The sequence below is a fragment of the Nicotiana tomentosiformis genome, chromosome 8, assembly GCF_000390325.3.
Source record: "Nicotiana tomentosiformis chromosome 8, ASM39032v3, whole genome shotgun sequence".
Classification (NCBI taxonomy): domain Eukaryota; kingdom Viridiplantae; phylum Streptophyta; class Magnoliopsida; order Solanales; family Solanaceae; genus Nicotiana; species Nicotiana tomentosiformis.
Window position 1 is genome coordinate 93375056 of NC_090819.1, and position 144179 is coordinate 93519234.

The 144179-nt window shown below is 36.9% G+C and overlaps 8 protein-coding genes across 9 annotated transcripts; 3 read left to right on the forward strand and 5 right to left on the reverse strand.

Annotated features, from left to right (window-relative positions):
• Positions 1-6220: 6220 nt before the first annotated feature.
• On the reverse strand, positions 6221-12202 carry LOC104097875 (uncharacterized). The gene is made up of 5 exons (XM_009604492.4): positions 11853-12202; positions 10595-10733; positions 10385-10507; positions 10200-10290; positions 6221-7948 (listed from the first exon to the last, which is right to left on the reverse strand). Exons 1-5 carry the CDS (start codon positions 11936-11938, stop codon positions 7779-7781), a joined length of 609 nt encoding a protein of 202 aa, XP_009602787.1. The 5' UTR covers positions 11939-12202; the 3' UTR covers positions 6221-7778.
• Positions 6469-6891, reverse strand: LOC104097883 (oleosin Ara h 15.0101). The gene has a single exon (XM_009604502.1). It carries the CDS (start codon positions 6889-6891, stop codon positions 6469-6471), a length of 423 nt encoding a protein of 140 aa, XP_009602797.1.
• Positions 12203-19122: 6920 nt separating the features above from the next.
• Positions 19123-27187, forward strand: LOC104097876 (long chain base biosynthesis protein 1-like). The gene is made up of 13 exons (XM_009604493.4): positions 19123-19347; positions 20638-20755; positions 20846-20940; positions 21409-21500; positions 22309-22402; positions 22491-22563; positions 22671-22803; positions 23650-23824; positions 25794-25934; positions 26011-26106; positions 26230-26371; positions 26486-26613; positions 26721-27187. Exons 2-13 carry the CDS (start codon positions 20641-20643, stop codon positions 26895-26897), a joined length of 1461 nt encoding a protein of 486 aa, XP_009602788.1. The 5' UTR covers positions 19123-19347; positions 20638-20640; the 3' UTR covers positions 26898-27187.
• Positions 27188-29191: 2004 nt separating this feature from the next.
• Positions 29192-45006, forward strand: LOC104097877 (calcineurin-binding protein 1). The gene is made up of 19 exons (XM_009604495.4): positions 29192-29402; positions 29519-29593; positions 30078-30197; positions 30332-30372; positions 30877-31088; positions 31247-33054; positions 34733-34942; positions 35068-35775; positions 35935-36170; positions 36271-36481; positions 36614-36769; positions 37151-37308; positions 37380-37572; positions 38185-38573; positions 40967-41147; positions 41806-42035; positions 42979-43642; positions 44359-44434; positions 44527-45006. The coding sequence occupies exons 1-19, from the start codon at positions 29400-29402 to the stop codon at positions 44913-44915; spliced, it is 6060 nt and encodes a 2019-aa protein (XP_009602790.1). The 5' UTR covers positions 29192-29399; the 3' UTR covers positions 44916-45006.
• Positions 45007-46545: 1539 nt separating this feature from the next.
• Positions 46546-54764, reverse strand: LOC104097879 (protein NAR1). Its single transcript, XM_009604496.4, has 11 exons — positions 54461-54764; positions 54027-54115; positions 51519-51672; positions 51101-51287; positions 50885-51011; positions 50327-50483; positions 50096-50145; positions 49843-50014; positions 47782-47908; positions 47589-47680; positions 46546-47161 (listed from the first exon to the last, which is right to left on the reverse strand). The coding sequence occupies exons 1-11, from the start codon at positions 54572-54574 to the stop codon at positions 47009-47011; spliced, it is 1422 nt and encodes a 473-aa protein (XP_009602791.1). The 5' UTR covers positions 54575-54764; the 3' UTR covers positions 46546-47008.
• Positions 54765-58877: 4113 nt separating this feature from the next.
• LOC104097880 (glutamyl-tRNA(Gln) amidotransferase subunit C, chloroplastic/mitochondrial) lies at positions 58878-61471 on the forward strand. The gene is made up of 5 exons (XM_009604497.4): positions 58878-59116; positions 59196-59236; positions 60225-60280; positions 61056-61107; positions 61198-61471. Exons 1-5 carry the CDS (start codon positions 58916-58918, stop codon positions 61271-61273), a joined length of 426 nt encoding a protein of 141 aa, XP_009602792.1. The 5' UTR covers positions 58878-58915; the 3' UTR covers positions 61274-61471.
• An 889-nt stretch (positions 61472-62360) lies between these two features.
• LOC104097881 (uncharacterized) lies at positions 62361-83648 on the reverse strand. Of its 2 annotated transcripts, XM_009604498.4 has the most exons (22): positions 82443-83647; positions 76787-76902; positions 76139-76344; positions 74973-75092; positions 73483-73611; positions 73267-73392; positions 72755-72810; positions 72561-72660; positions 72343-72460; positions 71819-72028; positions 69407-69740; positions 68093-68186; positions 67743-67851; positions 67099-67370; positions 66851-66978; positions 66322-66556; positions 65363-65551; positions 64971-65260; positions 64173-64374; positions 63856-64098; positions 62926-63005; positions 62361-62844 (listed from the first exon to the last, which is right to left on the reverse strand). In XM_009604498.4, exons 1-22 carry the CDS (start codon positions 83225-83227, stop codon positions 62697-62699), a joined length of 4290 nt encoding a protein of 1429 aa, XP_009602793.1. In that variant the 5' UTR covers positions 83228-83647; the 3' UTR covers positions 62361-62696. The 2 variants fall into 2 exon arrangements, with proteins under 2 accessions (XP_009602793.1, XP_009602794.1); XM_009604499.4 differs by lacking the exons at positions 62361-62844; positions 62926-63005; positions 63856-64098; positions 64173-64374 and adding an exon at positions 64475-64763 and having other exon boundaries at positions 82443-83648.
• A 19557-nt stretch (positions 83649-103205) lies between these two features.
• LOC104114533 (RNA polymerase sigma factor sigC) lies at positions 103206-109301 on the reverse strand. Its single transcript, XM_009625001.4, has 7 exons — positions 109099-109301; positions 106917-107074; positions 106233-106802; positions 105914-106144; positions 104551-104691; positions 104246-104446; positions 103206-103669 (listed from the first exon to the last, which is right to left on the reverse strand). Exons 1-7 carry the CDS (start codon positions 109235-109237, stop codon positions 103391-103393), a joined length of 1719 nt encoding a protein of 572 aa, XP_009623296.1. The 5' UTR covers positions 109238-109301; the 3' UTR covers positions 103206-103390.
• Positions 109302-144179: the final 34878 nt, after the last annotated feature.

Genomic DNA, 144179 nt, shown 5'->3' on the forward strand with positions numbered 1-144179 from the left:
ATATGCAGAGGCATACGCATGATTTTTTGTAAAAGGTATCAATATTTATAAAAGATGGAGAATAAATAACATTAATAATGATATTTTTATACAAGAAATAGCCCTAGACTACTAGTTTTGTTGAGTCTTGAAAGGTAGAGTTCAATTAAACTTACTACAATTTTTAATAATAGAGATTCTCTCAAATATTTACCAAAAATATGTTGTTGATGAGGCTCGAACTTCCGACTTCCTAGAGCAAGACAAAGCATTTAATTAGCGTACCGAGCTAGAAACCATGTTAAGCGGTATCATTTTTTTTTCTTAATCTTTTCTTATCGTATTAATACATATATTTCGAAAAAAATTTGATGAAGCGATTACGCGTGACACCGTTTCGGTCCACGTGCGTTCACCCCTCGTTATATGAGGTTTTTTGTATTTACTCCATGATATTTAAGTTATATTTTGTTCCATATAATGAATAAGCTTGTTTTTTTAAGACAAATTAGGACTTCTTCAAAATTAAGAACTTTTACTTATTACTGAATGGACATACAAGTCTTTCGGCAGAATTAAAGAATTAAAGACTTCTAATAAAAACTATACCTGATGTAAGTGTAACAGCAAACTAAGTCTAAGTTTCAATTGGTTGAAACTATAGTTCTTTTTTCTTATCAAATTAATTTTTTTAAATTTAACCAAAGTTAACCATGTACACTTGCTCATTGGAAATAACCAAAAAAGTAACTCCTAAGACAGCCTATACTAGCTTTCAATACTAAACTTATCACCTTCTAGGAAGGGTATAAGTTAAGTAATATCACAGTAGTAGTACATGATGTCTTCTGACAAGGAAAACTATTCAAACTATCTAAAGTATACTTTCATTTGTTATGAAATAAAAGCATTATAACAAGAATTATGTAATTAAAATTAATAATAGAGGAGAATGATAATATTAGAAAAGAATGTTTTTTTGCAAGTGGATTTATAACACTCTCTCTTGGATGTCCATTAAAAGATAATAGTGCCTCGTTAAAACCTTACCAAGAAAAATTCAGTGAAAAAAAGTCTAGTGAAAGAAAAAGAGTACACATATCTTGTATTATCTTGTAATGCGCATTAAAAGATGTCTCATTAAAAATCTTACCAGGAAAATTCAACTGGGACAAAACTTTGGTTAAGGAAAAAAAAGTGCAGCGCGTATTTCTCCCCCTGATGAAAATTCTATTTGATATCTCGGAGACGACGCATTCCAATCCTATATCTCAACTTCTCAAATGTTGATGCCGGTAATGCCTTAGTGAACAAATCTGCCAAATTATCACTTGAGCGAACTTGTTGAACATCTAATTTATCATTCTTTTGAAGATCATGCGTGAAAAAGAATTTTGGTAAAATGTGTTTTGTTATGTCCCCTTTAATATATTCTTCTTTTAATTGAGCTATGCAAGCAGCATCGTCTTCAATATTTTTGGAATCTTCTAGTCAAAGAGTAGTCACACATCTCCTTTATATGCACATAAATTATTTAAAGAACAAACTTCTGATAATGTGTCGTGCATTTGTATAACCAACAAAATCTTGACAATATTTGTTAGAATAAACAAATCTATATCAAGAATTTCTTTTATAATATAATACAAGTCGTATTCCAATATTTCCATAAAGGAGTAAATTTAAATCTTGCTAGCATAATGTTATACTCATGGTTCTAACAAAAAAATATAAGGGCACCAATTGCACTAAGACACAAAAATAAATCATATATGTCATATAAGGATAGCTGAAGCTTTATTTAATAAATTTTGCAGTAACCTTTATGTACCTCAGAACAATTTAAATTATTCAAGAATTTTCATTATACGCATATCAAATTTTTTATGTATTGCCATACTAAAATCTAAAAGAGTTTGCATCCACCACAAGAGAAGATGTTTCCATATAATCAAGACATTTATGAAAAATCTTGTGCCACCCCATTGGTTTTATACTTTCAGGTATTGGGACTATCAGTCCAAAACTTTACATTTTTCAGGTCAAGTCAATCTTGATTGTGTATTTTTCATTTGGCCAATTATTTGTGTGTCCACGTTCTATGATAGATTCTTTATATAATATAGAGTGCTATATTATATCAACAATATCGGCGACGAACATTTTTACATCGGTTCCATCATCACTCAATAAAGACATAACTTATTGAGATCTCATTATTTTCAGGTACTTGAGTCTCTCCCATGAGGTCTTATAAAGTGTTATGTCGTGGTGCTTTTATAGAGTATTTGCCTCCTTATTAGATCATTTACTCTTATCCTTCTTCGAGGAATTTTATATTTGGAACCGATTAGTCTATCACACTTTAGGCGTATCATAGACTCTATCCTTCAAGGACCTTTAATTGGAGTATTTGTAGCTGGAATATATAATATTTAGTTTTGGGTCAGCAAATGCGCTTGGCAATATTTTACAAATATATTATCTCTTGAACTTTAAGTTCATATTTTTTTGTACAAGGATTCAGATAATTTATTTTATATTCTCCCCATAATGTTGGGATCACCAACACATATCCCCAACGTTCTTTAGGGACCCATCTTTGTGTGTTATGGTGGAGCAATTATATATCGCACACTCAAATTTCTAGGTGAAAATTATTTAATTTCTGACCCTGGACCAATTGTGATAGGGAGAATTTATTATAACTTGTTGGCTTGATGCGTACAGGTGTTGCTGCATATTAAATAACATATCTCACACCAAATTTCTTTTTTAGGAGGTTTGTTCTCATAATCAGTGGTTTAGCTATAATTAGAGGCATACAATATATGCTAAACCAAATTGGATTTAAACCAACACTATCAAGATAAATCATCATAATTTTACACTTTGGAATTGTGCTCTAATAATTTGAGTAAACAACCTTGCAAAAGTCAAATTGCAAATTGATTATAAATGCACGTGTGACCACGTTATTGATGCATCTATTAAAATCACATAATAGTAAATGGTCCATATGACAAGTGCCTGAGCCCATATATATATATATATATATATATATATATATATATATCATCTTTTATGCGTTCCAAATATACAGGGAATTTAATCCCAACTTTAGTTGGTATAATGATCAATTTATCATGAGAACAAGCAGCACAAGAGAATTCTTAAAGAATGTCCTAATTCTTCAATATATGCCAATATAAATTCTCAATCATTTTTCGCATCATAATTGAACTGGGATGGCCAACCGGTCATGTCAACTGATATTTGTTTCAGTAAACCTCAAGTTTACTATGGCATGTGATTCCATCATTATGCTTACACTTATGTAGTATAAATAGGAGAAAAATCGGGTAACCTTTCATATTTACCCGGTATGATTATAGTAATATAAACATATTCAATCTTTCTTTCATTTACGGTCTCAATATGCCAACCACTTTGGCTAATATCTTTGAAACTCAAAAAAAAATCTTTTTGAGACTAACTACAACACCAATGCCATTAATAATTTTATTCATTTGGATATTATCAAATTCGCTCTTCCGGAGCTCTCAAATAATTTTGTACTATAAGATCTTTTATCACACCATCCAAATGGTGAATATCTCCTCCATAGAGAAAATTATATTATTATTGTCACTGTCAAAATCATTATAGGCAATACTCGTTTCTTGTTTTAACTTTGCCTTTAATAACTTATCATAAAGCCTAACAAAATATTCATGTTGTCGTACCATAAGTATGTGACCGATGATATATTCATGCAACCATATAATTATTCTCTTTATTTTTCTCAAACCTCCTTTAGAGGTGAGTTGTGGTATTTATCCAACCATGCATGAACACGTCCTTATTCATAATTTTTATTACATATTGTCACATTCACTTCTAGGAATGAGTCCTGATCACAATGCTTATCACAAGTTATATTCTCTCCAAGGAGTGAAGCATAATCATTTGGTCGTGTCTCATAACTTACTATTTCAATAGCAAATATTACCTTCATCTTTTGAGGGATTATTTTGAGAACCTTTATTGTTCTCTTATTTATATTGATTACCACCATGACGATTATTATTTCGTCTCTTTTCCACGTCCACATAAATTATACAGCTATAATAGTTATTTAGTCTTCTTTCAGACTTTTGATCTTTCGCTATCATATTTAATTCACGGAATGAAACAGATCTAGTGGGACGAGCGTCATATTTTTTATTAAAAGGGCATTATTTTGCTTCAGTCATTATTATACCATCAATATGATGCATCAGAACTCAAACTCAACATCTTATCCTCACGAAGGTGTGTTGAAGCTATAATGTATTGGTACTTAAACTCAATATCTTATTCATACATTAGGACTCTGAACTCTGTCTTAAAACCTTTTTTAAAATATTGCTACTTCCCGAGCAAATCTGAGATATGTAACATAGAGAATATTTCTCTCTAGCATGTCTTCACGAGCTTTTTGAAGTAATACAACTTCTTCTGTCATATTTAGCTTAGTGAACTTTGGCGAGATCAAGACTGTCTACTACTGTAAATATTTAATTTAATATTTCATAATTGACCGACAGAAAATTACCAAGCATAGCTGATAATCATTTTATAAATATGAAGCTATACTAGTGTCGTACTATTTGTCAATTATATTCCACACCCTAGATATATGTTAACCTATTTGCAGTATCATTCCATTACTTTTGCGAAAAACGTAAATGCGGATAAACACAAGTGTTAACTTAAAATTAGAAGCAAAGTTATTATCAACTATACTTGAAAAAATTGAAAATTTAAAATATATCCTGAATAATTTTCAAAGAGAAGGGCTAATAAGTTTAGCACCCCCCATATAATCAATGCAATCTGTGTATGCCAAAGTTATATGTGAAGGATATTGATATAAGAAAACCAACTTTTACAGTTGAACTACTAATTTGTCTTGTTGAGTTTCTGTAACTTACTATTCCTTAATGTTCAAGTTAGTATAAATGTAAAATTCCTTTAATAGTGGAAATAAAGAAGTCACTAATGTATTTTACGTTTTGCCCATAATCAAAATAAGCAAACATAAAGAATCAGGTAGTAAAGCACCCCAAAGATATGTAGCTTTTGTAACTATGCCAGTATAGATAGCTTTAAAGAAAGCATACTAACCTCTGCTATACTCTCAGCAGTGCCAATTGAATCCATTTAGATTCATAGACTTTCTTTCATCAGCTTTTCTTAAGTAGGATACAGGACGTATTTGTGGACGGATGAAACTCAGTTGATTAGAGTTCGTGTTGATAACGTGTTATGAAATAAAAAGCAATATAGCTAGAACTATGTAATTAAGATTAATAATAGAGGAGAATGATAATATTAGAAAGGAATGTTTCTTTCTTCGCTTCAAAGTGTCTTCTTTAGGTTCATGAATGAACCTATTTATAGATACTATTGCACTGTTACATAACTTCCTAAATCTAGTTATGAGTCTCAAAATCAACATAAATCTAGACGTGAAAACAAATCTAGATATGGCAAGATTTCCAAATCTCAAGTTGGACATCCACCTTCTGTGCAAGTGGATTTATACAGCATTTACACTGTCTCCGACTTATAATATAATATGTAATATATGGATCATTGACTTCCTTTGTGTTACATTTTTACTAAATACACATTGATTATGAGGACTCTAGATCTTGGGCTGAAGAAAGAAAAAAAAAATGGCTTGCATAAGTATGATAATTTCGGGTTGCTATTCGATTTCATCCTCATTTAAGTAAGTTTTGCAAAAGTAAATTGGTGGGACATAACTTGCTTGCCCAAAATTATGCCGGGCGAGCATAACTTTGAACAAGTTATGCCTCGTTTTGACATAACTTCCTTTGATCTTATATCTACAAACCTTTTTAAAATGTGAGGAAACTGAAAAATAATTAACTTATATACTAGTAATTAAAAGGGCTACCTGGTGCAAAATCTTGCTTTCTTTTCACATTCCTTTGTACGGTTAACTTTAGTTTTAAGAAATAAAATAATATTTACTTATATACGGGTCTAAATATTGACCAGATGAAGAAATGGCCAAAGAATTAGACACACAAATGGATCCGTTTCAGCTTATTACAAGGTTGAAAGTATGATTCTTTTCCCCACCTTAGCTTCGTAGATGAAAGAGTTTGAATGGACGAGCAACTTTGTTTAGTTTTTAACATACCGACCACATCATTTACTCAGCAGATTTAGAGAATAAAAGGCCATTATTTTGATTCATATGTCAGATAGGAACAATACAAACTTATTTGTGACATCAACGCTTGACCCTAATTGAGACAAAGCTATGCCAAGATCAGTAGGAATAAGACAGACAACTCTCCCATCCCTCCCCTCTTTTCTTTTTTATTTTCCCCCCTTTATTAGGATAATCAGAAAGTCTAAGATAAGGTAACACAAATTGCACTTGATAACTGATATTCTCACTCCATATTATTAGGCTTGAGTAGTCTCTTGAGCCTTGTTCTGCACAGATTGTCCACCCTCTTTAGCTCTTTCCTTCATACCCCAAGCTTTGCTCGCAATCTTCATCCTAGCAAAGTCAAGTTGGTCTGCCCCAAACAGGTTTTTCCCACCGACGTTTCTATACGTCCAGAACATCGCAGCTAATGCCCCTATGCCTGACCCGCCAGAGAACAAGAAACCGGCGCTGATCAGGACATGAATTATCACAGCCGGGACAAGAATTGGGCTGGCCATGATAAGTAATGGGGTGACAAGGATCAGAAATATAACTGTCCCTGCAAAGGTCAGACTGGACAAACCTAACAAAGCAGCACCAAGTGTTCCTGCTGCCATGAACCTCAAGGATTCATAACTTGGAGTTGATCTATGCAGTTCTTTCTGCTGATCAGACATGACTAAAATTTCTAAAAGGAGTTGCTATAATATCTTTAAAGAGAATTGAGAATGAATGCAAAGGATTAGGAGAGATTTGCATTATATAGTATTTTTGTGATAAAGTGGGACCCATAAGACACATGGAAGTACAGTTGGCATCATCTTCTTGGGTGGTGTGAGACATGAGACATGAGGGGGTGTAGATAAAGTGTGCAGGGGATGGTGGTATGTGTGAGGGGGGAAGGGGACAGATTGGCATGAGCCTTTGGTTTTATGAGCATTCAAGATCAAACATTTGGCAAGGAGGAGAAGGAAAAGATGGAGAAAGTGAAAGTAACGCATAATGCTTCTCTTAATAAAATACAAGTTAAAACAAAACCAAAACACAATTATTACAAAACCAAAAAAGAAAGGGAAGAAATGCCAAGTAGGAAGCAAAACAGGGAAATAAAGAAAAATTAACTCCAATGCAGAAATAAGGAATACATACTATTGCTGTTCGAAATAAAATAAAATAAAAAACATTCCAGGTTCTACTTAAAGAAAGATATCAATGAGAAAGGAGTGAGGCGCATCACATGTATCTTGATGCCTCCCCTCATTCTGAAACAAGGTTAACTCTTTTCAGCTAATAACAAGGGGCACATGAAATCTTTGCAAGTTGAGACTTTGTTTAAGCAAGTAAATGATAGAACAAAACAAAATCCACGTTTACAGTCAAGAGAAGGAAAAATAGAACACAGTGAGAAAGGGAGGGGGTGAAGGATTCCATTGAGTAACCATGCATATCTTAATCATTTGCAATTAAGAAAACTAGCTTACAAAGGTTAGAAAAATTTTCTAATACTTTGAGCTTCAAGACCCACTCTACCCATTGCCAACTGGTGCCAAATACCAGAACATGGTTAAGAGTCCTTCGACATACCACGACCAGCTGCACTTAACCCTTGATTCCTTGGTAGAAGATATGGCGGAAGGAAAGAGGGGATTACAAGTGCTAGTGCCAAGCAGAGCACCACCAACACTACCACATACCATGCTTGGTGAGGGATACCAAAGAGTAGCTCATCACATACTGCCAAGGAAATGCACATGATATTAGTAAGACATTGCTTAAGTTAGGTTGCCACCTTTAAGCATGCTTTTATAGAGTTTTTTTGTCTGGTTCCCGGGCCAACAATTAGGCACCATATAAGTTAATAAGAACCTTAGGTTGAACTCGAAAGAGGAAATTTAGAATTGCTTTCGATTTAATAGTGTATGTTCATGACCCAAGCATTACAGAATTGATTTGTCAGCAGGATAGAAATATACCTGCTCGCCTTATATAGTGAAGACTTAGAATAGGCAATTAGGCAATGGAAAGATTCCTATGAGTAAACAATGTACCCGAGGTAAATAACTCTGTGCATAACAATTATTTGGATTAAGCTACTACCATAATGAAAGTGTCAAGAGAACTAGAGGCCTATAATGCTTTAGCATAGACTCTGTTGAATCACCCGTTGCTTTCTTTAGTTCTATTTCAAGCTTTACTTCAGATTTTAATTAGGAACCCAGAAACCTTATTTCTGCTTATAAGAGCTAACAGTCAATCTCTAAAATGCCAATCTGGTCTCCTTAAACTGCCAGAAGTGTAAGGAAAGTGGCTTCCTTTTTTCCCTTGCTAATCTTCGACAAATAGGTCACAAGCAGAAGATTGGTGTGAAATCTGCCAAGAAGACTAAAGCTCTAAACTTTAACCAACTTGGCTGTGCAATACTATGTGGTTAAGAAACATCAACCTGTATTTAGCTTTTCCTATTGTTACTCCTTCAGATTAGATATATCTACATTTCTATGACTCCATTATTAGAAAACTGCTTTTAAGGCATCTTAACGTGAAATATGTTTGAGGTGTAATTTGTTACAATAGGATTTTAACTGATCAACTTTATAAAGATCCATAATGATATTTTTTTTAAATGAGGTAAGGGAAATTTCATCGAAGGCATTTAAAAAAAAAAAGCAGCCCGGTGCACTAAGGCATCCCGCGTTCACGCAGGTCCGGGGAAGGGCCGCACCCCAAGGGGTATGATGTAGACAGCCTAACCTAATGCATACATTAGTGGATGCTTCCACAAAAGAGTAAAACTACACAATAATAAAATCAGCTCCACTACAGAAGAAAGCTAAGCCAAGGCTAGGGAGCTGACAAAATCCAAAAGATTAATCGGGCAATTTACAGGGGCTAAGTTGAGCCAACTATATACGTCTATACTAAATTGTATCTTGCCATCCTCCCTTCTGAAGAGAGCATAATTAAATTCCTGCTAAAATTTAACCTCCCAAGACCAACACATCTATCGAAAGGAGTTTGCTGCTCAACAATGGGTGCAATAGCCACTGGCTAGAGCAGTTCTCAGAGTTTTGTAGATCATGGCTCATATATTCTCGTCATAATAAACTCTCATCCCATATCATAGAAACTCCACTAAACTAGATAATTTTAGCATCTCCAGCCGAGGAATTAAACATGCACACGATATTCCTTTGTCTTTTCCCATATTATATATTCATTGCACAAAATTACATTTCTTTCTCTTCTTCAAGTGACAAGTAACGACGAAAATCTTTATAACACCTATCAAAATTCTAGCTTCTTCTAATAGGAGATATAATAAATAAATCACCAGATCATTGCAAGAGAACTTGCATACTCTATGTTCTTCCCTTTGACAATCTTTTGCAACAGCTTTTAGGGATTCCTTTAATCTAATGGGTCCACTTGACACTTGGTACAGATAATATAAATTTTATATCACAACTTGGTATATTGACTCAGGCTTAAATGGAACGATATGGGCAGTGAGGATCAATAAAGCCGACGACTTGCTTGGGATTGAGGTGTAGTTGTTGTTTTTGTCCCCTTATATTGATATAGCTGACTCATAGCCTAAATAAATTTCAATTGCATGCTTTAACCTTTCTTCTATTTCACATAAATGTGCTTCCTAGATCAAAGAGCACTATGTCAATACGCCTTTAATTTTGTGATTTTCAATTTTTCAATAGGTAGCCTTCCGTTATTGCATTTCCCTTTCCCTTTCCTTTTTCTTTTTCTATGGCACTCAAAAACACAAGTCATAGGTGAATGTTCTTCATTCTTTTCCACCTTTTTTTTTGGGAGAAAAAGGAGGTTAAGGTGCGTTTCAAAATATAGCATTGCCAATTCGATATATAAGTGATGACAGTTTCATGCACAATTACCATATTGGAATGTGAGAAGATGATTAAATAATGTTGAATGGAACTTTGAACTATCTAAATTAAGGGGAAAATTTTACCTATATTATATATCACGTACTTCCTCTCCTTTACCCCAGGTATTGCAACAATTCCCTCAGGCTCAACATTTACCAGGACAGATGTTCCGCCCTGTGCCAAATTCCATTATCAGTGCCTTTACAGACGTAAAAATGAGTAGAAGAATAGACAACAAATCACTACATATCATGCTGACATAACCAACCTTGTCGCCAAGAAATTGAATACTGTCAGCTTGAAAAATAATCTTTTCAGTATTCAGTAACTTCCTACCACCATTTAGCCCCGAACTTCCTTTACTTAGTTGTAAAGTAAAAGTCGCTGGTATCTGTTATACGTTCAATAGCAAAAGGTTTAAGCTTTAAATATCAATAGGGTATACAAAACTGGTAGGCAAGAATGCAAATGTACATACAGAAGCAGGATATGAGATCTTCACTTCATACCACTTATTCGAATTCAACCCTTGCAGTTCATATAGTCTAGATCCGGACTGTAATGGAAGAGTTTCCTTCATTAGCTCCTGTCCGACTTGCAGAACTTTTATATCCATCCTATAACATTAAGAAGTTTAACTTTTACACAATGTCGGTGTATGCATATTTTTTAGGTGAAGCAATTGACTTCATTGATGGCATCAAGAAGATGCAAAATTTACCAGTAGAAGCAAAGTCTATATAGTTGATAGTAGCATCAAAAAGCAAAGGCTACATAGTAGTATCAAAAAGAAAAAGACAACCAGTTAGCTAATTACAGATATGCTATCTTAGATTCAATGAGCTAATGATACTCAAAAAGTTCTCTGGGGAATCTACAGGGGAAACATTTGCCCAGCTAAATAAATAAATACATATTTACTCAATCGGGTTAGTCATAAGCTAATTATAGCCTAAGTTTAAGTTCTATGCAATGGATGGCATAGGACAAGAGTGGGTTGCTCTAGTGGTAAGCACCCTCCACTTCCAACCAAGGGGTTGTGAGTTCGAGTCACCCAAGAGCAAGGTGGGGAATTCTTGGAGGGAGGGAGCCGAGTATCTATCGGAAACAGCCTCTCTACCCCAGGGTAGGGGTAAGGTCTGCGTACACACTACCCTCCCCAGACCCCACTAGTGGGATTATACTGGGTTGTTGTTGTTGTTCTGTACAATCAACATTGAGTGGTAACCTGGAAAAAGTATACAAATTTTTACCCTGCAACTTAAATCTTTGTAACCAAGGGCGGAGATAGAAGCCCGAATACGAATCGGCCGAACCCAATACTTTTTGCTCAAATAGTGTATTTTTGTTTTTTTAAAATCATTAAACATGTACAAATATTGACTTTAGGACCCAGTTATTAGTACTTAAGTCGTGCTTCTAAAATTGATAACCCATAAAGTTAAAATACTAGCTCGGCCTCTACTTATAGACTATACGTAACTACTCATAGTGAGCATGGATTTGTAACCTGGCATATGTCTCCAACCAATTAACTTACACCGATTGTGTTAAATTTATACAGACTGTCACTCTACATAAGTTAAATCAAACAATATATTGCAAAACTCATTATTATAAATAAAAAACTGATCTAATTCCAAAATAAGCTCAAATCAGCAACACTGTAACGTAAATTGCACCAAGATTTTGATATATTGGGTATTAATGATGACATAAGCAATGGAGTCACTTACGTGTTCCCATGAGTGAATGTTAGAAGAAGTGTGAGAATGGAGAGAAGGGAGCCAGAAGAACTAAACAGTGAAGGTGAAATGCTCATAGTCGTGTTTGATCTTGACCTCCTCCAATGATGGACGGACCTCAGATTTTCCAAAAATGGCGATTTTAAAAAAATTCTGATTAAATTTTCCAAAATAGCGTGATATGCTATTCCTATAGTGCAGAAAGCATTAACATTTTTCAAGTATAATGGCGGATTAAGAGGATTGGAACAGCTAAAGCTTGAAGTTTCCTAGCAGGTGGAAGAGGAGAGGGTTTTCATTCGTCGCAGGTGAACTCTTTATTTTTTACTTTTTTCAACGTTACCAAAATATAGCCGGTTTTACCGGTTCAATCAACTTCTAAAAACAAATGTGTAACTAAATTAATCAACTTAGAAATATTATATTTGCTTTGATTTGATAATTAAGCAAGTATCAAATCAAACGAAGCACCGATAGCATATTGTGAATAATCTTAGTATAAAATTTTGCATAAAATAACGCATTATTTGGTTTAGGGATAAGAAGAAATAATTTTCACATAACTTATTCGGGAGCTTATGTATTATTTTATGGGGAAAATAAATATGTATTAGCAATTTGATTCACCTTATATTTTTATTTATTTTAATTATCTTCGAGATTTTCACTCACTTCATTAATGGGTAGCTAGATCATATAAACACAACAATAATATACCTCGTGTGATCTCACATATGGGGTGTGGAGAAGGTGAGGTGTACTTATTACCTTGTGTGAGGTACAGGGGTTTGTTTTCGATAGACCCTTGGCTCAAGAAAAACTTCTTCAAAACAAGTGTGAAAAATGCCACCGTAAAAAAAGTAAGATGAAAATACCAAAAGAAAAATATTTACAGCAAAAATAATAAAGATAACTAAAGTAGAGGAAACAACAATAGTAATAAAATTGAAATAAGGAGAAGAAGGAGCAGAAAATATTCTCTTAACTAGAATCATGCTCTCCTAACGAAAAGATATAAATCGCTTGACCACCTACTAATCTTCTACCATAATCCTCAACATATGTACCATTATATCGAGGGTCATGTCTTCGGTGAGCTCAAGATGTGACATGTCCTATCTTATCTACTCTCCTTAATTCTTTCACGGTTTACATCTATCTCTCCTTAAACTTATCAACGTCAACTTCCTGCACCTCTTCACTAAGGCATATGTGCCCCTTCTCTTCGCATGCCCAAAATATCTCAGCCTCGCTTCCCGCATCTTATCCACCGCGGAGATAACTCACCTTATCTTGAATATCCTCATTCTTAATCTCATCTTTCCTAGTATACCCATACATCTACCTAAGCATCCTCATTTACGCTACTTTTATCTTCTGAACATGTGAATTCTTGACTGGCCAACACTCTACCTCATAGAACGTAGTTGATCTAGCAATTACTCTATAAAATTTACCTTTAAGTCTTGATGGCACATTCTTATCACATAAGACATTAGATATGATCCTCCATTTCATCCACTCCCCCCTCCCCCACCCCCCGCTTCAATACGATACGTAACATCATCATTGATCTCCACATTTTCTTGGCTTATTGACCCAAAATTCTTGAAGTTTCCTCTTTTGGGATGAATTGCGTACCACCCTAACTTTGGCATCCACCTCAAGTGATGTGTCATAGAACTTACACTCCATTTATTCTATTTTAGTCAAGCTCAACCTGAAACCTTTACACTTTAGCGTCTGTCTCCAGACCTTTAATCTATCATTTAACTCCGCGGCGTATCTCGTCGATCAATACTATATCATATGCAAATAACATACATCATTGGTGCCTCCCCTAGAATATGTTGTATCAATTTATCTATCACCAAGACAAATAAAAAATGACTAAGAATTGATCTGTGATACAATCCCATATTGATTGAGAAATACTTAGAGTATCTTCTCAATATTCTTGCTCGGGTCTTGACTCCATCATACATGTCCTTAATCGCTCTAATATATGTCACATGTACACGTCTAGACTCCCAGCATCTCCATAAAAAAACCTTGAACTTTGTCGTATGCCTTTTTAAGGCTAATGAACACCATATATAAGTCTTTTTTCCTATCCCTATATTGCCCCAACAATCTCCTTAAAAGATAAATAACTTTCTTAGTTGATCGCCCCTACATGAATCTGAATTGATTCTTGAATCCCTCTTCGTCCTTATCTCTACCACTCTCTCCCAAACTTACATAGTATGGCTTAGTAATTTGATACCCCTATAGTTGTTGCAATTTTATATATCACCCTTGTTCTTATACCGGGAACATTGTACTCCACCTTCATTCATTAGGAATTTTAGACGTCCTAGAAATGACATTGAACAACCCAATTAGCCACCATACCTAATTTGCCCGCGTTCTTCCAAAATTCAACAGAAATCTCGTTTGGCCTGGTCACTCTTGTTCCTCTTATTTTACGAATTTTCCCCTTAACCTTCTCAAACTTTATACTCGTATAATACCCAAATTTCTAATAGCTCTCATAGTGCTCCAAATCACCCAGCACACTATTTATGTCTTCATCTACATTTAAAAGTTTATGAAAGTATGTCTGTCATCTTTGTTTAATGTATGCATCTTACACCAATACTTTGCCATCACCATATTTAATGTACCTCATTTGGTCCAGGTCGCGAGCCCGCCTCTCTCCGTCTCTCGTCTTTGTGAGCCTATACAACTTCTTTTCCCCACTTTGTCCTCTAATTCTTTATATAAGTGTTCAAATGTTGTTGTTTTGGCCGCTGCTATCGGTGCTTCTTTCCTCACAGTTTTATATCCTCTAGGATTTGAAGTTTATGAATTCTTACCGTATTCTCAAATTAATATACAATAATAACTGGGTTCACAGTTAGATATTTTTAAATATTTAGTGAATTTCTTAATATAAATACAGGGGCTACGCAAGAATTACTGGGTTCCTGGGTACCCAAATATTCAATGCTCCAGGTCCGCCCCTGTCTATATCCCTTAAAGTTGCCCTTTGAGACCCCTACTATCTAATCACATAAACACTTACTCCCTTCGTTTAAAAAAGATTGTCATAGTTTGACTTGACACAAACTTTAATAAATAAAGAATGACTTTCGTGTTATAAAACAAAAAAAAAAAAAGAAGAGCATTATAGAAAAAAGTAGAGAGAGATAATTCTTATTGATTTGGGATGAATTACGATGGAATAGAACCCTCTATTTATAGGGAAAAAGTGACTTAGCCACCAAGTAAAAAAAAATTAAAATCTATCTAAAATATAGACATTCACCATAAATAAAATACTATTTATAACACTCCCCTTTGAATGTCTATTCAATAGATAATGTGCCTCGTTAAAACCTTAACTAAAATAAAACCCAGTGAGAAAAAAAATTCTAGAAAAGGAAAAAGAGTTCACATGTTTAGAAATACGTCTTTTCGTTGCCTCGTTAAAAACCTTGCAAGAAAAAATCAGTGGGATAAAATCTTGTAAGGAAAAAAGAGTACAACGCGTATTAACTCCCCTTGATGAGAGTATCAATTCATATCCTTGAGCCTTCGCATTCCAATCTTGTGCACCATCTTCAAAAGATCGTTGGTAGAGATTTGATAAACAAATCAGTCATATTAACTTGAATGAATATGTTGCACCTTAAAATCATCATTCTTGAGAGATATGTAATGTCTTCATAAAATACCGTGGAATGGCCTTTTTCAATATCTTCATAGAGATTCTCGCTATCATAGTATCATGCTTATAATTATAGTAAGATGCATATGGGCACAAATTGTACTTAGGATGTGGCACTTCATGACCAAGAATTGTATATGCTTTAAGAGATTTAAATCCTTCAGGGATGGTCATATAAGTATAGTCATATAAGCCATATGAATGGACTTTAGATGCATATCAAATTTTTATGTCATGCTAGACATATAAGATAGATAAAGTGATTGCACACACCATTGACTTTATACTTTCGAGTGTTTTAACTATATATCCAAAACTACATGTCTTTCATATGAAACCAAATTCTACTTGAATTGAATCTCCAAACTTAAGATCCTCATATATATTTAGTGCTATTATAGATGTCGTCGACAAATATTTTATATCGGTTCCAACCTCCTTATTTTTCATAAAGACATAACATAAAGATCTCTTCATTCATATATTCAGGTACCTGAATCTCTCATGAGATTTTATGAAGTTTTATGTCATGTGATCTTCTAGATTACTTGCCTCCTTTATGATCATTTTGATCATTTGCGCATTTTCTTTATCAAGAAGTTTAATTAAAACTGATTTGTCTGTGTGCTTTAAGCGTACCATAGACTTTATCCTTTTAGGACTTAATAAGAGCATTTTCAGTGAGAATATAGTTACTTTCGTTGGGTCAGCAAATGAGCCTTGCATGCTTTGCAATATATTGCAGATGAATTATCTTTTTATGAACTTCAAGTTCATATTATCTTATTCGAGGATCTGGATATAGAAATGATAATTCATTCCACGTAACTTTTTCTTAGCTATTTATCATGTCTCCCCCTCATGTTAGAAAAATTAACTTGCTTCCTCAACTTTGGGAACTCATCTTTGTGCATTATGGTGTTAATCAAAATATACACCGCATATCAATAACAATAAGATGAAATTATTTGGTTCCTGATCCTGAACCACTTGTGAGGGGAGAATGTAATATACTTTCGTATATAACGTATATCAAACTAATATAGATAACTTTGTTCTCATAAACAATAGTTTAACTATTAAGTGGAGGCACTCAATAAATTATTTTGCTAAACCAGCTGTGATGTAAACCAACTTATCAAGATAAACTGTCTTAAATAGAAAATTTGGAAATTATGCTCTAAATTAAATTATTGAACAAGTTACCTCACAAACACCAGGTTGCGGGTTAATAATAATCGCACATGTAACTATCTCATAGATGCATCTTTATAAGGTTTACATGGCAGGTGAATGAATCCATATTCACCTTTGATAAATTTTATAATTCAATGGATTCAATCCCAATTTTAGTTAGTATAATAATCGCGAGAACAAGCAACATAAGAGAATTCATAAAGAATCTTCTTCAACACTTACCCATGTTAATTCTCATCTATTTTGCACATCTAAATCAAGATTGCTCAATAGGCCATGCTTGATAAAATTGGCTGTATTAGTAAACTTCAGGTTTACATCATGACATGCACAATTATGAATAAATTTTAAGTTTATTATGATATGGGTTTTTATATCAATAAACTTCTACTTTATTGTGGCATTCTTTTATTTGTGTAGTACAAACTGAAGAATAAAGCGGGTAGCTTTTCACATACATATCACCAGCTACAAGTTGTAGTAATATAAGATATTAAAAATTTTCTTTATTTATAGTCTCAATATAACCAATCGCTTTTGCGAATTCTTTAAAAACTCAATAAGTTTCTTTGAGACTTACTACAACATAATACCTTATTGGTAATCAATTTTGTTCCTCCAAAATAGTAATAATTGGCTATTCGAGAGCTCTCAATTAATTTTGTACTATCACATATTCATCAACATCCATATGGTGAATATCTCTTTTAAAGAGAAAGTTATACCATTATGGTTATGGTCAAAATTATATGCAAGATCTGTTTCTTGCATTACTATTGTCTTTTAATAATCACATTGCCAAATATATTTTGGCGTACAATTAGTACGTAACCAATGACCATTTATGCCATAATAATGATATTATTTTCTTATTTACTCTCAAACCTCCTTCTAGAGGTGAGTGCGGTATATACCACTAGCACGCTCATATTATTCCCAAAATAAATATGTATTCATAAATCACATGTTGTCACGTTCACATCATGAATGGACCATAATCATCTATATGTGCTTTACAAAATCTCATGTCAAATTGCTGGCAAATGTTACTTTCACATAGTGAAGGATTATTTTGAGAATACTTATTGTTCTCATTGACAAGGTGGGTTGCTCTGATGGTAAGCACCATCCACTTTCAACCAAGAGGTTGTGAGTTCGAGTCACCCCAAGAGCAAGGTGGGGAGTTCTTGGAGGGAAGGATGCCGAGGGTCATTTGGAAACAGCCTCTCTACCTCAGGGTAGGGGTAAGGTCTGCGTACACACTACCCTCTTCAAACCCCAATGATGATGATTATAATTCCGTCTATTGCCACGTCTACATCCATTGATACATTCATGGTAATAATTTTGTATTCTTTCAAACATATCACATATCGCTATCACATTCTCTTAATCACATATCGCTATCACATTCTCTTAAGGGATTGAGAATGAAGCAAATTCAATGGGACGTGTTTCCACCTCTTGTGCTCACAATCATACATGAATTTGATCATGGCAAGACATAGAAATTTTACCACTTTTGGTGGTTATAATTTCTCACAAACTCTATTAGAGTTATAATCAAAATTTATTGTCTTTGCTTGTATTTAAAATCAAATTATAGAATTTCAAGAATTCAAAAGAGAAAAATAAAGTAAAATACTTACTTTAAATCCAGAATTTAATCATGAAGGAAGTTCATGGAACAACTGACAATCATTATCTCAGTCCCAAAGCTTATACTCAATTGGTTGCTGATAACGTGTTATAAAACAATAAAAGAAGAAAAGAGCATTATAGAGAAAAGTAGAGAGAGAGAATTCTAATTGATTTGGGACGAATTACAATGGAATAGTACCCTCTATTTATAGGTAAAAGTGACTTAGCCACAAAGTAAAAAACCCTAAAATCTCTCTAAAATATAGACATTCACCATAAATAAAATACTATTTATAACATTTCGAGATATATAGTCTTAAATAAGTCATATCATTTGTGTGACTATAGAACTTTTGAAACTTGTGGTGTTATAACTGTCATAACATTTATGTGTTTATAAATACTTCCTATTAAGAAAATATTGAAAAGTGTCAATCTTTTTTATATATATTAATAAGAAAACAATGTATCTTTTCTAAATGAAGGGAATACTTTATTATTATTCACTCGATAAAATAAAATAAAAGTCTCTTTATTACTTTAGTTAACGCATAAATTATGTTTACATTATAAATCTCTTATTTTATCAACATGGAAAAATGTTTTGGCACCCAAAAATGAATGGTGGTGAAGTAGAATTAAGATTTAAGCCAAAGAAAATTCCATGGCACCACACTGAACATAAATTGCCACCTTTGACGTGTCAAAAACGTTTGACCAGCGTTTCCTTGTTCAAGCTTTCTCGTTTCTCCCATAGGATTTCTGTCCCTCACATTTCCCGGTTCTTTCCTTCTTCAACTAATAAAGCCGCCTGCTTGTTTCCTTATTTCTGGGTTTTAATGTTTCATTGATTGCAGAATTTTTTCAATTCAATTTTATAAGGATCTGCTTTGAGAGATTTTCAATATTGCAGGATCTCATCTGTCAGCTTCTTAGGTGAGGATTTTTACAAAACTGAAATTCTTCAAAGCTTTGATCTTTCTTTTTCTTTTTAAGTTCTATTGGTGTAAGTATAGGAAGAGAGTGAGGAATTGGACACCCAGGTTAGAATATGAGTTCAATTTATAAATGAGAGTGAGTTCTTGAAATAATAGGTACTAAGATTTAATTTTGATCTTCTGAGGAATTCCTTCATGTGTTTGTTTTCTATGTCTTTTTTCTCAACTTAAGTAGAAAAAAGAAGCTTTGTTTCCCTTTAATTCTATCTTAGATCTCAGGTTTATCCATCTTTTTTAAGTGATCAAATGTACATTGAAGGATCTGCATAGTGCATAATCATTAATGAGTTACATAGATGAATTCGCGAGTCTACTGACTGTGAAGAGGATCAATCAATCTGCATTACTTGCAAATTTGTTTAAGATTTTTGGTTCTTAGCTTACTTTAGGTGATTTACTTTTATGTAATGCATTATTATCAAATTTGTAGATTCCCAACTTCCTTTTGTTTTGGTGCTTTCTTTTTCTCCATAAGTAGAATTTGAAAATGACTGGAGGATTATTGCCTATCAATCTTCATGCTGCTTGTGTGGAATGAATTTGCTTCTTTGTTATGTGAGCACGTAGATTATCAGCTTATTTAGTGAATGGGCAGTGGCCCAACCTGGCTGATTTGGTTATGCTTTATTGTTTCCTTGTTTTGCGCATGGAATAATACCAAAACTTGCATAATTACCTAGGGAATTAAATGCACTTGATGTATGAAAAAAATGTAAACCATTGGAATAAGAGATGTCCTATTCTCTACGTATAACAAGTTGAAAGAATACAAATTAAGATATTGTGAATACCTCAATATTTGAATGATAAAGTGTAGTTATCTTGTGAAATTACCATTTGCATGGTCATCTTCGATATGACATGCTCGCTGGGTTCTAAATTCATGAAATACTCAAGTGGACATCAGTATAAACTCTCTAAGAGCAAAATTGCTGGTGGACAGGGAGAAATTATCTCAACTGTATATCATAAAAGCAGTTAACACTGTATAAATGAAAATTGTTGTTATAATTCGTGCTATATATTCATGGTGCTATACTACTTAAATTCCTCTTCCTAAGAGTATCTCTTTCTTTAAATCATCCGCATCATTAACTTGTTCTTTTGGTTCTGACTCACATCTCTTGAGCATTACAGAGTGGAGGGAATGTAGTAATAAACCATCCTAAAACAAATTCTTTTTTATGTGGGTACGTTTGTCACCATGGTCTGTATTTTCCAAGTTTAGATAATGGATTCAGCAGTTTCTGTACTGACAAATATGGTGAGAGTTACATCTGATTGGGTGACATCAGCCTTTGAGGTTCCATTCGCAAGAGCTGTGATATTTGAGGTTAACATTGGAGGTAGTCTCTTCATTCTTTGGATGGTAATCACCTATTTGTTTTTAGACTTTGTATTGAGCATTGGATAATGTTTTACTGTTTTTCCTGTAGGACATCTATTTGTGGAAGGTCTTCTCCTGGTGGTCATTGTCTTTCTAATGTCTCAGAAGAGTTACAAACCACCTAAAAGACCATTGACAAAGAAGGTTTGTCAGAGATCTGCGTTTTCAAATGTCAATGGCTATGTGAATATTATGTCTACGTCGTTGTTAAAAAATAACTACCTTATGTCTAGCTGTCTATAGTAGCTTCAATGCGTGTTGCTGGTAAACTTTTTGCAGTTAAATATCACGTAGCATTTAGGCTCAAGACAGGAATACACATGCTTCAGAAGTCTATGTTCAAGATATGCATATGGAGTCCTTTTAATTTACCCATCAAAATAAGGAGTCCTTCCAATTTTGTTTCACCACCCTTTTCCAGTTTTGTGTGCTTCACATGAAAAGCTCTTTAAAAATGTATTCCATATTCATCAAAATGACCGTCAAGAGAATCATGCAGTGCCCCCGGTCCCTGGCTCGCACCTCTTGTCCCTAATGAAAGCAAAATAAAATTGCCAGAACAGAATTCCTGCAAACTTCAATCAAGGTGATGAATGCCTTTACTATTTTCAGGAAATTGATGAGTTATGTGAAGAATGGGCCCCAGAACCACTTATCCCTTCCATCACTGATGAGATGAAACATGAACCTCCGGTTTTGGAAAGGTGGAAAAGCTGTTTCTCTTTTCCTTCTTTTAGACAGTCTGATACTTGTGTTTTGTTCGGCTTTATAAGAAAAATTGCATTTTATTCAGATGATTTCAGTCAGGTTACTCTTTCTTTTATTCAACTGTATGCATTCAGAGAATTAGAAATTTCTACCAGATGTATATGACAGAAAATGCAACTTTATAAATGTTTTGCATTCTCTGTAATGATATTTTTGCTGTTGCACCGCTCTCCCCAGCTTTACATCTTTTTTAAAGTAGATTACATTTGGAGAACCAGTTTAGTATTTGCTTGGGTTTTATTCTTGTATTAAATGATTATTAGATGTCTATCTAAGGATACAAGCCATTAAAACTGTTATGCTGCGCTCTTGCTTTCTAGATTCAACTATTTTTTTTATACGTAAAGGTTATTTTATTCATGAAACAGCATTGAGATGGTGCTGAATATGCTTTGCAAAAGCTTAGCTGCCTCTTCAAATATAGGGAACCAAGGAACTCCAACATGGTATCAATATCATATACATTTAGCATGTCAGACTAAAATGCCAAAAATAATAGTGCTAGTTTTTGGAGGTTTTATGTACAGACTTAGTACGACGGCTCAGATATGCTACAAGTTGTAAACAGCGTCTTTACGTTTTGAGCTGATATGCATGTTACTAAGCTGCATTGAAGCCACATTTATTGTTAGAAGAGCTTTCGTTCTGCCTATTGTTCAAGTTCATGATTCAGATGCTAAAGTTATCAAACTTTTAGGAATGAATAGCTTGATGTATTGCTTCTCATACCTTGTGTTTGTTCAGTGCTGCAGGGCCTCATACTATAGTTAATGGGAAAGACGTAGTGAACTTCACTTCGGCGAATTACCTTGGATTATTAGGAAGCAAAGAATTACTAGTAAGGTTTTCTTCATTACTTATTTAACAGGGATTTTGTTTTAGTTCTTTAGTAGAACAGAAAATTCACACCTAACGTTGAATGACAGGAGACTTGTACTTCAGCTCTAGAGAAGTATGGTGTAGGTTCTTGTGGTCCCCGGGGATTCTATGGCACAATTGGTATAATTTGATCATTTGTATCTACTTACTATTCTACGGTTTTATTGCACTCTTCTCCTTCTTCATTCTCATTAAATATCAATCTGAATATTCTACAATTCATTCAGATGTCCACCTTGATTGTGAGGCTAGAATAGCGAAGTTTCTGGGAACTCCAGATTCCATACTCTACTCGTATGGACTTTCTACAATGTTCAGTGCAATTCCAGCTTTTTGCAAAAAGGGAGATGTTGTTATCGCGTGAGTATTTACATTCTTTTGTTATTGAATGCTTCATATGTAGTCCAATGTTTTAGTGTGAAAAGATGTTGAAATTACATTGATTTTGCTGAAGTATTGCAAGAACCAATGGCATAAGTGTGGGCTATGCATACAAGATCAGGGTTATATTACATAAGTGTGGAATTTTGCAAGCTTCTCTTGTAACCACTTTGATTCTTTGATATTACATGATGCGTCACTGCGATATGAATAAAGAGAGCCAAAGTATCTTTTTGCTTATATGCCGACACAAAAGCTTCTATGTTGATTAATGTTGCATTTTGTCCGTAGCTCAACTTATTCGAAATGTATCAGCTCATCTTGCTTCTCTTTGAGAACTGTTTAATTTGCAAAAAGTGCTTTCTCATGAATTTGCATAATCAATTAATTAGAAACATAATTGATTCGTTGAGTCTATTCACTGTTCAGCTACAGCATTGGTTTTAGCTTGTAAAGCTCTTTACTAATGCACTTACCATGTTATGCATATGTAGATTAGCTCGTGGACTCCTTAAAAATTGCTTAGCAAGTTATTTTTCTGTTCCCTTTTTCTTTTAGGAGAGGGAGTGGGGAAAGGAGGTTGTGGTAATACACTTTCCCTCCTCTCAGTTATTTACTTTTTAGGTTGTGACACCTAATACCCCTCAGTTCAAAAATGTATGCAATACCCCCTTGAACTTAATTTTAGCTGTGTCAAAAAATTATTGGTTTCCCCTTTGCTAGTATCAGTTCTAATTATCATAATAAATAACCCTAAGACTGCCAACTGTCATCAAATCTCACTATTATTGACATTGTTCCTGCGATCTTTCTTTGCTCCTGTAGGGATGAAGGTGTCCACTGGGGAATCCAGAATGGCCTTCAGCTCTCTAGAAGTACCATCATATACTTTAAGCATAACAATATGGAGTCGTTGCGAAGTACTTTGGAGAAAGTAACCCAAGAAAACAAACAAGCTAAGAAGCTTAGGCGCTATATCGTTGTTGAAGCTGTGTATCAGGTATCAACTGTTTATGTTAATGGAATAATGATACGAAAGAGCAACTCTGATTTTCTTTTGTTTGGGTGGCATAGCGGTAGTTGAAGGGGAAGTAATTAGTAAAGAAATGGGGGAGGTTAGCTCTAGGCATATTCAGACAATGACCCTCATTTAAACTGGTCCGAAGAGGATGCAGAGTTACCTAGTCATTATAATGTTCGGAATTTTCTTCAAATTAATTGGAGAACTTGTGGCTCGCAGCTGAACTTTCCACGATATAGATCTTGTGTGATAAGAATGTGCCACCAAGTCTTAAAGGCAAGTTCTATAGAGTGGTCGTTAAGCCGACTATGTTGTATGGTCAAGAGCTCTCATGTTCAGAGGTTGAAAGTAGCAGAAATGAGGATGCTGAGATAGATGTATGGGCATACTAGGAGAGATAAGATTAGGAATAAGATATTCGAGACAAGGTAGGAGTGGCCCCAATGGTGGACAAGCTGCGAAAAGCGAGGCTGAGATGGTTCGGGCATGTAAAGAGAAGATTTCCAAATGCCCCATTGAGAAGGTGTGAGAGGTTAACCATGGTAGAGGTAGAGGTAGAGGTAGGCCAAAGAAGAATTGGGGAGAGGTGATAAGGCAGGACATGACACATCTGCAGCTTACCAAGGACATGACCCTTGATAGGAAGATGTATAAGTCGAGAACTAGGGTAGAAGTCTAGTAGGTGGTCGAGCGTTTTTCTTGTTCTTACCTATCCTCGTACTCTTATATACCTTGATTTCTATTACTACCGGTTATGTCTTTTGCATCGGTCATCCTATTATTTTGTTGTTGTTGTTACTGTTGTTACTACTTCTTGTTACTGCTTTCTTTCCATGTCACTGCTTCTTGTTAATGCTTCTTGTGTTTGGATTCGGTCATCTTATTATTTTAAAGTATTTCTTTTTAACAATGATGTGATTATACTTTTCCTGAACCGAGGGTCTATCGGGAACAATCTCTTTACTTTCACAAGGTAGGGGTACGCATTATTTTCCCCGAACCTCACTTGTGGGATTACACTTGAATTTTTTTTTTTTTTTTTTGTTGTTGTAATTGGAGAAGTTCTGAGGGTTACGGGTTCTAAATTATTTTCAAGGTTGTGAGAGGTTAACCATGGTAGAGGTAGAGGTAGAGGTAGGCCAAAGAAGAATTGGGGAGAGGTGATAAGGCAGGACATGACACATCTGCAGCTTACCAAGGACATGACCCTTGATAGGAAGATGTATAAGTCGAGAACTAGGGTAGAAGTCTAGTAGGTGGTCGAGCGTTTTTCTTGTTCTTACCTATCTTCGTACTCTTATATACCTTGATTTCTATTACTACCGGTTATGTCTTTTGCACCGGTCATCCTATTATTTTGTTGTTGTTGTTACTGTTGTTACTACTTCTTGTTACTGCTTTCTTTCCATGTCACTGCTTCTTGTTAATGCTTCTTGTGTTTGGATTCGGTCATCTTATTATTTTAAAGTATTTCTTTTTAACAATGATGTGATTATACTTTTTCTGAACCGAGGGTCTATCGGGAACAATCTCTTTACTTTCACAAGGTAGGGGTACGCATTATTTTCCCCGGACCTCACTTGTGGGATTACACTGGGATTTTTTTTTTTTTTTTTTTTTTTGGTTGTTGTAATTGGAGAAGTTGTGAGGGTTACGGGTTCTAAATTATTTTCAAGGTTTTGCAGGGAAGTAATTCATCAAGTACAATGGTTTTGGGGTTGCACATTGTAATCCTGATGTCCTCCTAATCATCAACAAAACATTTTCTCTACGGGGATAACCAACTTGTTGCTTCATAATTTAGTGGCTGCCTATTAATACTCAGCGCACTTATCTTCCCCCCCCCCCCCCCCACCCCACACACACACACACACACACTCAGTGCACTTTCTACCAAGGGAAATTTTGCTTTGTAATTCCAGATTTCATTTATGACCGTAATTTGCAGAATTCTGGCAAAGTAGCTCCATTAGATGAAATCATCAAGCTGAAGGAAAAATATCGATTCCGTGTATTGTTGGATGAGAGCAATTCCATTGGTGTGCTTGGCAGTTCTGGTAGAGGTCTAACTGAACATTGTAAAGTTCCGGTATGTTCATCATATTTTTTGGTTAATTAACCTTGTATCTCTGTGTACATCCTCTTACGGAATCATCCAATTGCAGGCTGACAAGATAGATATAATAACTGCGGCAATGGGACATGCATTGGCCACAGAAGGCGGCTTTTGCACTGGGAATGCTAGAGTCATTGATCACCAGGTACTAAGGTGTACTCTATCCAATGATAATTCCATTTTCATGATTTTCATTGTCTGCACTTGTATCTCTTTATGTATTTTCCAGCTATCTTTTGTTGATGGTTTATTTTGCTTATGTTGGCAGCGCCTCAGTAGTTCTGGTTATGTCTTCTCTGCTTCACTGCCTCCTTACTTAGCAAGTGCTGCGATTAAGGCTATTGATATCGTGGAAGAAAAACCTGAACTTCTTGTCAAACTGAGGCAAAATATTGCTACGTTGACTAAAGGTCTTTGTCCCGTACTGAACTACTGATTACCTTTTCCTTCTCCCTTATCCCCATTATGTGAGTCTAAAGAAACCTTTTTTTTTTTCTTTTTTTTTTTATTTTATATAACTGCAGGTCTATCGGATATAAAAGGCTTAGATATAGTAAGTGATCCGCTCTCCCCGATTATATTCCTTACATTAAAGAAGTCCACTGGTTCTTCAAAGGGTGATCTACAAATGCTTGAAGATATAGCTGATCATGTGAGTTATTTTGCTCAATGCACGTTACGTTGCCATCTATAATTTTGAACTCATCATCTAGAGTTACCTCACGAGTTTGTTTTCGTGCAACATCTTATACACTGTAGGTCTTGAAGGAAGATTCTGTCTTTATTGTTACTTCAAAGAGGTCAACTCTTGATAAATGTAAGCTGCCAGTTGGAATTAGATTATTTGTGTCGGCAGCTCATTCAGAAGCCGATCTGGTGAAAGCCAGTGAATCATTGAAAAGAGCAGCAGAATCGCTATTGCCAGTTCGCGATTGATACTGAAGGATCTAAACGTTCTTGAGATTGCGTGGTCACAATTGTTGATTCACTACTTGTAGAAATTCTTTTGTCCAAAATTTTGCTTTCATTTCCTGTTTCATATTTTGCTTATTAGTGGAAAGATCAAGAGAAGACTGAAAGATGATAGTACTATAGTAGTAGTTGAATAGTTGAATGTATAGATAGATATTTATTTCTATTTTGTTGGAGTATGAAGTTAATTTTTGTTGATTTGACGAGATGTTTCTATTTTGTTGGAGTATGAAGTTAATTTTTGTTGATTTGAAGAGATGGAAAAGTGTGTGTGTGATTCTATGTACAACTTCTTGTCATTCAATGGGGATGTCAGGTCACCTAGTATGTTTTTGCATTTTCTGGATTAAGTCCTGAAAATCACAAGATCCTATCAAACTGCCAATAATAATTATTCTGAAACGAGTAAATAAAAAAATTATTCTATTCGCACAAAAAAAAAAAAAAAAAAATTTATTCTAAAGCAAATTATAGTCTATTGTCCCTTTCAATAAGATAACTCACTTTTTTTCTCCAAGAGTGCCTATGGTAGACTATTACAACCCGCATTTTGGGGTTGTAATTTCGGCCAAGAACCGGGGAGAAAAGGCCTTCTGATGGTCTGACGTAGAGCAGTCTACTCGAGTAACTTGGGCTTTTTAATTTTAAGCATATATAAGGGGGTATAGGTGATGAAAGCTCCGACCTGCCTCCCCCATACGTGCTGCCACCGAGCCGTATAGAACGAGCTGCCTTGGGGGCGAACCCCAAGGGCCTGCCTAGATGACTCAAAGGAGTGTCAAAGGTATCCACACGAGTTTGGGAACTCGTATGGGCGGCGCAACGCCTTCGGGCCTGCGTTGGGCATCAAAGTGGCGCTGGAGGCTCGAAGTGTGGGACGGCCAGCCCCGCGGGCTGCCGAATGTTGGAACGAGACCTCCATGCCGATTGGATACTTGATGCACCTGTCATAGGGGCATCATGTGTCGACTTGTGAGCATAGCTTTGGTTCAACCATGCAAGCAAGGGTCCGTTGGCCTAAAGGTGCAGGTGTGGGCGACACTGCACTACTTCGGAATGGAAACGTGCTGCAAGAGGGCTATGTATGGGCATGGCACGAAAGAGGCGCATGACAATGGCCAAGGGCTAAAGGTTGCCTTACTCGGGCGAGGCACGAACTAGTCGCAGATGCACTAGGCGAGTGTCAAGCTTGAGGATTGGGCTGTGCACGCGGGAGCGATGCTCAGTCTTGGGCTAAGGACAAGGCATGTCCTAAGCCAATCCCCCAGGGCGCGCATGGATTGTGATCCTAAGATGGAGCGTCACGACATGTCTAGGGCCAAGGGCCTAGGCATCTTACGGGCGGCACAAGTTGGGGCGAGCCTACGGGCGAGTCCCTCCGACAGGCACAGGATCAAACGTGAGAAATCCTGGGACAGGAAGAAGGCTGGCCTGCAGCGAGGGAAACTGCGGGCGCCGCACGGGCGAGCAGGTGTCGCTACCCAATATAAGGATTTGGGCCCGTGACACTATGCTGTACTTAATTCTGCTGTGAAATTAACCCTAGAAGAGTTTGGGTGTGTTAGATACAACAACACACCCAATGTAATCCTACAAGAGTGTGGAGAGGATGGTGTGTATGTATATCTTACTTCTACCTTATGAAGATCGAGATACTGTTTTCAGTAGACCCTTGACTCACTTTAGGTGTGTTAGGTATCAAATGAATAAAGAAACACAAGTGCGTTTGTTTTGAGTTCCTGCAAAAATGATTTTGCAAACTCAGGTTTTACGTTTTTGGTGTCTTTGGGACCTCGAATATTTTGTCATTGGTGAGAAAGGGAATTCCATGAATTATTAAGATTATTCGGGTTTAATATTCTATTTAAAAAACATCATAAAAGATTAAAAGTTTTTGACTCTTTAAATAATAATCATATCGCAATAGAATAAAGTAAAAATGATATAGTAGTAGTCACTCATAGGATGGCTAATTGAAATATATCCGACTTTTGCAAAGTAATTAAAAATAATCACAACATAAAAATACAATAAAATAGTTGAAAATAACCACACGAAATTCAAAAAAGATTCTGTAGTTTGAACTGCTGCAAATAGTGTCCTGAAATCCGAAATCTATACAAGTGAAATTTCAGTAAACTTATTTATTATAAATACATGTAAGCTTCTACCACAAAAAATGCTGTTTTTTCCATCAAAAGTTGGGAAATGTAAGGGGCTTTACTTAAGGGTAATTCAATTTAAATTTCCAAATCTTTCCAGGACGATTGTCGTATTTTACCCAAACTTTGGGGGCAAAGCAACGATTTAGCAAACCTTCAAGAACAGAAAACAATTCGACACACAAAGAACGAAGGATTTAACACTGAAAACTGCTAAAATTATTAACAGAAAAGTTCGCCCGCCCAATTTCTTGAATGGAGAAAATCCGTTAGAGTTCAACTCGGCTCATAGTTGTTTGCTACAATGGTAAGCTAGAGCGTAATAAAATTCAAATATTTTTAACTTCTCGCAGTATATTTATGATCATCTTCAACTGTGTCTCTCTGATTCTTTTTTTGCTTTTTCAAAATTTGGGGTTTCAGTTTTCAATTGCAGCTATCAATGATACAGACTCAAAAAGCCAATGGGAACCTTTAGCCCCAACCAAAGAAGCCCAGGTAAACTTCAGCTCAAGTTTTTTTTTTTGTCTCTATGTGTGTGTGTGTGTGTGTAATTTACACATGTTGTTGTTGGTGCAATTGGTGTCTGAGATTATAAGGGGTTTCTCTGTAGAAAACAAAGATTAGTCCTTATAATGCAGCAAAAAATAGTCTGCTTAGTTGTTGAGATTCAAGAATTAATAGTAAAGAGCACCTTGTGTTAAAGTACCCTAATTTTGCCAGCTTAAGATATCAAAGGAAAAAGTTTTTTCTACTGAATGTTTAGTTGATTATAACGCATCTCTCTTTTTTCTTTTTCCATTTTCCTTAAAAAGTTGGCGATTCTATCTACTATGCATGCAATATTGTGATCACTTGTTTCTTATATGGATGATTTTTTTTGTTACGAACTTTTATTATGTTACTGTGATGAAGAGTAAGCATGGCGTTATTTCGATTTTTGTCTTTTTACAATGGATTTATGATAACTTGGTTTTTCCAGGAATTTCATTTATCACAAGCTTACCATGAAGGACTTTTGAAACTGGAAGCTAAAGACTATAAAAAAGCTCGTGAGCTTTTGGAGGCTGTGTTAAAGGATCCTTTGGTCGCAAACTCTCAGGTAAAATGCTGATGGTTACCTTAAAATCACCATCTTTTCTGCTACATCCGTACTGATGATTTTTTTTTTTATAAGGTAATATAACTTTGCTGATGATTATTTTATTCTTTTTTTTTTCCTTGTTGACATTCTAGGTGGATAGTAATTCTAGTGATGGTCATCTTTTGCAGCTCAGGTGTGTTTTCAGGCCTAACTTCTCACTTGAACTATTGGTTCCAATTGTATTGTAATTCTTGTCTTGCTTGTTCTTGGCTACTACTTCTCTAATAGTCTAGAATAGCAAGTGGACTACCATATCTTCTATCTGTCTATAGAACATTTTCCCATTTAATTTTCCCATGCATTTAAAACTAAAGCGCATTTATTGCTCTTACCCTCTATGTTCGCTTTAAGATTCAATTATGGCCTTCAATCCTCCAAATAAAATCATTTTCATGGTTGATTGTGGATGTTAATAAACTAAGATAGTTGCCCTATAAAAGCCTCAAATAATTGACTACTAATTCACAATTTCTTTTTTGTTTTGATAACCGAGAAATCCCCAAGGAATAGTGGTGCACGGTTCGTAACTCGGTGGATAATGGGCCCACCCCCAACCCTTCTCCACTTCTAATTGTCAATATTTGTATAAACATATATTTCTGATGCTGGGTAACTGTACTCATTCACATTTCTGCAGATTTTTGGCACTGAAGAATCTTGCCAATGTTTTTCTACAACAAGGTGCTCCTTACTACAAAGATGCTTTGCAATGCTATCTTCAATCTGTAGAGATTGATAATAAGGATGCTGTTGTCTGGAATAAGCTGGGAACTTTAGCATGCTCAATGGGATCGTTGAGCATTTCCCGCTGGGCATTTGAACAAGGGTTATATTGCAGTCCCAATAACTGTGAGCATTTTATATCATGTTTAAGTTCTTATAAGCTTCCTTAAATAAGCTTTTCCTGTTACATGATTTTGAATGTTAAAAGAGCCAACATATTCAACTTATGGCAGAGGTAATCTTATTATTCCTTCATCCGCTGCTTCTTCTTGAATAATATGCAGGGAATTGCATGGAAAAACTTTTAGAAGTGCTTATTGCTATAGGTGATGAGGTTGCCTGCCTTTCAGTCGCTGATCTAATTCTAAGACATTGGCCTTCCCATTCTCGAGCTTTGCTTGTTAAAAGAACTATTGAAGAGTCTGAACCAATTCCATTTGCCCCACGAGGGATAGACAATCTAGAACCTAAACACACGCGGCTGAAATTCCCAGAGAAGAGAAAAGCTGCAGGTGATGACCTTGATGAGAAACTTGTTTCCAAAAAGTTGAAGCAAAGTTTGGAGTTCTGCCTTCCAGATGTTTCCTGGACAGCTCTTGCCAGTGAATTCTTGAAAATTTTACATCCATCAATTGAATCTAGTTCTGAACTTGGACTAGGGAAAAACATATCTGGTGATGTTACAGTAAGCATTAAATTGTCTAACATACCAGGAAAATCTAGGGATCCTTCAGAAAGGAAAACTACTTATGTCTCCGCAGCTGCTGAAAGCATTTGCGTTGTGGATTACAAGTCTGAGAAAGGTAGTGCTGGTAGAGAAAAACAATCAAGTATTTGTGGAGAACAACCTCAAGAAAGACGAAGCAGCCGCCTGGAAAGGCTCAGGAGTCGTAAACCAGACAAAGAAGAATTAGATTTTGAGACCAACAGGGACCTTGCTAAAGTTGTAATGCAATTTCTAGGACCCTATCTTGTGAATCAAACAGGATTTGCAGACAAAGCTGAGGATCTTCCTAATTCACCGGATACAGAGTGTGATGATGTTGTTGAATTTGTCCTGAAATCGACAAGAAATCACGGTGCTTACCACTTGGGTCACATGCTCCTGGAAGAAGTTGCCAACCGAGGCATTTTGTATCAGGATGGCATGTCTAAATTTTTAGATCTGGAGAAGATGATAAGGTTTTGGGGCCAGGAGAGAACTCCTGAGTGCAATTTGTTTCTTGCTGAGTTATATTATGATTTTGGTGTATGTTCTTCTGACACTTCAAAGAAGTCTAGCTTGATGTCAGAGGCTTCATATCATCTATGCAAAATAATTGAATGCGTCGCTTTGGACTATCCATTCCACATTATTGGCAGGAAAGAAAGCTCTTCAACGAGGGAGCATTGTCAGAATAATGGTCATAGTGGATATCCTCAAATTAGTAAAAATCATGGGTTTTGGGTTCGCTTTTTTTGGTTAAGTGGGCAATTGTCTATATCAGATGGTGACAAAGCGAGAGCTCGAGAAGAGTTCTCTATTTCAATTGAGCTTTTGACAAATAAGGAAAGCAAAAATGACTTCGTTTCATTGTCCCACTTAAAATCGTATAAGAGGCTGACTGTCGATAGAATCCTCCATGAGATTCATCTACTGGACGTTGATTTTCTAATGAAGGATGGTATCCATCAGTTAGTTGATAAAAATCTGCACTCTGAGTGTGTAAAGACACTTGCTCCTCTTCTCTTTTCCTCAAAAGAGGTCCGTGCTGAATCATTACGTGTCACCAATCATACAGAGAGAGGGCTAACTTCAATTGAACTGTCTGCCTTAGATATTTTAATAAAAGGATGTGAGGAGACGGAGCCATTGGACATTGAGGTCTATTTAAATTGCCATAAAAGGAAGTTGCAGGTGCTCATTACTGCTGCTAGTGAGGAAGAATATCAGCTTTCTAACCAGATGAAAGATTCAAAAATGTTATCTGTCTCTGACTCAGAGTCAAAAGAAATCCCAAGTGACCTCTGTAACTTGGTTGCTCAAGAAGTGAAGGCAATATCTCAGTGTGCGTCAAGGATAAAGAGCATCAGTAACCCTTCTGAAAGCTCTGTATGTCAGTTTTATCTTAAGAGTTTTTGGGGTGTCTTTTATTCATTGTTGCAGATGCGTTGATCTTTAATTTTTTTTTATTTTTATAAAAGATGCTATATCACTATCAATATTGAGAAGAATGATAATTTTTTTTTGATGTGATGGGGAAAAACCCTGCATTCAAGTAAAGAATCTTAGACCAAACATACAGAGAATGAACCCTTTTTTTAATTATACATAGGGGGAGGGGAAGAGGAAATGGGGGAGGGGATTACAAGATGGGGAATCGAACCCTCACCAGCGAAGTGAAAGTTTAGGTAGCCAACGATTGGACTACTAAGATTCCCCATAGAGTGAACTTTTTATGGGAAGTATTGAAATGAATGTGCCCATTGGCTTTTCCTGATTTCAACCTGGAACCCCCCCCCCCCCCCCCACACACACACACACAAAAGAGAGAGAGAGAGAGAGAAGATAGAGAATTCAAAAGTCTAGCTTGCGACAAGTTCCTCACTGTCAATGAGCTAGGGGTGTTACCTCACATATTGGGGGCACTAGAAAAACATGTAATACTGATTTTGAAATGTTGTCTGCACCACTCCACATGTAGTTGAACATTTACTTGCTGCCTTTAGCTTACTTTTAAAGCTTGAACTGGTGTAACTGCCTAGAGAACAATACTTTTGGTGAAGGTTTAGGGATTTCTAGAATTCAATCTCGTAATATGCAAGGTTTGGTTTGTTTAATGCTGTTATGGTCTTCAGGTTTGTGAATTATGCTGAGAGTGTTTAGTATAACATTGATCTTTGCAACTTTATCCACTACTTGTTGGTTATTTAGTTGTCAAGTAATTCTACTAGAAGATTGGAGCATTACGCATTGTGCTTATAATTATTATTGTAGTGACGACCTTTTCCAGTGATGCTTATGTTTAATAATGCTAACACCTAGATTTCTAAGAGCTATCTGGACCTGGAACTTCAGAACAAAGTAAACAAAGAGAAATTGATAGTTTGAAGATGCAGATAATGCATTCTGTTAACTTCAACATTTGATCCCAAATATTACTACAAAAGCTCAAAGCATTCTTTTGACCAACTTTACTCATATATTGCTTGTTTGTTCAACTTTATCCTCTTTTTCATAGTTTGGCTTTCCATACTAGATAGTCAGCCGTAGTTGTATGGTTATGATGCTTATTGTAAGATTGGGAAGGTAGAGTATGCCAATATGAAAATCTGTCATGGATTTCATTTGGTCAAAATCCTTTGTCCAACTAGGAAAAGAAAGTGAGAAGTTTAAATAAGAATGACTTGTTCTGTTATGCAATTTCTTCCAACTCTAGTTCTAAGGACTTGCCACCTTTTGTCCTTTTTTTTAGTTTTTGGTGATTTCCTTGCTCTCTCCATTTAAAATCGCGTTCCTTTAGAGATGGATGCTTCTCATCTGACCTGACTTTTTGCACTTTCTCATCCTGAACTTCAGCCATATAGACAATTAAGGTCCATGTTCTTGTTGACAAATATTAGATGAAATGTAACTGATGCTTCACATTTTGGTTTTCCAAGAAATGATTAACTTTTATTTAGTTAATGAGCAATGATCACCAGACATCTATTTAGTTTTTGCTGTGTATTCTTTTGATAAATAAGTTTTGTGCTAAGGTTGCAGAATTTGATACATCTTTCCCTTGCAGAGTGGTGTTCCAATGACTGTCATTAGTGATATTCAATCGTCGCTGCTGATGTTTATGTGTAACATTGCCAACACATATTCTTGTAAGAAATTTTCTGGCCCAGGAATTTCAGATCATAGAGAACAGAGAGAAAGCTCGTACTTTGTAGATGCAGCTATTGCATTCTGTAAACTCCAACACTTGATCCCAAATGTTCCTATAAAAGCTCAAGTGAGACATCTTTCTTTCTTTAGAGGGTTTAGACCGTTGACTTTCAGCTGTAACATCAGTGTTTGCTAACTCTATCTTAATCTTTCATTAGAAACAAGCTGATTTCTTTAACCTTATCATGCCAGACAGAGTTGATCGTGGCAATCCATGACATGCTTGCTGAGTTTGGTGTCTGCTGTGCAAATGCAACTGGTGAAGAGGAAGAAGGAACATTTCTAAAACTTGCAATAAAGCACCTCTTGAACTTGGATATGAAACTGAAATCTAACTTTCACTCTGTCTGCAAGGAATTTGAAATGTCTCAGCGTGACGAACAGTCTTCTCATGATAATAATGTAGGGAAATCTGAGCAACTTTCTCATGGAAGCAACATCAAAGTGTTATCAAATGTATCGAATTTGGACAACCTAAATGTGACAGGTCAGATAGATAGAGATGAAGCTACTGCTTCAGATAAAGATGCTGTTGAGAGGATTAGTGCAGAAGCCATTTCTGCCAGTAAAGCTCTGGAGGTTGAGAAAACTAAAGAGGAGAAAAGTAAGAGTATTGGTGATGTCTCTGATGGTTTGTACCCTAGATCGGAGAAATCAAAGGATCAATTGGTCGAAGATGGAACCAAGCTAAGTGAAGATGAAAAGGAGGAGCTTGAAGTTGCCATTGATAATGCTTTGGATCAGTGCTTTTACTGTCTGTATGGATTGAATCTAAGGTCTGATGCATCTTATGAAGATGATTTAGCTGCGCATAAGAATACAAGCCGGGGTGATTACCAAACTAAGGAACAGTGTGCTGACGTTTTTCAGTATATACTTCCCTATGCAAAAGCTTCTTCTGTAAGTGCTACGTGTCTTCTCTTTATCAAATCCTACTTATCAAACCTCTTCCTCCAATTCCTTATTCCGCGAGAAGTATTATTTCAGTTATATATAGTTATATTTTCCTCTCTAGGCATAATATATGATTTTAAAACTCTCAATTTTGCTTTTTTTCAGAAAACGGGGCTCATTAAACTCCGAAGAGTCCTTAGAGCTATACGAAAGCACTTTCCACAACCACCAGATGATGTTTTAGCTGGAAATGCAATAGACAAGTTCTTAGATGGTCCTGAAATGTATGAAGACAAACTCTCTGAGGAAGCAGGATCCAGTGGCTTTTTGGAATCCATGACAAAGATATTATTATCAGATCCCGGAAGCCTCAAACAACAGAAAGCATCATCAAAAGGAAGGTAAATATGTTAGTTATGGGATCAGCATTTTGGAACAAATGAATTTACTAGTACTTTGAACTATGGACTCAAACAGATATTTGTCATTGGTTGTTTGCAGTTCTGAGCCATACCTGGAAGTTTATAGCAACTTGTATTATCTTCTTGCTCAGTCCGAAGAAATGAATGCAACTGATAAATGGGCTGGCTTTGTTCTGACAAAAGAAGGGGAGGAATTTGTGCAGCAAAATGCAAATCTCATCAAATATGATTTAATTTACAATCTCCTACGCTTGGAGAGTTGGCAGAAACTTGCAAATATATATGATGAGGTGAGATTGTTCTGCAGTCTATCTGTTGCGGCTATATATTCCCTAACTGAAGGCAGTTTTATACTGTGGGGAGTTCGTGGGCGTCGTAGTTACTTAATCTCTTTGTTTTTTGAACATCTTTTGGGTACGCAGGAGGTAGACTTGCTGCTAAATGATGGAAGCAAGCAAATAAATGTTCTGGGATGGAGGAAAAATGCTGTTTTATCTGAGAGAGTTGAGGCAAGTCGCAGAAGGAGCAGACGATGTTTGTTGATGACTTTAGCTTTAGCCAAAACAGCAGATCAACAGGTTTGCTTCACTCTGATAACTTGTGGGTGAAGGTTTTGCTTTTGTTAGATCTTATTGCCATCCTAGGAGTAATCAAGGACAGACCCGTTGTTGGAGTTTGAATCTTCCGATGTTACACGAGTTTCATGTATCAAGGTTTCTTTTTCTTTCTTGTTTGGTTGGCGGTCCTGACTCCTGTCAAACATATAGAATGATTTGAATGTTTACTTAGGTGTTAACAATTTTCAGTTTGCTTGGCATTTGACTATGTTGATTAACTTCTGCCAGTTTTTATTTAATAATAATTACCTTACGTTATAAAAAAAGTTAATGTTGGAGCTAAGAGTGTGTTAGTGCATTTCGTTCTCACAGTCTACATATGATTGTTCCTGCTTCTTTCAGGCTGAGATACATGAGTTATTGGCATTAGTATATTATGATGGTCTTCAGAATGTAGTACCAATCTATGATCAAAGATCTGTTTTGCCGTCCAAAGATTCAGCATGGATGATGTTCTGTCAAAACTCAATGAGACACTTTCAGAAGGCCTTTGCACACAAGTAAGTCTGTTTGGTGACTCTTTTTCCCTTGATTATTTCTTCATCTAATGTAACCTAGCCTGCAATTTCAGGGAGGATTGGTCGCATGCATTCTATCTGGGAAAACTCTCCGAGAAGCTTGGATACTCACATGAGATGTCATTTTCATTCTATGCTAAAGCTATTGCTTTGAATCCATCTGCTGCAGATTCTTTCTATAGGATGCATGCTTCACGGTTGAAGTTACTTTGCACATGTAGGAAACAAGATGAGGAGGCCTTGAAGGTTGGTGCTTTTCTGAAACTTGCTTTAGCTCCTTTCTGTTTCCTCTTTTATTGTGACAGTTATACATGTAAGCTAACTATGACACGAACAGGTGTGTATTGACAGCCGTGAAGATAGCTAATTTAGTTTTAGCTCTTTTCGTTGTTCATAGATCTAATCTATTTGTTCATAGATCTAATCTATCTCCAGTTGTATGTAAAATTTCGAGAGACATACACAGCAAAGCCACATTTCAAAATATATATACAAGCGCAACAGAAATATGTTTCACTAGATTATTCTAAGCATAGCCTGCTTAGAGTTCAGCTTTGTGTATTATATAACGCTCTTCTCTAATCAGCAACCTATATAGGTTCATGAATTTCAGCAGCATGTGCGTCGTTTTCTTTTTTTCTTCATAGCTCATCACCGAAGAGTTCCCAAAACATACCCTGACAATTGCATCTGGGACAGGAAGGACTGCATGTCTAAACTAATGCTTACTTCTGAATACTTTTAATCTGCATGCCCCTTCTCTGGCCAGACTTGGAAATAGTTACCTTTTTCAAGTGGTCATTTTCCATGTGGTAGGAGTACAATTGTTGACTTAATTAGTGCCCGGATGCATTTTAGGTTGTTGCTGCGCACTGTTTCAATGAATCGACTCAGGATACTGTGATGGATATCCTCAGTAAGGTTTGCCCATCAATTTCAGAATCAACGTGCTCCGAGGATAGAACTCCCGATGCTTACTTTGTAAATGATGTAAAAGGGGATTCACATTTTGAAGGGGTGTGGCAGATGCTTTACAATGATTGTCTTTCTGCCCTTGAAATATGTGTGGAAGGGGACCTGAAACATTTTCATAAGGCTAGATATATGCTTGCTCAAGGCCTATATCGAAGAGGTGGGAAGATGGATCTAGGGAAGGCAAAGGAGGAACTTTCTTTCTGCTTTAAGTCGGCTCGTTCTTCATTCACAATAAACATGTGGGAGATTGACAGTATGGTTAAAAAGGGAAGGTATGCATTTCTATTTTCTTCTCTGTCCTATCATTTAGCACATCGAGGAGGCACGTTGACGACATTTTCTGATTCCTCCTAGATTGTTCTCTCTTTATTTAGGGAAGGCCCTTTTATTTAATTGAATCAAAATCTTGGTGTTGAATATCACACCAAGGCGTTGTCAGCTTTAGTATATGGTATAAAAGGGTTGCCATCCCATCTACACAAGCTATTGGAAAGATCAACCCTGAGATTCCAAAGATCCATCCAAGTGTATATATAATATAATAAGATAGTTTCTTTCCCAAAAAAATAATAATATATAAATGGAAGTAAAAAGAGCCTTGAATGTCCATACAGGTTTTTTTTTCTATTGTTCCTTTCTCGCAAATCATTCCAAAACACACATTGAGAGAAATGAAACAAATAAGAGAAGATTGAGAAAACAACATTGCTTGATTATTCCCTCAAGCTATTGGGGGTTTAGATAGTGAAGTCTACATGTTCCAAGAAAGAATGAAAATCAAAATTACATAACTACAGGAAATAAAGCAATCTACTTGATTTTGGATTGATATGTTACTATTTTACAAGACCCTAATACTCCCCTCAAGTTGGCACATACAAATGGTATGTATCAAGCCTGCTACATAATATATATCTTTTTTTGAGAAAGTTAAGGGACTTGATGTTTATATCTGCAAGTTGATCATTTGACTTCATGAACTTTATGACAATGTCTCCTGAGATTATCTTTTCTATGACGAAATGACAATCAATTTCTATGTGCTTGGTCCTATCATGAAACACTGGATTTGATGCAATATAAAGTGTAGCCTGATTATCACACATAAGTTCAATTTGGTCAATCCCTCCTAATTGTAGTTCTGTTAGCAGTTACTTGATCCGTGTGAGTTCACATATAGCCACTGCCGTAGCCCGATAATTCTGCTTCTATGCTTGATCTTGCAATTACGTTGTGTTCTTACTTTTCCAAGACAAATAGATTTCTCCCAACCAGAATGCAGTATCGGGAGGGAGATCATATGTCTGCCCAATCTGTCCTCTAGTATATCCAGCAATATGCTCATGTCCTCTATCTTCGTAGAGTAGTCTTTTCTCTGGAGCATATTTTATGTATCGAAGGATACAAACAAATTCATTCTCAGTTACTATCACTAGGAAAATCCAGGAATTGACTTATGACTCTCACTGGGAAAACAATGTCAAGCCGAGTTACAGTGAGGTCATTTACTTGCCGATCAACCTCCTATATCTTCCAGGATCACTAAGAGGCTCCCCGTAACCTAGTAGAAGCTTAACATTCGGATCCACAGAGTATCAATGAGCCTAAAGTCTATCATTCTTGTCTTATTAAGAATTTCAAGAAATGCCTGATCTGGATTGAGCAACCTTATACCTAGGAAGTATCTACTGTCCAGGGTCCTTGGTCTGAAAGTGCTGGAAAAAAAATGATGCTTCAACTTGGTAATTCCCTCTTCATCACCTCTGATAATTATATCATCAATGTAGACCATAAAGTACATGCACAGATCTAGAGTGGAGACATCTCTTCCCGTGACTGTTTGTAAATGGGAAGTGGATAAGCTGTAGGGGATCTTCTCGGTTTGACACTTTAGACAACATATACTTTGCATGCTCAACCTCCCTACTCCGCGGATGCTTCCACCAAAGATGTGTTCAAGAAATATTTATCTCACCTGAAGCATCCCAAGCCACTAAAATATTGTTTCACTACGTAATCTTTTGTAAGCATCCATCAAGAGACAAAGATGCCCATGCCACTGCCTCCTAGTAAGATCTTGAAACGGAAGCCATTTTGTAAGATCTCCTACAGTTTTGTTGACTGACATACAAAGTTCATTGGTCACACTTTGTATTGTCGTACACTAGGATTGAGTTACGTATGGCGTAGCTGGGACTGAGTCTATTGATTTGACCCTTTAGATGTATGTCACAATTTTTGCAAATTGTTGGGCGTGGTGAGTAAGCAATTGCAGAAGTTAGTTTGTTGCGATTCTCAAGAATAGGTTATATCACTCACAAGTAGGAGAGAAAGATATGTCACTATCACAACTTAGGGAAATGTGACCGACTGGAACTGATGTTCAAATTGATGAATGCCTATGTTTGTTAGGAAATGTGAGGTTTTTAGGTTGTTGTAATCATCAAATGATACAGTAATGGAAACATTTTATTTATTGAACCTGGTGAACTTGGTAACGAGGGGCAAAGTCAATTATAATCATGTTCCTAGATGAATCTCTTTTGAGGTCCATTACCTGGTCAGTATTGGAGCCACATTTCTTGCCTCGTTATCTGATTCAGAATGTTAATAATTTCAATGAGTTAAGCCATGCAGATCAATGTTTTTAATATTCATATTGCAGGCGCAGAACCCAAGGTTGCTCAGGGAACAGGAGAGCCCTAGAAGTTAACTTGGCAGAAAGTTCTCGGAAGTTCATTACTTGCATCCGCAAGTACATATTATTCTATTTAAAACTGCTGGAGGAGACAGGAGACATATGTACCCTTGATCGGGCTTATTTCTGTCTTAGGACAGATAAGAGGGTACTGCCATATGAATTGGATGCATACTTTGTTCACAATGATTAGCAGCATTAATGATTAGCCTAATGAAAAAAAAAATATTCTTCTTTATACACCTTATCGCGTCACCCCTTTCTGAGGTTGCATATTAGCAAAGCCCCTTTGAGGTTGCTTTATTTTATTTATCTATAAGAAAGCATTTCTAATAGCTAAACTTTCTGACACAAATGCTCAGTTTTATTATTTATAGGAAAGCATTCCTCATGCCATATCTTAGAGATTTACAAGTTGGAATAACAGTCAGTAGAAAATACAGAGAGAGTTGTTTTACTTGTATAATACCATGGAAAAATAATGCAGGAAAAAAAATAAAAAGCGTCTGGAAGAACATTTATTTTATGTTATAGATCATCTGATTAAACTTTCTCGTCTGGAAGAACATTTATTTTATGTTATAGATCATCTGATTAAACTTTCTATTTTATTATAACCAATTTAGACCCTCCTTTCTTTCAATTCTCTCGTCGTTGCCTGTTCTGTTGGATACTAACATGGAACCTAAAGCTCTGGCCGTTCTTTTTGATTTAATTAACTCAACCACTGTTGTAAATTTAGTTATACCTCTATTTCTTATTTAATGAAAACTCCCTTGCCTAACATATATATATATTTCATCCAGTTCTCCTTATGCCTTGAAGATCTCATTCCAGTTGCTCTTGGACGATACTTAAAGGCATTAATTTCATCTATACATCAAACTGACCATATGTCTTGTGCTGCTAGCAACTCTAGTGAGCATCATCTGGAGAAAATGTTCTCTCTGTTCATGGAACAGGTAGCCATGTGGTCTGATATTTGTGGCTTACCAGAAATAAAGAGCTCAGAGTTGACGGAGAGCTGTTTATTTGGGTAAGTTCTTTTGAAGTGACCCCAACTTTATGTGTGCTGTACTAACTTGAAGTTTTTCTGTGGTTTCCAGCTTGCTTACATTTGCAATCGAAAAAATTTGTTTTCCATCTCTATAGTAATAAAAAAGAAGGATTTTTCCCATCTCTTTTGTAGTCTCAATATTGATCTACACCAATTGTAAGCTGAGCAAAATAACAAAGGTATAAGGAAATAATTGCTCTCTTATCTAAGAACTATGTTCAGGTATAATTTTGTTCTAGTATCAAACATGATATTTTGTTTTATTTGGGTTTTTGATGTAAAAGAGACATTAGGTCTTGTAACTAGGGACCTTTTCTCTCAGCACTATCTTGGCGCTGAGATTTATCTATATATCAATGAAACCTGTTATCATTTCAAAAAAAAAGAGACATTAGTTAGAAGGATTTGTTTGGATATTTATTGTTTACCTCTTGTACTGACACCATCTTGGTGTGATATGCAATGAATGATTTTTGGATTATCAAAATATTGTATAATTTTGTTCCTATAAAATGTGGTGGTGCACAACTTGCTCTTCTTAAAAAAAAAGAAGAAAAGTATTGGTGCACAAATAGGAACTACAAGAAATAGATGTAATTTGATAACAATCTGGATAGAGTGAGCACTTATACATGTGTTAGTTGCTCAATATTCTCATTAAAATTGCATGTACTATCAAGATATTGTCCTTGCATCAAGTATTTTATATATTTTTCACTTTTGGGAATGTATGAATTTTCCAGTGTGTCCCAGAAGTGTCTCTGTTGTTTATTCATCTGAGTCCTAACCAGGCTTTGAACAATAGAAATGATACCATGAGCATTTGCGGAATACCTCAAATTCCTTGAAGCTATGAAGTCCACTGTTTGCTTAAACTCAAAGCAGTATGCTTATACAGATACCATTTTAACATTCCTTGCAGATATCTTTATCGATATATCCAGTCTTTAGAGCAAAATATCAAAGTTGAAGCGCTTGAAGGAATAAATGAGAAGATACGCAAGCGTTTGAAGAACCCAAAGCTGTCGAATAGTAACTGCGCAAAAGTTCATAAGCATGTTTCTGCTGCTTGGTGTCGGTCACTTGTTATTAGCATGGCCTTAATAACACCTTTGCATTCAAGACTCTCTAGTGAAGTGCAAGTTCCAAATTCGCCAGCTAATGGATTAGAGAATTCACAACTGCTTTGTGTTGATCTCCAACTGGATGAACTATGGAGTTCATCTTTTGAGGACATGAATCATTTGAAGGATCTTGAGAGGAAGTGGAACCCTTCATTGTCTAAGATAAAAAATGTAATAGTAAAGAGAGTTGCAGATGAAGATATGGAAACTGCTTCTATGTTGCTTAGGTGTTGCTATAATTTTTATAAGGACACTTTTTGTGCATTGCTCCCATCAGGTGTAAACCTTTATATGGTGCCATCTCAATTTGCTACGGAAACATATATCCAACCTGGGATAGATGCAGTTGACATACTCGATATGAACACTTCACGGAAGCTACTTTTGTGGGCCTACACACTTCTGCATGGCCATTGCACAAATGTCTCAGCTGCTATTAAGTATTGTGACGAAAATTCCAAGGTATTACATCCATCCTTGTCGAATTAGTCTAGTTTAATTTCTAGAGCGCTCAGGTGAGTGTGAGTCATCAATCACCAATAAATCTAAGACCTTGACATACGATATCACTGCTGATTTAGAAGTGTAGTGAATAGAGCTGCACACTTGAGGTGCTCTGCTGTAACATCCTCTTATGCATTGTGGTCTAAACTCGAACAGCAGGGAATACTTTTCGCTTACCTAACCTTATAGCCAAATTGGTTTTTTTCTTACCTCTTGATTTCCCTTTTCCCCTTACCTCCCAAATTACATAAACTGTAGAAAGATGTGGCTCCTTCAATTCAATATTTTCTCCTTTTTAATCTCTATTCTTTGTTAAATGGATCCCTTATTTGCTTTGACCTGGCTGTCTAAGGCTGACAGGGTAGGGCTACCTAGTGGCCTTTCTCTGAACTATATTTGGAATCAGTAAAACTTTACAGGTTCAGGTACCTGATACTTACACACTTTCCTATAGGGAACATATCCAAAGCCTGTAACATAATTCTATTTTGCGTTTAGCTTATGATACTCTGTTTCTAGAACTCCCTCGTGCTAGTTCAAGATGTCTTTTGTTTTTTGTTTTTTGCTTGGCTATTAAGAGCATGTAAAAAAAGGTCAAGAAGGAAATGAAAAGGAAAAATAAGATAGATGGTCATTTCACAACTGATGAATTTTAAATGCTGAATTCCATGCAGTCAAGGATAAAAAAAGGAACTGGAAGCTCGTTGCCTTCAAGTGCAAATGCATCTCCTGCCACAGCTTCCAATATAGGTGATAAACTAGTTTCATTTATCCTTATCAATGTCAAGTAGTGCATACATCTTTGTTTCCTCTCCAAGCTGATCTGTAACTCTATGTTGTAGGTGGAGGAAAAGATGGAACGAGTAAAAGCTCTGAACCAGATGTTTCCCTATTATCAAATTCGGGCAATGCACCATCTTCTGAAACCGATGGATCACAAAAGGTTAAACCTCCCAGTTTGCCAGAAACTGAGAAGGCAAGTGGTGCCTCTTTATCCCAAACGGGGGGCACAATGAATGCATTATCGACATCTCTACCTGAAGGAGAGAGTGGTTTCAACATGACATCCATATCTTTGTCTGAATCTGTAAGCACTACTTGTCCAAAAGCTGTATCTGCTGATCAGGGCCAGAAGGTTTTATCGGCTGCTCCGCATTTACATCAAAACAATCCTGTTGCTGAGAGCAAGAAATTGAATATGCAGAATGATGCGAAACCTGAAAACATTTGATGTTGTACAACCTGTTCTAATCAATCTGTTCTGCAATTTTGCGTCGTGACTGGTCTATTATTGTATGTAAGCAGTTCCTTCTTTTCTTGAAGAGCTCTCGTTTCTTTCTTTTTTCTACTGTTTTTGGTGTCAAAGGGGATATAAATATAGGTTTTCCCCCTTGTATCGCTACTCTACCTATTCCCACAGCTCGTGCTGAGCATGACCCTCGCTCACTCTCCCTCACTCACACACACACACACAAAAAAAAAAAAAAGCATGCCATATTTTTTTGGTATAACCATCTGATAGCCGGTACCCACTAGCCCAACTAATTCATATTTGTGTCTTGTAACACCTGTTCAAGGGAGAAGTGCTCCCTACCAAGAATTTCTCCATTTTCAGGGCTCGAACTCGGGACTCTGCTTAAAGGTGGATGGATCCATTCATCCCACCACATCCCTTTTAATGAAGCCTATTTTTTTATTTTTTCTTTGTTCTTTTTGAACTTCGGCTCTGGAAGGGACTTACCAGCTACTACCTTCTTTTCTTTGGTTTTATTCTTTAGAGACATTTCTTTTTCTGCATCCGCCTCGGTTCAGTGTTGTGCTTCTGGTTCCTCGGAAGAATCAACTTATGCCATGCTGGTGAAAGAAGCAATTAAAAGTTTAATCTTTGATCCAAAATCAGTTTTTGAAATGAAGATAGAAAGTAGTTCTCTTCTTTTCTTTATTAAGTGTTCTTGCAACAAATATTTTTCATAAATTGGTTAATATTCGATAATGGAGCTTTGGTTGTTATAGATAAAAATTATCCAAAAAGTCATATTTCAATTTGTTTTTATGATATAAAATATTATAAAAATTTAACTTTAAACTCTCAAAGATATTCATATTTCATCTGTGAAATGTAACTTTGAAGTCAAAAAACTTTACACTTGATCTTTTAATTTGTTCTGTTCCAAATTCGCAAGAGTGATCACCCTCAAACATTCCTGTAGCGCTGCAAACTTCAGACAAAATGATGTTTAATCCTCCTCTTCTTGCTAGCCGTCCCACAACTGCTGCTACAAAGCTCATGGTGTTATAGTTATGCAGTCTTTTTTACTATTTATAGATCTTTCTGATGTACAATGAGAATGATTGCTACGTTTGGACTTCTTTCGAACTCTAGACTTGATACTCTCAAGCATGTTCCAAGTATCAGAAGTGGATATGGGCATCCAAGAACTGTACAAAATTGTTACTAAACAAAATTTCTACCGACTGCAGTATATTACTATTACAGCTTACAAAGAAGTTGCTAGTGATAAATGAAAATCTCGCCGCAGAGGACTAACTTCAAATCTTGGTCTGAAGTTAGGTTTGGTAGTTCAAATTTCAGACACACAAGTCCAAAGTTGTGGATTGCCAAACTTTACTTCAAACCTAAATGTCTAAAATTTGAACTACACAAACTATATGCAAGCTTCAAACATACAGGTCTGAAGCTAAGCTTTTGCAAGCCCAATTTCAGACCCGTATGTCAGAAGTTTTTGAGACTCCCCACGAATTTCAAGATAAGTGCCACTTTGCCTTTAAAAAGAAACATCTGAGTTTGCATCATGATTTAACTTTCGAATATGCTTAATGAAAATGGGAAAACCTCAAAATGAAATGGTCATATTGTCTAGCTTAAAATTAACCAAGAGTAGGTGCCCCAAAAAGACATTAACATGTATGTGCTTGTTTGAGCGATGATTTAAAGCAGACCAAAGAAAGGCAGCCTATGAATACAAATAGGACTACACTTATACTGGTGATATTATTTACCATTGGCATCAAAAAGTTGCCGCTCTCCTAACGGATACAAATGAAGTGTGTCAACTTAATAAGCTTGATAGCTTATGGGATAAGACACGTACAGTACAACTTCCAATCTAGATGGGGCATATGTGTTAGCATTGCAACCTAAACTATTGTGTAATTCACAAGTACAAACACATCATATTTACAGATGGGGTGAACACGTTCAGGACCAAAATTGTTTTGCATGCCCTCTGAACATAGATTGCGAGCACTTTGAATCAATGCAGTGTAATATCAAAACCCTCTCCAGATGATACTTTGCATTTCTCACCAGTTATGCAACTGTGAAGTGATACTTTTCACTACAGGATGATATTCAGTATGCAAGTACCTCTTTGCTTTCTCTGAACCAGGCTGTTCAAGCCACTCATTGTATAGGCCTTTTATGATGGGATTGTTGAAAGGATCAGCAACAACAACCTGAACATTAACAAAGAGCATTCAGTTTCAAAAGATCAGAAAGTTTAGTGTAAAGAAAACAAAGAGATCTCATGTCAATCATGGCTTTGCAACTTCTAAAGAGTAGACCTTTCTTTCATTAGAATCTACTTAGATGAACATTCTCATAAACTTCCTCATCTCGTAACACGGGAATATAAAAGCCAAAACAAGCAGCAGCTCTTTATAACAGAAAAAAGCCACAGATGGGGAGACAGACACAAATCAGAACAAAAGATTTCAGCATCTCAAACATGAATATTTTCATGTTTGACTTGGCACAAATTATACGCAAAGACTTCAAGCTGGAGTGGAGATTTCTAGAGTCCAAGATGGTGTAGTATGACAAACTCTGCCAATCATAATTGGTTATACAAACAAAAAAATCCAATTGCACCATGTCACTTACATCTTCTACATAAGCCGTCTCCAACAGCCGAATCAACTCTTTACCTGACTGCCCAGGCTGTGGCTTTATTTGTCCACCACCATTTAAGCATCCTATAATCAAGAGGGAGGCAATTAAAGACAACTAACTGTTAACATTGATGCAAGGAGGTTCAGAGTTGTTATTCACAAAATAGAAAGATCTAGAATCTGACCTGAAGGGCATGCCATGATCTCCAAGAAATGGTAGTCACACTTTCCCATTTTCACTTTCCTAACAACATTCTGCAGGTTTCGGAAACCATAACATAATGCAAATTTCAGGACCGATTTATCATTCACCTGTGTTATAGAAATCTCGTCAGTGGGTTGTCAATGGCCGACTACTCTTTTGTGGCAATTGCTACGAACTTATAATAAATATACGTTTAAAAAAGAACTTTCAACTACATATATATGGTTCAACTTGAAGACATTGGATACGCGGGGTGGTGCGGAAGCTCTACTTCCACGGATAAGTTGGGATTTTACAAACTTTTCACTAGCTTTTATTTAAAGTTTTGCATCTTTTGATAGCATGCCCCTCCCCTTTTTCCTTTCTGCACCGAGGGTCTACCGGAAACAGCCTCTCTGCCTTTTTAAAGGCAGGGGCAAGGTCTGCGTACACTCTACCCTCCCCAGACCCCACTTGTGGGACTATATTAGGTTTGTTGTTGTTATTGTTGTTGTCGTCATCTTTTGATAGCATACAATAGTATAATCTCACCTGATTTTCGTTGGTTGCAGAGTTAAAAGATTTTGGAAATCTTTGAATAGGAAGAAAAGATAGCAAAAGGATTCAAAAAGAGTTCAAATGCAAGCTAATCTGAAGAACCACTGTCAGCGTTTTGATTCCGCTGGCAGCAGAATTGTGACAGTTTGATAGGATTCTGAAGTTTTTGCAGCAGGAAAATTCCATTGCAGCAGATGGAAGCCGCAGGCGGTGGAATTGGATTCAATCTGGTAATTCTTCGAAGTTTCAGCAGCAACGGCAAAGCGCTGCAGCGAATCTATTTTGTTGGCAGCAAAACTGGAGGCTCCTGAAGTTCAAATCTGGGATTCAAAAGCGCTGTCAGCGCTTTTATTTCGTTGGTAGCTGAATTAGCAGTATTATTAGGGCCTTAGGGGTATTGTAGAAATGATTTGTAAATTAATTAGACTAGTATAAATAGTAGATACCGAGTTTTTTTAAGCAGTATAGTAGATAGAAAGAATATGTAGGAACTTTTGCTGCTGGAAAGCATTCAATAGGATCTTTCTACTATTCTTAGCAAGGATTCAAGCAACTTTTGGAAATTCATCAGGAGTTTGAGTCATTCAACTTAATTTTCATTATTATTATAAATTCTTACCTTTTAATTGCTTTTACTTTCATTTCTAGCATGAGTTGCTAATTCACTGCTTGGGTTGTAGACCTAAGTTTGCAAGTTAATGGGTTATTAATTGCTTGTCACTATATGCTTGGGTTATGATTATTTAACTGGTTCCATGCTTTATTTGTCAATTTAATGGTGGTCAGCACTAGATTAAGCCCTAATTTTCTTAGTTCTTATTTGGGAAGATGGAACCAGGACTAGGTAAGTATCAAGTATCAAGTATCAAGGTTTTTCTTTTTCTTTTCTTTTTTTTTTTTTGGGGGGGGGGGGGGGGGGGGGATTGTAACATATTAGTATATCTATTAAACAGAGATTACACAAAGTAGTGTAGTCCTATATAATTGCAAGGAGAATTGAAGCCTGATTTCCTAGCCCTTAAACTATGATAAGTAATCTAGAATCTCATAAATAGATTCAGCTTCTTGTAAGTACTCCTGTTTACACTAAAAATAAAAGAGAACTAGACAACTTCAGCTTCTGAATGGGACTTCCGTTATCTTCAAAACATCTCTGATTTCTCTCTTTCCAAATTGTCCACCAGATGCAAGTTGGGACGATCAAGGAATTGAGTTTTATAAAGGTTTATATAACTCAATTAATAGAATCAAGCTAGGAATAGCTAGATTCTTACTTGGGTGTTCATCGATTTGAATTTAAAGCATTCCATTTGGTTAGGGAGAACTTAATTGGGGTAGGCCCATTATTATTGGAAGATCCTAATAAATAAATCATAATTGAACCAAAATCAAGAAGATATTGCAGTGCCAGCCTACAGGCACTTAGTTTAATAGAACACTATATGGGCGTCTTCACAGCATTCTATAAAATCATGTTCCTAAGAGAAAACTGAAGCAAACTTACTTCTAGGCTCACTTCTTGGAAATCAGAGTTCCTTATAGTCTTGAATGCTATAGGGCCTTTAACTTCCTGATTTAAAAGAACTTTAGCGGCATGACGATAAATGGTATCTGCATATCCTCCAGAGCTTCCGTGAACCCCATAAAGATGGCCCTCCTCATCGATATTGGCAAACCTTTAGAGAGCATATAAACACTCAATTGTAAGGATTTGCATTAACAAATGAAATAAATGGAAGGTGCATAAAAGTGCTTACAACTTATCTAAGGGTGACTCTTCCAAGGATTGAAAATTAACTGCTTTTAACTACATCAAAGAGAGAGTTTGACTATGAGTAAACAACATAGTGCCCTTTTTAAAGAACAAAACCTAAAAAGAGTGAAACAGAAGATAGAAAGGAGAATAACTGTAAGTACTCTAAATGCAAGCTCTCTCACATTTTTGCTCTGAGAGAAAGTAATACTGAGAAGCAGAAAACTTTCTTTACCTGTATCAAATCCAAAACCTCTCCTGTTGTCAGAACTGAATCAACCTCCGTAATTTTTTCACTATCTGTATCCACTTGAAACACAAAGTCCTCACGAGCAGCCTCGAGCTTCTTGTCATAACATGGCATTACCGTAACATGATATATATCCTCTGGTCTGTACAAAAAGCAAATCTATCAAGCACCAATTGACTGCGATCAGGTCCAACAACTAACAGCTCGATTTAAGGAACATTATAAAAACTTTAACTTTTCACCAACTAACATGCAATATCATATATCCTGAAATATCAATCTGTCAGCACTGATTTTCACTGTAAATGAGAGAAATGATTTCTCTGAAAACTTTCTGTAGGATGCATAAAATGGATGGGAAGCACAACAGGCAGCAAAAGTTGATTGCTTAGTGCATATTTGCAATACAGCAACTTATGACTGATTCTTCTTTTTGAGGTAGACACGTAAAGTCCAAGCATTACAGTTCAACAACACAAAAATAAAAATTACAGTTTACATATGATGCACAATGCTTAAAAGACAAAGATGACAACAAGCTACCTTACACTTAGCTTTTGACATAAATAATTCTTAACGACTGCTCCGATAGTTTGTTGGGGGCTCTTGACTGAAGAAATGTATGGAAGAATGTAAGAACCAAGGGTCTTCTCAGCGTAGCATATCCAACCTGCAATTTCAACACCAGTAGAATTAGAACATATCGTAGAATCTCAAGCAAGAAATTAAGACAAACACCAAAGTAAATGAAGCCATTACCTGGACATGCGGAAGATATCATAGGCAAAGGTGGCTTTGACTCCCCATTACCTGTACTTCGGGGTTGTTTATATCGCACCATGAACTCGTTACAAGATTCTATTAGGGTCAAGTCTCTACTGCAGCTGGTATCAAATATAGCTTTCACACCCAGAGACTTAAATAAAGTTGTGAGCTTCCTGAAGACCTGACATAAGAAGTGCAAGCTCGTATTTATTTCAACCAAAAGCAAATGCTTTGCAATACTTGTTGTTTTTTTTACTTTGCTGAAAAGCATCAAATACCACGGACCCGCACCCCTCAAAAAAAGGCATTTTACCAAGAAAAAAAGATGGAAGTACGAATTACAGCAGTCATATCAGGTGAGAAGATATACAGCAAAAAGTGAAACTACAAATATGAAAATACCAAAACCTACCTGAAGTGAAGAAAGTCCATATTGAACAGCGAGAGAGGCCCTAGACTGGGGAGATACAGAGACAATAACAGTTCTCCCCTTTTCCAAATTGGAAAGGAACTCATCTAAGCTCTGCTTCTCAAGCATGACTGTTTCTGCTGATGTAATGCACCCGCTGCAATCAGGGATCAAGCTTAGTTGCTCATCATTGTTAAATCTTTTATAGAGAGATTGGCATTTGCTTTTAATAGCTCAAGCAACAAAATTCAAACACAAAGTAAAATTAAATAAAATTAATATCTATCAAGTAACAGTTTTCTGAGTAACTTCTCTTTTTTTTTTTTTAAATGTAATGAAGCATTTTTCTGAGTAACTTATAGACTGGACTGACTGCAACAAGACCAGCACCGTATAACTGGGCTGGTCACAGACCTTTGAGGGACCTTTTACCCGATATGTTTATTCTGGCAGCAAAAAATACTTTTCTTTAGCAGAAAACAGAATTGATGACGTTTGGAACATCATTTAGAAGAAATTTCAATGATTGGGAAGTACACAGGGTTGCTGAATTTTTCAACCTTCTGAATACAAATCAGCAGCCATCCAACACTGATGATAGCCTTATATGGAAGCCAAGAAGCAATGGAGTTTCAGTAAATTGTTGCTATAAAGATCTAACAAAAGGTGGATAATCCTGAAAAGCCTTCCCCATGGAAACAAATTTGGAAGTCCAGAGCTCCAACTAAGGTTGCTTGTTTCACATGGATAGTATTTACTGAAGCTTGTCTCACACATGAGAATCTACAAAAGAGAGGTATTGTTTTGACTACCAAATGTTTTCTCTGTAGAAGAGAAACAGACAATACCTGTCACTTATTATTGCAGTGCCAAGTTACCACCCAACTTGGCAGCTCTTCATGGATATGATTGGTTTGGAGTAGGTCATGTCAAGGACAACAGGTGACTAGTTGAAGTGCTGGTACAGAAAGGGAGTCAGGAAGAGAAAGCTACTATGGTGGAATATTATACCAGCGTGCATATGGTGGACTATTTGGAGTGAGAGAAACAGAAGATGTTTTGAAGACAACGCTAACTCCATTCAAAAGATAAAGGCCAATACTTTTTTGTTTTGCTTTTGGTTAGCATAGAACATGTAAATGAGGCTGAAATAGTTTTACAGGTTTAGCGGGGTGCTTTTGTTTTTTGCTCCTCTGCTGATATTGTACAGTGGCTACAGCACGATCTTTGTGCTGGTTTATTAATAAAGTTATCTTACCTTTTGAAGGAAAAGAACAAGACCGGCACCTGAGCCTTAACATAGAAATATAGCCCAAAATTCCTTATTGCCAAAACAATGAAAAAATTCAAGCTATTTGAATCGTCATAGTTGATTTACAGTTAGAGGCAGTTTTGTTAACGGATAGCTTAAAGCGCGCTTAAGTCCTCAAGCTTGGTGAAGCTCAAGTTGTGCACTTCCCTTTCACTTAATTGGCTCTTTACGGTAGGCGTCAAGGTGCTAAGGTGTGGTCATTTTCACTATGGGCTGTCTTTAATAGCACAACACTAGACAATCAATATAGCTGACAAAATGATACACTTTAGTTGTTAAGAAAACACTGTGGTTAAACTTTCATGATTAAGAATAAGAAATTAGAAATTTAGTATAAGAAATCTGGGTACTGAAAACCTAAGACTACATCTTCTATTTTTGATAAGGAAAGAAGGTACTAAGAAGGACTCGATCCCTTAACCTCCAAGTAAAATACCTAGCATCAGCCTTCTGTACGTCTTCTATTCTAAATCAGACATTTAAAATACTTCGAAGTTTGAACTTGATTGACATGATTTTAACTGCATATATACAGCTTAAGTATTGATTTTTTCATTCCTTTGTCCACATAATTATTGTTTGTGTTTATAGTAACATTTTCTTGCATTTCATTTCCATTTTTATATTTTCTTCACTGGCGCTTTTCTTCACTAGAAACAACTTTAGTTGTGTTTTGTGCTAAAAGCTCCAATAGACTTCGGCGCTCTTTTTGCGCTTTCGCTTTTGAACTTTGGCTAGGGCTCATTTGCTTGAATGTGTAATTGGAAATTATTCTTGTTTGTTTGCTACTTCTAAACCTTGAATAATCTCTGTATTAGATATCTGCAATTGACGTATTCTTTTAATAAAACTCAACGTGGTAGACGTATTAGAAATACAATGTATAAGAGATTACGAGAATGACAAAAATGACCTTTTACCAATTACATTCATCTCCAACTCTTTTTTTGATGAAGTAAGTTGATACGTTAAAAAAGGCATCAAGCAGAAACTAAGGTTAAAAGAGAGATTAAGCCAGCCCATATTATAATATGACGTAGCTAATATGACACAGCTTCTTTTTCTTTGCTGACCTGTTATGATCTTTTTTTAAACATAAACACAGTCATGTTAAGGTTATCCCCATATTACTGAGTCAACTTTTCAATTCAGGGCATGGTTGCCTAGAACAGTATATCCAAAAAGAGATAAGTTAATACCTGCAAGCCAAGCAATCTTTGAGAGAAATTTTGACGGGTTCATTTTGTACTACTGGTTTGCTCAGTGCTCCAGCTGATTTTCCCACATTCTGATGAAGAAAAGAGTATTAACTCAACATTAGTTATAGCAGCAATAGTCTAATAATATTAAGTAGGAGCAGCTAGCTGTTCTTCAAACCAATTGGCAACCCTAAGAAATACTCCTATAAGTCAGTTCTCACTTCCACCCTTGCTTAAAATACTTTTTTTAATAGCATAAAGGTGTTCTCTTTACACCAAATTCCTACAAGTCTAAATTCAAATCAGCAATGAACACAAAATCCATGCCTAAGAGAGGCTGATCTATTTCGCCCACAATGAAAACAAAAATTACATGGACAAGGGTATTTCAAATAAAACCCTAACCTTAAAAAGAAGTAGTAAAAAAGATATACCTGGGGGATCCTAGGAGTAGAATTAGCATTGAGGGAAACGACGCAGCCCTGGGAGGGAGCTATGTAATCATTCAAATCCCCTATCCTTAGTGTCGCTGAGAATTTCTCAGACATCCCCAAAACTCCTATTGCAAATGGAAAATTGGAGAAGGTGGAGAGAGAAGCAGACGCTGCTATCAATTTGGAAGAGTAATACTTGTCAAGCTATGGCCCAAACGGGAGATCCTTCTTCTTATAAGGCTATTGAAAATGGTGGCGGCCTGTTCCTTTCTGCCTTTTCCAAATGGCGGCCTACTGTTTTTCCATGGCTGATACTTTTTATTTTATGCCAAATAAATTTGAATTTTTTTTTTTAATTAGAGGCTTAACTAATGGACATGGACAATAAAAAGAAAAGAAGAAAGAAATTAGAAAAAAAGGTAGACCTAAATATTGCCTTTTTTAGCTTATGCTTTAAAATAAGTAAGCAGGAACATGAATCCACCCGTCAAGAAATAAACTAAACTTACATAAGTAATGTTGGTTATGTGACTCACATAGTAAAATTTCTCACTTTTAGTTGTCAAATATTCTAAAAATAAATTTTTATTTTTATTTGTCACTTTTCGCATATTAAGAGAAAAATAATTTATTTTACCTTTTTTGACCTTAGCATTAATTACTCATTCCAAATCAATTGTCAAATTCATTAAGACTATACACCAATTAATATGGGTATCATGGTAAACTATGCACTTTATTTATTATTTTTTAAGGGGTATATAAAGTCAATAATAGACAAGTAAAAGTGAACGAATATAGTATTTTTTATTATGACATGAAATATGCAACTATAAGAAATAAAAACCATAGGGAATAAACAACGAGATAGCTCCCATACACGCAAGCAGTATCAGCTCTGCATACAATTCCTTTTTTGTTCTTACCAATTAACCCCTACAACTTTTTGTGCTTAATTAACAATGTTGAATTATTTTTCGAACAATAATTACTTTATACAAACCAATTTATAATCTTCTCTATTGGGTTTTTAATCTTCAATTCTTCATTTGCAAAGTTCTTTGCAGTTTGTTGGGAAACTACTAGTTATGTCCGTCCATAGTAACTTATTACAAAAAATTGGTTAATACATAACTAATAATTAATATTAGCCAAATACTACTAATATTAGGCAATTAGCTATATGTAGCAAAAAAAGTCATTTTTTTTACTTTTTTTGAGTGGATACTATTAAAATATATTGGGTACATCTTAAATAGTTTTAATTTCGATTTTGGGATGATTTGGTGGAGCTTTGGGGTGGTTTGAATTGAAAATTCGAAGTAGAAGATAAACATAAAAAAGAAGATATGTGTACCGTATTGTGTATCATTTGTATAACACACACACACACACACACACACGCACACACACACACATATATATATATATATATATATATATATATATATATATATATATATATATATATATATATCACATAGGTATCATATGTATATCCATATATACTTGTGTGTGAGATACATGTGTCGCATGAAAAAAGAAATTAAGCTCGATTTTAACTGAAAATTTTGATACCAAACCATTTCAAATCACCTACACTCATGCTCAAAATTTATATATTGCCTCATCTATATGTTTTCAACGAATTCCAACTATACCCATTGAAAAAAATTCTTTTTTGCCTAATTTCTTAATATCGTATATCATCGATAATGAATTTTGATTCCAAACTAGTCTAATTCACCTTCATACTTCGGCAAATTTTGTTTGTTGCCCCATTTATATGTTTTCAACGAATCGCAATAATACCCATTGAAAGAAATCCTTTTTTTGCCTATATTTTTTTTAATGTTGTATATCATTAGTAAATATTTGGGCTATTTTTGGTAGCACGACTGCACGACTAAAATGGCTAGTTATTAGTAAATCGTGTCTTATTTTTTGTACATTTCCGTAAGATTCCCTATTTTGTTCCAGTTCTCGTGTGTGGTTTACACCTTAATTCTACCTTTTTAATGAATATAAATCCTAATCTCCTTATTTCCTAACAAAATAATAAAACTATTTTATTTTACAATTTTCATGAAGGCAAAATAACAAAATATAATTAATTATTCCTAAACTTATTTTAACATTTAAATACACAAAAAACGCAAATAATATTAAATCAACTTTGAAAATTCAATTCCTTTTTAAATGTTGTACTAATTTAACAAAATTATTCTTTATTAAATAATCCTGGAACATTTTTAGTTTTAGCCCTTTTTCAATTAAGTAAGCCAAGTTCTTTTTCCTTATTTTTTTAGTAAACTAATAGCATGTTTGGCCAAAAGTACTTTTTTTAGTCAAAAGTACTTTTTTGCCTAAATTAAGGTGTTTGACCAAGTTTTTTGAAGGAAAAAAGTGTTTTACACTGGAAACAGTTTTGGAGAAACAGAAAAAAATAGTTTATTCCCAAAAATACTTTTTTGAAAGCACCTTTTAAAAACTTGGCCAAACACTAACCGTTGCTCAAAAGTGCTTTTCAAATTAATTAGTCAAACGCAAACTACTTTCCGCCAAAAATATTTTTTTGAAAAACGTTTTTAATAAAAGCCCAAAATAAGCAGATTTTAGAAGCTTAGCCAAACATGCTATAAGTTTACAACTTAAAATCATAGTAATGATAACTTCAAACTAGGAAACCTAATTTTGATAATTAAAATTACAGAATAAACCGTAACCGAACATTGCACCCGACTTTTAGAAGAGCAAATAGGCATGTTCTTCACCATTTTCTTTTTCATGAATCGTCTTGTGCAGCACACATTTTTAGTTCTGCTTAATGAACATGACCTACGAGATGATTTAAAACAAATTCTAATGCAAGAGATTAAAAAAAGGATAACGTAAATCAATGTATCATATATAAAAGCTTCCTTTTATTTTTAAAAATCTCGAGCTCTTTATTCCTTTTACACATCATTTTATTTTATTTTTTGGAGGAAATTAGTTTAGGGGTATTAGCACTTTTAGCCCGCGCCAGAAACTATTTATATTTGGTAGCCTAAAAAGTATATAAAATTTGTATACTTTTTTTTGTATATAACATATAGAATATATATATATATACAAATTTTATACATTTTTCGTCTATTATTTTTACAGCGGATGTACTTCCAATAGTGGGGTTAGTTAGTTTATAATGACTGTTACAAAATGAATAGAAATCCAAGGAGGGATTTGTATCTGTACCCTATATTTGTGTCACCTTTTAACTTGTACCCTATTTTTTAAAATTATTGATTTGATAGTCATCTCACAAAAAATCCACAATAATATGACAATTATACCTCTGACAAAGGATATAAAATGATCTTCTCCTTTCCTCTCAGTAACTTTATAAAAAAATCAAAAACTTGTCTAGATTCATCTTCAGAATCACACTTGCATGAAGTTGTTTCACCTTGAAGCTAAAACTGCATGCTAATATAGCATGAAGTTGTTTCATGTTGAAGCTAAAACTTCATGCTAATGAATGCTGAAGTTATTTATCCTGCAGTCTACAGTTTTGTCATGAATTTTATCCGAAATTTTAGTATAAATATGCTGAAGTTATTTAGTTCATTTGCTAAAACTTCAGACTAAACATGATTAAGTTCATGCTTAAGTTATTTAGTTAATTTGCTAAAACTTCCGACTAAACATTCTTAAGTCATTTAGTTCATTTGCTAAAATTTCAGACTAAACATGCTGAAATTATTTAGTTCATTTGCTAAAACTTCAGACAAAACATGCTGAAGTTATTTAATTCATTTGCTAAAACTCCAGATTAAACATGCTTAAGTTATTTAGTTCATTTGCTAAAACTTCAGACTAAACATGCTTAAATTTTTTAGTTCATTTGCTAAAATTTCAGACTAAACATGCTGAAATTTTATAGTTCATTTGCTAAAACTTTAGACTAAACATACTTAAGTTTTTGTCTTGCAATATGTAATTTTCTAAAGAATTTTTGCTAATGCATGCTGAAGTTATTTAGTTCATTTGTTAAAATTTCATACCAAAACATGCTGAAATTTTGTAACGCAGTCTACAGTTTTGTCCTGAGTTTTATCCGAAATTTCAGTATAAACAAGCTGAAGTTTTTTAGTTTATTTGCTAAAACTTCAGCCTAAACATGTTTAATTTTTGTCTTGTAGTTTGCAAATAGTCTTTTATTAAAGAAGATCAAAATTATCTTTTTAAAATATTTTTAACAAAAAAATGGGTACGGATACAAACGAAAAAATAAAAGGAGTTTAAGTTAAAAAGGGGCGACCAAATAGGGCGCCCATGCAATTTTTACTTTAAAGTTGAGATCAGTCCTAAATAGGTCCAATCAATTGACAGTCCAGCCCAAAATGTGAATATGGGCTTAAGTCCAAAAATAAATGTAGTATCATCGATCAAACAAACACACACTATCTATCCATGGGAAGCAGCATTAAAGCTTTGCATTTGCGGAAACCAGCCACTGATTCTTTCTTCTTCAATTTCACCAAAAATGGCATTTCCTCATTACCAGTGTCAATCAAGCAGCGAAGAAGCTACTCTATGAAATCGAGTGTTCTAGAGCCTCCTGATGTTCCTCGTTTGGCTGAAACTGCTCGAATTTCACTCACCCCCCAACAAGTAATTATTATTCTTTTCATATTTAACCTTATTGTTGTTGTTTATATAATCAAAAATTAATCTTGGGTTTTCTTTGTAGGTTGAAGAATTTGCTCCCAAAATTCGACAAGTTATAGATTGGTACCGTTCTTTCTCTGCATTTTTTGTCTCTGTATATGTTTGCCTCTAAGTCATTGGTTAATATTAAAAAGGAATTAAGATGGTGTTCTAATGGTTGAAACTTTGTTGCGGTTTTAATTTTCTTCCAGTGATTTATTGATATTAAGGTTACGAGGAGGGATATGTTTGTTAAACACTTCTCAAATTCAACATTTACTTGATATCTTGCTCTTAATTCAACTGAGTCCCTTTGAGCAGAAATTTTATTGATTTGGTTACCAGGCTTTAATTTCATCGTCGTATTACTTATTTAGTGACCTGAGAAGTTGTTGTTTTTTAAATAATGATGACTGAGAAATCCATCTAGGGCCAACCCTCAGGACCAACCGCATCCTTCGAACTCAGCGATAATGGACCCACCCTTCTCCACTTAAATACCAAGCTTAGTTCATATGATGCAGGGCTTGAACCTATGGCCTTTTAGTACCTTAGAGGTGTTGTCATTTACATTTATTTTAGCTAACTATGCTAAAGATAGTAGAGTTATGTATCTTAGAACTCAATTGGTAGATAAAACTGAGTAACATAAAGTTACTGCTCAATTTGTATTAGGAGAACCCCCAATGTGTGTAAGACACACGTAAGATATGTCTTTTTCTTTTCCCCTCTTTGCGAGCAGGGTGAGGAATGAAGGGTGAGGAATGGAGCAGTTTGATGAATCGTCGCCTAATTAATCACCAAAATTTGTCTTCAAGTTCTGAAACTAATGTTCAGAGTTCTTATTTCAAGCTAGAATTCTGGTTGTGCTTGAGCTTGAAATAGTTAGAACCGTTGAAGCTTGCAAGGCATTAGTCCAAGAATATGGAGGATACTTGATATTTGTCTTTCCTAGCTAATAGGAGGGAGGGAGGGAGGGGACCGGTGGTACATTATTTACTTTTGGTACGTTCTGCAATGGTGCATTGTCTACTTTTCATGTTTTGATGTGCCTTCCTCGTGGGTGAAACAGGTTTGGACAACTTCAAGCTGTTGATCTGCAGAGTATCGAGCCAGCCATAAGGGCAGGTGCTTAAGATACTTAATTGAATACTTCTCTTTGATTTTTCTTTTTCTTTTGGAGTTCTATATTTTTTTCTTTTTCTTGAAGATAATGTCATATGTTTCTCAAAATAGTGCTTGCATCATTTGGCATGAAAATCAGAAAAAAATGGTATAAGAATGCCTGCCTTCTCATCTCGGGCTATAAGCACCAAAACAGAGACTTTTTCCCCCATATTTTCTTTTTTGAGTTGGCCGTGCACCAAATATGCCATGCTAAAAGATTTCATTGACTGATCTTCAGTGTCAGCTATCAGACACCCAACAGTGAAGAAATTTATCTTCTTGCAGATTGTATTCTATTAAAATAGAACAGCAACTAACGCCTACCTCATTCCTTTTTTCTCCTCTCATGTTCTAGTTTACTAGTGTTAACCTTTGCAGAGTAGCCTTAGCAATGGATTCCTGGAAGAAGCTTTAGCCGTGCTAGGGTAGACTAACAATAGGTTAAACAGTCAAGGTTACTGTTCTTCTTTTTTCATCTGGATCTTTCCTGGATTTAAATATCCTATAGAAAGCTGAAACAGATTGTAAGAATGTCAAGTTGATACAATTAGGCTATCAATCAAAACATTTGCTTGGGAATTCTGTGTCTCTTGACTTGAACAATCAGAATGTTTTGTTGGATTTTCTTTTCTGACTTGTGTATTAATAACATGTAAGAGTACAAGACTTTTGAACAACAAAGCATTTGATGCAACATTGAAAATTTTCTTTTTGGCAATTTTTTCTTGATCTACAGATACTGAGGGAGATAATTTGCGGGATGACGTATCTGAGAAGTTTGAGAATAGGTAATGTTGTTTTCCGCCATCTACTTTCTTTTATGTTATTTGGCCCTATGGTAGCAAACGAATGATTCTTGAATGCAATTTCCTCAATAGGGAAGCATTGATTTCTGCTGTGCCTAGCTTTGAGGAGCCTTACATCAAAGTTCCCAAAGTGTTGAATAAGGAGTAATATTATTTAGGTAAAACCTCCAAAGGTTTGTTGATGTATTTTGATTAGAAGAAAGTCTAGAATTCATCACTCCAAAGTCTTTTCCCAGATGTATTTAGATGCAGATGAACTACTTTTTTTTCATGTTTAATAGTTAGTCTCTTACTGCTGTTATCTCTATTCAATTGCTCTATTGCTCATCGAAAAAGTTCACAAGTATCTGAATTGGTATTTTGTACATTTCCTGCTTGTCCGATATTTAAAACATAACGTCATTTAGCCCCTATAACCTATTCCTCTGTGTGTTCGCACTCTTCCTTTTTCAAATGAAAATGGTCATTGTTCAGGTTTGAATTCCATAGAAGAGATAACATGGATGAAATATATAGACAAACGAATGAAGACTTCCTCAAGATTCTAATCAGATTTGATCCACTTAGAGTTCTAAAAATTGGTTGAGTGAGCTTGCAGATCTACTTTATTTCGTTAAATAAGTAAACAATTGAATAGGTTCTTAAATATAAGGATGGTCAATCATTAATTCATAACAACAAAAGCATTGATGTCCAAATTTAAAGTTCAATTCCAATTCAAACTGGACGTTTGTGTTATGATTCAATCTGTCGTTAATATGACCAAAGTAACTATATGGAGTACGCGAAACCAACAAAGAATATGAATCTTTGATGCTGCCCACAAAGTGAACGTCCATCAACCAATCAGCTTTCTCAAAAACTTCATTAGTACTTGATTTCAAACTAAAAGAAAATGGACAAATCAAGAACTCGTAATGGAGTGCATTTTGCAAATGTAAATACGCCAATCCTGTAAGAAGCAGCAGCGTTATTTTTTTGACTGAAGTTGCAAATCCAATGTTATGGATATAGGAAAAAGTAAATCAAATGTTGTGTATGTTTAAAATGAGAACTTTTTTGCCCACATTTAAACAATCTTTAAACTCTCTATACAAAAACCAATACTCAATCAGAGCTGTTTTATCACCAATCTTCTTTTTTCGAAAACCATACAAGCAGGGTCAACCTGAACACAGTACAAGAAAGAAACTCAAAGTAGCAACTCAGTCGAGATACTGATAATGCAACAAAACTCAGGTAGAAAAATACATCTTATTGAATAAGAAACTAATAAGCATCACCCGAAGATTACATTAGAATTCCAGAAGGATATATCTCTTGGATATTTACAGTGAAGAAACACAACTGCACAACCAAAAGTGGGGGGTGTTACACAATGAATGCCTCTCTCGGTATTTCTATCTACTCTTTCAACTTTCTTCTGTTGTCTACCCAATTCCTTTCTACATCTGTGACAATTCACTATCTAAACGACTAAATAAAAGGTAAAAAGTGGGTGATGTAGAAAAATCAAAATGAACCCAGAAAAAAGATAGGGTGTTAGCGGAATATTTTTGCTCAGCTTTGTACTATGATTGCCAAAACAGTTCGAAGTCATTGCTATACAACGACCTATCTTGAATCTCTAGATTAGCAACATGCCAATTTACGAGCTGCAATTGGATACATTTACACAGAACCAGTGCGAAAGGAAATATCCACCATTCACTTTCATCCCTGCAATAGCAAAAGCATTATTTGATAGCAAAATTGGATAAATTTCAGATGACAACATTGGACAAACTTCAGAATGCTTACATGTTCCATGGCTGGAAGTAAGGAAGCTTTCTGCTTGACTGGGTGCTATAGTGGACATATCCACAGACAAATGTGACAATCTAGCATGAGATAAATGATATACAGAGCAGTAAGTAGGCATACCCAGAAAATAATCGGTAAAACATACTGATGAAATGAACTAACACCCTCAGTGGAGAGTTTAGACAGCGAATGGTCCTAATCGGTCAATTAGAAAAATCAGAAGTTATGGTGACATGCAATTCAGCCATCTCAGTAGATGAATGTACATCCCAAGTTAGTTTTGAAAACACTAATCAAAACTCAGTGATGAATTTTGACTTGAACTGGATATGGACATTAGTGCAAAAACTGTTAGAAAAATAAATGGTACTCATTGAACAGAACTTATTTGGTTGTAGATTATGTAACTGAGATTCTGGTAATTATATACGTGCTACTACAATTTCTCTTTTAAGGGAACTGGACTATTTCGGGATAAAATAGAGGACAGGGTTCAAATTTGGGAGAGGTAGTAGATCCAAATGATTGCATTTTGAAGTATATGAATTGATAACTCCTAACTAATTGACACTTTATCGGGGTAAAAACCTAACAGACGAAAAGAACAGAAATTGATGAAGTATATCACTAGAGAAGATGTAAATTCCTACACTTGTGATACACTTGTGAGACTTCTATATCGAGCATCAGTGATAATGCAGCTTTCCCTCCAGTCAATCTCAGAGTATGACCCATTAAGTAAAGACAAAACAGAAAGGCACAAGGAAAGAGAAGGCAGAATATAAGGACCACTTAAAGAATGCTGACCATTTCTGGGCTCTAATAAGGTAAATAAGTTGGGAAAGGAACAGATGTATTAACAAAACAAGTTCGCTACAGGCGTAATTACTCTTTTCTTTTTTAACGGTAAAGGTAAAAGTTACTTACAACATTAATCAGGGATGTAATGTTCCACAAAGCATATACACGTGCAAGACCCGCAGAACGCCTTTGCCCATGACTGAAGAGAGCATTGATTCCAGCAGGAAATGGAAATAATATTCCAAGAGGTAAAACAAACAAAACCAGAAAGACATCCGCTAAGGAAATCGAATACAGCTGGAGCAAAGTAAGCAGCACTAAACTAAAATCGCCTAGCAGCAGTATCGAAATGACCAAACCAACAAGATCCTGCAACATTAACAAAATGTTCTCAGTAACAAAATTTCAAGGCCACCTGACAAGAGAGAGAGAGAGGGGCAGACCTGATGACCAACTGGTTTAGTGTTATGAATTAAAAAAGAGAGAATATAAAACAGATCTCTTTTCTCCTTAAGCATCTTTAAGCTGTTAATGTCCAAAATCCCTCCGTAAAACTTCCGCTTTATGGTGTTTTTGTCATCCCCGCTTAAGTTTGACTCATCTCTTAGATAGCGCGGAGAATTCTGTCTGTCTGTGTTGCTATCACTGCAAACAACGGAACAAATAGATCAATTAGGTCCATAGCAGTTGGGAGAGCAAACAAAAGGGGGAAGATGTGAGATTAATATCGTTACCTACCTCCACATTAAAAGTTGAAAATATTTGGGGTGCCTAGAGCAAATAGCAAAAATGGCAGAGACTGGTATACAAAATGTTCAAGGAGGCACTAGCTATGAATTGTTCTTCTTTCGAGCCAGACTCTCCAAATCCATTAGGGGCATTACATATTTTAAACACTTTAACTTGCAGACATGAACTAATCAGTGATAGAATCTTCAGATGATTAAACCCCTGCCCTCTTCTACCACTCCCCGCCGGTCCTTCTTCAGTGACCATAAGATGACCATGTAACAATTTCACAATAATGACAGCAACTGATAGCAACACAAACAGTGCATAAACGATAGAATACATATTTAACATGCATTCATGACTTAAATAAAAGTCGCAGATACAAGTGAAACGATGAGAAGTATGAGAGTCCAGATGAAGGAATCTGTCAAGATGGACCGGAGTCGGGACAAAATGCAGGAGAAACCAAATAAAGGATCTAAAGGAAACTCTCTAAGTGCACACCATACCTTGATAGGTGTTCACTTCTGGAGCCTTCATCAAGACCTTCAAAAGACACTAGCCCAGCTTCTTCTTCGATAACACACACCGAAAGTCCAAATTGAGTATAGCTGTCAGTTGTTGCTTGGAACGATGCAAGATCCACGCGGATGCCGTAGACCCTTAAAGCAGGATTGGCAAAAGTTTCAAGCCATCTAAGCACCGGGCGAAACATTGTACTAAGGCAACCCCGACGAACCAAGCGCAACTGTGCATTCAAACCAGCCACAAGACGGTACCATGTAGTAGGTGGAACGGACTGAAAACAATTGCATATCTTTAATTACAAGGTGATTAAAGCATCAGGAAATCCCTGCTTCTTCTCTAACTTTTTTTGTTTTTGCAGTGGCTCATGACTAACCTGACTCATAAGACTGGTAATAACATTGTCATTATTGAGTGAGAATGGAGCCATATAACTTCCATCACCACCAAATAGCAGGGACATCGGAAACCTTTGGTGAAGACTAGGAGGAAGATCGCTTCGCTTTTCATCACCACCAAGAAAGAAGTCCAAATATGCTAGCATTAGATCAGGTGTTGCTGCTACCTACAGTCATGAAGACCTATAAGTTAAGGTTGAAAAGTCATTCTCGAACCGCATGGTTCAGTAAAATTTGCTTTTGGGACTCTGAACATAAAATCAAATAAACAGGGGAAAATGACACATTTTTGCAACCGAAAAAGAAAATCAAAACTAATGTTATTGAGAAAATAATTTAATTCAACATCTGATATTGTAAAATTATTACTTTATTAACAAATTCAACGTCTGACATATCCAGGAATCATTATAATATGCTAATCTTTAGAAGCGGTCCACTATGGTTGAAAAACAAAATTTGGATTGAAGTCTTTTAATTTTAGGAAGAAATCAACAGTGGAAAACTGAAAAGCAGTGGCTGAAATCAAAATTTTGAGTTACAGCACATGGATGGCAGTATAAAGTCAAAATACAAGACACAATGGCTCTACTAAAAATAAGCAGAACTATCACACAACTGAGATGCTGCTTTTTCCTGCTCAGCATGATGTAGTTGGTCCAGTTAGAAACTCTGACAAAATAAAGATGCTGTTCAAACTTAACAATACATTTATGCCACTTTATTGATGAACAAATAAAGTGTTACAAGAAAAATATCCAAAAGACTGTCACCTGCATAAAACAAGCGTACACAAAGCCAGAGTACAAAAATGGTGTTTAAAGTTTGAACAGCAAATAGCAGAAAGAACCAAAATTTCACCCATTCAAATTTCTAAACATGCTTAAAAATAAAATAATGACAAATGATATCTGACCAAAGTACAGTATAATCTAACCTTCAGCCCCTCATAAAGAGCACGTGATCGACAAGAACGTAAGCAAGCATGATCATATTCTGATCGAACAAATTCACGAAGACGTTGTAACTTCATTCTACGCCGCCATTGCTGCCATGACCATGCAAGAGGATACACAAGGATACAAAGAATGCTATGCACTGCTCCTTCCCACCATTGGTAGGCAGCAATAGTATTAATCTCATCCACAAAGGTGTTGAAGGCACCCTCATATCTGGCAGTTAAATACAGAACTACTGAATGGCTATTCCCAGTTTGTATAAATTATTCGAAGAAGAAAGACAAAGACTCCAGATTTTGGGGAAAATATTAAAATGAAGAAAAGAACCAGCCAGAGAAAATGGAGGCAGAAAGAGATACATATTCCTCCTCCCTCATTTTCCCTTCTGGATTAAAGCAAGAGTAAACTTGAAAAAAAACATGACTTCATTGAAACATAACAACCAAAGCAACACATTCAAAACAAAAGAGTAAACTGCCAAGATAAAACGAAAAAATATCAACTTACACAACTTCTTTTATTTGCTGTGGAGGTGTATGAGACAGATGCCAAGGTTCACTGAATGTGTTTGGACCCAAAAAGTACAATCTATAGACATGGCTTTGGGACTCCTCGACCCTGTTTGTTTCCAAAACCTGAAAGAAGCCAATGCCAAATTCCACTTTTTACCTTCAAATTCCACCTAAGCTAGTAAAAATGTAGACAATCTAATACAGTTGCATTATTGTATGTCAATAAGAGACATCTGGACAGACCTCATTCAATGACTCCAGAAATGGAAACGAGTGATCAATTTGAGAACCCTGTTGTGTGGGAGCAGGACCTGGTGACTCATCGACACCAACAAACTTCATTCGAGCTACGCTAAGAACTAACGCTAACAAAATGAGAAGACCTAAAAGGAGAAGAACAAACAACCAGGGCCCTCCAAATGTGTAGATTAGTTCTTCAAGAGCTGTATAACAATGAGGCATATGGTATCTCTCGGAAACACATTTGTAAGGACAAGGACGTTCTGTAACACCACCTATTACAAGGAAAGCTTCTTAAAGTTAGTCTAAGAGTAGCCACCATCAACCATGAATCAGCAAAGAATTGTGTAGAGAACAAAATTTCACGAATTCTGAACAAATAGGATGAGAAAAAGAATCTTGTCAAAATGTAGGAAATACAGAGACTCATACAAGTTAATTTCACTGATGTAGATCTTTTGAATGTTACTTAGTGTCTTAAAAAGATTCATTTCCTATTTATTTATTTATTAAAAAAAACTTAACCCCAAAAGCCATAACATTTATGTTGGTGAAAGTAACTTGTATCTGGCCTCCTTATTCCTCTATTGTACGGAAACTAGTGAAAGCCTTTGCAGCTGCTATAAACAGCGCGTCAGTTACAATACCTCGGACAGCAATATAAACAGCTCGATGTGGGAGCTCATCACTCAGGCACGAAACACAAAGGGCTCTATCAGATCCTGTGACATTCTTGAAAGTACCAAGTGGGCATTCCTGTATAGACACAACAGAGGAATTACAAAAAAAAAAAAGAGAAAAATTCACAGATAAATACATTTCCGAATTTAGGGAAGGAAAAACAATGGAAACCCACACAATTGGAAATGATAACAGACTGATGATAAAAAAGAAATGACCACCCCCTCCATCCAGGAAGTTCTTTCTTTGCCCTTCTTTCAAGCTGATTCAAGAACCTTATACAAAGAGAAGCTTATAGATACTATTGGGAACTTACCTCACAGAAAATCCCATAAAGACCTTTTGGGCATGGCTTTCCAGACAAAGTTCCACTTCCACCACTACCACCTTGCTCTCCACCCAATCCACCCCTGAGGAAACAGCACACAGCACACGTGACATAAATACAATCAAAGGTAAAGACTGGAACCACTGTTACAAAGTTAAGTCACAACCGTACTGGATTAGTAATTGATCTGAAGGTCGACTAAGAGGACCTTCACGTATCGCTCACCTCCAGCATAACTTATTTACAATAACTTAGGCAATTTTCCCATAAAAAAGAACACATTTAAAATAATCAAAACAAATTCATGAAAAATACTCAGTATTAACCACTTGCTTATTGCTCCTAACAGGCTAATACTATATGGTATATAGATATAAACCAATAAATAGATGCTTCCACAGAAATAGATTTGCAAAAATCTCAAAAGGACGTGTGGGATACACGAAGAAACCACAATGGAATTCTTTGTAATACCTTTAATTTAATGAGCTGTCAGTCACAGAGATCTTAAATGCATTCATAGGATCCATCTTGTAAAAATGCATTAACAGTTGAAAACACCTAATCCCCCCCCCCCCCCAAAAAAAAAAAAAAAAAAATCTAATCCAGTCTCTAGCTTTATCTCCTAACTGGATCTTAGACCAGCTAAGCAATCGCAAAGAATGAAGCAACAAATTGCACTTGAGGTTCAGAAGTTGATTGTGGCCATCAGGCCCAATAACAAATTACTAATTGATGCAACTAATAAACCAACATTCATTAGAATTTGAAATCAGATGCTCAGGAAGTATCATAAGCAACGTAATGACATACTTCCAAAGAGAACAATGAAAAGTGCGGCTACAACTCTATCCAGTCATTGAAGTGAAACTATGCATCTTCATGTTATAAGCAGAGAATTTGACAAGAAATATCAATTACATAGCAAAGTAATCTGAACAACAGCAAAAGAATGCAAACACAACAAGACTTAACATTTGGATATTTCAGGTCTAGCTATTTGCATCTCTTGATAGTGCAATAATACAGTCGAGAAAAAATGGTTTATGAATTCAGGAAAACAAGATTGCATCTTTCAATGAATTGAAACATGGCATTACCAGCAGGCTAGAACATAGAACGATGGACCTGTTTACTTCAGCAATTTCTATAGTACAATAACTAGACTAGAAAAAGATGCACTAAGATGACTACACAAGTTATCCACAACTTATCAAATGAATCGTGTATATCCCAAAGTACGCAACTTAACAATAGCGCAACTCGTGAAAATGCAATATGTTGATTCATAACTGCACAAACCTTGTATAGATGCTCCCATTCACAGTTGCTATTGGCTGATACACATCTCCAGTAGGAATGTCCGACCAGTGAAAGTGTATTCGTCCACCACCTCCACCACCACCACCACTGGAACTGCTACTACCTCCAAGGCTTGACATGGTGCCAGATTCACCAAGATGGAGTGATTTCAAAAACAATAGAATACTTCCACCGGATCCACCTCCAGGCCCTATGTACTGATCTCTAGTTAGATAACCTTTCTTCCTGAAGCTTTCTTCAAAGCTGTCCCCGTCAGAGTCAACTTTGCCTTTGACCGACAAATACATCAGGGGATGCTCCCACGAACCCATTACTGCATTTGGATGACAGCAGAAAAAAGAGAAACAGAGCAAACAGATTTATATAATACCCAAAGATAGTGTAATAACAAAGCATTAAAAACAATAATCTGTTTTTCACAGCAACTGGTCAAACAGTAGCATGTAATTGGAACCTCATGAATGAGTAAAGCATCAAGACAACATTCACGAAAGCTGATATAGCTTGACGAGTCACAGGCATTCAAGCCAAAAACCTTTTTTTTAATCAGGTAAGGTAAAATTCAATTAATAGGAGCATCCAGAGGATGCAAACTCCGATTCAAGCTAAAAACCTACACTTGATACTGGCTTTAAATAGGTAGAAGCACACGGAAGTTGACAAGGTTAGAGAATTTGTTGCACATGTGATACTTTACTGTGACATTTGAAAAAATATGCATATCACATTTTATGAAGTATGTTTTCTTGCTCGTTAACACTTTAGTTTGAATAATGAACTGAGCTTGAATAAGGAAGTGAACTTAGAGGAACAATCTTACATTTTCTCAAGCCCCTTTTATTTGTTTTCCAGCTTTCTGTCCAAAGCAAATTCTTTAGGTACAAGATGGTTGGTTAGGAACAATCTAATGGATCATCTGATACACGCTCCCTTCCCTCAGCAAAGAGAAACAATCGACATTTTATCAACAAAAGTACTTGGACCTAGTGGAGAACACAACTAAAAGCTGGAGATTGGAGAGGATCAGCAACGAAAGGAAGGCGACATGGAAGATGACACCTACTTGTCTCCATTTGGAGTATATAGAACGAATGGAATAGGAGATCATTTTGTAATAGTGAGAATGATGTAGAAAGCACGAATAGATCTTTGTTATTGCACACATATTTTTGGTGCAAGGAGAAAATAATGTTGTATTAATAGTTGGGAAAACTTGGTGGAAGACAATGTATGACTCAAGCAGAGCGACACACACATCTTGTATGTATTTTCTTACACTGAATTGGTGCTTATTAATGAAGCATTTGACTTATCCAAAAAGAGTCCTTGGACCTTAGAGGGGAAGGAAAAGAGGAAGACTACAAACAATGGAAGAAGAAGCATTAGATGCAGATACCAAAACTGCCATGTTTGGAGAATAAGAAGACCCCAGATCTTCAATCAATGAACACTCTACTATGCCTGCAGACTATACAAAACATCTGTAACTACTACTTAATTCGAAAAAGGAGTAAATAGCAGAGATACATGCGCGACCGCTCGAGAGAAAACATGGACAAATTATTACCACACTTTTGGTAGCTAGTCAATTACGGTGGATGGTGCAGAGTCTGTTCGGAATATAGTGGACGATGCCCATTACAGAAAAGGATGTGATGTTTAGCTGGGGTTTCCGACGAAGGAATAGAAGATGTAGAGCATGTGATGATATCTTGTGGATACTCTAGAAGAAAAAAGGAAGCTTGTGAAAGTGTGGAAAATAATTTTGTACTGAGTGCTAGTTTCTTGTTACTGGTTAAAGCTTGATGTACCGACAAGGTTTTTAAAAGTATAGATAAGCGGCTATTATTTGTAAAGAACCATATGTTTGTGCAGGTCTTCTACTTCTTTATACCACTCGTATAGCGGGTGAATTTGAAAAAGATGTATCTTTCTTTCAAAATTTTAGTAATTTGGGGGTGATTAATCCATTCAATAAAATCTGATTTTTGAATCAAACCAGGATGAATGCGGAGTTGGTCTGACCTCTCAGTTGAATGTAAGACTTAGCTGGTATGGTTGCGACAAAAAGAAGTGGCATTTAAAACTGTTGTCGGATTAACATTTAAATTTGGCATTACAAAGCTTGCATTGTCTTTTTTCACCAGGCCCATGGCATGCCATGACAATGCTTCTACTACTTAAAGAGGAAAATTCAAGATCATATGAAGAATTTCACCATTAGTACAAAATCAATAAAGCAATAGATGTTTATGCAATTTGTTTCATTACCAAATCGAGTTGATCAAACCATCCACAAGTTTGTCACTTGTCATATACAAAAAGATAAAGCTAGCACAGGGAAGAAAGTGGAAGTTGGGGATTATAGTGAAGAAGACGAATCCAACTTACCCAAAACACCACCACCAGCAGTTGATCCAGCTAGGCTACTATTCCCACTTCCACTGCCGGGTTCACATGGCAAATTGGGATCTCCATATGTGATGCCACCCGCAATGCAGCTTCCATTATAATATCCATATCCACCTTCACCACCATGACCAGCACCACTGCCAAGATCATTGCTTAGAACTGATCCTTTGCCTACTCCTCCAATGCAGCCTGTGGAGATGACACAATGGAATCGATGAAACAATGAGGTTATATATTACATTCTGAGAAAGTATATTGTTGTCGTTTGATTTGTTTGACAATTTTAACATTGAATTTTTGCATCTAAATGTGAGCTTTTTTCTATAAGGCAAATTTGACCTTTCTCTAACAGAAAAATTTGAACTCTCAAAGCAATGATAGTTATTTCTCAGACACTAAAGACATTAAACCATGCCTTAAGAAAAGCAATATAAGATAAGGGTTACATTGAAAAAGTTAATATGACAACATCAAATATAAATTGAAGGAAATTAAGAACAGACCCATCCCTGATGTGCTAATAATTCCATAAGGTTGCACATCTACAGTCCTTGCTCTGTGGAAATGAACAACAGATCCTTCTATGAGGCCTTCAACAAGGATATCTTCAACTCGGCAGATCTGCAGATAAAGCAAGAATTAGAGTTGCATAAGTGCACCGTACAATCTATACACACATCATGCAGAGATGTCTGTTTTGATACTGGGCAGAAATTAGCACCTGTAAAGTGAATGATAGAGAAGAGTTCACGTTGCAGTCTTCAGGAGGGTGGAGCAATTCAAAAGGACAACCTGGACTATCACAGTTCAACTTCGGTTTCCTATCAAGCACCAAATATCCCATTAGCAAATCAAAGAAAGCTTCTTGGAAAAGAAACAATAGGGGGAAGGAACAAGAAGTAATTAGGAACTCACACAGCATCAGCTGTCGCATTTCGTGAAGGACCACGCAAAACTGATCCTGGTCCAATCTGCACGCAGTAAGAGAAAAGTAGGCAAGAAATAAAATAAATAGATATGATATATAGAAAAAAATGGTCAACCCAAACTACATATAAGGTCCAGGAACTGGAATACCAAGCTCCTCAGGAGCTGAGGCAGAACACAGACCAGGTAAAAACCCAAGCAAAGACTAAGCTCAGTTACCACCTTGCTAGTGAAAAGAATTGGAACAGTAATACAGATACCCAATGAAGACTGACATATATTATCTTGCATCTGATATTCATACAAAGACGGCGAGGGAGAAAGAAATTACTACACGCAATTTGAAAAATCCATATACTGATGTCAAAAACACCACAAAAGATCAAGTGACCAGGAAAAACCAAGTGTCGAAAGAAAGCAAGTATAGACCAGTTAGGAATCTACTGCACATCTCCTATAAAAGCAGAAACAAAAGGATGCAAAACAAGATTTCTGCTCACATTGACGCTGTAAAATAAAGACAGGACCAGTCTTTGAGCTTCAATAGCATCTCCTGGTCCAGATAAATTCAACAACCCTTGGCCATGAACTCCAAGATTTGCATTCGAACGAATTTGAGATGATTCCTGCATAAGATGGCACGTAGAGGACATCTCAAAATGAACAAGTACGATAAGACAACCAAGAAAAACAAGCAACGGAAAAAGAAAGAGCACCTTAAGAACAATTAGGTTACTAGCCTCGAGCATTGTTGTCTCAACATTTTGATCTCCACCACCATCAATTATCATTTTCGAATTCCACATCAGAAACATTTTGACAGACATCCGTAGCGCTCCAAAAACCTGAAAAAAACAAGTCAGATAACATTCACTGCCAAAGCTTCAGAAATACGCTAATACAAGAGACAGCGCTTGGGGACAATGAGTATAAGAGCAGCAATATAATCATGATTCTAGAAGCAGAGTGAAGAAATTTATGCCAAAGAGCCAAAAGAAAGCATAAAACCACAGAAGCAAAACTGAGGGTGGCTGAAGTAGGTATTTTACCCTACCTACCTTATCAAAAAAATAGGTACAAGAGCATACAACACGAAGGGAACAGCAGCAGCGAGATAGACCAGACATTGTCAGTGAATAAAACTCCAACTTCTCTTTCATCCTAATGAATAATTTTGACAAATCTTCCTTAAAACCATAATAACGATAGAAACATTAATCTACAATCAAATAAGGAACAGCATTCAGAGGATCCCAAGTCATTTGGTTGCTTATGACCCCAAATAATGAAGGAACAAACTATAAACTCTCCTTTTGATTCTAGACATGCAAATCTTTGTGAAATAAAAGAAAAAGGTGCTGGACCACAGTTTCAAAATTGGTGCCGCGCATTGCACAATATCTACGAGTCGTCCCCGCTATTATTATCCTTTTTTCAGTAAGCAAAATGATTATAGCAAAAATCTTAGGTTAAATAACCGAAGGTAGGGTCCTAAATCATTTTGACATAGGTAGAACCCTAAATCATGTAAAACTAAACATAGAAAGTTCTCAAAATAACCAACTCTAGATAATTTTCAGTTTATATTCAGTGAGCTACTTGACAGCCTCAGGCATCTGCACTACAAGGAGAGACCTTATTTTAGTACGAGGAGAGATACAGCAGCATGAAAAGATGGTTTCAAAGCTAGCGTCACCTGCTTCCATCTGGAACTTTTCCCTTTGTTTAAAATTATTTTATGCTTTTATATGACAGTGTCAGAAAATGTAAGACTATGAGGAGACATTACGGTTAATGGTTAATCAAGCTGTTATTAGAGTACAATTACAACATAACAGCAGGGAGACCTTACGCTTAGCTAAGCTGTTTTTCAACTTCCGTGTAGTAGCTTTAGCAAACACATGCAATATGTATTGCATGTACTGATGTTTCCATTGGTCAATGCAAGTAATGCATCAAAGTAGACGCTCCAAAGGACAGCTATAACATCATTCAAGTAGAAGAAAAGAAGAGTAGAGGCACAAGCTAGAGTCTAACAGTTAAGAGTTTATGAAGACAATTGTAAATGAAAAACAGATGTGAAAAAGACTTTCCAATTGGAATATTGCATGAACACTTCTATAGATCACCAAAAGAAAGGGCTTAAGGAGACTACAACCGTTATTAAACAACAAATCTGTATTTGCAAGGAGATTCTACCGCTTACCTTAATGACAGAATCACTCATCAAAAGCTCCTCTGCCAATAATTCAAACTCTGACATCGCATAACGTGCCAGCCCAAAGCTCAGCGCTCCATTACACAAAAGGCTGATTTGACCTTGGACCTATATAAGAGAGATAAGATACTCATATAACCAAAAAAACAGAGGCAGGGGTGCAAAACAGAAGGAAGCTGGAGAACCACTACGATGCTTAGGCTGCTAAGTTTCCCAAGGCATTTCATTGTCACCTCAAGGTGAAAAGAAACTCCTTGGCTTGTTTGGCTTTTCAAGAAGTGAAAGTAAAAGAATTATTTTAAGCTTCTGAATAATTAAAGTCTTCAATTAAAAGGGGTGTTATAAAAATAATTTTACTGAAGAGCTCTATAACTGGAAAAGCAAAAAAAGGATTGGAGCGTTTTGTATCACTTTTATTCTTTCAGAGCCCTTGGACCCCCATTGCCGCTCTTGGGGATTTTATCTTTCTATCTTTTACATGTTCCTTTCACATGTAAGGAAATCAAGTTCTTCTTAGATGAAAAAAGTTAGATGTCAAGCGAATTTAACCTTTTCAGATTCAATGCCCATCCTGTGACATGTAGAATCTAGAATGAACATGAGTTGATAACTTGGAACATAACTCAACTTCAAGATTTATCTACAATACATCACATTATCTGTACAACTTAAAAGTATCGGTAAAACATCAGAACACATAATAAAATAAAAAAAATGGTAAACCAGAACAATCCCTTTTCTCCAAAGTAAGATCCATGTGAAGAAAATCGATCAGGACAAGTTAAAGACACCTAATCTAGGAAACACGAAGCAGAGCCATGAAAACTAACGCAACCAAGGAAAAGAAAGCATCAATTGCAAAACAATGCAGCACTCATTTAGAAACATACATCATATCCTGAGGCAAGAGTTTGATATGCATAAAATAGGATAAAGGAGTAGGAAGGGACTATCTTTCTAAAGAATAAACATCAAAACCTCTCATCATAACCAAGGAAAATATAACTTCTCTATGATGCTTCACTCAATAGATTCAATGTCAAGTAAGTTCAATCAATTGAGGTTACACTCAATAACTTCTCTATGATGCTTCACTCAATATATTTACTCTCATGAAAAACTGAAAAAGGAAAATTAAGATGCACTGCACCAACCTGAACGCGACTCCACAGCAAGGGGACAGCAGCCTTAGCGTGGTTGCGAATATAAACATTTGTCAGAAGTGGCTGAGGAAGATCCAAGAGAAGTGTGTCTGTAGAAGTTGATTTATTGTGGTTGCTGACGGTAAGACTGCGGGGGACATTATCATAGAAAGTTCCAGCTGCGCCTGCATTTTCTGGGCAACCACGACTGCTTCCTCCTGCATGCAGAAAAATGGAGGTCGTATTGGCTTTAGTACCAGCTGAACAATATAATAACTAAAAGTAAGAAATGTTCAAGCGGTTTACCTATCCAAAGGCCACAATTAACTACTTACAAAGACCACATGATAAGGGTTTTTTACCACAAGTATTTCTAGAGTAAATCTTTCATCAAGACGAGAGATAATGCATGAACCTGCTAAGGGAATAGTTGCTATGTAGAGATAGCTAATGTTTAACAGAGCATGGTGCAAGTTAAAATCCAAAAGCACGAGAGGTCAATTCTCACTTACATCATTCATCTTTGGAATAGCCCTAGAATTTTCCATGGCTTAGTTCCCTTGCTCAACTATGAGCGGGAACTGGGAAGTTATCACACACTTCACATAAAAAATGTGTGAAGTTAGAAGATTCTTAAACAAGCAAGGTAAATAGCCCTACCATAAGCAAAGATTTCTGGTTCGTCGTGTCTACTAAAAATATCAACAGAAACTCTTCCACCACCTCCACCAGCAAAACCATCAGCTCCACAAGCGCTAATTCTACCGTTTCCAGTCCTGCATTTGGTGAGAAAGAAAGGGTTAAATGGCAGTGCAGGTACAAGCATTTGACTCTTTTTGCAACTTAAGACATACCAACAACCGAGCAAGGTAATTGCAATTAAAATTTCAAGAAAACCACTGTGTTCCCGGCAACGGGGTATTTGTGTATAAACATGAAATAACGTGTTGTATAAGATAGCTGCTAGAGTCATGGAAGGGCTAATGTATTATTTTATCAAGATTCTTTTGTTAAAGAAACCTTGGGGTGTATTACCAACACATTCAATTTTTGCTTCTCATCTTCTCTAGAGAAGCAAAAATCGAACCAATAGAACTAATAGTCAAACGACATAATTTTTTCTTTTTCATTACTTCTATGATCGCCACACAGCAGCACCCGTTCTATTGAAATAGTTCTTCAGTAGAGATGTTCCACCGAGTACCTGTTTTCCGATCGTATTATAATTCCTGTTCCTATCCTACCTCTTGACCTCTCTACATTCTTGGAAATTGATAAGCTTATCAAAGCAAATCCCCTATTCTATTACCCAACATAATTGAGAGAAGCTCATCATACTAATAAAATTTATTTGAATAAAGGCACTCAGTGTTCCTCACTTCAGCTACTTCTGCTTGACAAGGAAGGGGATCCGCAATCACCAGAGACACTGAGTAAGTAAGTAGCTCCTAAGTAGTTATCATGCATGGAATTTGGAAAAAATCTAGTCCATCTCTATTTAAACTACCTATTGCAAAGTTTCCAAGTCAGCCACTTGGGCTTCCATTTTCAAATGTTTCAAAATTACTCTGATGGCCAAAAGTGGAAAACAGTAACTCAGAACTGCTGATCACCAGCAGATGGGGAAAGAGAACAATAGGAACCATCCAGGAAGATAAGGGAAAAGGACATCAATGCATATATAGCTATTCAAAGAGTAACATAAATGCTCATTGCAACAGGTCAAGCATTCTTTCATACAGTAGGTTTCTACCGTTTGTCAGGTAACCTTCTTCACACAATTTGCAAGTGAACCTTCAGCAATTATAGCTTTTACCTTCATCATAAGAAAACTTTTAATAGGTTAATGAAAGAAAGTTGATGCTGGCAGCAAGGAGGTGGTGCCTGCCAGTTTGAAAGTCCATGAAAATCATATTCACTACACATCTGCCAAAATAAAAGAGCTAGCAAGCATGGACACCATATCTCAGACAACGTCTTTGAGTCATACTAACATATAACACCAACACCAATTCAAGTCCACTAGCACTCGGATGTTTGAGTCCAATACCAACCCAGCATGTCCAATAGCTTTTTGAATTTGTCAATTCATGTCAGCCCAATAGACAACAGTTCGCCACTAGTTCCATATTCTTTTATTTTGTCAAAAGCTTTCTTAGGTGCAGGGAACAACTTTGGGGGGGGGGGGGAGGGGGGGATATAAGAGAGAAAGAGAGGAGTTGGGTCTCTCTGGAGCAAAAGAAACTTGTGAAAAGACAAACAGAACCAACAAGGAAATAGACAAAACAGAACTAGAGATGCACACATCAAATGTCGTATTCCATTTTCTTTTCTAACCTGCTGTTATTTTAGAACCTTTTTTTTCTTTTGAAAATTTTTTTTAGAATCTTTTGTAGAATGACTCTATCCATTTTGATGTCAAATATTATGAAATTGGTCATTCAAGAAGACACCTTCGAAATTGATGCATTATGTGAGAAGTATGCCACATGTGTCCTCCAAATTTTGAAATTTCCATGTATTTAGGTAGTAGGTACATGTATATATTGCTTAGCACAAGAGTGTCCAAATTTAGAAATTTATTGTTCTCACCCATGGCGCCAATTGGGGCTGAGCCAACTAATTAACCCAGGGGAATTTCTTGGTTATACCTTATCATAATATTTCACCACTCACTACAAATGTCAACTTGAATGCCAACTATATCTTGTGAATGTGCTAAAGCAAGAGCATATCTATATATGATTACATGATCAGTTGATGTTTATAAGGCCTTCAGCCTCACAGAGGAACATCATTCCCCGACCCACTTGCTAGATGCATCCCCTATATCAATGAATTTACTTGAAAATCGAATGGGGAAACCTTGCACCAGATATTAGATTACCATTTTATTCAAATACAAGACATGAAAACTTAAAACACGAAGCTTATTTCTGATACTGTAAGTCATCATAATACTGAATTCAGCTTAGCTCTCAAAGCCAACACTGTATTTCAAGTCTAAAGATGCTTGGATTCATTTTTGGAGGCATTGAGCATCACATTCCATGCGCTTATCTTTTATGAGGCGCTTCCTAGATGCCTCAGTGATATCAAAGAATTGACTTGAATAATTACACAGGAGAAAACAAATCAGAGAATCAGGATGTCATTCAATTCAAGTAAAGAACATGACAACTCAAAGGAAGCTAACTGTTTACCACAAATTATAACAGCCAGCTCCCAATAATGCATCTAAAGCTTCAGTTACTTTTGACAGGCATGTGATTATCTGCATTTGATGTATCAATCTTTTCATTTGACCTTTTCCATTCTTTAGTTCCTTCACCATCCCTCCCTCAGCGGCAAACCACTACCTTCTTTTGATTTGTGACATCAAGTACCCAAGCAACATGTTCGTTCCATTCTTTGTTTCTTTGTTTGATAGGTAAAAGTTGTTTGTTCCATTCTTACAAAATGCTCTTTTATAAAGTAAAGAATTTTATTAACGATGGGGGGAAACCCCGTATAAAAGCCGTATACTAAAAACGAACCTACACCACAATATGGTTCGCTACAAAGTAACCCAATCATTTATACACACAGGAACCCCATGGGTACAACAAAAAACAACTAGAAACAAAAGACTATTTTGCAATTTGATGAAATCACTCTCTACTCGTTCAAGAGTTCTCATGTTTCTCTCTTTCCATAAAACCCACATAATGGCTAATGCTAACCAATTCTTATAAAGTATCAAATCTATACAAATATATTAGGACATTTTTAATCACGTAGCAAACTTAGCAAAAGCTGCACTGGTGCGTTGGTTTAGTGGAGTGGCATTGCAAAATTCAAAAGCTCAATTCCTTTAGTGCACATGCAAGTAACTAAGGAACTACCAATCAATATGTAACATTAAAATCCATTGTCTTATTGAGGACATGACCGTGGATAGAAAGTTGTGGAGGTCGAGAATTAGAATGGAAGGTTAGTAGTTAGTAGAGCTTTCTGTCTGTCCTTACTGGTAACTTTAGTATTACTCTCATTTAGTCTTATTCTTTTTCTTTTTTGATAACCGTGGTGTCCAGGCCAGCTTGCGCGCACCTCTCATTTAGTCTTATTCTTGGTTGTCTATATCTATCTAATGTGCTTCTGCTTCGCTTCTTTTACTATCTTCTTGTTGTTATTGCTTTTTCCATGTCTTTTTCATTACTTTATTTCCTTTGCTTTGTTGCTGCGACGATGTTGAGTCGGGGGTCTATCGGAAACAACCTCTTTACCTGCACAAGGTAGGGGTAAGGTTTGTGTACACATCATCCTCCCCAAACCCCACTTGTGGGATTCCATTGGGTTTGTTGTTGTTGTCATCTTACACCAAAGAGCTAGACTATAGATACGTTTGTTCTTGAGCTTCATAATGCTTTCCTTTCTTCCTTTCAAAATTCTCTGATTTCTTCCTTCCATATCACCCGCCATACTGCTGCAGTACCTAAGGAACTACCAAACTATATGTAACATTTACATCCATTGTCTTACACCAACGAGCTAGACTATAGATACATTTGTTCTTGAGCTTCACAATGCTTTCCTTTCTTCTTTTCAAAATTCTCTGATTTCTTCCTTCCATATCACCCACCATACTGCTGCAGGGACAGTATTCCAGAAGAATACTTTAACGAAATCCTTATCTCCACGTGCAAGAGGGAGATTTCATTTTTTTGGTACGAAGGAACTATAAGTTGCCGTTTTCAAAGCGAAGGTCATGTCAGTGCTAGGTTATCATCAGTTGTTCATGGTACATAAGCTTTTTCTATTGGGTGTATAGTTTTGAATAGATCTCTAAGTTTACTTTGAGTTTCAAGGGGTGTGTAAGAATGTTAAAGAGTTAGTGTAAGCATGTTGCAATTAAAGTAATAGAAGAATTAACTCTTTTAAGGCTCACCGCTTTAGAAGAATTAATTGGAATATCCCATATTGGACAAATATCATGTGTCTCTTAGTTAAGACCTATAAAGAGGTAGAGCTTGTACTCCCGGAACAGCTTCGGAATTTACCTGTTACCGAATAAAGATGCAGACCTTGTACTCATCAAATTTCAAGTAATCAATATTTCTCTTCTCTCTTATTTTCTCATGGTATCTAAAGGTCACATATAAAATATTTGAATCTCTGTTTTGATCTACGGAAATATTTGAATTCCAAAATCACCCAAGAGATGTATCTATAAGTTACTACCATGCGTAGATAGTAAAAGGAATCTTTCAAATACCTATGACTTCAGAAATTATTATTTTTGGGGGGGGGGGGGGGGGGATAAAATGACTTCAGAAATATTTATATAGTCAAATTTTCATCTTCCTTTTTCAGTATGCACACTTCAATCCAAAATTTTAAGAGTAGTCTATATCTTGATAGAGAGTATGCACATGATGTTCCCAGCGACGAGGAATTCTTTCTCATCATGAACACCAACCTCAGATGTGTCTCCTCCCTTCTTTTCACACTTGTTTTCTATCTAAACAGGATATTCGGATAAGATAAACTTACTGCCTCTCATAGGCTACCACGAAGGGCCCCAAGAAGCACGCCTCCAACCCTAGTGCAGTAATGTAGGATGATCTACTCCTGTTTCACTTGAACCAATAAGCAAGAAATTCTGCATCTCACGTATTCTTTCTTCTTCTACTTACTGGGACTCTCATATTCCTCATGATAAACCAACTTATTTTGATCCATTCAAGCATGGTTCGTCAAGCCTAATTACATGTATCTACCTAACGTATTTCATTCTGTAGAAACAACCATGCGACCAAGGACAAGTCTCTTATAAAGCATGATAAATTCAGTATAAGCACATCTCGCAGTGATAAGATACCATGCATTCACTGAAAATTTTCGTTGAAACATGATATAATCATTCACAAAATATCCAGTGCAAATCAAAGGTGGATCGCATGTCATGCAAACTACATGTTGTACCACCTTTACAAGTGATAAGCTCCTTTTGTTTGTCCCAATGGTGCAGAGTTCCATGTATTCCCTCAAAAAAACAACCCTACTTTCTCCTACCAACTCATAGTCTAACACTTCATCATCCTACAGAAGAAAAAACTTTCTAGCACAACACATGAACCTACTGAACATTTCTAGTAACATAAGAGTAATGGCAGTATAAGAATAGCAATATGAAAGAATATCCACATATCTAGTCACATAAAGAATAATGGCAGTACGCCAGTACAAACTAATAATATGGAGAAATTCAAGGGCACAGAAAGATACTAATACTGCTTATAATATGAATATGGAAATAAAGCAAAAGAAATATTACATCTTATAGGCTTTGATGTAGATGCTACCGCCAGAGCCGCCGCCACCTTTGACGCCTCCATCACCTCCATCAGCCAACACACTGCCATTCACTTCCAGAAACTTGTCCACCAACAGCATTATCTTTCCACCTCCACCCCCACCATAGTCCACAACCTTACTCGTGGTCCCACCTTTACTCCCATAACTCCACGGCATTTGCAAAGTGGACCATCCGTAAGCATCCCCGCCCCAAACATCCTCCTGAATCTTTTTTTCATCCGTCAAACAACACGCCCCTCGTCCCCCATATCCTCCACCCGCTCCCTCCACTCCCTGTGGCGTCCCACTTGTCTGAGCTGGCGCTGAACCAGCCAAACCAGTGGTATTCACAGCAGAACTATTACTAAAAGTAGCGTTATCCGCCACCAGCTGGAATGTTCCGACTAGTATCACGGAATTCTCACCCAAAGTGAAGTTCCCAGTCACATTAATACCAATTTCACAACCGGTAAAAGTACAATTTAAGGTCACGTTTGGAAGGACATAAAAATTTCCCTTCCCTTCTATATACACACTCTTAGTGATATTCACATTGGACACAATCTTGCAAGTTGTATCCAACGACCCAACGCCGCCGAGATCGTCCTCACATGATACCGACGGCGGGTGCGGCGGCGGAGGTGGCGGCGCTGGCGGGGAATAGTCTTGATGGAATAGAATTAACTCGGAATCATCATCTGAATAACTCGAAATCGATAAAGGGTTTACGAAAAATACCAAGAAAAGTAGGAGAGTCAAAGCCATTGACTGATGAAAATAGTCATCACATCCGACAGTGATAAAGATCGGATTTTTGCATCGCAAATAGGGAGAAAAAAAAATCCCACCTCAAAAACTCCGCCCCAAAATCAAACCGTATAAAGATTAAGCTTATACTGAACAAAACCCAGTTGGGTTTTTGTAGAAAGACAACTGTAATAAATATTTATATTTGGGGGTTTATGGATATAGGAAAATTAGAATTTTTTGGAGAAGAGAAAACCCTAGAAAAAAATTTCTATTTTTCTGAAGGAGAAGAGATTCTCGTGGGAAAGGGGACAGAGAGGTTTGGGAGAAAAGGGTTTAGAGAGAGAGAGAGAGAGAGAGAGAGGGAAAGTGGGAAATGAGGTGAGCAAATGGGGAAAAAAGGAAAAGGAAAGAGATGAGAGAGCGTGGCGAGATGATGGGAGTGAGGGGTTTTGTTTGTTTAATGTGGGATAGGTAAAAGGTTTGTGATTAGGTAGGGAGTGACAACTTTTTTTCTAAAATCTTACATTGTAATTTGTACTTTCCTAATTAAATTGGATTTTAATAAAACTTTTCGTTAAAATATTTTGGGAAAGTTTACTAAATGTAGGGTTCCTAAGATTGTAAAAGGAAAGTATTCTTATGAAAGAGATATCAAGAAAAAACTCCAAGAAGGAAAAAAGAAAGAACAAGAAAAGATTTATTACATAAATTATTTATGATTTGTTTTGTAACCAATTTTTTCAAATAATTAATATGTACTTATAAGAATGAACCAACTAAATTTGAATTCATATAATGTGGTTCCAATTACAACCTCTTAGATATAATACTTTTTCAAAATTGAGAGGGAAAAATATGTGTTTATATTGTGACAAAATGAATGCATTCAAACCAACGGAAATCAAAATTTTCATACATTACTTAAGGAGAAGATCTGTGTCCGTCCACTTAGAATTTGATTTTCTTCGACCCCGAAAAGAAGTCCTACTTTCCTTTCTTCCCCAAGCCAATAACAACACTAAGAGAAAAGCAAACAGCATCTCATGTATGAAATTGTTAGCGCATATGAGTGTATTTATATTTCTTTTTTGGTTAAATAAGATATTGATTAATAACTAATCAACATTACAAGATTTGATCATGGATGTCCCACGGGTATCAAAACCATGGCTTGTAAAAAAGCAAGAAATATTACAAAACATAATAGTGTTATGTAGACCGCAAAGTTCCCCAAAACTAGCCAAATTTTTACATAGGCTTCCCTATATGGTACTAACAAAAATAGTAGTTTGAGTGTGCTTATATTTTTGCTTTATAAATATGGATTTTAGGCATTTTTAACGATATATGTCATTGTTCTTATATTGTAATATTTTTATTTCAATAGTGATGAAAATTATCACAATTTTATTTTGGTTATACTCGAATAGCTACCCTAAGCAATCAAAAAAGGATTAAAAGGATCATGACATTATAGTGGAACTTTTAATCTTTTGTATTCGCTCTCCTAAAATATGTATATATTACTATATACTTTTATTTTCTATTGCTTTATGTTTATTGAGCAAAATTTAGTTACCCAATATAGAAGTCGATGGTACAGTTAAGATGAGGAAATAAAAAACTTGAGGCATAACTTTTTACTTTCTTTCTTTCTTTAGCAACCATTTGAGATAAATTATCATTTTTTGGAATTTAATATAACTAATTTTGATGAAAATGAAATTTTAAAACTAAGTGCAATAAGTTGGCAGAATGGTATCTTTATGAAACTTGCCTCGAGTGAGATAAAGAACATAAAAAATGGGTCATCAAACAAGGGAAAGTTAACAAAGTGACAAATTAATGCATTGAAAGACAAAAGGTGGCCGATGGAGTCGAAATGAAGGACAAAGAGTCATGAGCTACGACCACGAAACAAGGCACGTAACATAACATACTTCGAATCAGTATACATTGAAACATTTCATATACAATTTATAAAATGATAGAATTTCATGTATATTCAACACATTCTACTCACTCTATATAAATTCCATCTTCCCTAAGCATTACGAGCTTGAATCTATAAGTTTACTTTAGTTGTATTCGAAAACGTGACATAAATTCTCAAGCTAGACAAAATAATATCAAGATATGTTCAAACGAATTGTACTTCAAATAATTAAAAATCATTTTGTTGGTGTTTCGGCCTTTTGGGTCTATCCCGAGCTCAACCTAACAGGCTCCCTCTATTTAGAATATGACAGAAAAGTTACATATTTCATTTTTTGAAGACATGAAATACAATCAATAACGCTATGACATTGTTTACCCGAAAAATCGGATAATGTTGAATTTATGTATGGTTCTAAGGGCAAGTAGATTCCTTTGATCTGAAAATAACAATACACGTATTTATGGTGCAAAAATAGAAGATGATGAACAAAGATATTTAGTGAACTTAAGAAGGATAAACACAATGAATTCTTAATCCCCAGCCCAAAAAGTGCCTTCTATTACAAACTATCTTTTCTTTTATAGCCAAGGATCACTACTTTATCTATAGCAACATGATGGAATAAATATTACTAGTGGAGGACCCATGATGGTGTGTCTCCTCCTTAATTCCCGCAGAGATTCTCTCCTTTGGTGCGGTTGTAACAGCTTTTTATCTGTGAACTCGATACTGACTCGAGCTCGGTATCGGATCGGAACCTCGGCCTTGGTTTCGAGCTAGGTGATCACTTTTGGGCATCGATGTTCGGGACCTGTATCGGTCGATGTTACCTCGGTCGATTCGAACGCCCGAGCTCGACGCCTCCATCTCGGAATTCGTTCGGGGTCTCCATGAAGATGCCCCTTGATTGAAATACCATCCTCGATCGATCTTCATGACCGAGGATCGGTTTTAACCGTATACAGATAGCCCCCTCGTTTCTTGGAAAGGAGATGACGAAAAACGATGTGATTTCCCTAAGGTTTGACCGAATCGATAATGACGTTTCTATCGGCTTTGACTATGACGTGCGTGATAGCTGTCCCATCGATTTGGTTTTATCGAGGCATTTAATGTGTGTCAGTCGGTGGTCGGCCACCGCTAGAAACGAATCGCCATACCTTATAAATAGTTTTCACATATAATATTTTTCCACTTTTATGCTTCCTCTTTTCCCAAATTCCCTTTGATTAGTTTCTCTTATTTCGTTGCTTTAGTGCCGCTTATACCGGAGTTACGGTGTTGTCCCCTCTTTCACCTTTCTTTGCGATTTTTTCTTCTCATATTAATGGCGAAAACTTCGAAAATCGTACCTCACAAGGAGAAAGCTTCTTCCTCGCGGCTGTGTGACGATAAGGCGCCGCCCGAGCCGTCCGTTCAAGATTATATTCCCGGCCCGTGTATTTTAAAAACTGATTTTAAGGTGGAGAACCCTTCGTCAGTTCTGGGTCGGTGTGAGCACGTATCGATGTATACATGCTCTATAGCGAAGGTTCACCTCGAGGCCGTCAGAAAAGACTGCGGCTGGGGTTCTGAGGTTGTGTTATAAATCCCCTCCCCTGATGAGAGCGTCACTACCTATGTGGAGGGATTTTTAAGTGTTTACACCTATCCCTTTACGTTGGGAGCTGTCGATCCCGTGATTTTTGATTTCTGCAGGAGATATCAGGTCACCCTCGGCCAAATTCATCCTTTCTTATGGCGTATAGTCATCTTATTACGTTTCTTCTCTATCAAAGCCGGAGGGTTGGATTTTTCTCTGAGCCACCTTATATGACTGTATCGGCCTCAGATTTATCGTGGACTTATTAAGCTGTATCATCGGGCATCGAAGGCTTTGATGTCGAGCATCGATGAAGATAAGGATCGAGGCTGGATGGGTCGATATATTCGAGTGAGGACTCGTGATCTTATCCCGGAGGAAAAGATGTTGTTTCCTGAAAAATGGAACTTCGACCGTAAGTGATCCATGTTTGCTTTTCATGTCTTTTTCCGTATTTGTTAATATTATTTTCTGATGTCCAGCTGCACCTTGGATGCCACAAGCTGTGCCTGATCTCGAGGATTGGGTTCGAAAGTTAGCCTCGACTTCATCCTATGCCGAACGCGCTTGGCGTGATTTGGCTAAAGGTAGATGGGAGGCCAAGAATCATGGTGAGGTTTGGTTCCTGTTTCCCTCGAGGTATATTCTGCGTTCATTTCATTATTGATTTTTCCTTTGTATATAGGTGTAACTAGGGATGCCGTTTTGCGGCCTTTGAGCGGTGATGAAGGAAACAAGCCCCCGGTCCTGGAACAGGGGAAAGAAAAGAAACGAAGGGCTTCCTCTCGGCCGGAGCACCCTAAGACCAAAACTCGAAAGGTGAGGAGAAAAATCATTGCGCTTTCGATCGACTCGGTCCATCGACTGAGGGAGGAAGAAGAAGAAGAAGAAGATAGCTCCTCGGCTTTGATAGTCCGACCTACGGAGGCAGTCGAGGTTGCTAGAGTTGCTGAGGCTAAGGCGGAGGTTGAGTCGTCGAAACTTTTGGCAGATAAGTCTATTGATGTATATCGAGCTGATGCTGAGGCCGCTCAGGTGGAGGCCCGGGAAGCGGCGAAGATTGCCGATGCTCGAGCTCATTGGGTTGCCGAACTTGTTAAGTGTAAATCTCGGAGGGAGAACCTCGAGGAGATTCATGCTCGAGGTTTCGATCTTACCGAAGAGGTAAGAAAGGCAAAAGAGCTTGAAGCGGAAGCTGAAGCCTTGGCTTCTGATGATGATGATGATGATAACGATGATGGTAGCAAAAGCGGGTCCGAGGGTGGGGAAGACCTCGACCCAGAAGCTTAGAGTCTAATTCTCATTATCTGTAAATTAATTACGTAGGCAATTTTGTATATATATATATATATACCAAGGTCGATTTTGATCGATCAGATTTGGAGTGACGTTTTGCTTGTTGAGTTGATGATAATGTGGTGGTTAACGTAAACTCTGAGTAAACATAGCTTTTTCAATGTTTCAAATTCGATTGGGTCATTGTTCGAACTCGGTAGCTCGTAGGCTTTAATATTTGAGTGTTTATTTCGAACTCGATGCAGAAGTGGCCCGTGGACTTAATATTCGAGTGATTATTTCGAACTCGAGATAATGTAGAAGCCTGTAGGCTTAATATTCGAGTGATCATTTCGAACTCGAGATAATGTGGTAGCCCGTAGGCTTAATATTTGAGTGATCATTTCGAACTCGAGATAATGTGGTAGCCCGTAGGCTTAATATTTGAGTGACCGTTTCGAACTCGATGTTGAAGTAGCCCGTAGGCTTGTTTATTTCGAACTCGAGATAATGTGGTAGCCCGTAGGCTTAATATTTGAGTGATCATTTCGAACTTGAGATAATGTGGTAGCCCGTAGGCTTAATATTTGAGTGATCATTTCGAACTCGATGTTGAAGTAGCCCGTAGGCTTGTTTATTTCGAACTCGATATAATGTGGTAGCCCGTAGGCTTAATATTTGAGTGATCATTTCGAACTCGATATTGAAGTAGCCCGTAGGCTTGTTTATTTCGAACTTGAGATAATGTGATAGCCCATAGGCTTAATATTCGAGTGATCGTTAATTCTGGTTGCATAATAAATATCAAGTCATTGTACATATGTTTTGGGGCAATCTAATATGAGCATGATTCATTTTGACCATTTTGGCTCTCACAATTTTTCCTCTATTGTTGTGAGAAGACTTTGTTGCATCTGAACTCGATGTATTTGAGGCCCTGGTGCCCCCCCGGTATTCGAGGCCGTTCGGGCTAAGGGTTGAAAGCCTCGGATACTGTTTTGAAAGCGCAGCACGATCGATGGTTGCCTCATTAAAAACCTTGCCGCAAAAAACTCTTTTGGGAAAAATCGGTCTAAGGAAAAAAGAGTGCAACACGTGCTTTTGAGTAAAAGAATACTTCTGTTCTTCGTTCGAACTTCTGTACGGGACAGTTGAATAAATATGGGAAAGGTCGGACCTTAGCAGTAGTACCATTTTAGATGTGATATATTCCAACTGCTTGATAGCTGTTTGCCGTTTATGATGCTGAGCCTGTACGATCCTTTCCCAAAGTTCTCGAGCACCTGGTACGGCCCTTCCCAATTTGGTCCTAATTTTCCTTCGTTTGGATTCCGAGTGCCGAGTCCCCTGGCTTGAAGTGGCGAAGTTTAGTTCTTCGATTGTAATACCTTTCGATTCGTTACTTTTGTGCGGCCAACCGGACGAGGGCAGCTTCTCGTCCTTCGTCCGATAATTCAAGGCTGGTGTTCATAGCCTCGTTATCTGCTTCTTCCGTCATGAATCGAAATCTGAGACTAGGCTCTCCGACTTTGACTGGTATCAATGCTTCGGAGCCATATACTAAGGAGAATGGGGTCTCCTCTGTACTGGATTTCGATGTTGTTCGGTATGCCCAAAGGACTTCGGGCAGGATTTCTCTCTATTTTCCCTTAGCGTCGTTCAATCTCTTCTTCAGGTTTTGAAGAATAGTTTTGTTTGTTTATTCGGCTTGTCCGTTTCCGCTGGGATGGTATGAGGTTACTAGTATCCTTCTTATTTTGTGGTCTTCGAAGAATTTTGTGATTTTGCTGCCAATGAATTGCTTCCCATTATCACATACTATTTCGGATGGTATCCCGAATCGGCATACGATATGATCCCACAAAAAATTGATAACCTCTTTTTCTCTTACTTTCTCGAATGCCTGCGCTTCAACCCATTTAGAAAAATAGTCAGTCATAAACAAAATAAATCTGGCTTTACCTGGGGTCGATGGTAGGGGGCCGACGATGTCCATTCCTCATTTCATGAATGGCCATGGCGATAGGACCGAGTGAAGCTGTTCTCCGGGCTGATGGATCATTGGAGCAAACCTTTGACATTTATCGCATTTACGAACAAATTCTTTTGCATCTTTGCCCATATCGATCCAATAATACCCTGCTCTGATCACTTTTCGAACTAACATGTCGGCACCGGAGTGATTGCCACAAGTGCCTTCGTGTACTTCCCGGAGGATGTAATTGGTATCCCCCGGACCTATGCACACTGCCATTGGTCCGTCGAATGTTCTTCGATATAACGTTCCGTCCGCAGCCAAAGTAAATCGAGCAGCTTTAGTTCGAAGGGTCCTGGACTCTTTATGGTCTGAAGGGAGCTTTCCATTTTTTAAGTATTCAATATACTTATTTCTCCAATCCCAAGTTAAGCTAGTAGAATTTATTTCGGCGTGCCCTTCTTCGATTATAGAGCTTGAGAGTTGAACGACAGTTTCCGAGTTCAAACCATTCACCTCGACCGATGATCCCAAATTAGCAAGCGCATCGGCCTCGTTATTCTGTTCTCGTGGAACATGTCGTAGACTCCACTGTTTGAAATGGTTCAAAGTGGTAAGCAGTTTGTCCAAATACCTTTGCATTCTGCCTTCTCGGACTTCGAAGGTTTTGTTTACTTGACTCACCACTAGCAAAGAGTCGCAGTTGGCCTCAACGACCTCTGCTCCCAAATTTCTAGCTAGCTCGAGACCTGCAATTATGGCTTCATACTCGGCCTCGTTGTTAGTTAACCTGATAGTTTTAAAAGCTTGCCTAATAATGTTACCCGTGGGAGATTTTAAAACTATGCCTAGCCCAGACCCCTTTACGTTCGAAGCTCCGTCCGTAAAGAGGATCCATGCTTTCGTCGATAAATTTGATTTTAACAGTAGTTCTTTTTCGACTTCGGGTACGAGGGTCGGCGTGAAATCGGCTACGAAGTCTGCTAAAATTTGAGACTTGATGGCCGTTCGAGGTCGATATTCGATATCATACCCGCTGAGTTCGATGGCCCATTTGGCCAATCGGCCCGATAGTTCAGGCCTATGTAAAATATTACGAAGTGGGTAGTTGGTTAATACGCTTATGGGGTGGCATTGGAAGTACGGTCCTAACTTCCTAGAGGCGCTAACCAGTGCAAGCGCCAGTTTTTTCAAGTGCGGATATCTAGTTTCCGCTTCCCCTAAGGTCCAACTTACGTAGTAAACAGGAAATTGCGTACCTTCCTCTTCTCGAACCAGGACACTGCTTATGGCGACTTCTGATACTGCCAAGTATAGGTAAAGTTTTTTGTCGGTTTTTGGTGTGCAGCAGTGGTGGGTTCGATAGATATCGTTTCAGCTCTTGCAACGCTAGTTGGCATTCCGGTGTCCAAGCAAAGTCGTTCTTCTTTTTGAGTAGAGAGAAAAAGTTGTGGCTTCGATCTGATGATCTCGAAATGAATCGGCCTAAGGCTGCTATTCTTCCTGTTAACCTTTGTACAGCTTTCACGCTGTTCATGATGGTGATGTCTTCAATGGCCTTGATTTTGTCTGGGTTAATCTCGATTCCCCGATTTGACACCATGAAGCCGAGGTACTTACCCGAGCCGACTCCGAAAGCACATTTTTCGGGGTTGAGCCTCATGTTATATTTCCTCAGGATATCGAATGTTTCCTGCAAATGGGACAAATGGTCCTCTGCACGCAGGGACTTGACTAACATGTCATCAATATAGACTTCCATTGATTTACCTATTTGTTCTTCGAACATTCTATTTACCAGGCGTTGATAAGTAGCTCCTGCATTTTTTAGCCCGAAGGGCATTACGTTATAACAATATGTTCCATATCTGGTCACAAACGAAGTCTTTTCCTGGTCTTCGGGGTTCATCTGGATTTGATTATACTCGGAATAGGCATCGAGAAAGGTAAGGATCTCGTGGCCGGCCGTGGCATCGATCAAGTGATCGATGTTGGGCAGTGGATAAGAATCTTTGGGGCATGCTTTGTTCAAGTCTTTGTAGTCTATACACATTCTAAGTTTGTTTCCCTTTTTAGGCACTACGACCACATTGGATAACCATTCGGGGTATTTTACCTCTCTAATAGATCCTATTTTGAGCAGTTTGGTTACCTCATCTTTTATGAATGCGTGCTTCACCTCCGATTGGGGTCTTCTTTTTGCTTCACCGGTCTGAATCTAGGGGACACACTTAGTCGATGTGTCGTTATGTCCGGCGGGATCCCTGTTATATCTAAGTGGGACCAAGCAAAGCAATCGATGTTATCGATAAGAAATCGAATGATTTTCTTCCTGAGTTCGGGTCTCAAACCCCTTCCCAGGTATACCTTTCGTTCGGGCCAGTGATCGATCAAAATGATTTGCTCCAATTCCTCAATAGTTGATTTGGTGGCATCGGAGTCATCGGGGGTCACGAAGGATCGAGGGATCCACTGATCATATCTTCTTCGATGCTCTGCTTATCTGGCTGGGTCGGGGCCGATATCTTTGATTGCTATTTGGCATTTCGGTCTTCGACTGTCCCTCCTTTTGAACCAGATCCATTCACTGGCGAAGACGAGGATGTTGGTTTTGCTTCCTCGACGGAGAATATTTCCTTTGCGGCTGGTTGTTCTCTGTATACTATTTTGACACATGTCGGTGTTGGGAATTTGAGGACCTGGTGTAGGGTCGAAGGTACAACTCCCATGTTGTGGATCCAAGGCCTTCCGAAAAGGGCGTTATATCTCATATCGCCTTCGATCACGTGAAACTTTGTTTCCTGAATTGTTCCGGCGACGTTTATCGGTAGGGTTATCTCGCCTTTGGTGGTTTCGCATGCCATATTGAATCCGTTTAAAACCAAAGTTGCGGATACGACCCGGTTTTGTAAGCCGAGCTGTTTTACGACCTTCGATCTGATGATATTGGCCGAGCTACCTGGATCAATTAACACACGCTTAATTTTAATTTTATTCATGAGTACGGATATTACCAGTGCATCGTTATGGGGTTGGATGATTCCATCTGCATCTTCATCATTGAACGATAAAGTCCCTGTGGGAGCATAATCTTGAATTCGAGATCGCTTTTCCCTCACAATCGACATTTTAGCGCGTTTGGGCAAAGGTCCCTGAGGGGTATCGCCGCCGCCGATGATCATGTGAATGATGTGCTATGGTTCTTCTTCTTCGTTTTGCTTGCCGAAGTCCTTGTTTTTAAAATCGTTCTTCGCCCTATCACTCAAAAATTCCCTAAGGTGCCCTTTGTTAAACAGGCGGGCTACTTCCTCTCTTAATTGTCTGCATTCTTCCGTTTTGTGACCATGGGTGCCATGATACTCACATATATGATTGGGATTCCTTTGGGCCGGATCGGTCTGCATGGGTCGAGGCCATCTGGTATCTTTGATGCGTCCGATAGCCGATACAATGGCGGATGTATCGATGTTGAAGTTATATTCCGATAATCGAGGAACTTCTATAGGATCGACATATTTATCAAAGCCTCTCTTGCTCATAAGTCCCCGAGAATTTTCCCCCGATCATACCTGCGGTTATTCCTAACTGTCTCATGTGCCGAACCGTGGTTCACCTGATCTGTGACGTACGGCTGGTGTCGGTCTCTGTTTGACCTTTGTTCTCTATTGGTTTCCTTTAGAATTTTAGTGGTTGCGCGGTTCTAACGCGTGGGTTCATACGAAAATCCCAATTGATCATCTTCAACCCTGATTTTCGATTGATACCGATTGTGTATATCCACCCAAATTATTGCAGGGTATTCGATCAAGCTTTGTTTCAGTCGACGCGATGCTGTCGAACTCAGTCCGTTCAACCCTTGGGTGAAAGCTTGTACGGCCCAGTCGTCCGTGACTGGTGGCAAATCCATGCGTTCCATTTGAAACAGGGATACGAATTCCCTCAGTATTTCGTCACCCCTTTGTTTTACTTTGAATAGATCCGATTTTCTCGTTGCGACCTTTATGGCACCAACATGTGCTTTTATGAACGAATCTGCTTACATGGTAAAAGAATTGATAAAATTCGGTGGCAAGTTGTGATACTAGATCATTGCTCCTTTTGCGAGGGTCTCTCCGAACTTTTTCAATAATACGGACTCGATCTCATCGTCTTCCAAATCGTTGCCTTTGATGGCACATGTATAGGAGGTGAGATGTTCGTTAGGATCGGTCGTACCGTTATATTTGGGAATTACGGGCATACAAAACTTTTTTGGGATCGGTTTTGGGGCCGCGCTCGATGAAAAAGGCTTTTGTATGAATTTCTTCGAATCCATCCCTTTCATCATGGGCGAAGCCCCTGGGATCTGATCGATCCTAGCATCATATGTTTCGAATTTTTTGTCGTTGGCTTTGACTCGTTTTGTGAGTTCCTCGAGTAGTTTAGTAATTTCCGGAGCGGTTCCTGATTTTCGCTCGTTCGATTTCTCTGTGTCGGGCTCCATTCTGGGGGTTACTTCTCGAAGAAGTGGATTGGAGTTAGGATCACTTTGCATATGAGTTTGGCTCTACAACTGAGCTATCGCTACTTGTTGGGCTTGTAGCATTTCGAAAATCATACGCAAGCTGACACCGATATCCCCCGCGCTGTAGGTGTCTCGGGCTATGGGTCGAGCGCCACCCTGAACGCTTCTTTCCTGCTCGGAACGTTGATTCGCTTCTAGAGCTATTCGTGAATTGATATCTACTGGTACTTCGGCTCGAATTTCGGGTTCCTCGATTCGAGCCTCGTTGCTGTTGTTGGGTAGCCTTTCGGCCACGAGCACCGAGTTGTTGGTTTCATCCTGAAGGTCGGCTTCGAGGTCGATTGGCGGAGCCATTGCTGGTATGAAGTTGTAAGCTGGAGTGTACTGTATATTTGTATCAAAATAATCACTTATTATCCTTAGCCCCACGGTGGGCGCCAAACTGTTTACCCAAAGAATCGGATAACGTTGAATTTATGTATGGTTCTAAGGGCAAGTAGATTCCTTTGATCTGAAAATAACAATACACGTATTTATGGTGCAAAAATAGAAGATGATGAACAAAGATATTTAGTGAGCTTAAGAAGGATAAATACAATTAATTCTTAATCCCCAGCCAAAAAAAAAAGTGCCTTCTATTACAAACTATCTTTTCTTTTATAGCCAAGGATCACTACTTTATCTATAGCAACATGATGGAATAAATATTACTAGTGGAGGACCCATAATGGTGTGTCTCCTCCTTAATTCCCGCAGAGATTCTCTCATTTGGTGCGGTTGTAGCAGCATTTTGTCTGTGAACTCGATACCGACTCGAGCTCGGTATCGGATCGGAACCTCGGCCTTGGTTTCGAACTAGGTGATCACTTTTGGGCATCGATGTTCGGGACCTGTATCGGTCGATGTTACCTCGGTCGATTCGAACGCCCGAGCTCGACGCCCCCATCTCGGAATTTGTTCGGGGTCTCTATGAAGATACCCCTTGATTGAAATGTCATCCTCGATCGATCTTCATGACCGAGGATCGATTTTAACCGTATACAGATATAACACTGCAAATGTCATACTAACTAACAACTAAACATAAGGGAGGGGTGAATTGTCACTGAAAATCGAGCACAATTTCATAAAGATTCAATTTTCAAAGACAGTCCTACGAGGGCCTTGCTTAATTAATATTTTTTCAAGTCTGATTGTGCGCTCATACTTTAATTAGATTTTATAAATACTATTCCCGTTGTCTCAAATTATTTATCTGCTTCTCTTTTACATGTCCCTTAAGAAAATAATGATAAAGAGTTATAGACTATTTTAACCGTATTTATGTCTTAAGATATAATCTCTCTTCATTAAATATTTACTTTATTTATGTGTTATCTCCATCTCCAGGGACAATTGCTATTAAGAGTAAAATAGAAAAAATATAATTTATTTTAATTTGAACTTTTAAAATGAAAAATAATTTGAAAAAACTATTTTTAGAAATCACGACATATAGCTTGAAATGGAAGGAGTATCTAATTTGTAAAATAGTTATGTTAGATAACTTGTTGCAATTTATTGTTTTTTCTGATCATCTAAGATTTATGGGATAAAAGATTATTTTCACATAGTTAATTGGGAATAGAAAATTTGATAGTAAGTCTATAGATTACAATTCTAGTTATAGTCGTTTGCTAATAAAACAACCTTCAAGGGACATGCTCTAATAATTACCTTATGATCGAAACATATCATAATTTTACTTTGATATAGTGTTTATTTTTTTGTTATTTTTACTCTTCGTCTTTTTGTATTTGTTAAAATATATCAAGGACAAACATTTGTAATCTTATCTCAATATGCTTTGAATTTTCCTTTGAATATTAGTTAGCTTGTATTTAGGAGATATCCTTGGTTAGATATAATTTTATGTAAATGTTATATGTATGTGAATACCAAATAGTCTTTGTTAAGAGAGAGTCATTATAATCACAAATTTTTCCTCTAATTTAGTATCAGAGTAGTGTGATTCTTGCGAATACTTTTTTCCCGTCCCTATGGCTTCCCAAACAGCCTCTGGAACTCAATCCTCTTCAGCCAACAAACCTACTTGTGGCATTATGTGAAGAATCAAATAATAAAGTTTTTTCCTTTCTCTTAAGCTCACACTTACCTAAGATAATTATCTCTTATAGAAAAACAAAATCATATCTACTCTTTGGGTGTTTAATTGGAGAAATACCTTGATTCGTTGTGCCGTCTTCAACACATAATTCCTCGACATCAAAATACTCTCTGCTAAGAGATAGTAATTATCATCGCATGTCTCTTCTCTAATTAAATATACACTTTTTTTTCTTAATTTATTATGTTTATCACATCAAGCAAATATATAACCATAAAAATTTATATGTGAAATATTAACCATAGAACACTTCAATCGTGACTTGACAGTGTAAATAACTTAACATATTATTGTTAATAAATGCCGAATTGTAATGTTGGATAGTATACGTTGGAGTATTAAATGGTTTCGAGTGGACAAAAAGAGGTCATAGCGAACTATTGCTCAATCACCTTGTTCTTTGGGGCTTTCAGTTGTGTTTTTTTCCTTCCTAATTGTGATTTTTTTCTTTTGATGATGATGGTGTTCAAGCAGTTTGTGCGTGTCTCGATTAATTTCATCATATATTTGTTACTTTCTACCAATACAAATATCAGATAATTCTATCAACTAAAGTTTAAGTAAAAGAAAAAAAATCACCTAGTGTTCACTATATAATATTTGGTATCTTCCTATGGTTAAGCTTTGAATTAGGGTTAAGTGTTAGATTGTGAATGTCCCTTGTAACAATCAGCCAAGAAAACAAGCATTTGTGTTGGACATTGCCCAATTTTTTTATTTTTTTTTGATAGGTCATGAAAAGAACAAAATATCTTCCAGGAAAAAAAATAAAGCTCATAGAATTTGAATGTGATGTCTTGAACTGCAAAAAAGAAAAAAAAGAGTTGCAGAAGAAATGGAAAGATAAGGGAAATACTTAGAGCCCGTTTGGATGAGTTTATTTTACGTGACTTTTAAGCATAAGTCATAAGTTATGAACTTTAGCCTTTTTGTTGTTGTTGTCATTTTAGATTAAAAATAAATGTTTAAAAGTACTTTTTTACTTTATTCAAGCACCGCAAAAATGGCTAAAAAGCTATTTTAACTTAAAATCACTTAAAATAAGCCAATCCAAACTTATACCGATCTTCATCTCAAAGGAGTCATACGGAAAAATGTAGAGGGGACTCCTCTCATTGACTATACATATATATGTACGGTTTCACGGTTTAGTTTGGATTGATTTTTAGTTAAAATCAAATCGAATGGATTTAATCAATTTTTTAATTATTGAAATCAAATTAATTATAGTACAAATTATTAATTTAGGGTATGTTTGATATGAAGGAAAATAAGTACTTTTTTTTTCATGATGTAGAAAAAAATATTTTCTTTCATTTCAACAAACTAAGTATTTTCTTTTTTTGGAATAGAAAAAGTATTTTTTTGGTCAAAAAATGAGTACTTTCTTTTCATGATGCAGAAAAAATAATTTATTTCATTTTAACAAAACGAGTTCTTTATTTTCATGATGTAGAAAAAGTAGTTTATTTCATTTCAACAAATTAAGTACTTTCTTTTCCTGAAATAGAAAAGTATTTTTTTTCCAATAAAGCGAGTACTTTCTTTTCATGATGTAGAAAAAGTATGTCCTTTCATTTCAACAAAAAAGAGTACTTTCTTTTTATGATGCAGAAAAAAGTATTTTCTTTCATTTCAACAAACTAAGTATCTTCTTTTCCTGCTGTAGAAAAAATATTTCCTTTCATTTTAACAAAACGAGTACTTTCTTTTCATGATGTAGAAAAAAATATTTTTTCATTTCAACAAACTGAGTATTTTCTTCTCATGATGTAGAACAAGCATTTTCTTTCATTCAACAAAATGAGTAATTCCTTTTCATGTTGCAGAAAAGATACTTTCTTTTTCAACAAAATAAAGTATTTTTTTTTTAGTTATCGAGCTCAAATTTTAACGTTGTTCTTGTGTGAAAAAAGTAAAGTAACACATTTAGTTCCTTTGGATTTGTGTGAATTTTAAAAAGAATAATTAAATTCTTGAAGAATATAGAGTCCGGGGGCGGGGTGGGGGTGGGGTGGGGAGGGAAGGAGTGTAGGAAATATGGGGATTTCAGGGAAGGAATGTTGAGGAGGGTAGCGTAGAAAATTATTTTTTAAAAAATATTGTATAGTCTCTAACCAAACACTATAAAATATTTTTCGGAAAAATTTTTTCACTCATCAATCAAACAAGGAAAAATAAATGATAAAACTACTGATTTTTCAGGAAAATATTTTCCTTCGTACCAAACACATCCTTAGTTGTTGTCGATCAGTCAAGTTTTTGCTTTTTCTGATCAATCTTGATTGTAAATCCACCCACTCTAAATTCTGAATTCCTTTCTATTTTGTCACCAACTAGCTCCTATAGCCTCTTAGCCAAACTCATCAAATATTTATATTGTTTGTCGAATACTGCAACTTAAAAATAAATAATTGTGCAACAAATAGTTTCAATCTCCTAATCAGTGATAAAACTCCACGACTCTTTCGTGTACTATATACTTGTCCCAATAGTATCAAGATTGTGTCTTTGCATTTCTAATTTTGACAATTGTCACAAAGACATATACTTCCTCTTTCACTTTGATTTAATTTAATTTTTCAACTTGTGAAGGTGACACTCTTTTACACGTCCTCATTCTTCAAAATGATATCTCAAGTAGAAAAGATTTTAGCCAAAAAGATATGTCGTCTATGATGTATATTTCTTTTCAATTAATAAGTATGCGGTAAAACATCCTCTCTATCCTCACAAGATAGGGATAGGTCTAAATATATACTATCCTACCCAAACTCTACGGTGTGAAATAATACTGCGTATGTTATTGTTATAAGTATGCAGTGAAAAGAATGTGTTGAAAATGGACAACGTTTTTATTCTAAATTTCTTTATGTTAAATCCAAGTTGTCATTTTGGTGGTTCTAGCAAAAGGACAATGTAGCATTGATATGAAGTTGGAAGAAGAAAAGGGATTCCATTGGTAATAGTTATATATAGTGATTTAAAGATAACATGATTGATAGAAAATGACAAAATATTGTTTGTTTGTGTGAATAATTCAAAACTGATGTTGTATAAAGCTAAAATATTTTCAGCTTAAGCCTTCAATCTATGTGCACCTACTTTAGTTGTTTTTTCTTATGGTTATATATTTCGATTTGGAGTTTGTTACATTTTGAAGAAGATTTTTGGAGCAATGATCAAGTTATGTTCGTGTGACCTATAATCTATAGGTTACATGTTCGAGCAGAGGAATCAGATACTGATACTTACATAAGGTAGACTGCTCACATCACATCCTTTTAGGGTGCGGCCTTACCCGAACCTTGCGTGAACACGAGATGCCTTGTACACCGAGTTGCCTTTGATTGTTACACCTAAAACAAGGAAATTTGAGCTATGAATCTCTTCAATAGTTTTTGCATAACTTTAATTTTGATATGAGATGGCGTTGTAATTTGGTTTTAAACAATCCGCGATTAACGGGTGTGATTTAAGAGTTGTAATGTTTGAGATTTTATGATTTTCTATTTTATTCGTCTTATTTTATAAAGAGATGAAATTCTTTGTTTGCTGAAAAATGTGAAAGAAATTATGTGAAACTTCACAACTTGTATTTGGGAATTTGGATTATGAATATTGTACTTTTCGTCAACTGTCAGTCTATTTTTTTTTTATAAAGAAAAGTACTTATTTAATTATATATGTCCAAATATCTTTCACTTTCTTCCCCCCTCAAAGTATATCCATTGTCATGCAACGTTAATCTTGATTCTTATTTTAAATTTTTCTACATCGATGAGTTGATGATTTTTGGCTTCTGGTGTCAAAATCACAAATAATTCTCATGTAAGGTTAGAATTGATAAATAATTGAATTTGAAGTTTATACTTTAACCAACAAGATGAACTAGGTCCTGGGTTAATTTGAATTGACACGCAAAAGCGGATCTAGGACTTCTATAATATGAGTGTATCATCGAAAAATGAGGGGAAAAAAGTAGTAAGTGGGAAGTGATCCGTGTTTATTTAGGTATATAATTCAGCATTCAACCAGAGACACCATTCAATAGATAATATTAGATCAATTTTACGAAATATATGCATAAAATACCTTATTTAGCGAAAAGACTATGAGTTCACGTGCAACGTAAAACGATCTAAATTCGCCTCAGCTGACAGGACCACCATTTCCTCCACACTTAATCAGAGGTAGCTAATTCAAACCTTAGGTATGAAATGATTCGGATAGAAAGCGCTTTGTTTTTTAATTAGCATCATACGATATGAAGTCAGATTAGTCGAACTCTAATGCAAATACTGACTATTCCACTAAACGCATTCGAATCGACAGGCTCAATTTTACAATTTCACCCCTATGTGTCTCTCTGGAAAGATGAAGAGTTGGCATTTTAAACCCATATCTGTTGTCTTATTTTCTAAAAATTTCATTTAGAGCCTCTCATTTTTAGTGGATCAAACTTCAGCCCTTTTGAAAGTGATCAACTTTAGCTAAGACAAGTTACAGCTCAACTTCATTGCCTTTCCTTTCAGGATATCCTGTAAAGTGATCATTAAATGGACCTTTCTGGCAACCTTACAAAAACCAATGTACTAAATCGTACATAGAAATTAATTGTGACTACGACTTAATAGTTTCATAATTTCTTTTTTGTCATAATGGGATTATCCTTATCTTATATAGCACTATCTATGAAATTTTCGAAAGAGAAATAAAAATTTATAGGGGACCTCACTTTAGGGAAATGGCTCAAGAAAAAATAAAATAAATTGTGTATAGCTCATCCATCTTTAAAAAAGAAAGAAAATGAAAGAAGTGGCAATCTGGAATTTTTTTTTTAATTGATTAAGAGATATGAATAATACTTAGGGAGGAGACATGTTTAGAGAACGAGAGGGGAGCAAACTTCCATTTTTAAAAAAACTTATATTGTGAATTTTCCTACTATCAAATGCATATGTTACGCAAATAAAATATTTCTAATCATACTTCTTTTCTTTGGTCTTTTAAAACATAAGAAAATAGTTTTTTTTTTTTTCAAAATGATATTTTTCTTTTGTAGTTTGAGAATATTAACTTTACCATTTTGATCAAAGTTGGGTTAGCGATCATCCGCCGATTTAAAAAGTTTTAGTAGAAGCTGTGAATAGCGTCAAGAATTATCCCTCTGCGAATACTACTCCCTACGGATCCCAAATGTTAGTTGTTATTGAATTTATTTCAAAATATTTAGTATTTTAAAAAAAACAAGTGCATTTATTATTGTTTTTCAAATTCACTCCGATTAGTGAAGTATTAATTGACACATTCAAGAGAGATAAATATTATTTCAGACAAATATATTTTTATAATTAAAGCTATTAAATTGTCATTTTAAGAAGTAAACAAAACTTGAAAAAATAACTACTAATATAAATTGAGGGTATATATGTTGCTCGTCAAATAATGATTTTTTTAATTAAAGAAAACCATGGAAACAAACAATTCCCAAGAGCATAAAAGTTTGACAGAGGAACATCGTGAATATAGTTTTGAAACAATTCCCAAATCTAGAAGCAATCATTCTATCAAATGATTGACTTTTGAAAGAAAAAGGATATAGTTTTAACGATAAACACCAATTAGCAGAATTAAAAAACTTCGTTTGCTTGTTTATTTTGTCCGAGTAAATACTAATCTGCATTATTATTAGACGTATAGGTGACAAACCCCAAAAGAGTGTGAAGTTGTTTGAATTACACGTATCAACTCATCTAAAAGTTTAATTAAAGAGCACAAGCAATTTCATGTATAAGTATGATTATTTTTTGCAAATTGATGACAGTGAGAACATAGATTCTTTACTTGTCCGAATATCATGTTGAATTATGCACATAAGTATACTGAAAAGTTTAAACTGTAGATGAGAGACACATTAATTATACAATTTAAGTTCAAGACATGCCAAAAACATGTTACTATTAAGAAACTTGAAGAGGATTTTTAAGTGTTAGAACTTGAACGCAGAGGCGTAGGCAAGGTTTAAAGGTTATGACTTTGGGATTCTAGTTCTTTTAAATTACTGGGTTTTAAATTAATAATTTGTACATATTCAATAAATTTCTTAATACAAATAAAAGACTTAAACCAATATTACTGGTTTCGGCCGAACCTGTAACCAACACATCTGCAGTTGAAGGGAATCATCCAACTACAACATCTTCAAATATGGAAACATTCTATAGAAAGAGCGATACTCATATTGCAACGTGGGTAAAATCCTAAGAGTATATGCTTTTGACATCAAAATCAGTGCCATTACTCTGATATCACAAGTTGCCATTACTCTGATATCAGTACAAAACCATTTGGGATCTTAAATGTAGAAACCATCACTGAGTTGAATGCATAGGATGCTGGTAGTGGGAGTTATTGTAAATGGTCTCTGATTCAAAGTTCTGTCTTGTTTGTCCACAAAGTTACCATCTAAAAGCCAGGTTGTTGGCCAGCTTGTCATTTATGGTACAAATACATACAGAGATAGAAATTAGTCATCTGATAGCTGATGCTGACAATCAATGAAGTAAATTTATTCATCACATGTCTTTAAACTTTACCAGATGTAAACAATACAAGGTTCTTATGGTATATGACTACTCTATAGATAAGAAGTATATAAGAAAAATTTACTCGGAGATTGATCAAGTTTACAAATTGGTAAATACAAATGCTTATGGCTATGCAATGTCCAGAACTATACAGAGTAATGAGTTAAATCTTGGAAACAATCCGCGCTTCTTAATTTTGAGAGAGCTCTTCGTTCTATTCTCCTAATCCACTCTTTACTTACTCCATAAAGCCTACCAATCTCCTCGAGGGATTTGCGCTGATGATTTTCAAGACCAAACCTAAAATATACTACTTGCTGCTCTTTTGGATCCAAGCTTTCCAAAAGAGCATACATGTTGTCTATTATGTCTTCCCTAATGACAGTTTCCTCCGGGCTTATAATTGATTTATCTGGTGTGAGTTCCTGTCAAGCAACGGGTCAATCGCATTCAGATACATTTCAAGAAAACAGTAATGTCCAAAAAGTTAAAATGGTAGCAGGCAAGTTAAGATACTTTTCTAGTAGAGAGTGATGTCCGAGAAGTAAAATGGTAGAGGTAAAGGCTAGTTGTTAAAGATAATAAATTATCATAGAGTGCTTAAGGTACATTTCTACGTTTTCCAAATGAAGATATGATGCGAGAAGAATTACCTTAAGAAAAGGATATGATGCAAGAAGAATTACCTTAAAAAAAGAGGATATGATGCGAGAAGAAATAAGTTTATTCACGTTTCTCAAGCTGTCATATCACTAGTCATATGGATTTCTCAAGAAATCATAACTCAAGCTAGTAAGGCATTTCCTTCATTATAGTTCCAATTGACACAGTTTGAGATCAAGTCATAGCTTACAACAACAAAACTAGTATCCTCTATCCCAGAACTAGCCGAGAATCAAATCTAGGTATTTCAAGGTTTCCAAATCAATGGGTATAAACACACCGGTTTAAAAGGATAAATAAAGAAAATAGGACAAAAAAAGAGGATCAGAGATTTTTACCATAACTTTTGCACTGATGCAATCTCCAACTTTCTGATCAATTGAACCCACAACTCTCAGGCATTTACTAGCCATTGCAATCCTAGCCGTGGATAGACCCGTGTACTTGGCAATTTCATCATCACCTGGAAATTTTCCGTGGCTCCTACTGAGAGCTTTACGAGCTTTATGTATTTGATTTATTGCTTTGCATATAGTGAACTGCATTAATCCAGTGAAAAAAAAAAAGCGAGAGAAAGCTTTGTTAAAACCTATATGGAACTGAAAGAAGATGAGTAAAATATCCCAGAGAGGAAATCACATACGGGAATTCGGATTCCTCTAGCATGCTGGGCCACCAATTTTGACAATGATTTTCTTATCCAATACTGAACGTAAGTTGAGAATTTGTATCCCCTAGTGTCGTCAAATCTTACAGCACCTTGTAGCACACCCATGTTCCCAGCCTGTAGCAACACAATTGAAAGTATAAAGTAAATATTTCAGCTAATATGATCTCCAGAATGAAAAGATAACATCTAGCATTCAGTAGGTTTCCTCTTTAATCCGGTCTAACTAGTTACTAGATAATCATATATTTTAAGTTAACAGTAGGTATGTAACTTTCTTCACTTGATATATGTTAGCAGTGGTATATCATTAACATTGTATCTTTGTAAATGTATGCAGGGAAACCTTGAAAAATTCTTCTGAAGAACTATCATCAGACAATTTAAAAGGAAATAGTCTTAGTACCAATCTAGTAATTGTAAAGCGAGGGACAACATCGGTATGGAAGTTGTTTAAATAGAAGCAGACTATGACGGCATAGTTTTAGAGCATTCATGGAGATTCTTCATATCTGATACAAGAGAAACGGACTATTATTACATAGTCTAGTTTCTGGCCATTCATGGAGGCCGTTCACGTCTGACTCTCTTTCTCTATCATGTTAGCTTCCTTGAACATTATCTCATACATTTTTATCAGCATGACCTCTACCTCTAAAAATGCAGTTTTTCCTTATTGAGTAATTTGGGCTGGTTTTCTGTGCTGAATCACATATAAAGGTATGATGACAGAGTATGAGCATCCTTTTTTTTTTTTTGATAATCGTGAACATGGTGTCCGCGTCAGCTTGCGCGCACCTCGATTAATTCCGCGGGGTGCCAGCTACCTCCCACCAACACAGGTACCAAGTAACTATGTCCACCAGGGCTTGGACAGATGGGAAGAAATCCTCTAGTTGTTTTGCCTCCACTAGAATTTGAACCTAAGACCTCATGGTTCTCAACCTACTTCATTGACCACTAGGCCACACCCTTGGGTGCCCTTCTTTGTTCTTTTTGGGGTGGTTATTTTCCTGGTTGTGATAAGGATCGAGCCTAAGAGAAAGTTTCTATTATCCTGATTTAATTGTCAATATCTTGATTTTATTCTTTACTATGTGCAAGCAACTTGATGCAATAGGGTTGCATTAGGAGAGCAAAGTGATTTCCAACATATGGTGGAGCTCTTAAAGGCGATTCAGACAGTAAGCTTGCACATCAACTCCCAAAGTTCTGGTTCTTAACAAGATAAAAAATTGGGATTTCAAGAAGTACGGTGTAATTGTGCTACCACCTGTCATTGCCTAAAATGGAAATGAAGAGTTAATGAAGGTATTTCAATAAGACATGGTTCACTAACCTGAATTAAGTCTTCAAATGCCACTCCAAGCCCCCTGTAGTTTCTTGCCAGATATAAGACTAAGGATCGTGTACTTTTCAGAAGCTCATCCCTGCAATACCAACCAAAATGCAAGCGCTGCTGCAACTCCTTCTGTTCAACTCCAGCAGCTTCTGCCCAGCTACTGAAACTAGCTACTCGACCAGTTTCTTCTTCAAGGATTGACCTGATTCTTTCCAATTCTGCTACCAGCTGTTTTATAACAAAGAATTAAATTAAGATGTGGTCTGAATCTTTAAAAACTGTAATATAATATCTCTGAATAAAAACTGGAAACAACCTTAACACCTCTTGACATTTCTGCCTCATTCTTAGCAATTTTCTGTCTTTTATTTCTAGAGGTATGTGTTCTTTTTCCAGAAAAAAACTTTGGCTGCTGCAAATCCTCCTGGATGTTTTTGGTATGTGGCTGCACTGTAATAATGTCATTAGCATTTCTGGATGCTCTGTTTCTTCTTGACTTCCGCTCTTGCTTTTTTTTAGAACGTACGACTACCTTATCTATACCATTTCCAACAAGGCCATCTTTTTCAATTTCTTCAATAAGCTCCCTTGGCACGTCAAGCACTTCAGGAAAAGTAGAACAATGATTTGTCCTTGAGAGACAAGTATGAAAGAATTCTAAAGCTCCAAGCTTGTCTAGCTGCACCATAATATCTCTTTCTAATCTTGACACCTCTGAATCAGCAAACATGTTTTCCAGCAGATCAAGATTTTTCATCAGTAAACTAAAATGAAGAGCTCTGGTTGTGTTTAAATATGTTGGTTTCTCCCCATCAAGTGATATCACATTCTTAGGACTGCCAATATCTCCATATATATTGGTAGGGGATCCTCTGCCGATTCGCGTCTGATGAGAGAGAGAGCAAAAGTAAGCAATGACATGCAATTTGGAGAACAGACTAAAGGCAAAAAAGATACTCCCCTAAGACAGGCTTTACTTTCTAACAAGAGAAGAACAAACCTTTATTTCTGTAGTTACTGATGTATCACTAGTCCACAGTTGGGGGTCAGATAAACAAGTCCGCACTCTGAAAGGATCACTATGTGAAGGTTCACAGTCCTCATTGATAAAAGGTTTGAGAGACCGAGCTGGATCGTATAAAGCCTCCTTTCCTTTGACTGTATATGAAGATGAGTTGTAATCAATAAAAAGGTCCCTGTGTGGGTTCTTCCGTCAATGAAAAGTGACTTGACTAACTAGCTCTGTTTATGATTAAGGAGCCATTACACCAATGGTTTGGCTTAGATCCATTACAAACGATAAGATTTTCCAACCAAAGATGCAGATAAAGTATATATACTTAAATGACAAGTTCAGATCTATTTAGTTCGAAGGCATGTCAGACCAGATTGAAGGAACATCTCATAAAGTTACATCATTGAATTGCTACATTTCTTCAAGACTATATCTGCATCTCCTCGTTTAAAGGCGGAAACAAAATCCAAAATTACTTTAAACAGGTAAAAGAATCACAAGTTTTCATATCATACTATCTGTCAAATCTCTGATAATTAACGATGAACCAGGATGAAAGGATAGTTGATTCCCAGAACATAAAAGTTATTTGCGCTGACAAGGACAATTGTTTTTGGTCTGAACATGAGATGTTAAAAGGACGAGAAAAGCAAATTGTTTAATTGATTATATCCACAGATCAATATTGCCAGAGACAAGATTTTTTCGATTATATCCAATTACAATAAAACGTAAGGTTATCTGATGCACCTACAGTATTTCTCAATAAATTTCTAGTGAAGTAACGATTTTTCTGTATTCTCTCGAAGTTAAGATACATGCATCAGAACTGGTAGGAACAGTACCAAATCGCTCAAGTTTCCCATATAATTGGATTCATTTATATAATATGGTTTGTTTGTCACATACTACACTATTGCAATGACAAAGGATCCAGTAGCATCCACTAGCATTCATCGTTCAATCAGAAAAAGAATAGAAACAAGAGTGGAACTTCATTTAAGTCATGTTGAACATTTCAGTAAAGGAAAGAAACTTTTATTGGTTGCACGTAACAGCTTGCCCGCAAAATAACGTTGAAGAAGCAGATAAGAATCATAAAGCAACAGCACGACAACAGAACTGGGGGTATAATTCGGTTATGGTAACACAGTCTGAACTAAGGCCTGTACAGTAACCTAAAACTGTTCGAAATAATCAGTGACGCTAAATTCTTAATAATCTGGTGTCTGGTTGCCCCCCCTTTTTTTTGTATTAGTAATATCATACGCGTATTAGCAATACTTGCATAAGAACATATACATGACAAAATACCCTTTATACTATTACTTTTTAAGTAATTCATCTCTTATTGGTTAGAATGAAAACATGTTCAAAATTCCATTAGATCAAAAGGAGAACCCTCTTATGCCCTTTTGGAATTAAGTGGATGGAGCACAGATAAATGTAGTTTATGGGCAGTGGGTCGGGCCACCTACTGCATTCAGCTTGACCTATATACAAAGTTGAATAAGTTCAACTAATATACACACTATGTTTACATTAATTGTGAGGATTAATCATGAAATTGGCTAGTTTTACACTGGCTGCTAGCCTCCTCGCAACCCTCCTCCTTTATCCGGGCTTAGTGGTTGTTGTATGTTAGCACTAATTGTCACAGAGATTAGTGGGCATAATAGTAAGTAACTTGGATCCGCCTCCCACGTGGAAGGGAGATGGTACACAGGGGAAACATCTTCCACTATTCCAATCTAAGGTCTTATCCTACTTGGTAGAAGAGCATAAATATGCAAGTCAGACATTCTTGTTAATAAGCTAATGTGTGTGATCAAAACACAGAGGCACTGGATCAACTGAACTAAAGACACTAAATCCCATAGTAATATTATACACAGTTCTTGATCATGCTTAACATTATGAAACAAGACATGGGCATGAAGATACATCACTAAACAACCAGGTTGATCCTAGCAATGGATTAATCAATCAACACATTTCCACTTCTTCCTAGGGGCCTTTTGCCTCAAAGTAAGCTAAATTGATTTAATAAAAAAGCTATTTACAATCTTTAGCACATAAATTGATGTACTCAAAGCATAGAGGAAGCAATTCAAATAAAAGAAAGAAGAGTACTAAAGGGGCAATCAACTAATTGAGTGTTACTCACAAGAATGTGAAGAAGGCCATGATGATGAGTTGGAGGAGAAAGGGGGTTGGACAGAGAAACCCCATTTGAGGTACAGCCTAAAACCCATAGCCAAAAGGTTTTGTGAATGCAAGAGAAAGACTTGGAATTTGATATGCATATACAGGTATTGTCAGACCTGAGCCACTGGTTTCCCATCGCTTTTTTTTTAGTAAGCTCTCACTTCCTTCACTAGTTCCAAATATCCACATTTTCCATCTTTCTCTCTCCCCAAAAACTTTTTTAAAAAAATCTTTTTTTAATATTAATTTTATAATTTAACTAGATTAGATATTTTGTAGTTTTTTTTTTTAATGTTGAATTTATCTCTTATTAATAAATCATTCTCTTTTCACAATCTTAATTATAGCCGCATAACACAAAGGGGAAAATCTAATATGCACCACATATTACGTCCAACCAATAGGTGCATATTATGTGCTTGTAAATAGATCTATTTTCACATAATAAAATTACTTAATCATGAAGTTAGTAGTATACTTTGGTGTAAATATCTAATGTAATCAAGCTTTTACCCAATTCTCGAGAGAAATGACATATCTTGGCCATTTACAATGTTGAAATTACGCGATTTTTGGTAAAATCAGAAGTTGGCAGTTACTTTTCTCTTGGAATGACTCGCCCCCTTTCATAGAATTTTGGAGGGAGAAATTAAAAAATAGCCAGATTTACAAGTGGTAATTGAAAAATAGCCAAAATTTTAAAAGTGATTGAAATTTAACTACTTTTCATGTAAAGATGAATCTAAACGAAAACACTGTTCAAAATCCGAAAAAATATTCCAGCATAATATACTGGAGTTTGAAGTTTTTACATGTGAACTTCTAGCATAATATACTGGAGTTCCAGCATAATATACTCGAGTTCCAACATAATATATTGGAGTTCCAGCATAATATGCTGGAAGTTCATACACATGTGCTCCAATCTCCAGTATATTATGCTAGAACTTTCTGTTAGGGGTGGGCATAATACTGGCCAAACCGAAAAAATCGGACGAACCGAAAAAACCGGCCGAACCGTGAATTTTAATTTTTCGGTTTCGGTTTAATCAATTTTTCGGTCGGTGCACGGTTCTTAAATTATTAATTTTCAGTTTTTCGATGCAGTTTACGGTTTTAATGTTTAGGTTTTCGGTTTAACCGAAAAACCGAAATTTTGGGTATTAATTATTACCCATTTTAGGCTGAAGCCCAATACCTATTTGAACTTTGAAGCCCAATTTAGTTTACCCAAACCCATTAGTTACACGGACTAAATCACTAATACACTATCACTTAGTTAATTCCCAATTCCCATTTCCCAAACCTAAATAAAGAATTATATTTAGGGTTCTTCGGTTTTTCCTTCTTCCTGTGCAATTGCTGTGACTTGTCGTCGCCGACTACTGTGACTCGTCATCGCCGACTTCTGCGACTCGTCATCGCTGACTTCTGCAACTGCGACTGCTGCGACTTATCGTCACCGACTGCTGTGACTTCTTCTGAGTTTCTGCGAGTTCTGCGCCTTAAATACTGCGGTTCTGTGAATGGTATACATCATTCATTCAATAATTCCTTCATAACTATTCAAAAAGTTTTTAAAAGTTTGAAAAATCCCAACATTTCGCTGCTTTTAAACATCTGCATGCATTAATTTTGACAAACTTCCTAATAGATAGTGTTCAATAGTATAGGAACTTGGAACAATATTAACACCTTGACTTGCAGGGGATTGGTCACTTAATCTATTTGGAGCTGAGGAAAAGATTGCAAGGTGTGGGCGTTCGAAATCGTACTTTGCTGGGGAGATAAAGAGTCTGAAGGATTTTGGCTTAAGGAGGTAAACCTTCAATAATGCTTGTATGGGGTTGAACTATAACCAATCATGGCTGGTTTTAGAATATAATACATTACTAAATATGTATAAAAGATTCCCAAAGCATGCTATTTAAGGTAAGTTCCATATTTTTGATGAACTTTATCAAGTCGAAAATAAAATATATCAAAATGCATTATGGTATTTACCTTTTGATAATCCGTCTGCATCAAATAGGTGCATAGATATTGGCTATACGTATGCTTTCTCTGTTGCTCCTACACTTTATGTTAATAAGCAATATGTGTAGGGGTTTTCAGTTATTGGTCAAGTTAACACAAAAGACAGAGCTCGCAGGCTCCCCGTTAAGGCTGATATTCGAAAAGCATTGTGTTTTCCTGGTGGTTCAAATCTCATAATTTCTCATTTCAACAAGGACAACTTATTCTGCAGTGTATCTAAATTTGAAATTCCCCTTAAAGCCTTCAAGAGAGGATTGCCAATCTCCAGTTCTTCAAGAACAAAGAAAAACTGTGTCTGAGGGAAATGACCATTCCCAGGACAGAAATGAGGCAATTAAAAGAATAGGCTCTAACTACTATGGTAAGTGAAGCTACTACCACTTCTGCTAGTTCACAGAACAGCATTAAGTGATGTTCCTACAAATCGTAAATACTTGTTGTTCTTACAACCGTTTAAAATCGAAAAAATAAACCGAAAATAACCGAACCGAACTTTGAAAAAACCGCACCAAACCGTAAATACTTTGGTTTGATTTGGTTATTAATATTACAAAATCGAAAATCGATAAACCGAACCGTACTTTCATAATAACCGACTGAACCGACCGACGCCCACCCCTACTTTCTGTGTGCTGGAGTTCCAACATAAATGCTGGAAGTTCATACACAGGTGCTCCAATCTCCAGTATATTATTATTTACCTGTAAAACGGTACAGTTGAATTTATATGTAGTTTATAGACAAGTGAATTGATTTGATCCTAAAATGATAAATAAATTAAACAAGAGTATAAGACTTAGCGTTGAAATCGAGACGAAATAGCAGAAATTCTGGTTCCGGGAGCAGAGCTTCGGGACCCCGAGGTAATAGTAGAAATATTAATAAGCAAGAATATAGAATATTATTAATCTTTGAACAGAGTATAGTATGTGCTTGTCAGAAAATTCGTATCCTACAATATTTGTAGAGCTCACTATTTATAGTTGTACCTAGGGAACAAGGTCCTAAGATCAAGCCCCCTTTTAATGACAATTACGAAGGCCATTGAAGAATGTGAAACGGTAGGCAGTGAATGCCATATTCTCTGTAACAGACCATGTACTTAATGCTATAGAATATTCTCCATTAAATGCTATCGAGGTGACATGCATTTATTTCGCCTTTATGAATACCATTCCCTTTGGTAACAAACGAGATTGTTGCCTTCGGACCCGATTGTCTTCTGTCTTCGGTTTCATGTGTCGCTTTATCATGCGAGCATTTAATATGAACATATTTTACCCTATACAGATAGTCCCCCTACTTTCCGATGGCATAACCTTGTGTCACCGGAAAGTTGGTAACGATACTTTTTTTGGTAAGAAATTCTCTGATCCCCTTCGAAAAGTTTCTGACGGTTAATTAGACACACGTCTCTCCGCATTTAATATCCCAAACACGCGTCATCCCAAGATTCAATAACACTTTTGCCGGTTATCGAGGTAATTATAGCCATAATTTTTGTCACGACCCAAAATCCTACCACTGGCGTCACGATGACACTCAGTCTCTAAGACTAAGTAAGTCGATTTTAGTTACAATTCAAGCCATTTAAAAAATAAAATAAAAACTAACAGCGGAAATAATTACAAATATAACAACCTCCCAAGACTGGTAGTAATGAGTCACGAATTCTAACTGAATACATAAAATGATCTCAAGGATCGATTACTCAATACTGTTTGAATAATTAATAACAGTACAAGAAAATGGAAAGATTCCAAGGAACTGCGACGACCAAACAGCTCTACCTTGAATCCTTGCGATTCCACTCTAACTCTGTCCGAGTCCGATATCTCCAATACCCGGCTCTGAACAAAAATATGCAGAAGTGTAGTATAAGTACACCACGGTCGGTACCCAATAAGTATCAAGACTAACCTCAGTGGAGTAGAGACGAGGTACACTCAAGACACTCACTAGTCTAATAACCCGTGCAATATAATATACAAAATAATAGGAACAAATAACAATAAGGGCAACATAAGACAACCATTGATATGCACAACAAGACAACAAAACACCATTAATGTTGCTCAACAAATAATAAATACAATTACACCCAATTAAATCAAATTCTTTAAATAAATGTCTTTCACATATAATTCTTCTAAATAACTCTCTTTCAAATATAATTTTCTCAAATAATTATCTTTCAAATATAATTCTTTCAATAAATCTTTTCAAATATAATTTCCTCAAATAAATATCTTTCAAATACAATTCTTTCATATAATACTTTCTAAATAAAAATCCTTCCAAATAAATATTTTGAATGTAATTCTTCAATCAAAAAGTCACCATGTGACACCTCATTTCATAATCATAAAAATACGGGCCTCAGCCTATTTTTATATTTTTCGTAAATACAGGTCTCGACCCATTTTTCATATCTCCACGGCACTTTGTGCCCATAATTAAATCGTCATATTTTTCCGGCACCTCGTGCCCTCATTTCATACCACAACTGCACGGACAATTCACGTGCCAATATCCTCATTATTTACTCACGGTACCTCATGCCCATATTTTATTTTATAATCCGCCTGGCAATAGTCACATGCTCCCAATTTTAACATAAATCAGATTGTTATCAATTTACCAACAAGACAAATTGCACAAAGTATAAAAATAAATACAAGAAAATCACATGAAAATTATCAATACCACAATACCACATCATCACATATCGTCCCTGACAATAGCCACCCTTATCTCTCCTATAACTACCCTTATCACTCCTATGATAGCCTCCCTTATCCATCCGCCTTGACAATATCAATAGTCACCCTTATCGCTCCTATTGCCACCCTTATCACTCCTATAACCACCCTTATCGCTCCGCCCAGACAATATTCCAACAAACACAACAACCGTAAAATGCCACCCTTATACCCACATAATATCAACGGTGAAATATCACCCTTATATCCTAAAAACAATAACTCACACAATACAACAATTTACACGGAAAATTATCACGACAACATAATAAAATCAATTCATATCACAATTTGCTCAATGTCCACAAACAATTTCAAAGATACAATCAAATCAATTAATTTCACAACAAATAGCCTAAGGCTCCACACAATGTATATAAAACCTCAAAAACAATCAACATAGATAGAAACTAATCAGCATAGGGCAACACCTTTATTAGTCCAAATTTAGATAATTATATTAACACTTCTTTTTAAACTTACTTAATTAAATATTTGCATAGGAAAAATTCATAATGAAATAAATTCCAAGAAATATCAAACCAGCAATTGCAATACTCACGAAATTACATACATTTTCAAGTAACAATCACATCAAATTGTCATATAAAAATAAATTCAACAACAAGGATTTAAGCATGGCAATTAGATGATTTAATAAATGCCAACAATTATCCAATTTACTACACAATAATGCCTAAGACTTTAATCCAATAAAATTTGCAGATATAAGCCCGAGTACGTACTCGTCACCTCGCGTATATGGCTTTTCACATTTTACAAATGGCACATAAGACTCGATACCTAAGGAGTAATTCCCCCACTCGAGATTAGGTAAGACACTTACCTTTTTGAAGTTATGCCGATATTCCAAAATTGCCTTCTTGCTTGAATTGACCTCCGGACCGCTCGAATCTAGTTATAATTATTTGATACAGTCAACAAAAATTATAGAATCAATTTCATAAGAAAATACTATATTTTTCAATAAAAAACAGAAATTACTCAAAAATTCGCTCGTGGGGCCCACGTCTCGGAATCCGGCGAAAGTGACGAAATCCGATAACCCATTCAATTATGAGTCCACCCATACCAATTTTATCAAATTCCGATAATAACTCACCCTCCAAATCTTAAATTTTCGTTTTTGGAAGATTTTGCAAAAATCTTGATTTTTCTTCCATAAATTCACTGATTCATGATGTAAATGAGTATGGAATCATAAAATAAAATCAATATAGGATAAGGAACACTTACCCCAATATTTTCCAGTAAAAATCGCCCAAGAATCGTGCTCCAAAAATCCAAAACGAAATGAAGGAAATGACCATTTTTGGTCCTTAAGTTTCTGCCCATCCGTCACTAAAAGTCCATTTTCCATCACTAAAAGTCCACACCAGAATTTGCTTGCACCAGCCTTCATTCAATCGATCATAACTTTATGTACAAATATCAAAATAATAAATGGTTTAACTTTCTAGAAATTAGAATCAAAGCACTACAACTTTCATGTTTTGATAATTTTTTGATTCATTATGAATTGCGAGATATAAGCTTCCAAAGTCGGCTCTACGCATGGCAAAACTGCCCTACCAGCCTTCATTCAATCCATCATAACTTTCTATACAAATGTTCAAATGATGAATGGTTTAACATTCTGGAAACTAGAATCAAAGGACTATAATTTTGACATTTTAGAAATGTTTAGATTCCTTATAAATTGTGAGATATAATCTTTTAAAGTTGGCTCCACGCACCAGAAATTTCTGGCGAACAGCTCTGCAATAGAAATTTTCAGCAACCCTCTTTGTCCGAAATTCATTCCGTTTACCTTCCGAAATCCACCCGAGGCCCTCGGGACCTTAACCAAATATAGCAACATATCCCAAAATACAATACGAACTTATTTGAGGCATCAAACCACGCCAAACAATGCCGAAATTATGAATCGCGCATCGAATCGAATTATGAGTTTTCAAATCTTTCAACTTCTATATTTTGCGCCGAAATGTATCAAATCAATTTCGATTCACCTCAAATTTTGCACACAAGTCATAAATGATATAACGGAGCTATGAAAATTTTCAGAACTGGATTTCGATCCTGATATCAAAATGTCAACCCCCGGTCAAACTTCTCAAAAATTCATCTTTCGCCATTTCAAGCCTAATTCCTCTACAGACCTCCAAATAATTTTCTGGATACTCTCCTAAGTCCATAATCACTATACGGAGCTATTGACATCATTAAAATTCCATTCCGGAGTCGTTTGCTCAAAAGTCAACTCTCCGGTCAACTCTTTCCATTTAAACTTCTAAATAAGGATTGTTCTTTTAATTTAATTCTGAATCTTCAGTAATTCAAACTCGACCACACCCGCGGGTCATAATACATATTGAGAGGCTTCTTGAGACCTTAAGTCACTGAACGAGGCATTAATTCTTAAAACGACAAGTCGGGTCGTTACATTCTCCACCTCTTAAACACACGTTCGTCCTCGAACGTGCCGAGAATCTTTCTGAGGACTTTAAATTACTAAGTGTATCCTTACGCACATACTCGTGGGTGATTCTACGTCCCGCAATCTAACATAGGTCCGACAATACCATCTGGGTTGAGATTATTTCTTTTATCCATACTTATAAACCTTAAAACAATTTTCTTACACTTCAAACATTTTCAAAAGGTCTAATTTTCACATCAACGCACGGTATTAGTCTCAACTGGCTATAGTAACTCCTGCCTACGCACACATCCTCGTTAAGCGGTAGGCTTGACTCTGTTATCTCGGAGTTTTATCTTCATTACCAGGTTTGCTTGGCACATGTGAGCCCTCTGTGTGGCGAACTGTTGCTTTTCTTCGGCGTCTATGCCAGGAGATGGGAGGAGATCTATCCCTGGCTCGATTAATGAACCTTTATTCCCCCAAGATTTTCTACAGGGGAATGATAAATTTCAGCAAACGTGGACACCATGCTTTGCTAACCGGCATGGATTATGACAATGACCGTGGATGGATGGAACGATTCATTGCAGTTGCCACCAAGGACATCATTCCAGCCACCAAGGACATCATTCCTGCCACAACTCCATCCTTTTAGGAATAATGAAACCGTACTCGTAAATTCATCATTTGTTTTTTCTTCTAGTTAAAGATTGTCCTATGCTGTTACTGATCCTTCTTCTTTCACTTATTTCAGCAACTCGGTGGATACCACCTAGGGTTGAAGGCTTGGACCAGTGGGTCCAGAAGATTCTGGATATCACTACGCCTGAGACCTACAAGTGAAAAGAACTGGCCTTTAAATATGGGTGAAGGCCAAAAATCATGGTAGGTTGAACTTATCTTATTTTTATTTCTCATGTAGGAAAATTGGTTAACCTTTCTTCCCTGTTGAATTCAGGTCTACCGCAAGGCTCTGTTACCATCTCTGAGGAAGACGTTTTGGCTGATCTAGCTGACGCGGTAAGGTTGTTGCAGGAGGCTTTCACCCGAACTGGTATCTCTGGGCCTTCTTCTAGTGCAAGTACTTTCTCAGAGTCCCCGGCAGGAGAACAAGCAACAAAAAAGGCAGCGCTCCTCTGCATCCGGGGGTAAAGATAAAAAGGCGAAGGGCACCATGCCCGAGCCGTCTGCAGATGCTGTGGTGATTATCTCCGCGCCCGAGCCGACCATAGACACTGTGGTGATCGACGATGATGGAGGAACTAGTGGTGATGGAGCTTCTCTACATAAAATATGACGACCTTCATCAGTTCAATAGAATGCTCAATTGGTTGAGCTTGTTACGCCAATCGAAGATGACGCCCCGATGCTCTGGAGGCAATATGAGATGGTGGAAGATGCTAACTCTTGCTTTCGAGTCCAGTTGCCATGCTCGGGTCTCTTCCGTCTTCGGTTGATGAGCAACCAACTACTAGCACTGCATTTTCCATAACTACTTCTTAACATACAACACTATCAGCTTCATCTCCTTCTTCGCCAACCTTGCCTTTGCCACCAACAACTGTTACATCATCTCCACCGACCGCAGTTTCCCGAGATGAGGATTTCCCTCTTCCCTAATACCCAGTTCATGGGAATTTGGGGCATAATTATTCCGCCCCCTCTGAAGATCCTCAAAGGAGGAGGACTGGAGGAGCGTCTCCCTCTTGGTTTCTACTGGATGCCATCTGTTATCCTGACCGATGGAACTTGCTAATTATCTGAAACCTCTAGCTTCAGGAAAAGATAAGAATAAAATACAATCTCTCTCGGGAGAGCATTTGTTGAACAATGCCACGCACAACATAGCGGCAGTATAATCTTTGTTTCCTCTGTTGTTTCTTCTATCTTTGTTATGGTAGGGTTTTGAGTTTGCACTTCTGTTTTGCAGGCTAACTTCCTTGCTTCTGAGGGCCTTCAAAGGTTGATTCTTGATAAGGAGGAACTCACCTCCGAGCGGGATTAACTGTTGGCTGAGCGAGACCAAATTGTTGCTTGACTCTCAGAACTGGAAGCATGGGCTGCTGAGGCTGTTGAGTTGGAGACTCAGTTGCAACAAAGCGAGCAAGAGGAAGTGACCCTTGGCCAAAAATCTGCCCTATTAAGGGTACAATTCGAAGAGGCTAGGGCCAAGTGGGTTGAAGTCCATAATGCCGTTCTTACTGCATCCGATCGTGAGGCTGCCTCTGCTGAAAGATTGAATAATTTGGAGGCAGCCTTGAACTCCAAAGCTAAAGAAGTTACTGCTACCGAGGAGAAGTATGCCCGATTGGAAGAGAGGCATAAGAGGGTTGTAGATCATAACAAAGTTTTTCACTCCACCATCTGCGACCTCGATGTTAGCTTTCAAGCCATTAAGTCAGGGAGGAATGATCTTTCGACCGAGGTTGACCAGCTTAAAGAAGAGCTTCAACACCGAGCGGCTTCCCTCATTGTTGGAATAAAAGTTCTCTATGTATAGCATGAGGAAAAAAAACTTGGAAGATGCCAAAGCGGGTGTCATTAATTTTGATGCCGAGATTGCTAAGGCCCGTGAGTTGGACTCAATTTCCCAAAGGTGGTCTCTCGGTCCAACCTGATTCTATCGACTCTTCTGGCTTCGGTTCTGAGTTATTAGGAACTGAAGAAGAACCGGAAGGGGATGAAGTTGAAGGCTAAAATGGCGAAGGCCAAGATATTGAGCCATCGGCAGATCCACCCAATTCTCTTGGGAGTGAATACGTTTCTCTTCCTCCGGGTTCCGGAGATGCCATTGCTTAGATTTTGCTTTCTTTTCTATACTTTTGTACTCGTTCTTTTTGGCATGTTTGCTATAAATAGATGTACTTTTTCGTTCAAATATTGTGCAAGTTTTTCTCTTTGCGTTCTTTTTGTTTAAGTATTCTCGCAATGCCGAGATATACGAAGCTTTGGGTGTGTTTTCCCCGATAGTATTTGGATTCCTAGCATAAGTTCTTCCGAAATCAACCCTTTAACGTGAGAGTTTCATAAAAGAGGGCCCTCTTATGTTTAAGGTGCTCTTTAAGAGGACGTCTCTTATTCATTACGATACTAGGATTTGAAATACTTGTTTAACTTTCAAATGATAAAATTAATTTATCGATAGGACAAGAAACAAGATAAAAATAAAAGGACTTTACTTTATTCCTTTTATTTTTAAAAGTACACAAGAATTCGTTGTGTTAAAAAGAAATTGCTCTTACTTGTGGCTAACTTGTACAATTTGTTTTTACGGAGCTGGTCACGCAGTCCCCGGTCCCGATGATACAACTTTGTTTTCGGATTTCAGGTTTCCGATCGATGTGACATTCATTGTTGCCATATTCTTACATCATTCCCTCCAGTGTTCGAATGCAAAGAATGCGAATTTGAATACTGCAAGTTTTGAATCTTTGATGATTTCACTAGTGAATGGTTAGATAATCTTGAGTTCGATTGCAAACTTCACTCCCCCTTAGGAACTTTTGCTATCGATCCAAAGATTATCTAACAATCCCTACGTGGCTTACACTTGTGAACGGTCAGGTAATCTTTGTCCGACAACAACCTTTATTTCCCGGTAAAAACTTTGCTACCGAGTAAAAGACTATCTAACCGCTCCGCAGTGGCTCATTGCTTGCATGCCTTGTCATTTAAAGGTCTTATTTCTGCTGACAAAGCTTCTTTCGTAGTATGCTTTCCGTAGCTTTCTTGTTAAAAACCTTTCCAGAAAAACTCAATTGGGACAAAAACTAGGTGAAGAGAAAAAGAGTGCAGCACATACTTTCAGTATAGGCGAGGCTCATCAACAATAATTTCTCTTGAGGTGTGCCACTTTCCAGTTGCTCGGCAACTTCACTCCGTCTTGATTTTCCAATTCGTATGACCCTTTCCTGGTGACAGCTGAAACCCGGTAGGGACCTTCCCACGTTGGATCTAGCTTTCCTGCGTTGAGCTACCGGGTGTTCTGAGTTACTTTCCTTAAAACCAAGTCTCCTACTTTGAAACAACAGAGATTGGTTATTCGATTGTAATATCTTTCGATTCTCTGTTGTAGGCTGCCATCCTTATACGCGTCAAGTCCCTGCGTTCGTTGAGCAGCTCCGGTTTGACCAACATTGCTTCATTGTTTATTTTTTCATCCGCCCGAAAATATTTTAGGGTAGGTTCTCCTACTTCCACCAGGATCAGAGATTCTGCTCCGTACACAAGAGAAAAATCACATTGATTTGGCCGTTCTTCGATATGCCCATAGTACTCCTGGTAGGTCTTCGGGGCATTTGCCTTTGGCTGCTTCCAATCTCTTTTTGATGTTTTGTATAATCACATTGTTTGTTAATTCTGCTTGGCCGTTTGCACTCGGGTGATAGGGTGATGATGTGATCCTTTTGATTTTTAAGTCTTCAAGGAACTTTATGACCTTCACGCCTATACATTGTGGACCGTTGTCACAGGCTATCTCTTTTGGTATTCCGAATATGCAAATTATATTCTCTCACAAGAAATCTACCACTTCGCGTTCGCTTATCTTTTGATAAGGACCTGCTTCAACCCACTTAGAAAAATAATCAGTTAAAGTCAAAAAGAAATCTTACCTTACCGGGGGCGGTGGCAGGGGACCGACTATATCCACCCCCACTCCATGAAAGGCCATGGAGACAAAAATGAGTGTGGTGGATCTGCCGATTGGTGTACCAACAATGCATAGCGTTGGCACTTATCGCATTTCTGTACATAAGCCTTGGCATCTTGTTCCATCCGGGGCCAGTAGTATCCTGCCACTGATTAATTTTAGCACTAAAGAATCCGCGCCTGAGTGATTTCTGCAGATCCTTTCATGGACTTCTCGCATGACATAATTAGCTCCGGAAGCTCCCAAACATCAGGCCAACGGGTCTTGGAAAGATCTTCTATATAATTAATTTCTCTTAAAGCTGTATCGAGCTGCTTTAGTGCACAACTCCCGTGATGCCTTGGGATCTTCAGGCAATTTTCCGTGCTCAAGATAATCAATGATCTCATTTCTCCAGTCCCAGACCAAATTGGTCGTGTTAGCCTCGTAATAGCTATCCGTATCCAATACTGAATACATAAGATGTATGACCGTACCAGAGTTCAATCCCTTCATTTCGTGGACAATCCCAGATTGGTTAATGCTTCTGCTTGCGCATTCTCTTCCCTTGAGATGTGCGTAATTGACCATTCCCTGAACCGAGCGTGCAGAGCGTGGACTTTCTCTACATACTGTTGCATGCGTTCCTTTTTGGCTTCGAGGATCCCGTAGACCTGATTTACTACTAGTTGGGAGTCGCATTTGATTTCTATTACCTCGGAGTCCAGTCCCCAGGCCAGCTCGAGTCCTACAATCAAAGCTTTATACTCTGCTTCATTGTTAGTCAGAGAAACAACTCTTATGTAAACAAGGTCCAAACTCCCGATGTCGATTCTGACACCATTACTGCTTCTTTGGTAGCCAAAGGTAACAGTCCCGGACAGAAATCAACCACAAAGCCGGCCAAAACTTGCGACTTAATCGCAGTCCTAGGTTCATACTCTATATCAAATTCACTCATTTCGACGACCCATTTGGCTAGCCTACCTGAAAGTTCAGGTTTGTGAAGAATATTCTGCAGGGGAAAAGTGGCCACCATGGCTATCAGGTGACATTGAAAATAAGGCCTTAGCTTTCGAGCTGCTATTACGAGGGCTAAGGCCAATTTCTCAAGATGTGGGTAGCGAGTTTCTGCTCCCGTTGAACTTTTACTAACATAATAGATATGAGATTGCATACCTTCGTCCTTACGGACTAAAAATGATATTTACCGCTACCTCCGAGACTTCTAAGTAGATCAACAACTGTTCGCCTTTCTCCGATTTTGACAGTAATGGAGGGCTTGACAAATACCTTTTTCAAATCCTTCAAAGCATAGTGACATTCTAGAGTCCATTCGAAGTTGTTCTTTTTTTTTTGAGTAGTGAAAAGAAATGATGGCATTTTTCCGAAGACCGAGAAATTAATCTACTCAAAGCGGCCAGTCTCCCTGTCAACCTTTGAACCTCTTTTACTCTTGATAGCTGATCCGGGATGTCTTCGATGGCTTTAATTTTATCTAGGTTAACCTCGATCCCCCTTTGCGATAACAGGAATCCCGGGAACTTACCAGAGCTGACCCCGAATGCACATTTCTCGGGGTTAAGCTTCATGTTGTGCTTCCTTAAGATATCAAAGGTTTCTTACAGGTGTTTAAGAGGATCATCTGCGTTCAAAGATTTAACATCATATTATCTATGTAAACCTCCATAGTTTTCCCTATTTGTTTCTCAAACATTATTTTTACGAGCCGCTGATAAGTGGCTCCAGCGTTCTTTAGCAGCAAGGCATCACATTATAACAATATGTGCCGAAGTTCGTTATGAACGAAATTTTTTCCTAATCCTTCGGGTTCATCTTGATTTAGTCGTATCCGGAGTAAGCATCGAGAAAACTCATTAACTCATGCCCGACCGTCGCATAAATTATTTGATCGATGTTTGGTAATATGAACGAGTCTTTCGGGCAGGCCTTATTTAAATCATTATAGTCTACGCACATGCAAAATGTATTATTTTTCTTTGGAACTACTACTACGTTAGTAATTAAGTCGAGATACTTTACCTCTCGGATTGAACCGATATCAAGCAATCGATTACCTCTTCTTTGACGAATAATTTTCTTACCTCGGCAATATGATATTTTTTCTGTCTTAATGGAGGGATGTTGGGATCCAGGCTCAGTTTGTGCACGATGACTTCTGGCGGGATACTTTTCATATCCGCATACGATCACGCAAAATAGTCAACACTAAAGTTAAGAAATTCTATAAATCCAGACCTAAGCTTGGGGTTCAGTCTTGTCCCCAAGTGGAACTTCATCTCCAAGAATTTTTCGAACAATGCGACTTGATCAAGTTCTTTCGCCGTGGAATTTGTTGCATTTGTTTCTTCTGGTACCTAGAAATATCTTGGTACCTGATAGGATTCCGATGGCTCCTCTCCCTAGCTGACTTCGCTCGGCTTGGAAGCAGGCATTGGTTCCTGTAATTGCTATACTGCATGCTCCTTCCCTTTGCTACTGAAAATCGAGATTGCGTTTATCTCATTTGCCGCCATTTGGTCTCCTTTTATTTGTTTAATTCCCTCGGGAGTCGGAGACTTCAGCAATTGATGATATGTCGACGATATAACCTTCATCTCGTGCAACCATGGTCTCCCCAAGATAATATTGTAGCCCATATCTTCGTCTACTACCTCGAAAAGGGTCGTCTTCATCACCTCCTCGGCATTCGTGGACAGCAAGATCTCTCCTCGAGTTGTCACGCTTTCCAGATTGAACCCGGAGAGGAGTTTTGTGGCCGGAATGATACTTCCGATTACCTTAGCTTGTTCCATCACTCTCTACTAGATAATATTGGCCAAACTTACTGGGTCCACCAAAACACGTTTAATTTTAAAATCTAAGATATTTAGAGAGATTACCAGGGCGTCGTTGTGCGGTAGCAGCAATACATCTGCGTCTTCCTCCATGATAGTGATTTCGTCCTCAGCGACTTCTCGGAGTCTTTTGCCACTGGTCACTGATACCTTCGTCTTTTTTGTCACGAAAATGTCACACCATTAATATCGTTTTCCCCGATAATTATGTTGATCGTCAAGTGTGGAGGATCTTCTCCTGCTTTCGAAGGTTCTACATTATCACGATTATGGCCGTAGTTGTTTTTATTCCGGTCTCTTAATAGTTAGCAAAGAATATACCCATTATTTCCTTTGTCGCGTGAAGTTTAAGAATTGAGAAATACTGGCGAAACAACTTTAAGAAAAGTTTGTTGAGGATTATTAATTTTTTCTTTAGAATTATTTCCTTTTTTTTGTTTTGTTGTGGAAAACGCTTTTTTTTAAAGGAATTTGTCTCTGGGCACAAAAATGAAACTTCTTGAATTATTTAGGTTCCCTTATCCTGAAATGGGTAATGCAATAGGCAAATAGTTCCGTTTCGTAATCTATTTTAGGAAGTGTGATAACTAAATGCATGAACCATTTCATATTTTATTTTTATGAAGTGTGATAATCATAAAAATGTTCATGCATTTGCTTTTGTTTTCCATTTTTGCTTTAATCAATAGCTAAGCTGTCCCCTTTATGCATTTTAGCAATTTAAGAGGGTTGGAATCTTTAATATAATTATGTCTATATTTTCGGGAGGAGGGGATGCACCTTCCAATCAATAAAGGGAATAACTTGAAAGCAACGATCAAGTTTCAAATATTAAAATAAAATTAAAAAACAATTTCTTATAGGAGATTTGTGCATTAGCAAAGTCTCTTTACCTATTCAAATATCCTTCGAAATTTCGCTTCAAAGAATTTTCCCCTACATTTAATTGCCCAACTCATCATTTTACTCTCTTTTCTATTTTTTTTCCTTCATATAATTCTACGACTCAACTCTTATTTCAAGTGAAATAACAAGAAATGAACAACAACAACAACAACAAAACCAAGAAGTGGACATGAATCTCCCAACTGAGTTTCTCGATTTTGAAATTCTAAGTTAGTATGAATTCTGAAATGCTAATAAGATATTTGAACTCCGTTATACGTAATATTTGAAGAGAGTGAAAATCAATATAAAATAAATTCTAAAGTATCTAATGTTTTGCTAGAAGTTTTCTTCGACGAAATATGGTAAATATTTTGAAACAAAAAAAGAAGAAGAAAAGTACTAGGATTATCATTGGGATTAGAAGGAAGTATGTTAATGAAAATGTTACATGACATGTTTAAACTAGACTCTTTACATGGTTAACAGGCTCATGAACCCAGAATGTCATTGGTTCAACCAAACCCACTAACTTTAATTCAATTTGAAGATGAAAATAATACGGGCTAGCCAGTTTTCGGACTGGTAATTGAAAATAACCAGCGTTTGCAAAGTCGTTAAAAAATAGCCACTATTTTGCTACAACATGAAAAGTTCCAGCATAATAAACTGGAGATTGATGCACTTGTATATGAACTTCCAGCATATTATGCTGGAACTCCAACATACGGAAAGTTCCAGCATAATATACTGGAGATTGAAGCACATGTGTAAGAACTTCGAGCATATTATGCTAGACCAGTATATTATGCTTGAACTCCAGTATATTATGCTGGAATATTTTTCGGATTTTGATTCGTTGAGATTTTATCTTTACATGAAAAGTGATTTTGAATTTCACCAAATCTGAAGTGCTTTCTCCCCCCCCCCCAAACACACAATACCCACCATCCAAAGAGGAAAAACATCGTTTTTTATATTAAAAGTACGAAATAAATTTTTTAAAGTCTTTCATAAGCTAGATGTCATAAATCTGGTAGGAGAAAAATCTATATTTCCTTGAGCCCGTCGTTCCAAATTAACAAATCTTCTTCTTGTTGTAATTTTCATTTGCCAAAAGAATATACATTTTAATGAGACTTAGAAATAATTCCCCACTGTTGTTCACACTATTAGATAAAGATTTGATGCTTAAAACTTTAAGTTGGTATGGTTTGCGTATACAACAATAAAACTAAAGCATAAAAAACAAACCTTTCTATTTTGTACATTAAAAGATACATTCGCAAAAGGAGGTAAGCAATTATTGGGACAACCTCTTTCGGATTTGCACGGATGGGGTAATTAGAAGATGTGTACCAGATGAAGAGCAAAATGTTATTCTTGAGGCTTGCCATTCTTTAACTTATGGTGGTCACCAAGGCGGAGCAAGAACGACGACTAAAGTGCTAAATTATAGTTTTTATTGGCCCACTCTCTACAAAGATGCAAGTGATATGGTGAAAAGATGTGATGAATGCCAATGGGCCGGTGGAATCTCGAAGCAGAATGAAATGCCTCTCACTACCATTTTAGAGATTGATATCTTTGACGTGTGGGGTATTGACTTTATGTGTCCTTTTGTGAGTTCTTGTGGAAATACCTACATCTTGGGTTGATTATGTGTCTAAATGGGTTGAGGTTGTTGCTCTACCCAACAATGAAGCAAGGAGTGTGGTGGCGTTCTTGAAGAAGAATATTTTCATAAGATGTGGTACTCCGCGGGCTATCATAAGCGATGGGGGGTCGTATTTTTGCAACAAGGCGTTTGACACGTTGCTTAGTAAGTATGGTGTCACTCATAAAGTTACGACTCCCTATCATCCTCAAGCGAGTGGTCAAATGGAAGTCTCCAACCGGGAGATAAAGAGTATCTTGTCAAAATAGTGAATGCTAACCAGACAGATTGGTAAAAGAAACTTGATGATGCACTATGGGCCTATGAGACTGCTTTCAAAACTCCTATTGGAATGTCTCCATACCGGTTGGTGTTTGGCAAATCTTGTCATCTTCCGGTGGAACTTGAGCACAAATCCATGTGGGCTTTAAAGAAGCTGAATCTTGATTGGGATGCAGCCGCTAACTTACGGGTTGCACATTTGAATGAATTGGATGAATTCTGGTATCATGCATATGCAAGTTCATACTTGTACAAAGAGAGAATGGAGTACCTTCATGACAAATACATCCGAAACAAGGAGTTCTAGGTGGGCGATCTTGTTTTGTTGTTCAACTCACGATTGAAGATGTTTCCCGGAAAGCTTAAATCCAAATGGAGTGGTCCCTTTGAAATTGTGGGTGCGACACCTTTTGGTGCATTGGACTTGAAGAACAAAAATAATGAGGTATTCCGAGTCAATGGTCATCGGGTGAAGCATTATTTGGGACAAGCTAATGATGGCCACGTAGTGGCGGTTATTCATTTGAAGTGATGGTAATATGCGTCGTGTCGCGACGTTAAATCAGGCGCTTCTTGGGAGGCAACCCATGTTTTTTTTTTCTTTTTTCTTATCTTCTTTTGTAGATAGGTATTATTTTGTGCTAACTGAATTTGAAGTGTGTTGTAGGAAGTGTGCTTTACAAGAACTGCGCTCAGAAAATTAGCTAAGTGTGGAAAACGTGCGGACCGCATAATTTTGAATGCTACAACAGAAGGCAACTGCGGCCGCACAATTCTTGTGCGGATCGCACAAATTAAGATGGGAAATTGCAAACTCTTTGAAGTTTGGTCTGTCAGAGAAATGGCCAATCTGCGGCCGCACATCGAATTATGCGGTCTGTAGTCAAAATCTGCGGTCACACCACAAATTGTGTGGACCGCATGTCAACAAAGGCTATTGAGCCTCCAGGTAATAGAGTGCGGACCGCAGAAGGAATTCTATGGCCGTACTACTCCTTGGTTTCCCAAGTCTGCCTGTAAGTATAAATAGTAGCATAAGGCTACTGTACTTAGTTTTATCCTGCTCTGAGCACTCTAAATTCTAAAACTTAGAAATCATCTATTCAATCATCTGCCACACTCCCTACACATCTGTGATCACTTAGTTGCACTCCTTCATATCTGGTATGTCTAATTTCTCATAGAATTTTTCAACTTTTAGTTAAATTTATAATTTGTTAGATAGTTTAAGGACATTTGTCAATAGATTTAAATTTTACTACCATGTGGGGTTTAATCTATGTTGGGTCAACTACAAATTGCTTTATAGGTACTGGTTAAATTAATTTACATGCTTAATTGTTAATATCATGTCAATTGTTGAAAAATTTTGTAAACCCTAGGAGTCTGATCGACTTTGGTTTGAAACCTGCGAGCGCACTTGAAATTGTGCAGAACGCAAAAATTCCACCGCGGCCACACAAAACATTGTGCGGTCCATAGAAGTAGAGAATATGGTTCTTTGATCAAGCATGATTCTGCGGCCGCACTTGAAATTGCGCAGACCGCAAAAATTCCACCGCGTCCGTAGAAAAGTGTGTGCAGCCGCAGATCAGACCAATATCTTTCATCAGAGAGTTGGTACTTTTTGGAATTCTAATGTGCGGCCGAAATGAGAAATGTTCCAACCACACTTCTATTCTACGGTCGCACACAAAATTGTGCGGACCGCAGTTCCATTTCTGCAGCCGCAAGTTTAAGTTGTGCGGTCCGCACATCCCAGTCTGCGGCCGCATTTCCCCACCCTGCACTCATGTTCTACACCGTGATATACTTTCTGTGTGCAATTGAATTACAACTGACTTATGTTGTTGCTTGTTGCATAAAATAGTTAGATCTTGTGGCCGCGGTGACACTTCAAAGGGGAGGGGTGAACCTTTCAGAGGCCGAGCAAAAAGCACTTTACCCCTCACCCTCCAGAAGATAATTACCAAGAAATCTACAGAAAGCTGAGGAAGATAGCCCGAGTCCTCCGAATCTAGTTTATATGACCCATCTCAGAAGAATCGGAGGGCGACTAAGTGCAAGAGTAGCCTGCAGTCCAATCACTTCCATAGCAACCACAGGGAAGGTATCAACTTTGGGACGAGCCTTCCTCGTCACATAGCACTTTCGAGGGTTCGGAGAGTGCAAGTCAGGCTTCAGAGCCCTCTTCTACACCTGTCCCTGAGGCACCAGTAGCTACTGTTGACGATATTCCGGATGATGGCTGAGGGGGTGATACTACATTGTTTGGCCTTGAGTGGTCGAAGAAGAAAGAGGCCTGGGAGGACAATTTTGTGAGTCTAGCTGCCTTCACCAGCTTCCATGGGTGGTGGCCAGTGAGATCGCTCACTCTTGAGTGACAGTTCCAGCTTAAAGGTCTTGACAAGTATAATCCAGAAGTGTTGAGACAGTTCTGGGAAAGGAAGGGGTGGATGTGGTTCACCCAGTCAGTTGCAGACGCCAAGGAGTCTTTGGTCCTGGAGTTCTATGCCAATGTGGCACACACAAAGAAAGGGACCAAAGTTACAAAAGTGAGAAATCTGAAGGTGCGATTCGACCAACACATACTGAACTCCTACTTTGGGTTTGAGGACGTTGAGCCGGCACAGTATTTGGAGAAGTTGGCGATGGGTGGTGCAACTCGCCCATGGATAGCTGAGCTTCTTGCAGCCCTGGGGCCACCACCACCATGGATCACTGCAGGGGTTCCTATTCAGCGGAGCACCCTAAATTTCGAGGCGAAGGGATGGCAGACCTTAGTATGCAGCAGACTAGACCCGTGCCAGAACGAGACAAACTTACCTATTCCACGGGCAATTCTAGTCGCATCTATTATGGCCGGGTACCCGATCAATGTGGGTGCCATGATGTCGGCCAACATGTCAGTGGTTGCTAGGCAGGCTAATACTTCATACCCGTATCCCAACACCATCACTGAGTACCTTACGGATGCACGGGTAGAGCCCAGAGATTATGACATGAAGGTTCGGGCGAAGAAGCCCTTCTCTTGGTATTCTCTGGTGGATGCACACAACCCAAAGAGAAAGGGTCAGCCGACTACTACCGTAGGCCAGTCTGATGAGCCATCAATGGTGGGTACAGAGACAACTGATATGCCATCCACATCAGTATACCCTTCTACCAGATATTTTAAAATTATAAAAGGTATGCTTTACAAACTTAAACTTCAAATGAGGAACAATATTTTTTCTCCTAAATTAGATGAGAGGCAAAAAGAAAAAAAGAAAAGAATATAGACAAGAGCAGGATGCCACATTTTTTTTTTGTCAACTACGTAGCTGACTGGTAAAACTGAAGGCGATATGTGTTTATATTAAATACTTAACATGATTAAATATTTTAATGAGATAATATTTTATATTAATTAATTATGATTAACTTGATATAAATATCAGCAAATTTTTACCGGATAATATTGCTGTGGAGACAAAGGCAACAATATCTCAACAACTCCCCTAATAAAACTTTGTGGGTCCCCCACCATCACTTTCTCAATTCTCAATGCACTTTCCTTTGCCACTACCTCCTACCTACCTAACTCAGTGCCATCCCTCTAAAATCTAAATTTATTTTTTACAATTAAGTGGGACCCACAAATTGGATAATATTCTCAATTATACGATTTTCAAACATAAATTTCTATCATTATCTTGTGTTCTAATATTTTATTCTTTTTAATGGATATCTTCATCTAGGTCTAAATGACATTCTTATGGTTTGTTTGGTACTAACTCCGTTCCAGTTTATGTGAACCTATTTCTTTTTTGGTTTATTTAAAAAAAAATAATCCCTTTCTATTTAAAAATAATTTTGGTTAAACTTATAATTGTACCCTTAATGAGAAGCTTTTATAACCACACAAATACTCTGCCCCCTTTTGACTTGTTTAGGATCACAAATTCCAAAAATCTTTATTTTTTTTTAAACTTCGTGCCCAGTCAAACGAGTTCACATAAATTGGAACGGAGGAAGTACTAACTAAGAAAAATACCTTCTTATTCTTTTAGTTGTCTCGAATTATGAAAAATGTTCTATTAAAAAATCTATTTTTCACTATCAGCTTAAAGCGTTCTACTATTACTTTGAGGAACAAATTGCTTTTCATTAATGCATTTTATATGATTTTTCCATCTATTTTTATACGTAATCAAACATGGGAAAATAAATCTGAAAAAGATTTTCTATAAGAAAACATTTCTTACAAAAAAGAAGAAGAAGAGATTTTTCATGTGAAACATTTTCTTTCATGCTAGACGGATAAATAATTGAAGAAAAATATTTGATATTTGCCGGTAGTTTATTTAATTTATGTCTAAATAACATTATAGTCAGAATTACATAGGAATAAATTTTTATATTTTTAGTTGAAATATGTTTCATACTACTATAAATAGGAGTATTGATAGCGTATTTTACGTGTGAAGAAATGTGGAGGAGAAATAAAGTATTATAGAGATTATGCAGATATTTCAAATAAAATATTTTTCTTCAATAATGACTTTACATTTTCTTTAGACTGATTTTGTGTATGTTGATATTGCATTAAAAATGTACTTACCCTCGGACAAGTGCAACGTCAAGAAGTATCTTTCACTGTAATTGTGTGCTAGATAGAGTTGGAAATTTCATAACACGACATGAAAATGTTTCATTTTCACTGTACTTATGCAGACTTGATCACGTACATATGTATAATTGGAGCAACTTTTTCTTTAATTAAGAAAATGGGGCTCTACTGTTTTAATGTTTAGTCCAGACAAGTTAGGGTGGCAAATACTTTTTATTTTTTGATTGGCGGGATACAAGATTTAAATTTTGTGAGTTTAATTTTAAAATTTTTAGCATTAAACCGTTATATTTTAAAGTAATAAGTTCATATCTACTATTTTTGCAGTAAACAACAATAACAACAACAACATACCTAATATATTTCAACAGGTGGGGTCTAGGGAGTATTGTGTATACGCAGACATTACACTATTTTTACTCTGCGTTAAAAGATATGGGTCCAGTTGAACTAGTCACCATCATACTACATTCGCCCCTAATTCAGTACTACTCAATGCACATATAACTGGTCTATCACTAAAAAAGCGCTTTCACATTTCAAGTTAGTTGATAGGTTATGTGTCCTGTTATATTTTGATGATCTAACAAACTTAATGATAAGAACCAGATAGGGAACCTGTTCCACATCCTCAATGTGCTCAAGATCAACTAGTCTTAGACTGGGACATATTCCAACACTCAGAGTCAAAGAAACAACAGAGGGAATATATGGACATCAGTTCCCTTACTGACTGTACTAGTCAACTCCCCACAACTGTAAAGTCGCTGCAACTATTCCTCTGCACACACGCAACAGTGCAAACAGTGCAACAGTCACTTTATGGGTAATGCCCTTGTACCAAATATGCTTGCATCATTCGAGTGATGTCACTTGTAATATTAACATGAAGCAAAGGGAAAATAACACACTTGCACATTTCAGAATTCATCAAGCTTTCTCTCAAGTGTTTTGCCAACTTGCAAGTGACAATCCGGGCTTCAAGAATAGAGAAACATCATAACGAAGGACCAGTTTCTTGCATTGAGTTATTACATGCCCCTAGAAATGTTGTACCTTTGTTGAAGTGATTTACTTGTAATTCCTACTTAGCTTAGCTAGAAGCATTGTGTAGGAAATCTTTTGTAAAATCATAAACCTCATATTTGTGTCTTGACTAGAGCTAGTCGAGTTGTGATATTTGTAATAGAGTTATTACAAGTGAGTAAGGGATTAAGGTTTTAATTCCTAGGTTACAATAGGTTGTAATCAGAACTTGCTCGGATAGTGAAGTTGAAATCCTACGAGTGTAGGTCGTAGTTTTTAATCCCGTGAGCTGGGAGTTTTCCACGTAAAACTCTGCTGTATCATTTACTTATCTCTTTGTGTGTGTTCTGTGGGAACTGATAGAGGACCCGGTTCTCTATACAGTTTGGTGGACCCCAAGTTTCTATCAATTGGTATCAGAGCAGGTTCTTTCTATCAGGCTAACACCTAGAAAGGATCCTCATGGCTGCTTCACCAAACTTTGAAGAAGGTCAATCAACCTACAGACCACCAAGATTCAATGGCCAATACTACAGATGGTGGAAGACAAGGATGCATAATTTTTTCATGGCTGAAGATTCAGAGCTCTGGGATATTATCTACGATGGTCCTTTCATTCCTATGAAGACCATTGGTGAACCAGCAGTGATAGTTCTCAAGACAAGGAAGGAGTAAAATGATGCTGATCGCAAGGCTATAGAAAAGAACTTTCGAGAAAAAAAGATCGCCGTATGTGGTACTGGAGCAGACGAATACAACAGGATTTCTGCCTGTCAATCTGCCAAGGAGATCTGGGAAGCTCTCCAAACAGCACACGAAGGGACAACTCAAGTCAAGCAGTCAAAGATTGATATGCTAACCACTGAGTATGAACTCTTCAGGATGAAGGATGATGAGTCCATTCAGAACATGCACACTCACTTCACTTCCATCATCAATGATCTCCATTCTCTGGGAGAAATCATTCAAAGGAACATATTTGTCAGAAAAATACTTTCTGTATTACCTGGTTCCAGGGAAAGCAAAGTAAATGCTATCACGGAGGCAAAGGATCTACAAAAGTTGACTATTGATGAACTCATTGGTAATCTAAAAACTTATGAAATGAAGAAGGAAGGATCATGAGAGAAGAGAGACAAAAAGGGAGAAGAACCTGGTCCTCAAGACAGACAGCAATGACTCAAGTGGTGAGGATGCTGATATGACTTACCTGACAAAGCGATTTCAGAAAATGGTTAGCAAGAATTGAGGTATTCCAAAAAGGGGAAGCTCCAGCAAGCCAAGAGGGTATGACTTATGTTATAAATGTGGCAATCTAGGACACTTTATCAAGAGTTGTCCTCTCCTCAAGCAAGATTAGTACAAGCACAACACAGATAAAGCAGCCCAGAGGAACCCGGTTCCTGACAAAAGATTCAAGAAAAAAGAAGCCGCTGACAATGTTGTGAAAAAAGCTCTTCTTGCATAGAGAAATTCTTCCAGCGAATCTGGAGAAGATGATGCACAAGGTGATACCTCCATGATGGCAGTTGAAAGTGAAGCAGCTGATTATGATTTTATCTTTGCCCCGATGGCAAAAGATGACGATGATGAAGATAATGATTTAATTGATGCTTATCACAATCTTATAAATGATAAAAATGCTTTAACTATAGAGCTATGATAGGTAGAAAATGAGAGAGATTATTTGGCAATCGTAGTGGCTGACCTAAAAGAAACCATCGAGGATTTAATGAAAGAAAAGAGTGTTCTGATTAAAAAGGTTGAAGACGTAGAAAATAAGAAAAATGACTTATTGGTAGTCATCATGGACCTAAAAGAAACAATAGAGGAATTAAAAAGGGGAAACAGTTCTGGGACTGTCCAAAAGGGAAAGAAAGTTGTAAGTATGGCACACATTAAGCTTGAAAATGAACTCAAATCTGTGAAATCTAGTGTGTGTGCTGAACTTGAAAGAAATAGACAGCTTCAAGAAGATCTAGGTAGAGTTAAAAATGACATAGAAAAATCTCTAAAGTGGACCTGGTCCTCTGATACAATTGCTGCCATGTATACAAGCAATGGTGGGAACAGGCAGGGAGTCAGGTTCCAAAAGAAAAAGACTCCCTACAATCCACATGGCAAGTATGTTACTGTCTCTGATAACTGGCTTTGCACTCACTGTGGCAACACTGGTCACTTTAAAGAAAACTGTAAGGCTAGAATTCAGTCTCAACAGAAAAATAAGGTTTTTACTAAAAAGGTAATTGTTGCTAAGGAACCTGGTCCCTCCGTTAAAAAATGTGTATTGCCTGCCTGGACAAAAAGAAGTTTAATTCGCCTTTTCATCACTACAAGGGACCCAAACTTATTTGGGTTCCTAAGTCTAATCCTTGATTCTCTTGTGCAGGGAGCAGTGAAAGGAAGCAGCCATTAATGGTACATGGATAGTGATTGTTCTAAGCACTTGAGTGGAAGCATCGATGATTTCCTTTCACTAAAAGCCTTGCAAGGAGGGAGTGTGTCCTTTGTCAATGACAAAAGAGGATACATTTTGGGAGTAGGAAGAATTGGGAAGTCACTCACTCACTCAATTGAAAATGTGTACTATGTGAACGACTTGAAATATAGCCTACTGAGTGTTTCCCAAATCTACGACAAAGGAAACAAAGTGGAATTTGTGTCAAAAGTCTGCACAGTCACAAATTGTGACTGGTGAAGTAGTCCTGATGGCAAAAAGATACAAAAACATTTATGTTGCTGATTTTGAGTCCTTGAAAATTGGGGATCTCATATGTCTGAGTGCTGTTGATGGTGATGCTGAACTGTGGCACAGAAGATTGGGTCATGCAAGTTTTACTTTGCTGAACAAATTGGTCAAGAAGGACCTGGTTCATGGCCTGCCTAAGTCAAGCTTCAAAGATCACAAGGTGTGTGATGCATGTGTAAAAGGAAAGTAAGTCAGGTCCTCCTTCAAGCCCAAAAAGGAAGTCAGCACCTCAAGGCCACTTGATCCTCTCCATATGGTTATGTGTGGACCTATGAGGGTGCCAAGTAGAGGAGGAAAGAAGTACATTTTTGTTATAGTGGACGACTATTCTAGATTCACTTGGACCTTGTTCCTCAGAACCAAGGATGAAACTTTTCCAGTGCTTGTTGCTTTTGTGAAGAAGATTCAGGTGAAGATGAGCCATAATGTTATGTGTCTCAGATCTGATCACGACACAGAGTTTGACAATGCAAAATTCGATGAATTCTGTGCTGAAAATGGCATAAGTCATAATTTTCAGCTCCAAGAACACCTCAACAAAATGGTGTTGTGGAGAGGAAAAATAGGACTCTTGAAGACATGGCAAGGACAATGTTGATTGACCGTGGCATTGCAAAAAGCTTCTGGGCAGAAGCAATTAACACTGCATGCTACTTGGTGAATAGGTGCATGATCAGATCCCTCATGAACAAAACCCCGTATGAACTGTTGAACGGGAGGAAACCCAAGCTAACACATTTAAGGACATTTGGATGCAAATGCTTTATCCTCAACAATGGCAAAGAATCACTTGGAAAATTTGATGCCAAAAGTGATAAAGGAATCCTTCTCGGCTATTCATCAAAAAGCAAAGCCTACAAAGTCTATAACAAAAGAACTTAATGTGTTGAGGAAATCATACATGTGATCTTTGATGAATCACACCACCTATGTGGAAAAGATTCACATGATAAGATAGATCAAGACGGAGAGCAGTCAACAGTTCATGGCGAAGTCATTGATATGGCAAATGGAAAGACCGACATGATGAGTCACGTCAAGGAATCAAATGAAGATGGTGCAGTTGTATCTCTAACTGATGCAGAAGAACCTGGTCCCTCAATCACAATAACTGAAGCTGAGAATAGAGTTGTTGATGCTGTGAAAGCAACCCCAGATGCTGAGCTGAGAAGCAGGACTAATGTCAACAATGGATCACATTCAGAAGAACCTGTATCCTCTCACAATGAGATTCAGGTATCTAACTGGAAGCACAAAAGTTCACACCCTCTTCAAAATGTGATCACTTCTCTCGACTCAGGGATTCAAACTAGATCAAAGTCAAGAAACTTACTTGCCTTCTCAGCCTTTCTTTATCAAATTAAACCCAAATATATCAAGGAAGTATTTAAAGATGCTGACTAGATTACTGCTATGCAAGATGAACTTCATCAATTTGAGAGGAACATGGTATGGCACCTGGTTCCTCGATATGCTGACAGAACTATTATAGGAACCAGGTGGGTATTCAGAAACAAACTTGATGAGTTTGAAAACACAACAAAGAACAAGGCAAGGCTAGTAGTTCAAGGCTACAATCAAGAAGAAGGGATTCACTATGATAAAACATTTGCTCTAATTGCTCGAATCAAAGCCATCAGAATCCTCATTGCCTTTGCATATCATATAGAATTCAAATTGTTCCAAATGGATGTCAAAAGTGCATTTCTGAATGGATATTTAAAATAAAAAGCCTTTGTCGAGCAACCACTTGGCTTCGAATGTCATGAGTATCCTGAGCATGTATTCAAACTTGACAAAGCTTTATATGGGCTGAAGTAGGCTCCTCGTGCTTGGTATCAAAGGTTGTCCAAATTCCTCCTAGAAAATAGCTTTACAAGAGGAAAAATCGACAACACCCTATTTATGAAGAAACGGGGGAGGAACCTGCTCATTGTGCAAGTATATGTTGACGACATCATCTTTGGTGCAACAAATAATTTTCTATGTGAAGAGTTTGCAAAGCTCATGGGCAGCGAGTCTGAAATGAACATGATGGGGGAATTGAATTTCTTCTTGGGTCTGCAAGTTAAGCAAACTCCTAAGGGGACAATGATAAGTCAACCGAAGTATATCAAAGAGCTTCTAAAGAGATTTGAGATGGAAAGTTAAAAAATTATTGATACTCCTATTGCCGCTGCCACTCGTCTGGACATGGATGAACCTGGTTCTCCTATGAACGAGACCATGTACAGAGGTATCATTAGGTCACTTTTGTATCTCACAACAAGCAGACCAGATATCGTATTCAGCGTAGGATTATGTGCTAGGTTTCAATCCAATCCAAAGGAATCTCATCTGAAGGCTTCTAAGAAAATTCTAAGATATCACAAAGGAACACATGACCTGGTTCTCTATTACCCTTCAGGAGACAATTTTGACTTGATTGGGTATGTTGACGCTGATTATGCTGGTTATCTGGTGGATATAAAAAGTACCTATGACATGGCACATTTTCTGGGATCATGTCTAATTTCATGGGGTACGAGGAAACAAAATTCAATGGCTCTTTCATTTGCAGAAGCTAAATATATGGTAACTGCTTCTTGCTGTGCTCAATTGTTGTGGATCAAGCAACAGTTGGAGGACCTTAGTGTATTTTTTGATTGCGTGCCATTACTATGTGATAACACCAGTGCTCCCAACATGGCAAAGAATCTAGCCCAACATAAGAGAACAAAGCACATTGATGTGCAACATCATTTTCTCAAAGACAATGTTGAAAATGGGCTTATCTGCATGAAGTTTTGCAGCACAAACGACCAAATTCCAGATATCTTCACCAAAGCACTGAGTAGAGAGCACTTTGAAAAGAATCGACTGGCACTTGTGTTGATAAAGTCAAGTTGAGCACATGGTCCCTCAATGATTTGCTATGAAAGAAATGAACAGGTAAAACAACTAAAAAGTATTTTCTCGCAAGTTCTAACTCATTTCTATATTGTTACAGGTAGACACACATGGCAATTACAGAGCAACCAAGAAGGTAGTGGCACTGCATATTGGTAAAAGGATGCGGCTCACATTTACAAAACTTGTCAAGGAACCTAGTTCTCTTGACACAGGTTAGTAGTTCCTTTGTACTCTCATACATAACTTTTTAACGGCTAAGAAAGTGCCACGTCATTAAAATGCCAGTTTCTCTTTTTTTCCCTTCTTTAGAATCCAAGCGTCGTACCCATTACTAATCGACCCATCTATCCAAAAAAAAAATACCCATTCCTAACCGGTCTCTCACTCTCTTTAAATAAACCCAAACGTTATCTCTACTATCACTATTCACATCAAAAGCCAAAATCTCCCTTTTTCTCTCAACAACCAAATACTCATTTTCTTTAATTTCTTACTACAAATCCCCACCACGTATGAGAATCTAGAAGATTCAAATGTTCCAGGTGTCATCCCCATTGTGTCTTCATCTCACGAAGCACATCCGAAATAGTCTAAGTCCCCCATGCCACCAAGTCTAATCCCAACACAAGATTCTCAACCACCCCCTGCATCTTCTCCAGCCCAATCGAGTTCAGGTTCTAATCGGAGTCGCAAAACTCCGAACACAAAGAGGTTTGTGGCTGTAACCTCTCCTTCTTCCTTGCTGGAAATAATGGTTTAAGGCGACACAGTAGAGGGAGAAGAAACTCAAGAAGTCTCCAGTCTGTAAGTAGAAGAGAGCTTTGAGGCCCAATAGAGTGTGGTTTGTGATTGTTAAGAATCAGCACCAAGCCTTGATTTGAATGTTGCCATCCCTACAGGTAATATCTCTCCTGAGTCTACTTTGGGGCTAAATGAACAAGAAGCCATAGAAAATATATTTTTAAAAGCCGATGAGGGAGTCGTGGTCGGTGGTTGTGAAGACGTTAATAAGATTGTAGGGTGTCAGGGGAAGGTGAAGGCTATCCGGAAGAGAGTAGGGAATGAGTGCCTTTTGAAAATATAGCACGTGATAGTACTACTGGGGAAACTCATGAAGGACATGTTCCCTCTACTCAAGAGGAGCCCTCTGCTCCTACTTGGGATAAAACTCCCTGCTCTATAAAAGAGCCCCAGGTCAGTACTGATCCTGCTCCCTCTCCTCACTTCGATGTTGAGCCACTAAACTTTGTCATTCCTGAGATGAGATCCCTATCGGAAGAGGAAAATATTGAGGAAGCCTATGATGATATGCCTGTAGCAAGCTTCATTGCTACTCGAAGTAAGAAAGGAGTTCCTAGTGCATCTACTCTTAAAAGACCCACTACTAGGTTGCAAAAGAGGGAGGCACTTGAGTCTGTGCTGAAGAAAAGCAAAGAAGAGAAGAAAATAAGGAGGTTAGTGAAAGGGGAAAAGCTGGTGAATGAAGAGGAAGTGCCTCCGACACTTATTGTTGATATTGGTGACGAGGTGACTGAGGAACCTGGTTCCTTAACTCGTAAGTCCTCGAAGAAACCTGCAGTTCCAAAACCTAATAGAGAAACATCTGTGAGCATGATGGAGGCTAGCAATGTTGAGGTAGAAAAATTTGGGGAGAAGGTAGCTGAGGAGTTTGGTGAGAAAATGTCTGAAAAGTATGGTGACAAGGTGCGTGGGAAATTGTCTGAGAAATCTGTAGAGAAAGGGAAGAGTATGAGAAAATTTGTGAAAATGAAGGTTGGTGTCAATGAAGAACCCGGTTCCTCCAAGAAAACCAAGTTGGGTGTGGCCAAGGATGAAGGAAGAGAAAACCTGAGACACCAGAAGGTGCTGTGGGGAAGAACATTTGACCCTGATACTCTTGACATGACAGTGATGCGCCAACTGGTTGATATATGTGAATTTAAACAGTGGACACTTTGTTCACTACTGAGATCCCTAAGGTGTATGAGGCGGAGGTGCGCAGTTTCTATGCTGATATGTTCACTGTAGAAGATGACAACATATGCATGAAGGTGAATGGTGTTGATTTTGTGATGGATGAGGTTGTGCTGGGAACTTGCTCTTCAAACTGGCGGCATATCATCCATTGAGGGGACTTGCTCTTCAAACTTCAGAAATGCTAATTTGAATGATGATGTAGTACAACATGGGGAATGGGTACACAAGAAGGCCCTCCTTCCAGTGTACTAATTGTCTTTCGAGATGGCGAACAAGGTTTTGCTCCCACGTGCAGAAAGGCGTTCCATTACGTCACGAGCAGACCCGTTCCTCATGGAAGCACTCTATGCCTACTCCACTATCAATTTGTCGGGTATCATGATTGAGCAAATGAAGAAAGTGACAGATTTTAAGGATGGTAATCATGGGCTGCCCTACGGGTTCTTACTCACTAAGGTATTTGAGTTCTTCAAAGTCCCTTTGGGAAAGGCTATAGTGGGTACTCGCAAGTAGACCTTCTCCAAGACCACCTTAGAAGAGTGTAAGTGTATCGATAAAAAAGGAGGGGTCGGCAGCGATTCCACTATCTCTCAACTGATTGAAGCTTAGAACACTGCCAATGAAGAGATAAAGAAGTTGAAGGCACGTAATGTCATTCTTGAGGGACAACTTAGTCAGGCCCAGGAGGCACCTGGTTCCGGCCGTTCACAAGGCGCAGAGGTTGCCCGCCTGACCAAGGAAATTGCTGAACTCAGGAAACAGGTCGAGAACCTGAAGGAGAGGTTGCTTAATGCGCAAGTGTCAGCAAATGCTCTGATGGATATTCTCCTTAGAACCCTTGTCTCTTCATCTCTGCCTCCCCTTCTAGTGCTCCTTAAAACAGTTCCCTTCCCAGTGTCCAGTTCAAGTTGTTTGTCCTCTGTTTTGGTCCCTTTAGTTTGCTGTGTTTAGTGGCTCATACTTTTTTAGTTGTTTTATTTTGTGAATGGTTGTGTAACAAATGGTACTGCAAATTCTTCTCCCCTTTTGAACAAATTTATGAGCAACCCGTCCTTTTGCCTTGCATGCTATACTCTTATGCTCTGTTTTTAGCCATGTTTGTGTGACACATGTGGCATGAGTTAACTATGCTAGACTTCTTTTTGCTTATTACTTGTGCCTAATATTTTTATGATACCAAAAGGGGGAAAATTAATTGAAGGGGAAGGGGTTCACGTGGAATACAAGAAATATTTATGGTGCTATGTTTCTCAAGAGGAACTTATATTACAAGTTTGTCATTATCAAAAAGGGAGAAATTGATAAGTTATGTGTCCTATTATGTTTTGATGATCTAACAAACTTAATGATAAGAACCAGATAGGAAACCTGTTCCACATCCTTAACGTGTTCAAGATCAATAAGTCTCAAGTGTGGGACATGTTAAAAGAAACAACAGAGGGAACAAATGGATATCAGTTCCCTTGCTGACTGTACCAGTCAACTCCTCACAGTTGTAAAGTCGCTGCAACTGTTTCTCTGCACACACGTAATAGTGCAAACAGTGCATCAGTCACTTTATGGGGAATGCCCTTGTACCAAATATGCTTGCATCATTCAAGTGACGTCACTTGTGTTATATTAACATAAAGCAAAGGTAAAACAACACGCTTGCACATTCGAGAATTCATCAAGCTTTCTCTCAAGTGTATTGCCAACTTGCAAGTGACATTAAGGGCTTCAAGAACAAAGAAACATCATAACGAAGGACCAGTTTCTTGCATTGAGTTATTACATGTCCCTAGTTATGTTGAACCTTTGTTGAAGTAATTTACTTGTAATTCCTACTTAGCTTAACTAGAAACATTGTGTAGGAAAACTTTTCTAAAATCATAAACCTCGCGTTTGAGTCTTGATTAGAGCTAGTCGAGTTGTGAGCTTTGTAATAGAGTTATTACAAAGAGGCTTGTAATAGAGGTGTTACAAGTGAGTGAGGGATTAAGGTTTAATTCCTAGGTTACAATAGGTTGTAATCTGAACTTGCTCGGTTAGTGAAGTTGAAATACTACGAGTGTAGGTCGTGGTTTTTAATCCCGTGAGTTGGGAGTTTTCCACGTAAAACTCTGATGTGTCATTTACTTATTTCTTTGTGTGTGTTATGTGAGAGCTGATAGAAAACCCGATTCTCTGTACAGTTTGATGGACCCTAAGATTCTATCATTAGTATCTCAATATTTCATTTTATGTTCAAGCTGGTACTCACGGTCAAACTGGATGTAAAAACACTGAAGTTCAGTATTTATAAGTACTTTCCTTTTATATAAGACGTACGTCTATTTCAAAGCTCTTCAAAGAAAAAAGTTTACAATCAATTGCTTTTTGCAAATAGTCAATCGGACTTATTTATTGACTAGTAAAACATAATTTGACAGAGATCTTGACTAAAGAAGAAAATTTAAAGCTATATCTTTTATGAATAGATCACGATCATAATATAGCCATCCTAGTGTACTATAATTATTTTTAGTCTCTTATCGTAACATTAAGGGAAAATCGTAACATTAAGGGAAAAAGGTTAAATATACCCCTGTACTTTCATATATTGTCTATATTTAACTTTCGTTATACTATCATGTCAAATTTACCCTTATCTTTATACTATCGGGTTAAATTTACCCCTACAATCAGCAAACTTTTAAAAATACCCTTTGATCTGTTAAGTAATCCAAAATCTCCCAAATTTTTTTTATTTATATAATTTGTTGTTCTTCTTGCTCCATTATTTTCAAAAATTACTATTGATGTGAATGCTAAAGTTACTAGACTATAGAAATTATTCATAATTGTTTAAATTACCAATGTACCCATTTCTCTTCTTGTAATAAATAAAATTGGTTTAGAATTTTATTTATTTTTCAATCATATACACACCGTAGAATTTAGTGAGTCTATTTATTGTGTATTATATTAGCTGATCATCATGTAGGCATTTAATTAAAGCAAAGTTGAATTAGACAATGTAAAATCTCTGAGAAACTTCAATTTCAATCACTAATACTTGCAAAGTCTCCATACATTTGGTGCAACGAATTCATTAAAATTGGGATGTTGTAAATACTTTTAGAAATTAGAAAATCTACCTAATTTATATTTTTTAATTTACTATACTTTGTTTATTCAGTTGTATTATTTAATATTTTTTTCTCTAATTCAGAAAGTAGGTAAATGCCAGTTATTTCAAAAATAGTGGACCAAGAAGAACAACAAGTGATTTAAATAAAAGGAATTTGGGAGATTTTGGATTACTTAACAGTTAAAGGGATATTTTTAAAAGTTTGCTGATTTTAGGGGTAAATTTGGCCCGATAGTATAACGGTAGGAATAAATTTATCCCGATAGTATAACGGAGGTTAAATATAGACAATATATGAAAGTAGAGGGGTATATTTGGCCCTTTTCCTTGACATTAATTGTTCTTTCAATTTCACTCGCAGGAACATTGATCGAATTACAGTAATACCATTCATCTATTAGTGAAGCGTCTCGGAAAAAAATATTACTCGTTCTAGTTTATGTATTATTGTTTTCTTATTAAACTGTTAAAGAAAAAAATGATAATTATTTATATATTTGAAAACAGTTTTAACTTTAAATTTTTTGTTTTTACTTTAATGTCATGATTTTATATCTACAGAAATATCATGCCTAGTGGCTGCTAATCAAAAAGTTTACACGTCTTAGTACACACATAATCTACTGAACACCTTACATTTATTCATCATAAGCATGATGCAAAATCAAATTCCTCTAACTCAACTCTTCAACAACTATGTTCAATCTCTTACCAACTGTCTTCGTGGATGTAGGTTTCGTTGTATTACAAATAAAATAGAATTTAGGAGTTTGAATTCTTACAACTGAGCTCTACCACACGATCTAGAGCAAGAAGAAAGAGTGACAGTCCTAAATGCCCTGTAGCCTCCTGCTCATAAGTGTGGTGCACAACACACCCATAAACAAGACTCTACTAGACACGACTTGTAGACTCCCTAGGATAGAACTACTTTGATACCACTTTTGTCACGACCCAAATCGGAGGGCCACGACGGGCACCCGGTGCCTTACTCAACCGAGTACCAACGTAACGTATCTTTCTTATCACACCATCGTGGGTAAATGGGCCAGAAGGGCCGTCATGAGATAACCAGAATAAAACATAAAAGAATACTAGACACAGGACGACCCAAC

What these genes read in the sequence shown, in the direction of transcription:
- LOC104097883 (XM_009604502.1), bottom strand. Translation starts at nt 6,891, where the DNA reads ATGTCTGATCAGCAGAAAGAACTGCATAGATCAACTCCAAGTTATGAA.
- LOC104097875 (XM_009604492.4), bottom strand. Translation starts at nt 11,938, where the DNA reads ATGAGCATTTCACCTTCACTGTTTAGTTCTTCTGGCTCCCTTCTCTCC. An exon ending in AGATCTCATATCCTGCTTCT is followed by an intron (nt 10,508 to 10,594) that starts GTATGTACATTT and finishes AACGTATAACAG; the next exon opens with ATACCAGCGACTTTTACTTT. An exon ending in GTACGTGATATATAATATAG is followed by an intron (nt 7,949 to 10,199) that starts GTAAAATTTTCC and finishes TTTCCTTGGCAG; the next exon opens with TATGTGATGAGCTACTCTTT.
- LOC104097876 (XM_009604493.4), top strand. Translation starts at nt 20,641, where the DNA reads ATGGATTCAGCAGTTTCTGTACTGACAAATATGGTGAGAGTTACATCT. An exon ending in AAAGACCATTGACAAAGAAG is followed by an intron (nt 20,941 to 21,408) that starts GTTTGTCAGAGA and finishes TACTATTTTCAG; the next exon opens with GAAATTGATGAGTTATGTGA. An exon ending in TATTGCTACGTTGACTAAAG is followed by an intron (nt 26,372 to 26,485) that starts GTCTTTGTCCCG and finishes ATATAACTGCAG; the next exon opens with GTCTATCGGATATAAAAGGC.
- LOC104097877 (XM_009604495.4), top strand. An exon ending in ATGTTCCTATAAAAGCTCAA is followed by an intron (nt 34,943 to 35,067) that starts GTGAGACATCTT and finishes TTATCATGCCAG; the next exon opens with ACAGAGTTGATCGTGGCAAT. An exon ending in GTCTTAGGACAGATAAGAGG is followed by an intron (nt 41,148 to 41,805) that starts GTACTGCCATAT and finishes TATTTCATCCAG; the next exon opens with TTCTCCTTATGCCTTGAAGA.
- LOC104097879 (XM_009604496.4), bottom strand. Translation starts at nt 54,574, where the DNA reads ATGTCTGAGAAATTCTCAGCGACACTAAGGATAGGGGATTTGAATGAT. An exon ending in TCCAAGAAGTGAGCCTAGAA is followed by an intron (nt 47,909 to 49,842) that starts GTAAGTTTGCTT and finishes TCTATAACACAG; the next exon opens with GTGAATGATAAATCGGTCCT. An exon ending in AGACGGCTTATGTAGAAGAT is followed by an intron (nt 47,162 to 47,588) that starts GTAAGTGACATG and finishes GTTAATGTTCAG; the next exon opens with GTTGTTGTTGCTGATCCTTT.
- LOC104097880 (XM_009604497.4), top strand. Translation starts at nt 58,916, where the DNA reads ATGGGAAGCAGCATTAAAGCTTTGCATTTGCGGAAACCAGCCACTGAT. An exon ending in TTTCACTCACCCCCCAACAA is followed by an intron (nt 59,117 to 59,195) that starts GTAATTATTATT and finishes TTTTCTTTGTAG; the next exon opens with GTTGAAGAATTTGCTCCCAA. An exon ending in ATTCGACAAGTTATAGATTG is followed by an intron (nt 59,237 to 60,224) that starts GTACCGTTCTTT and finishes TGGGTGAAACAG; the next exon opens with GTTTGGACAACTTCAAGCTG.
- LOC104097881 (XM_009604498.4), bottom strand. Translation starts at nt 83,227, where the DNA reads ATGGCTTTGACTCTCCTACTTTTCTTGGTATTTTTCGTAAACCCTTTA. An exon ending in AATGGGAGCATCTATACAAG is followed by an intron (nt 68,187 to 69,406) that starts GTTTGTGCAGTT and finishes CTGTTTCCTCAG; the next exon opens with GGGTGGATTGGGTGGAGAGC. An exon ending in TTCTGGAGTCATTGAATGAG is followed by an intron (nt 66,979 to 67,098) that starts GTCTGTCCAGAT and finishes GGCTTCTTTCAG; the next exon opens with GTTTTGGAAACAAACAGGGT.
- LOC104114533 (XM_009625001.4), bottom strand. Translation starts at nt 109,237, where the DNA reads ATGCATATCAAATTCCAAGTCTTTCTCTTGCATTCACAAAACCTTTTG. An exon ending in AAATGTCAAGAGGTGTTAAG is followed by an intron (nt 106,145 to 106,232) that starts GTTGTTTCCAGT and finishes GTTATAAAACAG; the next exon opens with CTGGTAGCAGAATTGGAAAG. An exon ending in GCATCAGTGCAAAAGTTATG is followed by an intron (nt 103,670 to 104,245) that starts GTAAAAATCTCT and finishes GTTGCTTGACAG; the next exon opens with GAACTCACACCAGATAAATC.